General features: G+C 46.1%; 6 protein-coding genes and 2 long non-coding RNA genes across 16 annotated transcripts in view; 6 read left to right on the forward strand and 2 right to left on the reverse strand.

Annotated features, from left to right (window-relative positions):
• Positions 1-7,448: 7,448 nt before the first annotated feature.
• On the forward strand, positions 7,449-13,625 carry LOC112542458 (uncharacterized). Of its 2 annotated transcripts, XM_025175361.2 has the most exons (3): positions 7,449-7,539; positions 8,504-8,625; positions 9,734-13,625. In XM_025175361.2, the coding sequence occupies exons 2-3, from the start codon at positions 8,508-8,510 to the stop codon at positions 11,665-11,667; spliced, it is 2,052 nt and encodes a 683-aa protein (XP_025031129.1). In that variant the 5' UTR covers positions 7,449-7,539; positions 8,504-8,507; the 3' UTR covers positions 11,668-13,625. The 2 variants fall into 2 exon arrangements, with proteins under 2 accessions (XP_025031129.1, XP_087985640.1); XM_088129514.1 differs by lacking the exon at positions 7,449-7,539 and having other exon boundaries at positions 8,463-8,625.
• Positions 13,626-19,903: 6,278 nt separating this feature from the next.
• LOC148213936 (uncharacterized) lies at positions 19,904-31,407 on the forward strand. Its single transcript, XM_088129417.1, has 4 exons — positions 19,904-20,972; positions 21,279-21,425; positions 21,897-22,023; positions 26,635-31,407. The coding sequence occupies exons 1-4, from the start codon at positions 20,598-20,600 to the stop codon at positions 28,500-28,502; spliced, it is 2,517 nt and encodes an 838-aa protein (XP_087985543.1). The 5' UTR covers positions 19,904-20,597; the 3' UTR covers positions 28,503-31,407.
• Positions 30,082-33,700, reverse strand: LOC148213937 (uncharacterized). Its single transcript, XR_015793651.1, has 3 exons — positions 33,587-33,700; positions 32,547-32,888; positions 30,082-30,218 (listed from the first exon to the last, which is right to left on the reverse strand). It is a non-coding gene; the product is annotated as an uncharacterized LOC148213937 (long non-coding RNA).
• Positions 33,701-33,757: 57 nt separating this feature from the next.
• Positions 33,758-49,307, forward strand: LOC148213938 (neurotrophin receptor-interacting factor homolog). 4 transcript variants are annotated; one of them, XM_088129420.1, is made up of 4 exons: positions 33,758-34,405; positions 34,700-34,846; positions 35,321-35,447; positions 39,367-39,611. In XM_088129420.1, the coding sequence occupies exons 1-4, from the start codon at positions 34,013-34,015 to the stop codon at positions 39,468-39,470; spliced, it is 771 nt and encodes a 256-aa protein (XP_087985546.1). In that variant the 5' UTR covers positions 33,758-34,012; the 3' UTR covers positions 39,471-39,611. The 4 variants fall into 4 exon arrangements, with proteins under 4 accessions (XP_087985546.1, XP_087985544.1, XP_087985547.1 ...); XM_088129418.1 differs by lacking the exon at positions 39,367-39,611 and adding an exon at positions 45,507-49,307 and having other exon boundaries at positions 33,763-34,405; XM_088129421.1 differs by lacking the exons at positions 35,321-35,447; positions 39,367-39,611 and adding an exon at positions 45,507-45,685 and having other exon boundaries at positions 33,765-34,405.
• On the reverse strand, positions 39,855-75,895 carry LOC148213939 (uncharacterized). Its single transcript, XR_015793654.1, has 3 exons — positions 75,758-75,895; positions 68,439-70,916; positions 39,855-39,941 (listed from the first exon to the last, which is right to left on the reverse strand). It is a non-coding gene; the product is annotated as an uncharacterized LOC148213939 (long non-coding RNA).
• Positions 51,139-79,387, forward strand: LOC107326814 (uncharacterized). Of its 2 annotated transcripts, none has more exons than XM_088129743.1 (5): positions 51,139-51,831; positions 52,130-52,276; positions 52,749-52,875; positions 64,722-65,756; positions 76,611-79,387. In XM_088129743.1, exons 1-5 carry the CDS (start codon positions 51,439-51,441, stop codon positions 77,498-77,500), a joined length of 2,592 nt encoding a protein of 863 aa, XP_087985869.1. In that variant the 5' UTR covers positions 51,139-51,438; the 3' UTR covers positions 77,501-79,387. The 2 variants fall into 2 exon arrangements, 1 of the variants encoding a protein (XP_087985869.1); XR_015793648.1 differs by lacking the exon at positions 76,611-79,387 and adding an exon at positions 53,281-53,410 and having other exon boundaries at positions 51,204-51,831; positions 64,722-64,842.
• Positions 79,388-81,704: 2,317 nt separating this feature from the next.
• Positions 81,705-96,853, forward strand: LOC148213940 (neurotrophin receptor-interacting factor homolog). Of its 4 annotated transcripts, none has more exons than XM_088129464.1 (4): positions 81,705-82,330; positions 82,629-82,775; positions 83,250-83,376; positions 92,603-96,853. In XM_088129464.1, the coding sequence occupies exons 1-4, from the start codon at positions 81,950-81,952 to the stop codon at positions 94,258-94,260; spliced, it is 2,313 nt and encodes a 770-aa protein (XP_087985590.1). In that variant the 5' UTR covers positions 81,705-81,949; the 3' UTR covers positions 94,261-96,853. The 4 variants fall into 4 exon arrangements, with proteins under 4 accessions (XP_087985590.1, XP_087985591.1, XP_087985593.1 ...); XM_088129465.1 differs by lacking the exon at positions 92,603-96,853 and adding an exon at positions 87,129-87,261 and having other exon boundaries at positions 81,719-82,330; XM_088129467.1 differs by lacking the exon at positions 92,603-96,853 and adding an exon at positions 87,391-87,498 and having other exon boundaries at positions 81,721-82,330.
• A 7,220-nt stretch (positions 96,854-104,073) lies between these two features.
• Positions 104,074-108,167, forward strand: part of LOC103049313 (uncharacterized) — a 6,923-nt gene continuing 2,829 nt past the window's right edge. Inside the window, exons 1-3 of the mRNA XM_088129422.1 lie at positions 104,074-104,750; positions 105,065-105,211; positions 105,684-105,810. Coding sequence (XP_087985548.1) covers positions 104,358-104,750; positions 105,065-105,211; positions 105,684-105,810 — 667 coding nt within the window. The 5' untranslated portion in view covers positions 104,074-104,357. The remainder of the gene's footprint in view (positions 104,751-105,064; positions 105,212-105,683; positions 105,811-108,167) is intronic.

Consider the following 108,167-nt stretch of genomic DNA (forward strand, 5'->3'; position numbering starts at 1 on the left):
CTGGTAACCAGTGCAGTTCACAAAGCAGAGGTATTACATGGGCATAGAAAGTCATGTGCATCAATACTCGTGCCCCTGCATTCTGAACCAGTTGAAGCTTCTGGGTGATTTTCAAGGGCAGCCCCACACAGAACATGTTGTAGTAGTCAAGCCACAAAGTGACTAGGGGATGAGTGACTGTCTGAAGGGCCCACTGATCTAGAAAAAGGCACTAGGGGCACACCAGATGAAGCTGTGCAAAGGCTTTCTTGGCCACTGCTGCCACCTACTCTTCAAGGAGCAATGAGTCCAAGAAGAGCCCCAGATTGCACACCAATCTTGAAGAGGGAAGTGCTCTCCATCAAGGTCAAAGATGGAGTTTTCCCAGATCTGGGTGGTCCAAATATCCACAGCCACTCAGTCTTGGTAGGATTGAGTCTGAGACAGTTCCTCCCCATCCAAACCCACACAGCTTCCAGCTTCCAATGCAACAGCATTTAAGAAAACCCCCAGAACCCCCAACGGAATTTGTCCACTTGGATTAAATACTTTCCCCTAATTATGGGCTAAAATTCACCACTCATCATTTTTGGTCTATTTTTGCATCTAAACATGTCATTAATAATCCCCAGTTTATCCTCTTTTTTTTACCATGATGAATGTTTCTATTTTAAAGTATTCTGTAGTAGTTTCCCTACCTCTACTCCTATAACTGATCAAGAGACAGAGTCAGTTGAAGTCACAGATCAAAATCCCTGCTGTGACATCTTTATTTTGTTGGTACTTGCATGGGGAAAAAAAGCGTGCTGCTTTAAAGCTTCTAAAACTTACTGCAGGAACAAGTTATTCAGAAGCTGGAAAATCAGATTGCATTGGTTTCATCCTATCCACCCCCACATACCTATCTATCTAGCCATCCATCAATTGAAATCAATGGGCTATTGCAAACATATTTCTATATGGTCCTGACACAGTCACCCAAACACCTGATATAGGTCCCTTTTACTTCCCCAAACAATAACTCTTAATAAGGCACTATATTACCCTTAAATGGAGTTTTGGAATTCCTGGGGAAAGGGAAGGGAAGGGATTTAAATAAGGAAAACCTTTCATTTGGTGGTGGGAGCAGTATATCGCTTGAATCAAATCAGAGAAACATGGGCAGTCTACAGAACGACATTTTTTGCAGCTGAAATCTACAAGAAAAAAGCAAATTGTTCAAGAGAAAATTATGGATGCTTCTTAGAGAGCCAAGATTGTCCCTGCCTAGGATAGTCAGTTGTGGTAAGTGAGATGTGAGCAACTGGTTTCTTCCAAAGTAGAAACATGAGCTTCCATGGAGGCAAAAGTGAAACCACATGATGGAACTGACAGCATTTATGCCACTTGTGCAATGAGGCCCTGACAAGTGTGCCCTCATTGTGGCTTCTGCTGGATGCCTAGAACTACAACTCCCATTATCCCTTGCTACTGGCCATGCTGGGTGAATTTACTGGGAGTTATACAGCATCACCCTATCACAACTGATCATGCTGGTTATAGCTAATGGAAGCCATCTGGAGATCTAATTGTTCGCTGTGTGAGACTAGGCTGAAGCTGCCATAACTAAAGATGAAGCAGGGATGTAAGCAGAGAGGACAAAAGCCAGGAGTCTTGTCTATGAGATCCCTTCAGGGAGGTAGATAAGAAGGAAGCAAGTGTTAAGGAAAAAAACAAAGGACCTGAACCAGAAAAAGGAAGTTGGGCCTGAGCACATGGAAATCCTCACCCCAATCCCATTACTTGTAAATCAACCAAACAAGGACTTTTGGGGATAAAAGGGGTCCCAAAGCCCGCCCACTCTGAGTCGTCTTGAGTCGTCTGAGCTGAATCTTTGGATCCAGACTTGGCGGCTTCCATCCCTCTAGCTAGTGCCTGGCAGCCTAGTTGGGAAGGACATGTTTGTGTGTGTGTGTGTGTGTGTGTGTGAGAGAGAGAGAGAGAGTGCAGATGTACCTTGCAACCAGTAAAGTTTTGCTGTTACTTTAAATTCACTGGATCTCCGTGTATTACAAAGAACTTCTTGGGCTTCAGTGTTCGGTTGGAAGTGATTTGTGTGTGTCCCTAATTATTTCCCGGCTGTTGACCAGGGCTGTGTGTCTGTCTGCTCCAGCCGCACCTATCTGGAAAACCCAGGTGGAAAGCAAGGGGGGCTGACAAGATCCGCGTGCCTCGACAGGCTGTGAGTGTGTGAGTGAGTGACCATAAGCCGAACCTGGGAGCAGCGTGTGTGACAGCTGCCTGCTTAAAATGGCCATTTTTCAGGTGGGATGATTGAGTGACTTAATACAGTAAAGATCTGTTCCTGACTTGGGAGTTGTGGTGGGGAGCAGCTGGCCCTTTAAATCAAAAACCCACCTTCTGTGCCCAGAGGGAGTCACCTGACCCCCAAGGGCCAATACAGGAAAAGTAAGGGGTTTGTCAGATTTTGGCGGGAAAAGTTGTGAGGGAATTGCTTGGAATCTGCAGTTACCTCAGGCAAGGTTTAAAATTGAGTTATTTAGCTACGGTTGGAATTCCGTTAGGGTTTTTTTTGTATTTAAACTGTGAATTGTGTGTGTGGAAACCTGTTTTCTATTTTCTTCAGCAAAGTTGATTTTTGTTTCAATCCTGGAATTGACTGGTGGCCTTCTAGCACCCACCTCAGCTTGGCTGAACTACTGACTCCTAAAGTTTTGGTTTCCCTTTGATGTTTGACCAGACCCAGGGTGGGGGTGAGGAGGCCCCCTTCAATCCTCTCCTGGCTCCCCAGAGGGCTGGTGGGAAAGGGAGAAACTGATTTATAGTGGGTGGTGGTGGCAGAAGGAGGAGACCTACTTTTCCAGTTGCTGTTCACCCACAGGCAGGTTACCTCAGAACTGAAAGCCCTCAGAGGAGGGCTGGTTGGACCCTGAAGATGCCTTTTATCCCTTATTACAGAAGTGACCCCCGCTGCAGTGATTTAGGCTTACCTCCTGAGTTGCCACTCACTGGCTTGCGTTGTATCCTCATACAGTTTACTAACTGCATAATTGTATACATGTCTACCCAGGAGGAGGCTTTCAATGCATTTTTCCCCAGGAGGAATGCTATACAGCTGAAAATTACTTTTAAAAACCTGCATTCAAATCAGTGGTCTGCTGCTTTAGGGATTTTTAGTATTTGGGCAAGAAGCAGGGCTTAGAAGGATGCTATTACATCAGTACTCCAGAAATTGAACTACACCCAGTGATGATAATTCTCTTGTTTTTGCTGACTTCTTCCTGTTGTCATGCATGTTTCACAAGTTACAACAACCAGTTATAGTGTTAAATAAAAACACAGGTTGATACACAGAAATTCTCAAATGAAATCCTTCCTCTGCTACAGCCTTTGTTTGTTTCATTGGTGCCCACCCATACTTAATGTATGTATACTTAATTAATGTATACTTAAACAAGACAAATGCTTGCTTGAAAGACTGCAGCTCAAATACTCCCAAGGAACATGGTAGGAGTGACAGAGTCAGCCAAGCCTACCATTCTCGTTATTTATAAACAGGATTCCAAAGGAGGATCAATGGTTTTTCAGTTCTTTACTTGTGATAGTAAGTTCCTGAAAGATCAGCATTTGTCAAGACTGAGAGCACCATAATTTTGTATTTTCAGTGGTCCACTGAATTTTGAAAAGGAGCCCCAAAATATGACTAGAGATATGAGAAGCCAAGATTAGAGAAATAAACCTACAATCAGTGGAAACAGTAAATTCTAGACTCTCCACAACTGCCATGTTCCTAGCACTATGGAGCACACTTTCCTGTGTGTGTATATTACATTGACAGGCCACAACTATTCCCATGAGTGAGAGCACAAGCTTTCCCCAGAGTGAGTGGCTGTCTGTACCATGGCTTTTTTCAGCACATGTGTCTTATTACAACCCGCACTTTGTGCACTGGCACTGGTTTTTTTCATGAGTGGGTTTTCTCATATCGAACAAGATCTGACTTATAACTGAAGCTTTTCCCACAGACTGAGCACTTGTATGGTTTCTCTCCTGTGTGGGTCTGCTGATGCTGTACCAGTTGCGAATTATACCAAAAATTCTTGCAGCAGAGCATTTGTAGGTTTTCCCCCCTGTGTAGGTCCTCTTGTGTTCAATAAGGTGAGAACTGTGCATGAAGCTCTTCCCACAGCTGGAACACTGGAACAGTGGTTAGGGTCATTAATGGTAAGGTAGGAACACTGCCTGAAGCTCTTTGCAAGGAACATCTGTATGGTTTCTCCCCCATGTGGGTTTTTTCATGTTTAATAAGGAAAGAACTGTGACCGAATGATTTGACACAATAGGAGCTTCTCCTCAGTATGAGTTTGTTTATGTACAATCAGGTTTGAATTGTGACTAAAGTTCTTCCGACGTTCAGAGTACTTGTAGGGTTTCTCCCCAGTATGAATTTTTTTCATGTACAATCAGGCGTGAATTGCAGCTATAGTTCTTCTCACACACAGAGCACTTGTAGGGTTTGTCCCCTGTGTGAATCCTCTCATGTATGATAAGATGTGACTGGGCATTGAAGGTTTTCCCATGGTAAGAGCACTTGCATGGCTTCTTTATGATATGTGTTCGTTGACATCACTGAAGGTAATCTGCACATGGAAAAGATTTTCTCATTCTGGTTTTCACGTGGTTTCTTTGCTGTCTTTTTTGCTTTCTGTAGACTCATAAAGCTTTGGTCTTCAGTGTGACCTTGGAAAATAGACCCTCTAGCTTGTTTTTGGAAGGCCTTTCGCAAAGGTTCCATTTGTTGAGGGGGTTTGAGTTTCTTATTTTTTCCTCCATATTCATTTGCCTGTTGCCAATCTAGAGGGGGGAAAATACAAGAATTGTGGAACGAGCAAGTGAAGAGAGAGCTTTTTGTCAAACAGATTGTGCCCCACTTGATTCAAAATTGCCCATGGGAATTTTTCATGGGAAACCACATTATTCTGAGTCAGACTCTTGGACAGTCTAAGTGTCATTTGGGCCAGTTTTTCTTATGAGTTATTTGGTATATAGTATCATCTATATCTGTGTCCAGAACTGTTGGACATTTTGATGCCTCCCTGCTGGTTAATATTTTAATACTTAAAATTTATGCAGAACCTTCAGAGAATGGTGTTATTATTTCTCAACTACAGGTCTTTTAGAAGACAGTTGGTTTTTCCTGTTACTTGCTTGGAAATTGATATTTGATCTATTGGTTTGATAACTGTTGTTCTTTTGGAGTTATTGTATTGTTCTAGTTGTAAACACTACAGAGTTTTGGACTGAAGTAGGTTATGCAGTTTGTAAATAAACAAATTCCTACAAGGCTGTCAGCCCTTCAAGATAGGCAAGAACAAAAAACAGGCACAACAGGGATTCCAGGACTGTTCTTTATTGTTGTACAGGAGAATAACAGAATCTTGAAAGCGTGTCCAACTTCCTCTCTACTCCATCTTATACCAAACAAAATCAAGGCAGGGTTATTTTGAGTTTCTTCCTTATGCTTTTCTCTTTCTCAGAACTGAGTAATCTCTTCTGAAAGTCCCCCCTTAATGGTTTGTTCTTTCCTTCTCCTTTCCCAAGGCCAGGTTTACCTTCTTTCACAAAGGCCAAGCCAATGACCAGGGATTATGGAAGGGGACATTCTTGGATTACGAGCATAGATGTTTAAGACTTGAGTCTCTGTATGCTCAAAATCCAAGAATGTATCCTTCTACAATCCCTGACCATGCAAACAATGCAAACTCCACTAATTACGTGTGGTGCTGCAATACAACTATGAAAGGGTAGAGCTTGCTTCATGATACCATGACACTTATCATCATGGTTGGGAAGGGACATCTATGATTTATAAGTATCTGGTTACAAATATGCTGGGAGCCTTTAACACCGATTCTGTGGGCCCTGCACAGCTGCTGATTGATTTACAGAAACAATTTAAGTTGCTAGCGTTGATCTGTAAAGCCCTTTCTGGCTTGGCACCTGGGTATCTGTAGGATCATTTGCTCCAACCACAATCAGCCCAGACTATTAGATCTTCCAGACCCACACTTCCAAGGGGTCAGAGTGGCTGAAGTTAAAAGGTGCTGCTTCACTGGTGGTGCCAATGCTTTGCAATAGCCTCCCAACAGAAATCACACTAGCCCCCTCCTTGCTGGCCCTTGGGAAAATGTTAAAACAGTTATTTTGGAGGGCATTCTCCTAAGCTTAAGCACCACATCATCTCTTGTTTCTTTATTTTTGTTTTTCACTTACTGTTTCTGTAGTTCTTTTACTTGGGGAGAGGTTATATGTTACTTGTCTGTTTAATACCATGGATGCTTTAATTTTTGTTATATACTAGAGTATATAAATCACTGGGAATCATTAGATTGGGGTGGGCTGTTAGTTTAATAAATAAATGGATATGTCATCTAGGTTTAATTAAATTGCTTCTAAATAAGTGTGCTTAGACTGACTCTAAAGAGATATTAAGATAGCTTAGTGTTTATTTAGTCCAGAACTCAAGGTGGGATTCTTAGCTTCTTATTTCAACCCACCAACATTCATGAAAGGGCTAAAAAAGATGAGATGGTGGTTGTGGCACCATCATCAAAGACTCACCTCTTTGTACAAACATGTGGCATTGGTGTGCATACAAAAGGGTCTGTAGGATAGATTAGGGAATTAAGGAAGATAATGGAAGTAGGCAATAGAGAAAAAAAAAACTTGTTGTGAAGAAGGTCCCATGAAATCACCAGGAGATAAGCTCCACTTGAAGAATTTTGCTATTTAGCTTTTGAAGGAAACCACAATCGCTCTGTGCATGAAAACAAATTCAGTCAAGTAAACTGATGACTGCAAGTGGGGAGGAGAAACTCACGCTTTTCACACTTCCATCCTGTGACATCTCTAATAATATATAAAGGAGGAAGGGAGTTAATAGTTAGGTCATGGGGAAAACTGGAAGCTCAGAATTTGAACCTGAATGCATTCAACCATCAGGGGTAGATTGTTTAATTTTATTTTAACCTGTACTGAACAGAGCCATTACGGTTTATAAACCTTGGCTTACGGGGTAATGCAATATGTAAATTCAGTTCTTGCCGTTTTTCATGCGGGAAATATAGCAGAGATGCAAAGAACGCAACCTACTGGTATCCGTTTTCCAGCTCCTGAATTTTCAGGCTATTTTATTTTGTTTTTTTCATGGGGAGGAATTTTTTTCGTGGGGGAGAATTGTTTTTGTTTTTTCGTGGGGTAGAAGCAGCAAAATCGCTGCTTTAAGCTTGCATGCACCCACCAGGTCCAAACTGGTTCCGTTTCCCTTTTTTTCTCCCTCGCTTTCTCTTCCCGCGCCAGAAGGTGCCACTTTGGAAGTGGCAAGCTCTCCTCTAAGGGTTAAAAAGACTGAATGCACAGTCCTAGAAAGGCATGGGGGGGGGCACCGAAAAGCCATTTCCGGCTGCATCCTCCTCCCCCCTCCACCCCGGCTTCGCTTTTCTATGGAAGCTGAGCAGTTCTGGAGGGTGGCATCCAGAGCTACAGCTATCCCCGTAGCTGGTAAGTTACGGGGACCCTGGGCTTGGCTGGAGAAGGGGAGGCAGAAGGGATCTTGTAATGGAAAAGTCCCGCCAGTCAGGGAAGGGTGAGAAAGAAAAGACAGGCAGCTAGGGGAGAGAATCCCCGCCCCCCCATCTCCACGCTTTTTGCAATGAACACATCCCAGGCTCCTCCTCCTTTGTGCCAAAGCTACTGTAGTTGTCTGAAGTCCGTCTGACAAGGGATCTTCCATGCCGCCAACGTACAAGGTGCAGGCTGGGTTCTGTACGTTTAAAATGAAGGATGAATTTGCGTTTCCCAGAGTCAGCCCAAAAATTTGCTTTCAAGACTGCAACTGAGCTTTTAAACCTTTTAGATACAGAAGGAGTCGGGTCTGCCCAAACTTTATTCAGTAGTCTAACTGTCTGAAGGGGGAAGAGAGGCTTGCTCTTGGTTTCTGTCATAAAGGCATCTAGCTTAGTTCAAAAGGCCAAACAGGGTTGGCTCTCATTAGTATGGGATTGGATGGGAGACCACTAGGAAATTTCAGAACTGTAGGGTAGACTAGGAAGTCCGAACACATCCTGGAAGAAGGCAAGGGCAAAACTCTTGCATGTTGTTGCCAAGATAACTGCATGTGTGTTTATTCAATGTATACCCCACTTTTTGGGTATGTATGCATTCAAGGTACATAGAAGTGTCTGTTAGGTCACCCAGAGTCAAACTCAACTGGTTTTTAATTAAGTAGGTATCATCAAGTCCATCTTAATTCCTTAGGTCTGCATGGATAAATGCTTGCTATATTGATCCGTCTTCATTAATTAACTTACTGCTTTTCTCAGATTTCTTTGAGTCTTTCTATACACCTTATCTGCTAATTCTTATGACTTCTTTCAGTCTCGCCAAACATACTATTTCTTTAGTGGGTCATCTCCTCATTCCACATGCCCAATTCACTTTCTTTTTGTGTTTCCAAAAATTACAGGAACATGGAAGACCCTGCAGTAGACAAATTCCAAAAGGAAGGCCTTGCATCACAAGAAGGACATAAAGCTTCAGCTGGAAAGACCTACAACAGTATGCCCTTCCAGAATATGGCTGATGAACGTAAGCATTCTGAATGGGAGAGAAAAAGATGTGCTAGTAAAAGCAGGAGAAAAAAGGGATAGAAATGTCTTATGCCAGAGTGGCAGGGGAAAAAATCACTACAGTTTCAGAAGATAGTAAGAATATGCTGGATCAGATCCCTGGCTCATCTAGTCTGGCAGTCTGTTCTCACACTTACCAACCAATCACACAAGGAAGCCCACTGGTCTCCCATCAGATGGCCTTCAGACGCAGTCACACTCTCATCATGACTAATAGTTATTGATCCCCATGGCTTCCATGAAACGGTTCAACCCTTTTTTGAAGCCAGCCAAGCTGGTGACCAGCACCACGCTCATGGTACCGAATTTCAAAATTGAATTATGCATCATATAAAAAAATATTTCCTTTTGTCTGTCCTGATTTTTTCAAGGTTCAATTTCATTGGGTAACCTCTGGTTCTAGTATTTTGGGAAGGGGAAAATTGCTTCTCCTTGTCCACTTTATCCATACCATGCATAATTTTGTATGCTCAATCATATCATCTTTAATTTGTCTCCTTTTTAGGCTAAAAAGCCCCAAATGTCACAACCTTTCCTCATAAGGAAGCTGCTCCAGCCCCTTGATAATCTCAGTTGCCCTCTTCTTAACCTTCACTATACTCACTATATACAATTGCTATACATACTCGTTCCGCTATATCCTTTTTGAGGTGCAGTGACCAGACACAATATTCCAAATGTGGTTGCACCACTGATTTATATAAGGTTTTTATGATACTGACATCTCTATTTTCAATACTGTTTCTTATTATCCCTAACATGCTGTTGGCCTTTTTTACAGTGGATACACACTGTGTTGACACCTTCATTGAACTGTGCGCTCTCTCTCTCTCTCTCTCTCTCTCTCTCTCTCTCTCTCTCTCTCAGCAAATGCTAACTCGTGGCTAAGAGATGTCTTAAATAGTATCTTTTTTGTTCGGCATTTAGTATTAATCAATTGGACAGGATGTTGTCCCTTTAATTTTTTTTTCAGATAGGGATAGAGTTTGTTGTCTAGCTTAAATAACTGATTGTGCTCATTCCTCTACTGGACGTTGACTTACATCAGATTTTTCTCTTCATTTCAGATGGGGAAGTGTTGATCAGAGGAAATGATGGGGGGGCACAACCAGTGCTGGAGGAAAGTTATATGTGCCAAGATGTGGAAGACCATCTTGGGAATTCAGGGGGAATGAAGGAGAAAGGAAACCTAATCAGTGAAAGGAATGAATCTTTTGCTAATTTGGACATTGGTTTCCATGAAATTTCGGTCCATCAAAACATTCCAAGAGAAGGAAAAAGGCATGAGGCTTCTACATATGTAGAAAGTTGGGATGAGACATCAGATATGAAAATGTGTTGGAAAGTTCACACAGGAGAGAAACCATTTAAATGTGTTGAGTGTGGGAAGAGTTTTAGTAGGAGCTCAGAACTTATTAGGCATAAAAGAGTTCACACTGGAGAGAAACCATATGAGTGTCCAGAGTGTGGGAAGAGCTTCAGTCAAAGTAGAAACCTTACTTCCCACCAAAGGAGCCACACAGGAGAGAAACCTTACAAATGCTTGGAGTGTGGAAAGTGTTTCAGTAACAGTGGCATTCTTACTTCCCATCAGAGAAGCCACACTGGAGAGAAACCCTATAAATGCTTAGAGTGTGGGAAGTGCTTCAGTCAAAGCGGCATTCTTACTGCGCACCAAGCAATGCACACTGGGCAAAAACCATTTCCATGCCTGGAATGTGGTAAGAGGTTTCGCCAGCTCATACACCTTACCTCTCATGAGAGAATTCACACAGGAGAAAAACCATTTCAGTGCCTGGAGTGTGGGAAGAGTTTCCGTCAGCATATACATCTTACTTCTCACAAAAGAACCCACACAGGAGAGAAACCATTTCAGTGCCAAGAGTGTGGGAAGAGCTTCAGCCAGAGTTCACACCTGATTCGGCATGAAAGAACCCACACGGGAGAGAAACCATTTAAATGCCTCCTGTGTGAAAAGAGCTTTGGTCATAGCTCTGAACTTGTTCGGCACGAAAGAACCCACACAGGGGAGAAGCCATTTAAATGTCCGGAGTGTGAGAAGAGCTTCAGTCGCAGCTCTGAACTTATTCGACATAAAAGAATCCACACAGGGGAGAAGCCCTATAAATGCTTGGAGTGCAACAAGAGCTTCATCGATAGCACAAACCTTATTAGGCATCAGATAAGCCACACAGGGGAGAAACCATACAAGTGCCAGGAATGTGGGAAATGCTTCAGTCAGAGCAGAAGCCTTACTGCACATCAGCGGATTCACACAGGTGAGAAGCCCTTTAAATGCCAGGAGTGTGGGAAATGCTTTAGTCAGAGTGGAATCCTTACGGCGCATCAAGGGATGCATACAGGACAGAAACCCTTCAAATGCCTGGAGTGCGGAAAGAGGTTTCGTCAGCACATCCACCTGACATCCCACCGAAGAATCCATACAGGTGAGAAGCCATTTAAATGCCTGGAGTGCGGAAGGAGCTTTCGTCAGCACATACACCTTACCTCTCACAAAAGGATCCACACTGGGGAGAAACCTTTCAAATGTCAGGAGTGTGGCAAGAGTTTTAGTCACAACTCCATTCTTATTTCTCACGTGAGAACCCACACCGGCGACAAGCCCTTTAAATGTTTGGAGTGTGGAAAAAGCTTTACTTGGAGCACCCTCCTGATCAGGCATGAACGAACTCACACAGGGGAGAAACCTTTTAAATGCCAAGAGTGTGGCAAGGGCTTTAGTGAGAGCTCACTTCTTAATAAGCACCAGAGGCGTCATGCTGGGGAAAAACCATTCAAATGTTTGGAGTGTGGAAAGAACTTTTTTTCCAGTACGCTCCTTATTCGACATCAGAGGATTCACACAGGAGAGAAACCGCTGAATGTTTGGAATGTGGAAAATGCTTCAATTGAACCTCGGAAATTGTTTGAGATAAAAGAATTTGAAGAGGAGAAAATTCTTAGTCGTGATCAGAATGCGGCAAAAGTTGTCATGCCATAAGTCTAGCAATTATTTACCAAAATTTAACAGAGCAAGGAACCATAACTATTCTTTTAATGGAAAAAAGTGTTTCTGTCTTAGCACTGTATCATTTCTCATCAGGAAATTCACAAGAGGCAATATGGAGCAGAAGTACACAAAGTAGGGCAGGATAGGAATATATTTCTAGGAAACTTTTGCCTAAACCATCATAAATCTGTCATCTTGTCTAGGTGCTCTTGACTTCCTTGAAGAGTTAGAGTAAATTGAAGAGACTTACTAATTTAATTCTTATGATTAAAGTATATTTCTTAATCACTTCAACTAAGACTCTCTAGGTATTCACAAAGTGAACATATGTGATACAACACTTTTCTGCACTGCTTCTCCTTATACAGAAGTCACTCCTTTGGCATTTCTGTTCTTTTTCATGTTTTTTAAATTAATTTGGAAAAGTATTGGGCTAGGGCCTGATTGCTATTCATGTCCTAAAGTTTAGTACAGTGGAAAAGACTTATTCATCTGTTGGAGCAAAAACGAGAAGAGCATTGTTGAAAGGACCACTACATTTAATGGTCCTGAACTTTTTCTACATAAGAGATGACTTATATTGCATGTTTAAATGTTGTGTATGCTGCTCATAAGCTAAGTCCCAGACAGGTAAGGCTCAAACTTTTTTTTTTTTTTTTGCACCAATGGAGAAATCATGAATGACAAAGAATGCAAAGAAGGGAAACTATTGTCATGGGTGCACCAGTGAGAAACTTAGATACAGCCATTCTGATCTCTTTCCAAGAAGAAGAGGAAAGGTGTGGCTCCATCCATCTGATGTTAGGTGCCATTTTGTGACTGAATTACATAACAACACCAGGCATCCTTAACATTGCTCATGTTACATTAACATCCAGAACTCTTTGAACCAATGTTGGGAAATGTGGCCCTGTCGACTGTTATGCTTTTCATTGTGGCCAGATAGGAAATTGCAGCTCAAAAGGGGCATTTTGGAGGGACAGCCGTGCCTCTTCTGTCCTTCAGTTTTCCTCAGTGTGATTTGCCTTAGCAAGGAGGCAGACACTTATTGGAACATCGGCTTCCTGATTGGCTTCCTGCGCACCCAGGCTTTTTCCCATTGGCTGCCCCAGTGTCATTCTGAACCAAAACTGAAAGGGCCTGGAATTGGCAGGTGCCTCCCTTAAACTCCTGCCATTTCCTTCAAATCTAATCCCTACAAGGGAGAACCTTATCAAACCTTGAACACGAATATCTATTGTCAGCTTCTCTGTGTTTTATCTATTGCAAAGGAACAATTTGTTAAGATGTGAGCGTGGATGGGATATTTTACCCCAAGAGGAGGGGCATCCTTAAAATGGGCTTAATCAGTAATTTAAATTTGCTATTTAAGTAGCTACACATCCATTAGAAAAAAATATTTTCCTTATGCAAGTATATTTTGGGGTGGAATGCTGTCTTAGTGATTTTTTTCATCTGCCAAATGGGTGAAGATTCCAGATGTCTACCCAATTTTTTCAAGGACATCCTCAAAGAGGGTAAAACATGTCAAAATGGTGGCTGCAATTTAAGCCCCACCCCTTTTAAACATACATTGTGCATGTGATACATATAAAAAGGGTGGGGCTTTCTTTGCACCACTGTGGCCACCATCTTGGCTTTTTTTACCTCTCCTGTGGGCATCCCTGCCCAGGAGATACATTGCTCACACTATTTAACTGGTATTCTGTTAGCTGGCTAAAACTTTTCTGCTTCAACAAGCAATTATTTCCCCAGGCAGGATTCTTTGTTGTTGTTGTTGTTCTTTTTTGTGTGTTTGTTTTTAATGTTAATCCTTCATTTCAGAATATTTTTATCTGTTTCTGTTTTTATTGTTCAATGGGATTTTGTTAATAAACCACCCTGTGTGATATATATGCCTTGGAAAGTCAGAGTACCCTTTTTTAATAAATAAATAAAACTTTAAACTACATGGGAATTCACAAGGGAGATGAAGTTTTAAACAACTGGTCTCTGGATTTGTGCAAACTCCACTTCTGACCCTAAAAATCGCTCAAATAAGAGGTGGGGGAAGGTTTACTTACTTTTTAATTATATTTTCCTCTCACTTTTGGATTAATATTTTCTCTCAAAGGGGCCCATACCAATTCACTGAGAGATTGGGGGAAACTTTGTAAAAATGATAAGCAAAAAGCAGAGGATAGAGCAGCAGAAGAGAATCTCTGTCTTGCCTACAACTCCCAGCAGCCCCCAGCGTAGCTAATAATGAAGGATGCAGGGAAGTGTAATTAATCATCTTGAGGATCAGAGGTTCTCTACCCTATTCTCCAACTTTAATTCATTATATCTGGCGTCTTCTGGCTGTGTTGAACTGCAACACACATGGAGGGAATAGATGTATTGGTCAATATCAGTGTATGCTAGGATGTCTTTTAATCCTTGCACGCTTGGCATAGAGAGCACTTGTTAGCCTTTTCCATGCCTTGAGCAAATAGAAGCCAATTTTAGGTCTTGTTTGTTAGCTTTTTTATAAAATGGCATGGGTTGGTAGTTTTGACCAATGTCTTCCTCTTTGGTTGGCTGGTGTTTTTGACATCTCTCTGGTTAGAATGGCAATCAGAGTCACTCTTTGATTATCTAGGCAATTGAATGTTTTGTGCATAATCATATTCAATTCCTTTTATTCAATAGCCCCAGTGGGCAGCTTTTCTCCCTGTCACTTTTTCTGGACTCCAACTTTCATCATCCTAGACCACCCTGGTGTATACTTTTGCAACTTTTCCTAATATTTTTCCCTAATTATTTACAACGCCTGCTTTAAAAAAAAGCATTAGAATGGGTTTAATCAGTAATTCAGATTTGCTATTTAAGTAGCTATGCCTCCATTAGAAAAATGATTTACCTTATGCAGGCATATTTTGGAATGCTACCCTAGTGATGTTTTTTCATCTGCCAAATGGGTAAAGATTCCAGATGTCTATCAAGATTTTTCAAACCTGCTAGAAACTTGTCCCATTTGAAACCCCTGTAAAGCTTCTCCTGGTCACAGAAATGTACCTAGATAAGTAATCAGCTACATTTGAATAGTCATGTGTCTCTGAATTTTACGTTTTATGTGCTCTGGAAAAGGGGAGAATTTGATGGTCTTTAGGACATTCAGAAAAACTCCTGCTGTCCTATATACATTTTGGGGAAAAGGTAAATCTTGTTCAAGTTGAGCTCAGTTCTTGGTGACTTCATCTGATTATGTGCCATCAGGTTGGCGTGGACTCTTAGTGACTACATAGATTTCCTCCATAATGATCTATCCCTAACTTGATCCTTCAGGTCTTCCAATAGTGCCCCCATCACCACAGTAACTGAGTCCATTCTCCTTGCTGCTGGTTGTCCTCTTTTTCTCTTGCCTTCCACCATTCCCAGCATCAGAGCCTTCTGCAGAGACCTAGGTATTTGCATAAGGTGTCCAAAATAGGATAATTTGAGCCTGGTTGTTTGTGTCTTGAGTGAGAACTCTGGGTTGATTTGTTCAGTGATCCATTGGTTTGTTTTCTTGGCTGTCCACAGTATTCTCAGGAGCCTTCTCCAACACCAGAGTTCAAAGCGTCAATGCTCTTTCTCTCCTGCTTTTTCAAAGTTGAATTTTTGCTTCCATAAAGTGTTACAGGGAATACCATTAGTTGCACTATTTTGATCTTTGTAGGTATAGACATATCACAGCATCTGATGACTTCATAGACATGTCCATATCACCCTAATGGCAGAAAGTGAAGAAGAACTAAAGAGCCTCTTGATGAGGGTGAAAGAGGAGAGTGCAAAAGCTGGCTTGAAACTCAACATTAAAAAAACTAAGATCATGGCATCTGGACCCATCAATACTTGGCAAATAGAAGGGGTAGAAATGGAAGCAGTAACAGACTTTATTTATTTGGGCTCCAAGATCACCGCAGACGGAGACTGCAGCCATGAAATTAAAAGATGCTTGCTCCTTGGGAGGAAAGCTATGTCAAACCTAGACAGCATATTAAAAAGCAGAGTCATCACTTTGCCAACAAAGATCTGGATAATCAAAACTATGGTTTTTCCAGTAGCAATGTATGGCTGTGAGAGCTGGACCATAAGGAAAGCTGAGGGCTGAAGAACTGATGCCTCTGAATTGTGGTGCTGGAGAAGACTCTTAGGAGTCCCTTGGACTGCTAGAAAGTCAAACCAGTCAGTCCTAAAGGAAATCAACCCTGACTGCTCATTGGAAGGATTGATAATGAAGCTCAAGCTCAGATACTCTGGCCACCTAATGCGAAGAGAGGACTCTTTGGAGAAGACCCTGATGCTGGGAAGGATTGAAGGCAAAAGGAGAAGGGGACAGCAGAGGATGAGATGATTAGATAGCATCACTGAAGCAATGAACATGAAATTGAGCAAACTCCAGGAGGCAGTGAAGGATAGGAAGGCCTAGCACAATACGGTTCATGGGGTCATGAAGAGTCAGACACAATGACTGAACAACAACAACAACAAATATATTTGAGTTGAGCTTGACTTCTGAAGATTGCCTCCATGCAAGTTTTCTTGGGAGTATTATAGAATCGGTTTGATGTTCCTTCCTTAGGAATGCTTTTTAGTCTTCTGCCCTGCACCTCTCACATTCCCAAATGGTCCCCCACTCCAGTGCTGACTTTGCTTAGCATCGGAGATCAATTTGGGACAGCAAGGTGCTATTATTTCTTGAGGCGTAAGGTGACTTAAAGGCACAGTCAGAAATTATTCCTATGTGAAAAGAAAAGAGAACAGGATAGAAAATTTAGTAAACTGTAAAAGAAATGTGAAGGAGGAGAAAAGATGGAAAAATCTCCAGAGAGAATTAAACTCAAATAATCTGGAGCTGCAGAGATGGTGTCAGGAATGCTCAGGCTGAAAATCAACAGAAGTTGGCAAGAAACATTCAGCAGAAAGGGCCTATTCATATATGTTCAGAGGAAAAGCAAAAAAAAAAACCCATCTGTCTATCAGTTGCTCAGTAGATTTGACAAAGAAAAAAAAATCTGAAATCAATTTTTAATTTGGCTCAGTCTTCTTCACCAAGGAGGTATGAATCCCTCCCTACATTGGTTAGACGTAACTAAAATCTATTGTAGTTGGACAGTGATTAATTCAAACAAACAAACAAACCTCAAGTATTTTTTCCCCCAAACTTAAGGAATTTTCAACCTGGAACTGTTGTGCTGGAGGCCAACAAGTGTTATCAGGACTAAAGTTAAGTTTCATCAAGAAAGACTGAAGCTACAGAGTACGCTTCACCTTGTAAAAAGGTGAATAAAGAGCAAACTCAGTGCTGGACATTCTTATGCAAGATGGTCCAAAAAAACTAGCTTTGAAAGTGTACCAGAATCTGCTTTCCCCAGCTTTGCTGATGAAGCACCAGTAATCATGCCCTTCATTCATGTTGAACTATGATGCTGTAAGGAAACAGATCCTCCTGTAATTCATAGAGGGAATCCCATTGTCTCTTCTCAACTTAGATAAAGGACAGTTTGGCTCTGCCCTAAATGTTGAACTTCCTTGATTCTATTGTTTTAGCAGAACATCTCAGACAAGCATAGTTTCACTTTATTAACCTAGCCATGGGGTTTAGTAAACATCATTTGGGTCTCTGACAGATATTAAATCTGAATTTCCACAATTTGGCAAGCTAGAATGAAACAATCCATATTTTAGTTTGTAAGCTGTAGTTTAGGGTAATTGTCATATATACCATTAGCCAAAGATAAAAAAAATATTAAGTTGAATTCAGCTAACATTTATCAAAATGTTTCACATTGTTGTTGACGCCAGTGATGAATTAGCCTCCAGTTAACATTTAGACAGTGGAGTACAGTCTGATATTTTAAGAAACTATTTATGTAAGAATTAAAACAATTCTATTCCATTCTCAGGGGCAAAGGAAGTCCTACAAACATTGCACATGTGGAAACTAGGATATTGTGGAACAAAGCAGAGCAGGCTGCTGCTGAGCCACTAAGATCATCTCCAAAGATCCTGGTGGTCAGTGGCAGGCCAGGTATTTATAGGGCAGAGCAGAAGGACACCCCTTAACTCCAGAGAGTTCACAAAAGGTTGTCTTTGCACGAAATGCTAAGGCAGGGCTACTGAATTAACCCTTCTGTCTGGATTCACAGGGCAGAAATGAGCCGGTCATATCGTCATTGGTTAAACTTGGGGATGATAACAGACTCAAGTGGGAAGCATTAGATTTCTTTATCACCAGTGGTCTTTTTATTGCAAAAAGCTAACAGTAACAGTGTCAAACCCACATGTTAATGTCCAGCCTTCTTGGCTTTAGGTGCTAGCATCTTCTGCTACTGTAGAGACTATTCAAGAAGACACAGATTTATGCTATCAATGGTTGATGCTAACTGTGGCTTAGCAGAATGTGTGAGCCCAGGCTCCAGGGCTCATGTGGAGTGGCTACTGATGATTCCCCCTGAAGAAACCAAGAAGCAGCTGGAAGGATGTCCTGTGAGTGTAGAGGGGATGGAGAGGGTGGCTGCCTCCGGCTTCCAAGCTCCTCTCCACAGGCACTGTGGAACAAAGTGCAAGGGAAGCAATGGGCCTTTGTCCCATCCAGCCCAGCTATTCTTACGTTCTGATAGAAATGAAATCCAGGAGAGGCTGGAGAAGATCAGGTCCAAGGAATTGAGGATCTAGTTACACAAATCCTCCTTTTCCCCCTTTTTGAAGATGGGAACCACTTTTGCCCTTCTCCAACCTTCTGGTGCTACACTTCCTCTCCGTGATTTCTCGAGGGTCACTGAAGAGTTAAAGGTTTAAAAGACAACTTCTGTGAGAGTGAGGCAGGATGAAGCAGGAAAGATTTTTGTCAGGACGGTATAAATAGAAATAGAAGTGTAGACGTCAAACTCTGTGATGGTATGAATGCCTTGTCTTTTCTCTTGCTTTTTCTCAGCCAGAGTCCATCATCTTGGCCCTGATAGTGAAACTAGAACTGCTGTGCAAACTTCCCAATGCGGTTTTTACAGCCAGTTTTCTATCCTGTGCCTGCCAAAAGGCCACCTTCTGTGGCCTCTACTGTGCACCAATCAGATGCTAATCTGACCTTTAATATCATTCTTTTTGGGTAGTTTGCTGACTTTACACGAGGAGTTTGCAACTAAGTGCAGCAGAACAATGATTCAGATTTCAATCAAAGATTCAGATTTCACCTGAATCAAGACACAATAAAGTTAAATAAATTACCGTTAAATAAACTACAGCTTAGCACTGTGAGAACCCTCTTCAGCTTCTCTGCATCTTTATTATGCTACTGAAAGTAACCACTTGAGACATGGGAGCACTCAATGGGTAAAAGGAGTGAATTGCTTAAATGAGCCGTAAATGGCTCTTTTCCTCTCTGCTGCACGCCTGGCAGAAAGAAGAGATCAAAACACTCTGGACTCCCTTGAACGATCCCCAGGAACCACAGCGACAGCTGCCTCCCTTCGGAGTGCGACAGAGCATGCGCAGGAGACCCTTACCCGCAATTGCCTCCTGGAGGAAAGAGGCGGAGAGGATGGCAGAGGGCGGGAGGCGAGGGGAGGGCGGGAGGGGGGCCGGCCGGCCGGCGCGCTGCCTCTCTAGGAAGAAGCGCTCTCTCGCCCGCAGGCCGAGGCTCCCGGAGACGGAGAGGGCGGGGCGCTGCGGCGGGAGCGGAGAGCCGGGAGTTGGTTGCGGCTGCGCTTCCCCGGGGCAGGAGCGCGAGGGAGCGCCAACCCGCCTGCCCGGGAGGCGTCGTTCCCTGCAAGCCGGGAAGGAGGTTGTGAGTGGGGGCGCCCGCAAAACGGGGGGAAAGCTTCGCGCAGGCAGGGGGAAGCGCCGGGCGGCCGGTTCAGCTCCCCGCTCTCTTCGCCAGGAGGTCCCCGCTGGGTTTCCTCGGCGTCTGCCGCGGTCCGGGGAGCTTGGAAAGTGCCTTCCCCGCCCGCTTGCCCGGGAGGGAGCCTCGGCTGGCCTCTCCCGGCCCTCCCAGCCTCTCTGCTTGCCGTGTCTCGTTGCGGGGAGGGTTGGAAGGGCCCTTCTGTCCCGGGGGCTGGGAGGAGAGGCCGGGGCTGCCCGGGGGTTGCGTAATCGTATATGGGAAAGACCTTGGGAGACGGTGAGAAGAGCCGCAGCCATGGGAATGGTGAGATAAGCAGCCGCTTAGCCTGAAGCAGGAATGTGGGTGGGACAAACATCCCAGAAGGGATCCTCCTTAGATTCTTGGGCTGTAAAGGCAAGGGGGGGGGGGGAGAAAGTACTTTCAGATTTGCAAGATTGATGTCACCTTTGTGAGGTAGGCCAGACAGCAGGACAGGAAGCATGGACAGGTGAGCTAATTCCACTTCTTTATAAGGTTACGTTAACAGAATCTTGAAAGTCTGAAAGTACATTCCCCCCACCCCATCACCTTTACAGCCCAAAAAACTAGGGAGGGTCCCTTCTAGGATGTATGTCATGCCCGCATTCCTGCTGTGGGCGAAGCTGCCTTTCATCTGACCCTTCCCTCAGCTGTGGCTTGTCTCCTTCTCTCCCAAAGTCATTCCCACATACTATTACAGATCGACACTGTCCACTGGGGCTGGAGGCCAGAGGAGAGGAAGGCAAGGCATCGCTGGCTGGTTTGCATTTGGGTTGGTGGGCCTGGGTGGCAAGGTGAGTGGGCAGCCCTACCATGGGAATCAAGGACCGCAACTCAGAGGCCTTTCTTCTTGGTGTGGGATTGCTCAGCCTTTGCTTCAGAACGTTCTTTCAGTGGGTCTTAGAGGGGAAGCAGGAAGCCTCATCCTTTCCATGTTGAGTATCTGCTTGTCCACAGTGAAGCGGTTCAGCGTGAGGGGTCCTTCGCCCAATTTGGCCAGGAAGGAGAGGAGCAGAGTAGGCGCCGCCGGGGAAGCTTGGCCTGAGTGGCCCACAAGATGGACTGGCCAGGGCCAGGAGCGGGTGGCACAGCCCGAGGCCGTCCTGCCGCGGAGCCCGAGGAGGGAGGGCAGCACTGGCCCGAGGAGCCCCCCAGCTCAGGCGCTGAGCGCTTCCGAAGGTTGTGCTACCGGGAGTCCCAGGGGCCCCGGGCAGTGTGCAGCCGCCTGCAGCAGCTGTGCCATCAGTGGTTGAAGCCCGACAGGAGCACCAAAGCTCAGGTGGTGGACCTGGTGATCCTGGAGCAGTTCCTGGCCGTCCTGCCCGCGGAGATGGAGAGCTGGGTGCGGGAGTGCGGAGCAGAGACCTGCTCCCAGGCAGTGGCGCTGGCTGAGGGCTTCCTGCTGAGCCAAGCGGAGGAGAAGAGGCGGCAGGTGAGAGGATGGTGATGGTCCTGGGAGGATGCCCGAGGAGGAACAAGGAGTCCTTGTTTCCCGAACTGCCTTGCCCGGCCCCTTCTAACGGTAGAAGGGACTTTGGTTTCCCTCCGTTTTCAGGCACAGCGTTGTGTTTGCCCACCCAGGTTATTCCGCAGGAGGAAGGGGGATCCCAAGTGTACGTGGATCTCCGCCGATGGATCTAAGATGGTCCAGCTTTGGAGGCAGAGAATAGTCTCCTCCTCCTCCTCATGTTCAGTTGGTTTAGCTTTTCTTCTTCTTTGATCCTGGCTGTTATTTCAGATGCAGGAGTCGTTGATGAAGGTGGAAATGGTCGTGGTATCTCCTGAAGGCGGAGAAGCTCTCTCCGGTCTCTCTATGGGGCATCTGTTGGGAAGGATCTCTGAGGAGGATCCAGCTCCTCTTTGTGGTGGATCAGCAACAGCTCAGGTAGGGAAGCTTCATCCGAGCAGGGAAACGTGGGGGGCGGGGGGGGGTCTGGTTTTTTCATGAGATTCAATGCAGATCTGGTTAAGGAGGTCAGGACTCAACAGGCTGGATCTCTTTTCAAGGTGGTTGTATAACAGCAGCTTATTGAAGTGTTATGTTGAGAACTCAAATTCATTCATGGAAACAGTTGAGTATTTAAGTTTTTTGTGCCTGCAGTAGGTTACAGTACTTTATGTAAAATAAACCCCTTTGCTGTCTTGTGCATGGACAAGAAGAGGAATCCCCTCTTTCATTTACTCACTTTTATTATTAATTTTATTAATATATTAGGAGAGGCAACTATAAAACCGGGTAATACGTTATTTCAAAAAGAAGCATTTTCTCTCTTGCAAAACTCATTTTTAGAAAGTTGGAAATCTGGGAGAGAACTTCCTGGGGCTTCTGGTGAGGAATGTTTCCTTTGACTTTCAGGGCTTGGTGTCCTTTGAGGAGGTGGCTGTGTATTTTACGGAGGAGGAGTGGGCGCTGCTGGATCCCAGCCAGAGAGCCTTACACGGGGAAGTCACACTGGAGAATTCCAGGCATGTGGCCAATCTGGGTAAGGACCTGCTTTGCTTTGGGTTGAATTAATTGTGGAAAGTGTGTGTTATCCAAGCAGTGGGAAAGCACCTTCTAGGTAGATGAAGGACATTCTGGTTTGGTTTGATTTTGATCGTAACACCGAAGTAAATAAATGGAGAAGTTGGTAGATGCTTAACAGGTTCCTATCTCAACTGAGCTTTTATTCTCTGATCTGACTGAAGACCAGATAACCTGAACAGCTTTAGGTGTGTAAGTTACTGCCCTGTACATCTGTTCCTTATGACCACCGAGTTTCCTAGGCTGCCTAATAACCAGTAGCGTTTGTCCTACTGGATGTTTAGTCAAAGGGCCTTCTTTTGGCTCTGGGTAAATCGGTTGTAAACTCCCTGCAGGGCTGAGAACAAGTGGCATTTTTTTCCTTGAGTGCTTCAGTCCAAGATAATTCTACACGCTATTGTTAAAGAAGATGCTATCTGGAAACCTGGGATGATTTCAAGAAGCTAAGTAGCACTGAATCCAGTTAGTACTTAAAATAAGTCAGACAGCCAGTTTAAAAGCAAAGCAAATTCATGTTTTAACATTCCTGCAGTGCTACCAATAGGCATCGGCAGTTTAGCTTCTTCTCAGAATTTTCACACCCTTTAGGGCTTCCTTTGCTCCATTTATAGTGTTTGTTTCCATTTCTCTCTTTGACACATCACTATCGTTCTTGTACCAATTGTGAAAATACTTCTTCCGTAATTCCTCCATTTAAATTTGATTCCCAAAAATTTCATCTGTTTTTTTCTTAATTAGATTCCCACTGCTGGGGCTAGCTGCTGCCATTTATAATTGGCTGAAATTCTGCAAAGTGGCAAGATTTGAGAGAAAAAAGGAGTTCTATAAAGGGAATTTGCAGAAAGGCACAGGAATTGAAGGTGTATGGATGGACTGAAAAGAATTAATGAATCAATTTGAAGCGAGCAAAAATCACATCAATACATTATTCCAGAACATGCTTCTGATTTTAATTCTAGATTTTTAAATAGATCATAAATGAAAAAAAGAATCACTAACACAAGGAGGGACACCATGAAGGTAATAATAAGAGATCAACGTATAGGGCAAATGAGCAGGATTGAATGCATTAAATTCTCAAATTGAGAATTGATGAGTAAAATATAATGGAACAGGGCCAGTGAATAGACATAGAAAAGGGAAAAAAAGAGCTTAATATTTTAAAGACCAAGAAGATAACACCCCTACTTTTATTTTTAAAGTAATATTATTCTGAATTGGACAAACAGAATCCAAAACAGTTGTGAATTAAGCCAATTGCTCAGTCCAATTGTTCCTTCCTCTTTGTATCCTGAACATGGGTTGAAATTCAGTTTTGTCTTCATGAGAACTAGGGAAGGTCTTGTCTGAAAGGTTTTCTCATGTTATAGTTCTGCCCCAGATTCAGGTTTCTTTTGTCTGCCCGTTGTCTTGGTAGCAGCTCTTGCTCTTGTCCCTCAAGGTCGTTCCTTCTTCCCTCCCCTGTCAGCCTCAGTCGTCCCCCCGCCACGCTTCCAGAGAAATCTGAGTCTGGGCCATGGGAATGAAATGCAGATGTGCTACTCCCATTAGAATGAGTTCTCCTGTGCTACATTCCGAAGAGGCCATCTCAGTGGCTTCCCGGTATAGCCTGGTATAGTGGCTGTTGGTGTTGTCCAGTATCTCTGTGTTTTCAAATAGGATTTTGTGTCCAGTGTGCTTGAGATACCAGGCTATACTGGGAAGCCATTGAGATTCACAAACACCAGCACAGTTTCAATAAAAAAGAGAGTCTAAAAATCAACAAAACCTGGCTACCAATCCTGAAAAATACAGCCTGCAAAAGGTCAACGAACTCAGCTCAACCACCAGGACATGTGAACAGTTCACACAATGAACTTGCTAATCACCCCCAGCAGCCCCTCGTTAACAATTCAGTAGAAGAAAAAAAAAAAAAAACCCTGCCTAATCCCCAGGAAAATACACACAGATGCTGACTCCAAAACAAGCAGCCACTCAGTAACCCAACCCCCCCCACAACCCCCCCCCCAGATCTCTATAAATACCCACAGAAGGGTCACTTCACCCTGGGCACAGAGAGAACTGCTCCTGTCTGTGCTCCTGCACTCTGAAGATGCCGGTCACAGGTGCTGGCGAAACGTTAGGAAACAAGACTTCAAGACCACGGCCACACAGCCCGGAAGACCCACACCAGCCATTGTCAAACAAGCCTTTAAACTTTCACATAAAGTTGGTAATTTTCCAGCAGGTCATTGCCCTCAATGATAGGGATGGCCCATTTAGCTACTCCTTCCGTGTTGACTAAGCACAAAAGTCACCTTGATGCAATCTGTGGGAAACTTCACTGATTTGCCCTCCATAAACAGTTCACGTTGAGTAGTGAAGGTCAGGAATTGGTCCTGTCCTCCCCCAATTTTTTTTTGTTTCAGTGTGTTCCTGTGGGAACACAGAAATACTGGCTGCTCTGCAGGCTGCTGTATTGCCATGTGTTGAGACAAATTCTGTCCCAACTTTGTGTTAATTGCATCATGCCATTTTGTAAATTGGTTATTTGTTCACGCACTTGCTACAACAACACTGCAGCGTGCTGCTTGGCAGATAGCGGTTTTTGGAGGCCATGTCTAGAAGCCAAAGCGGGATCTTCTGCCTCCCTAGAAACGGAATAACGGACTTGCAAGATTGATGTCAGCCCTTCCAAGTAGACCAGACTAGAAATCAAAGTCACACAGGCTAACACTGGTTTTATAGAACAATAACAGAAACTTGGAAGCTTGAATTCACTTTCTTCCTCCTTCCCTCCCTTTCTCTTTGTGAGAACTAGGGAGGGGCTTGTCTGAGACGCTTTCTCAGGTTACAGTTCTACCACAGACTCAGGTTTCTTTTATCTGACCGTTGTCTTGGTAGAGGCTGTTCCTCCTGTTCTTCAAGGTCATTCCTTCTGTCCATTACAAGTTCTTATCCTTCCGGAAAAACTCAATTTTGATTTGTACTTCAACCATCATATTCTCACAGATTTCTTTATGTTTGTGGGTGACATTCAACTTAAGACAGATAGCTTAGGGATTATTAGGTGTTCTTTTCCCTGTCATTTGAAATGCCCTGATGAAATTAGGCTAGGTGCATGACTGTACAATGTAGAGTGTTCCTGAAACTACATTTGCTAGGATAAATGTCAAGGCATCAGTTGTCCACAATTCCTTCATTTTGTTCTTTTTTAAATTATTTTTTAATTTAAATAATAATGTGAGTGGTTTTTTTAATAAACCATAGGTAGTCCTTGCTTAGCGACCACAATTGGGACTAGCAACTTGGTTGTTAAGCAAAGCAGTTGCTAAGTGAAACCATGCCTGTGCTTATGATCTTACTCCAGCTTTCCTTTGCTTTAGAGACCTGTGAAGGTTGTAAATGCAAGGATTGGTACTAAATTTTTTTTTTCATCAGCATTGTAACTGACAACGGTTGCTAAATGAGGCAATTGCTAAATGAGGACTAACTGAAAATACCAAAAAACAGATAATAGGCTGGTCTATGATCATAAGATCTGATATACAGAAATTGATTAAAAAAGCTGAAAAAAGAAAAACATGCAAAATGTATGTTGAAGCCACGATTCATTAGAGTAATCCGTAACTGATCTATATTAATCAGTTCTGCAAACCACTGAATATTGGAGCCATATGTTTGTCTTTCCAGTGCTGAACAGCAAGTCTTTTGACTATAAGCCCATGTTTTTTCTCCAAAAGCCAACTCCTGTGTGATAAACTTTAAACAACAAAGTTGAATTAAGCCATGTCAGTGCTTCTTACCGAAATGGAAGAGTTGTTGCTACTGTACCAGCCTCCCTGCTGCATACCAACCTTCCTGCCTGAGATCCTTGACTCTGTGGCCGGGTTGGCAGTGGGATTCTGCAGGCTGATAGTGTTGGGGGACTTCAAGGTGCCTTCTGTGGGTGGTCTCCCAGGTTTATGGAGGAGCTGAGGGAGATGAAATGGGAGAAGAGAGCTTAGGGCCCACTGGAGGGAGACAAGGAGCAAACCCAATATAACACGAGTTAGAGCTGCAGTCAAGGCACATTGGACATCTCTGGTCCACGAGCTGCGTTGGCTACCAGTATGTTTCCAGGTGCAATTCAAGGTGCTGGTGGTTACCTTTTTTTATTTGTCCTCTCTCCATACCATATTTAAATAGCAATTTGTAATATGTCCTGATAAATGATGTTTATTATGTAGAAGCATTTCAAATTCTGTCGTCTTTCTCAGGGTCCCTCCTTCTCTAAGGTTTTTTCTTATTTTTACATTTTGTTCTTGATTTGCCCTTGCTCCTAATGATCTGGTCTTTGGACAACCAAAGAGCAGAGTTTTTTCATAAGGAAAAACAGAAATTCCTCATGAAATTAAAGGGGTAAATAACCCAAAAGAACATCATGTTTCAGGCAGAACCATAAATAAAATGAAACCTTGGTTTCTTCTAGGCATACAAAGAGTAAAGAAGCAAAATCTTGGATATACAGAAATAACAGGTGCACCATTTTTCTGTGATGAACGTAAGGATTAACTTTTCCTTCTTTCATTTCTTTCTTTCTTCAAATTAGCTTACGGGCAGGAGCATGAGAACTACAAGGAGCCCAGCATAGCACTATTACAAATGATCAAGTGTGAAGAAGGGCTGCTTGGAACTCAAGGAGCACCACAAAGGAGTAAAAAAACCTGCATAAGGAATGGAGGGAAGAATTATTCTCCTTCCGTTCATAATGAAGTCCATGACCTCCCAACCCAGCAAGTTCAACAAGAAGAAGAAAAGGGAAAATATCTTGCATGTGGCAAAACAGACAATGAGAAATCTGATTTCACTAAATATTGTGCAATCCAGACTGAAGAGAAACAATATGAATATCAAGAGGGTGGGCAAAGTATCGATCCTACCTGCTTTCTTGCTTTACATCAAGCATACATCAAAGAGGCACCATATACATTTATAAATTGTGGGGAGAATTTCACTTTGAGCAGCCATCTTATTTCCCATAAAGAGGAGAAACCATATGAGTGTGGAAAGGGATTCAGTAAGAAACAGTTACTTATTTTACCCCCAAAAAATCCCCCAAGGGCAAAACCCTATAAATGTCGGCAGTGTGAAAAAACATTCGCTCAGAGGGGTAACCTTATCATACATGAAAGGATTCACACAGGTGAGAAACCATATGTATGCCTGGTGTGTGGAAGAAGATTCAGTCAGAGTGGTCACCTTACGAGACATCAACGATCCCACACGGGGGAGAAACCTTATACATGCCTGCAGTGTGGAAGACAGTTCAGTGGACGTTCAAACCTTGTGAAGCATGTAAGAAGCCACACAGAGGAGAAACCATATATATGTACGGAGTGTGGAAAGAGCTTCCGTGACAACAGTGTCCTTGTTTGCCATAAAAGGATCCACACAGGAGAAAAACCATACAAATGCATGGAATGTGGGAAGAACTTCAGGCGGAATTGTCACCTTGTAACTCATAAAAGATTTCACACAGGAGAGAAACCATATCAATGTCTGGAGTGTGGAAAGAACTTCAGTCAGAAAAGTAACCTATTGCAACATAGAAGAATTCACACCGGGGAAAAACCATATAGGTGCCCGGAATGTGGAAAGAGCTTCAATCAGAGCAGTCAATTTATTTGCCATAAAAGGATCCACACAGGAGAAAAACCATACAAATGCCTGGAATGTGGAAAAAGCTTTGGCCACAACGGTAGCCTTTTTCAACATAAAAGAATTCACACAGGAGAGAATCCATACAAATGTACAGAATGTGGAAAAAGCTTCAATCAGAACTATAAACTTTTGCAACATAAGAGAACTCACACAGGGGAGAAACCATATAACTGCAAGGAATGTGGAAAGAGTTTCAGTTGCAGCAGTGATTTTATTTGCCATAAAAGAATTCATACAGGAGAGAAACCATATAAATGCCTGGAGTGTGGAAAGGGTTTTAATAAAAGCAGTCGTCTTACATCTCATAAAAGAAAGCATACAGGAGAGAAGCCATATAAATGCACAGAGTGTGGAAAGAGATTTTCTTATAAGAATGGTCTTACAAGACATCAACGAACCCATACGGGGGAGAAACCATATACTTGTCTGATATGTGGAAACAAGTTCAGTGGAAGATCAAGCCTTGTAATGCATGTAAGAATCCACACGGGGGAGAAACCACATAAATGTACAGAGTGTGGAAAGAGCTTCCGTAAGGACAGTAATTTTATTTGCCATAAAAGGATCCACACAGGGGAAAAACCGTACAAATGCCTGGAGTGTGGAAAGAGCTTCACTCAAAATGCTAACCTTATTAAACATAAAAGAATTCACACAGGAGAGAGACCATACAAATGCACAGAGTGTGGGAAAAGCTTCAGCCAGACAAATCACCTTTCGGAACATGAAAGAATCCACACAAGAGAGAAACCATAACTTGGGAGCTTTAATCACAAGTGTTTTCTCAAATAGGGACCCTCATGGGAAAAACAATAGAAATATGTGGTCTGTGGAGTAATGTTCAATTGGAAGAGTAGCCTTAGCAGACATAGAGGAATCCACGTGGAGGAACTCTAAAAATGCCATGTGTGGAAAAAGATTCAAAAGGAGCACTGCCCTTATTTCACACAAGAGGTCTTATTTTGGGAGGAATGCCTCAAGTACGTAGAAACTCTGAATACCAAGACTGGCCCTTTTTTCCAAAGAAAACACATAAATATGTGAGTTTGGATAAGCTGCATGGATCATAAATGTGTGGAGTGTAGAAAGGGCTGATCCATGCAGGAAAAAGTATATGAAGAAATGGGAGTGAGGAACCTGTTGTAACGGGACATTCCATCTTAAACCCCAGAAAACTTCCACTTGGGAGAGAAAATGTATAACGTGGAAAGGGTTTTTTTTTTTTTTTTTCCCAACTCTTCACCACATTGTTAGATTTTTTATTGTTAGATTGTTAGACCAACTTTCAGTATTTTTCCCAATTTAACAGACTGAGTCTGGGATTGTTGTAATGGAGGCCAGCAGGGTTTATCAGGGAGCTCAAGTCCCAGGAAAACTGATGGAAGCAGGTGGGAATGCTTAGCCTTCTAAAAAAGGGAACTAAGAGGGATATAATAACCCCGTTGAAGCATTTGATTAGGTGTCCCATAGAAGACAGGAAAGGCTTGTCCCAGAGTACAGAATAAGTGTGGCAGAATCCAGTTGAAAGTTACAAAAATATGATAATAGTGGTGAAACTGTCAAATAATAGGTACCTCAACTGACTCTCCCCTTAATAAAGACAGGAACATACTTCCTCCTCTCCAAAAGCCCACTTTTAGCCAACTCTTCAAAAATTTGGCTAAAAATTTCTTCTCCCTTATTTTACTTTTTGAAGAAGAAAATCTTTGGGATTTTTTCCCTTTCCTATGGACCACGCTTTCTGGTGCTGTATCTTTTGTGAAAGTGTAGATGAATTTCCCTCTTTTTCTTATCCTGAATCTCCAGGTAGAAGTGAGTTGCTTCTGTCGATAACTCATTAAACAATGGAGTTTGTTTGGTATTATTTCCCATCTGGTCAAAGCCACACTGTCACCATCTCAGATCGATGGCTGCAGCCCAGTTGTGGTTTGATGTTCCTCGGTCTGGCTTTGGTGGCTCCTCTGCTCCCTGACTTTTTGTATTTCCTCAGGCTCTGGGAAATGTGCTAGTCGTTGCTCTTTGTTTGCCTGACTGCCATTCCTCAGAGGTGTTCTTCCCTCTTCAGACCATGGGGCATTTGCTGTGGGAGGAAGGAGAGCTGCCATATTTAGTGAGCAGGAAAATGACCATAATTAAAAAGGTCCTGAAGCATCAGCAGCTGTGATGCCATTGGCATTTACAAGATGGCTTCCTTGGACAAGGCAGCAGCATCTCTTGACCCAAGCAGGACCTTCCTGACTGAGGGACCAAAAGAAGAGTCTCCACAACTCCTTATTTGGGGAAAAAGCTTTAGTTCTTCTGTGGGAGTAGATGGAAGCTGCCGGGGCAGAGGGCAGAAAAAAGCAGGATTTAACATCTCTCCGCCTGAGTCTTCTTGTGTAGATTTCTCTGCTGGAGATGCTTTTTAGTCCATGACTGTGCATTGAGCAGTTCCTTGTATTTATCTCTTACTACTGAATTTTTGATACGTAACTAGTCAAGTTAAAAAAATAAAAGTTTAGTCTTTGTTTATTTCTCCATTACAATTGCGTATCAAAAAAAGGAAAATAATATTCATACAAATGCAGATGTAAAAGAATATAGAACACATAAGGAAAAAGGGGGGAAATACAGTATGTACAGTGCATTGAGAAAGTACTCAGACCCCCTTCATTTTTTTCAATTTTGTTATGTTGCAGCCTGATACAATAGTTCAAATTCATTTTTTTTCTCATTAATCTACACTCAGTACCCCATAATGACAAAGTGAAAACAGAATTTTAGAAATGTCTGTAGATTTATTAAAAAGAAAAAACTGAAACATCACATTGGCATAAGTATTCAGACCCTTTGCAACAACACTTGAAATTTAGCTCAGGTGCCTCCCGCTTCTCTTGATCATTCCTGAGCTGTTTCTACACCTTGATTGGAGTCCACCTGTGGTAAATTAAATTGATTGGACATGATTTGGAAAGGCACACACCTCTCTATAGAAGGCCTCACAGCTGACAATGCATCCTGTATCAGAGCAAAAGCCATGAGGTCAAAGGGACTGCCTGCAATGCTCAGAGACAGGATTATTGCAAGGCACAGATCTGGGGAAGGCTACAAAAACATTTCTTCTACACTGAAGGTTCCCAAGAGCACAGTGGCCTCCATCATTCTCAAATGGAAGAGGTTTGGCACAACCAGGACTCTTCCAAGAGCTGGTCGCCCGGCCAAATTGAGCAATTGGGGGAGAAGAGCCTTAGTAAGAGAGGTGACCAAGAACCCGATGGTCACTCTGACTGAGTTCCAGAGATCCTGTGTGGAGATGGGACAGAGTTCCAGAAGGACAACCATCACCGCAGCCCTCCACCGATCTGGGCTTCATGGCAGAGTGGCTAGATGGAAGCATCTCCTCAGTGCAAAACACGAAAGCCTGCTTGGAGTTTGCAAAAAAGCACCTGGAGGACTCTCAGACTGTGAGGGGCAAGATTCTCTGGTCTGATGAAACCAAGATTGAACTGTTTGGCCTCGACTCTAAACGTTATGTCTGGAGGAAACCAGGCACCACTCATCACCTGCCCAATACCATCCCAGCAGTGAGGCATGGTGGTGGCAGCATCATGCTGTGGGGGTGTTTTTCAGCAGCAGGGACTGGGAGACTGGTCAGGGTTGAGGGAAAGCTGAATGGAGCAGAGGACAGAGATCTCCCCAATAAAAACCTGTTCCACAGCGCTCAGGACCTCAGGCTGGGCCAAAGCGTTCACCTAACATGAGAACGATCCTAAGCACACAGCCAAGACAACACGGGAATGGCTTAGGGACAATGTCCTAAAGTGGCGCAGCCAGAGCCCTGACTTGAACCTTATTCAACATCTCTGGAGAGACCTGAAAATGGCTGTCCACCGACAGTCCCCATCCAACGTGACAGCTTGAGAGGATTTGCAAAAAAGAATGGCAGAAGATCCCCCAATCCACATGTGCAAAGCTTGTCACGTCATACCGAAAAAGATTCGAGGCTGTAATTGCTGCCAAAGGTGCTTCAACCAAGTACTGAGTAAAGGGTCTGAATACTTAAGTACATGTGATATTTCAGTTTTTTCTTTTTAATAAATTTACAGACATTTCTAAAATTCTGTTTTCACTTTGTCATTATGGGGTACTGAGTGTAGATTAATGAGGGGAAAAAATGAATTTGAACAATTGCAGTATCAGGCTCCAATATAACAACATTGAAAAAAGTGAAGGGGGTCTGAATACTTTCAAAATGTACTGTATGATAAAATACATGTGGATAACTAAGAAGTCCTGAATAACCAGCTGACCTAAAGTATCATGGCTAATATGTTCTATACACTGTTAATGAGCCACAGCAATACTATAGAGATCTCATACCCAATTTCTAATTAATTCATGTCTCCATGAAGCTGAAAGTATATTTAATTAGGACAGTGGTGTTCCTACATGGAAGTCCTGGAAAAAACTTACGTATGGGGCAATGGCCTCATGTAACATCTGCCTCTGCTGGGAGAGCTTAAGGGAAGGTGGGCTGCAGATACCCTTCGGGTAGGCCTGGGATACAGCAGGAGAAGGAGGGGAGGCTCCGGTTTTGTCGGCATCCCCGTTTGAGGCAGGTTTTAGAGCCAGCCTTCAATCCCATGGCTGCCAAAAGGCACCTGGTGTGGTTTCTACTGGTCCCCTCAAGGCGCTAAATTAAGTTTTGATTTCCTGGTTGCTTTGAGGTGGTTTCCTGACTATTATGGGAACAGTTTGAGTGCGAGAGACCAATATTTTCCCATGGGTCAAAGAGAGAAGAAGGTGAAATGTGCAACTAACCCTTTTCCCATTGTGCACCATGCAGTTGGGAGCATTTCCTTGCTGGGGCATAGTAAGACATTCGGCATGTGGAGCAGGGAACTCCGTGTTCTGGAGAAGTAGCACATCTTCACCACGGACTGCCAGGGCTGGGAGGGCTATTGGGGGTCTTCTAGTCCCTTCCAATCCCTGCGCAGGACAGGAGCCCTCAGTTGTCCCAGAGAAATGCCCGTCCGACCTTGGATCCAGAGGCTGCAGTGAGGGAGCCCTGCAACTCCAGGCAGCAGGCCCTTCCACGGCTCAATGGCACTGGCAGTCAGGAAGGTCCTCAGTCTGCTCCTGCGTCTCCCAACTTTCCATTTTCTCAAAAAGAAAAAGATGGAAACAATAAGGGAGGCGTGGAGGGGGACACCTACGAGGACCTGCAACTCTGTCCTTGGACGCCTGGGAGGAGCAGCAGCAGCAGCACCACCCTTGGGACCCATCCCCGGGACAGCCCACGGACAGCCCGACCATGGCTCCCACCCCACGCCCCGGATCCCCTCCCAAGGCTGCTTGAGCTCCTCTCCGCACCGCCAATCCCTTGAAGGATCCCCGGGAATCCCGGCACAATCTGTGATGGAATGGAATTATGGAGGCCAGGCTCAGGGAGATAAGCGTTTTCTTAGTTCTCCGCGAGGGCGTGGGAACTACGAGAGGATGAGGCTGGCCCTTCCCTGAGGAATGCAGGGTGGAGTGGCTGGCTGGCCGGCTGGCTTGGGAGCTGGGGTTTCGGTCTGGGGAGATTCTTGCTAGAGGTTGTAGCTAAGAAACATAGCTGAACTGATTTTGCATTGTCTCTTGGAGTTCTTTGGGCTAAAGCTGACGTCAGTCTCCCCAGACCGAAACCCCAGCTCCCCAGCCAGCCAGCCCTCCGTGCATTCCTCAGGGAGGGGCCAGCCTCATCCTCTCGTAGTTCCCACGGCCTCGCGGAGAACTAAGAAAACGCTTATCTCGCTGAGCCTGGCCTTCCTAGTTCCATTCCATCACACAATCCCCCCAGCGACAGCTCAATTGCAGACCTGGCAAGTTCCTCCCTTCAGAGTGGGTCGGAGCATGCGCAGAAGAGCTCGGCCGGCACTTGCCTCCTTCAGGAAAGAGGCGGACGGGGTGGCAGCCAGGGGCCTTTTATGGGGGGGCGGGAGGCGCGTTGCCTCTCTAGGAAGGAGCGCTCTCTCGCCCGCAGGCCGAGGCTCCCGGGGACGGCGAGGGCGGGGCGCTGCGGCGGGAGCGGAGGGCCGGGAGTGGGTTGCGGCTGCGCTTCCCCGGGGCCGGAGCGCGAGGGAGCGCCAACCCGCCTGCCCCGGAGGCTTCGTTCCCTGCAAGCCGGGAAGGGGATATCGAGGACCTGCTTCCCACAGCGCGAGGGGCCCTTCGCCCAATGCGGCCGGGAAGGAGAGGAGCGGAGTAGGCGCCGCCGGGGAAGCTTGGCCTGAGAGGCCCGCAAGATGGACTGGCCAGGGCCAGGAACAGGGCCAGGGCCAGGGGCGGGTGGCGCAGCCCGAGGCCGTCGTGCCGCGGAGCCCGAGGAGGGAGGGCAGCGCTGGCCCGAGGAGCCCCCCAGCTCAGGCGCCGAGCGCTTCCGAAGGCTGTGCTACCGGGAGTCCCAGGGGCCGCGGGCAGTGTGCAGCCGCCTGCAGCAGCTGTGCCATCAGTGGCTGAAGCCCGACAGGAGCACCAAAGCTCAGATGGTGGACCTGGTGATCCTGGAGCAGTTCCTGGCCGTCCTGCCCGCGGAGATGGAGAGCTGGGTGCGGGAGTGCGGAGCAGAGACCTGCTCCCAGGCGGTGGCGCTGGCCGAGGGCTTCCTGCTGAGCCAAGCGGAGGAGAAGAGGCGGCAGGTGAGAGGATGGTGATGGTCCTGGGAGGATGCCCGAGGAGGAACAAGGAGTCCTTGTTTCCCGAACTGCCTTGCCCGCCCCCAGTGCGGCTTCTAACGGTAGAAGGGACTTTGGTTTCCCTCCGTTTTCAGGCACAGCGTTGCGTTTGCCCACCCAGGTTATTCCGCAGGAGGAAGGCGGATCTCCGCCGATGGATCTAAGATGGTCCAGCTTTGGAGTCAGAGAATAGTCTCCTCCTCCTCATGTTCAGTTGGTTTCGCTTTTCTTCTTCTTTGATCCTGGCTGTTATTTCAGATGCAGGAGCCCTTGACGAAAGTGGAAATGGTCGTGGTATCTCCTGAAGGCGGAGAAGCTCTCTCCGGTCTCTCTATGGGGCATCTGTTGGGAAGAATCTCTGAGGAGGATCCAGCTCCTCTTTGTGGTGAATCAGCAACAGCTCAGGTAGGGAAGCTTCATCCAAGCAGGGAAATGTGGAGGGCGGGGGGGGGGGGGTCTGGTTTTTTCATGAGATTCAATGCAGATCTGGTTAAGGAGGTCAGGACTCAACAGGTTGGATCTGTTTTCAAGGTGGTTGTATAGGAGCAGCTTATTGAAGTGTTATGTTGAGAACTCAAATTCATTCATGGAAACAGCTGAGTATTTAAGTTTTTTGTGCCTGCAGTAGGTTACAGTACTTTATTTAAAATAAACCCCTTTGCTGTCTTGTGCATGGACAAGAAGAGGAATCCCCTCTTTCATTTACTCACTTTTATTATTAATTGTATTAATATATTAGGAGAGGCAACTATAAAACCGGGTAATACGTTATTTCAAAAAGGAGCATTTTCTCTCTTGCAAAGCTCATTTTTAGAAAGTTGGAAATCTGGGAGAGAACTTCCTGGGGCTTCTGGTGAGGAAGTTTCCTTTGACTTTCAGGGCTTGGTGTCCTTTGAGGAGGTGGCTGTGTATTTTACGGAGGAGGAGTGGGCGCTGCTGGATCCCAGCCAGAGAGCCTTACACGGGGAAGTCACGCTGGAGAATTCCAGGCATGTGGCCACTCTGGGTAAGGACCTGCTTTGCTTTGGGTTGAATTAATTGTGGAAAGTGTGTGTTATCCAAGCAGTGAGAAAGCAGCTTCTAGCTAGAAGAAGGAAATTCTGGTTTGGTTTTGTTTTGATCCTAACACTGAAGTAAATAAACTGAGATGAAGTAAATAAACAGAGACATTGGTAGATGCTTCACAGGGTCCTTTCTCAACTGAGCTTTTATTCTCTGATCTGAGTGAAGAGCAGATAACCTGAACAGCTTTAGGTGAGTAAGTTACTGCCCTGTACCTCTGTGACATCTGTTCCTTACAACCGCCGAGTTTCCTAGGCTGCCTAATATCCAGTAGCGTTTGTCCTACTGGGTGTTTATTCAAAGGGCCTTTTTTTGGCTCTGGGTAAACTGGTTGTAAACTCCCTGTAGGGCTGTGATGGAATGGAATTATGAAGGCCAAACCCAGGGAGGAAAACATGCTCTTTCGTCTGCTGAGGGGCGAGGGAGAGATAAGAGGATGAGACTGGCACCTCCCTGAGGAATTCACAGTGGTGTGGCTGGCTGACTTTGGGAACAGGGGTTTCAGTCTGGGAAGAATCTTGCTAGAGGTTGTAGCTAATACACATTGCTGAACTGAATCTACATGGTCTCCTGGAGTTCCTTGGGCTAGGCCTGACAAGGGCTGAACAAATGGATGGACCGAAAAGAATTAATGAATGAATTTTAAGTGAGCAGAAATTGCATCAATGCATTATTCCAAACCATGGTTCAGATTTTTATTCTAGATTGTTAAATAGATCATAAATAAAAAAAGGAATAACTAAGAACCAGGAGGGACAGCATGAAGGCAATAATAATAGGTGAACATAGAAGACAAATGAGTAGTATAAATGCATTAGAGTCTCAAATTGAGAATTCCTGTGTAAAATATAATGGAACAGGGCCAGTGAATAGACATAATCGACTTGTTGTTGTTTAGTCGTTAAGTCGTGTCCGACTCTTCGTGACCCCATGAACCATATTGCGCCAGGCCTTCCTGTCCTTCACTGCCTCCCTGAGTTTGCTCAGTTTCATGCTCATTGCTTCAGTGATGCTATCTAACCATCTCATCCTCTGCCGTCCTCTTCTCCTTTTGCCTTCAATCTTTCCCAGCATCAGCGTCTTCTCCAAAGAGATCTCTCTTCGCATTAGGTGGCCAAAATATCTGAGCTTGAGCTTCATTATCGATCCTTCCAATGAGCAATCAGGGTTGATTTCCTTTAAGATTGACTGGTTTGACCTCCTAGCAGTCCAGGGGACTCTCAAGAGTCTTCTCCAGCACCACAGTTCAAAGGCATCAATTCTTCGGCGCTCGGCCTTTTTTATGGTCCAGCTCTCACAGCCATACATTACTACTGGAAAAACCATACCTTTGACTATGCGGATCTTTGTCGGCAAGGTGACGTCTCTGCTTTTTAATATGCTATCTAGGCTTGCCATAGCTTTCCTCCCAAGGATCAAGCGTCTTTTAATTTCATGGCTGCAGTCTCCGTCTGCGGTGATCTTGGAGCCCAAATAAATGAAGTCTGTTACTGCTTCCATTTCTACCCCTTCTATTTGCCAGGACATAATCGACTAGAAGAGGAGAAAAAAGAGCATAATATTTTAAAGACCAAGAAGGTAACACCCCTACTTTTATTTTTAAAGTAATAATATTATGAATTGGAAAATACAAACTCAAAACAGTTGTGAATTAAGCCAATTGCTCATTGACCAATTTCTCCTTCCTCTTTGTATCCTGAACATGGGTTGAAATTCAGTTTTGGTTTCATAAGAACTACGGAGGGTCTTGTCTGAAAGGTTTTCGCGTATTATACTTCTACCTTAGCTTCAGCTTTCTTTTATCTGACCGTTGTCTTGGTAGCAGCTCTTCCTCTTGTCTGCCAAGGTCGTTCCTTCTGCCGATTAAATCACCTCCCCCATCAGCCTCAGTCCTCTCCCCCCCCCCCCGACGCTTTCAGGGAAATCTGAGTCTGGGCCATGGGAATGAAATGCAGATGTGGTGGTCCAATGTGGATGGGTTCTCCTGTGCTGCATTCCCAGGAGGCCCTCAGGTGGAGGAAGTGTATGGGGAAAGAGAGACCGTAAAGTCTTTTCCACTTACTATTTTTTCTCTGCCTCAACTCTTCCATCCTGCCATCTATGATCACGTAACATTGAAACAGTTCTTCCAAATGATTCAGGGTGCTTTGCCTCACCAGCTCTTTTCTCAATAGTTCAGCAAGCCCTGTGTAGGATCCAAAGCAGGAGCTTCTGCCTTCCTATAAAGGGAATAATAGACTTGCAGGATGGATGTCAGCCCTTTCAGGTAGACCAGACTAGAAAAATCAAGGTTACACAGGCTAACACTGGTTTTATAGAATAATAACGGAATCTTGCAAGGTTGAATTCACTTCCTTCTTCCTTCGCTCCCTTTCTATTTGTGAGAAGTAGGGAGGGGCTTGCCTGAGACGCTTTCTCAGGTTACAGCTGTACCCCAGGCTTGGGTTTCATTTATCTGACTGTTGTCTTCGTAGAGGCTCTTTCTCCTGTTCCTCAAGGTCATTCTGTCTGTCCATTACAAGTTCTTTTCCTTGCCGGAAAAATTTACTTTTGCTTTGTACTTTGACCGTCATATTTTCAGAGATTTTTTTATATTTGTGGGTGACATTCACCTTAGGACAGATGGAGTAGGGATTGATAGATGTCCTTTTCCCTGTCATTTGAAATGCCCTGATGAATTCAGGCTAGGTGCATGACTGTACCCTGTCTAGGTTTGCCATAGCTTTCCTCCCAAGGAGCAAGCGTCTTTTAATTTCATGGCTACAGTCTCCGTCTGCAGTGATATTGGAGCCCAAATAAATGAAGTCTGTTACTGCTTCCATTTCTACCCCTTCTATTTGCCAGGAATTGGTGGGTCCAGATGCCATGACCTTAGTTTTTTTGAATGTTGAGTTTCAAGCGAGCTTTTGCACTCTCCTCTTTCACCCTCATCAAGAAGCTCTTTAGTTCTTCTTCACTTTCTGCCATTAGGGTGGTATCATCTGCATATCTGAGGTGGTTGATGTTTCTCCCTGCAATCTTAATTCCAGCTTGTGATTCTTCCAGCCTGGCATTTCTCATGATGTACCTTGCGTATAAGTTAAAGAAGCAGGGTGACAGCATACAGCCTTGTCATACTCCTTTCCCTCTTTTGAACCAGTTGGCTTTTCCGTGATCAGTTCTGCAAACCACTGAATACTGGAGCCATCTGTTTGTCTTTCCAGTGCTGAACAGCAAGTCTTTTGACTATAAGCCCATGTTTTTTCTCCAAAAGCCAACTCCTGTGTGATAAACTTTAAACAACAAAGTTGAATTAAGCCATGTCAGTGCTTCTTACCGAAATGGAAGAGTTGTTGCTACTGTACCAGCCTCACTGCTGCGTACCAACCTTCCTGCCTGAGATCCTTGATTCTGTGGCCGGGTTGGCAGTGGGATTCTGCAGGCTGATGGTGTTGGGGGACTTTAACGTGCCTTCTGTGGGCGCAAGGTCAGCGGCATGACAGCCACGGGCCTTCCCAGGCCATGCAGGGCCCGACGCATATCAGTGGTCCTATACCTGACCTGTTTTGTTTTGTTTTGTTTTTGTCTGAGCAGTGGCAAGGTAATGTGCTTTGAGGAGAGATTTCAGTTTCTCCACTGTCACGGTCAGACCACTGTCTGGTAACCCCTCAGTTCTCTGGCGCCACCCCCACCGCAGGGAAGCTGGACCTCTTAGAGTGGTCCGCCCCAGGCAGGCGATGGACCCAAAAGGCTTCCAGAAGGAGCCTGGGGTTCTTCCGGAGGGCCTGCTGCTCGGTCTGACTGAGGCCCTGGTGGGCACCCGGAATGAGAGAGCGGTTGGGGTTTTGGATCGGATTGCGCCTGAGCAGCCTCTCCCCTCCCAGGTATCCCAGAACTCTCCCACATTTCTGGAGGAGCTGAGGGAGATGAAGTGGGAGAAGAGAGCCTAGGGCCCACTGGAGGGAGACAAGGAGCAAACCCAATATAACACGAGTTAGAGCCGCTGTCAAGGCACATGGGACACCTCTGGTCCACGAGCTGCATTGGCTACCAGTATGCTTCCAGTGCAATTCAAGGTGCTGGTGGTTACCTTTAAAGCCGTTCATAGCTTTAGACCAAGCTACGTACAGATCCTTCTCTCCCCAGTTGTTCCTTCCTGTCCTGCTTGACGTAGACATGCTCCGGGTCCCATTGGCTGAGGAGCGTTGGTGGGCAAGACCTTTTCTTCCGTGGCACCTGGCCTGTGGAACATCATTCCAGCTGAGATTAGGTTCGCCCTGACCCTGGATTTGTGCCTGGGCCTGGAGCCCTGGAAGTGTGATAGAGCCTTTCTCTTGGCTTTTTTGATGGTTATTTTCCGATTTCCGGGTGCTTAGTGTGTTTATTTGATCTTATGCCTTTTATTTGATTTTACGTTTTTGATTGTAGCTGCCCAGAGTCACATGTGTGAGATGAGTGGCTGTATAAAGCAAATAAACAAATAGAACAATATATTTAAATAAAGCATTAATTTCACTGCATTTCCACCAGCATAAACGCAAATGAGGTCATTTCTAAAATAGTATGAAAAGGATGTAATCGGAAAATCTTTTGAACATTTTCACATTTTTTAAACATCTCTTCTTTTTTATTGGTTGAGTGAAACATATGAGGAAAAAAAGCAAAAAGAAAAGGATACATATACATATACATAGTTAAGGGATTTTGGGAAAACATAAAGCAAAACCAACATTTAAAAATCTATATATATTAAAAGGGCACTCTGATAGCCCCCTGTTTTTCTCACTTCCACTAATTGCTACTTGAATAATTTTATACTTTGGACTTTATTACTCATTTCTGCTTTGAACATTTTAATTATATTATTTTTATTTTTAAAAAGTTTCTCTCTTTCTCCAAAAAACACATTCTCGCTGTCTTAGCCTGCCTCGCTGTGTGATATAGTTTATATAAGGGAAACATTCCTACTCTGCTGTGAAATATGCAGTCAGTTTTTCCATTGTTGCGTATTCCTCATTTGTAGTCCCCGATGTCAGGTTCGGTCAGCACGGGGCTTCGGGGAACTCACAGCCAGACCACGCGAACTCCACCGGCGGCAGCTAGCGAGGAAAAGAGGAACTGAAAGCGCCGCTAATTAATGGGCCACCTGCGCCCAGCCCAACAGGAAAACCGCAGCGGAAGCTTTAACTATACACTGATAACGGCGCGAGCCAACAATGAACGAGGCCGCAGGCAGCGAAACAAGATCGCCGCGCAATACAGAACCCTCGGGCTTGCACGTAATGGGGGGGGGACCAACCCAAGCCGGAGGGGGACTGCCAATCAAGGACAATGGACTCTGACCGAACCTGCCATCATGGACAATCAAGAGGGATTATTGGGGGGCCGATAATCCGCAGCGGTAACGCGATCGCGGGGCGGAAAAAAGCGCGGGAAGGGGGGAATATAACGAGTGATGCAATTGTACCAAGCCAGTCCTGGAAAAGGGTCGGCGACCGACCGCGGAAGAGTGCAGTGGCGGCGGTGACCGAAGGCGGACGGATGGTGTGGTCGACCCCGGAGACGGCGTCCTCCAGAGAGGACTCGGAGCCGGCGGGAAACGAGGCACGCTCGCACTGAACGGCGTCCCAGTGCGAGCAGGGGAACCGAGACACGCGGACCCAATCGGGGATGAGGACTGCCCTCCATTCCGGGTGAGGATACACATCCGGGGGGTGAGATCCGGAGGAGAGGCACAGCTGCGGGCGCTGCTGGATTCAGGCTGCACCCACTGCTTGATGCACCCAGCTGTGGTCTCGGGACTCGGACTACAGCTGAGGCGCCTCCGGGAGCCCATTGCATTCAGCCAGCTAGACGGCTCGCTGGCGGGGGGGGGGCACCTCAGTATTACACCGAGCCGGTCCAGATGACGATCGGGAGCCACCGGGAAGAACTAAGATTTGTGGTGGTCCCGGTGGCCGACTACGCGGTGATGCTCGGCTTGGTGTGGCTGCGGCGACGGAACCCACGGGTTGACTGGACGGCGGAGGCAGTGCGATTCGGGGTCGACAGGCCGGCGGAGTGCGAGAGCAGAGGGGACCGGGCCGTGGCGACGGGCGCGACCGCAACCACAGACGGGCAAGTGGAGGATCCGAGGCACAGGGAGGCGAGACGAGAGCAGATGGAGCCCGAGACCCGGCTGGCAACAGCAGCGCCGGAACCCCGGAGACTCACAACGATCCCGAGGCGTGGGGAGGCAGCGGCGACTGGCGGAACAACTGTAAAACGAGGGACAGAGTCCGGGGAACCCACGACGAGCGGCGGAATCCCGAGGCAATATCGAGACCTGGCGGCGGCGTTCAGGGAGAAGGAGTCCGACCAGCTCCCTCCACACCGACCCAGTGATTGCGCCATCGAGTTAGAGCCAGGGGCAACGCTGCCCAAACCGAAAATGTACTCCCTGTCAATGAGGGAGATGGGGGCTCTGCGGGAGTTCATAGACAAGAACCTAGCGTGGGGATTCATCCAACCCGCGAAGTCACCATTAGCGGCCCCGGTACTATTCCGGGAGAAGAAGACCTACTCTACTGGGGCGTCCTGGTCTACCTGGACGACATCCTCATCTACACCGAAACCCTGGCGGAGCACGTGAGCCTGGTGCGCACGGTGCTCCAGAGACTGCTGAAGGCGCAGCTGTACGCGAAGCTATCAAAATGCGAGTTTCATCGGGAGCAGCTGGACTACCTCGGCTACCGGATATCCAGTCGGGGAATTGAGATGGACCCGGCGAAAGTAAAAGATGTTCTGGGCTGGGAAGCGCCGCAAACCCGGAGGTAACTTCAAAGCTTCTTGGGGTTTGCGAACTTCTACAGACAGTTTATCCCGAACTTCGCCCAAATCGCCCTTCCCCTAACAGACTTGCTAAAACCCAAGGGCACTGGAAACCCCCCCAAGCCCAGCATGACACTCAGGTGGACTGCGGAATGCCAGGGGGCGTTTGAGGAGCTAAAACGGCGGTTCACAGCTGAGCCGATCCTGCGCCATCCCGACCCAGATCGGCGGTTTATCATACAAGTAGATGCGTCAGACGTGGCAACGGGGGTGGTCCTGCTCCAGCCCAGCCCAGAGGGGGCCATCCACCCATGCGCCTACGCCTCCTGCAAATTCACAGAGACAGAGAGAAGGTGGATGGTGTGGGAGAAAGAGGCGTACGCCATCAAGTGGGCGCTAGCCACGTGGAGGCATCTATTGGAGGCGGCAGCTGAACCATTCGAGGTGTGGACGGACCACAAGAACCTCGAGGCCCTGAAGGCCCCGCGTAAGCTATCCCCCAAACAGGCGCGGTGGTCCCAATACTTCGGGAGGTTCAGGTTCACCCTAAAACACATCCCCGGGAAGCGCAACTTCCTAGCAGATGGGTTGTCTCGCATACCCCAGCACGCCAGCCTACGAGAGGAGATCGTGGACTCCATCATCCCTGCCAGCAGGCTGGCTGCAAAGGCGGTGACCCAGAGCCAGACCAAGGGGGAGCGACGGGACGAGGCGCCTGAGGTAAAGCAAGGGTTTGCGGAGGCGGCGGAGCGGGACGCTTGGCTCAAGCAAAACCGAGAAGCGCTAACCAGCCAAGAGGGTTTGTGGTGGCACGAAGGGAAGTTGTACGTGCCCGAGGGGTGCCGACGGGAGGTCATGGAAAGAGCCCACGACAGCCGGAACGCGGGGCATTACGGCTTCATGAAGAGGCTCCACTTAATTCGGCGGCAGTTCTGGTGGCCAACGCTCCGGAAGGACGTGGAGGCATACTCGGGGGGTTGCCCGGTGTGCGCGACGGCGAAAGGGGCCAAAGGCAAGCCTAGGGGGTTACTCCAGTCGGTAGCGGAGCCCGACAGCCCATGGCAAGAGATCGCCATGGACTTCATAGTAGAGCTCCCGGAGAGTAAGGGGAAGACCGCCATTTGGGTGGTTACGGACTTATTCTCCAAACAAGCGCACTTTGTAGCGTGCCGGCGAGTCCCCACGGCAGAGAGGTTGGCGAGGCTGTTCGTGCAACATATTTACCAGCTACACGGCGCGCCCCGACGGGTCGTCAGCGATCGGGGTGGCAACTTCATCGCACGGTTCTGGAGGGAGTTCCTGAAGCGGGTGGGGACGAAGCAAGCCCTTTCCTCCGCGGCGCATCCGCAGACGGACAGAGCCACGGAACGCCTGAATGGGGGGCTCGAACAGTACCTGCGCTGCTACGTGGGGCCCCAACAAGATTGGGCGGAGCTACTGCCATTCGCGGAAGTAGCATACAATAACGCCGTCCACAAGAGTACCAGCTTTTCTCCATTCAAAGTAGCCACCGGGAGAGACTTCGTCCCCATGCCGGAGTTGCCTCAGCCGGAATCCCAAATCAACTCCCTGGACGCCTGGTTCGCCCAAATCGACGCCACCCGGTGAGCGGCGCACGCGGCATTGCAAAGAGCCAAAGCCGATTACAAAAAACACGCGGACTGCAAGAGACTCCCCGAGGGGCAGTGGAAAGTGGGGGACCAGGTGTATTTGTCAACCAAAAACCTAAAGACACACCAGACATCGAAAAAACTCAGCCCGAGGTTTGTGGGGCCGTTCCCCATTGCAGAGGTCATCAATCCAGTAACCGTCAGGCTGACGCTCCCGAAAAGCCTCGGGAAGATCCACCCGGTGTTCCACTGCAGCCTGCTAAAGCTGCACCAGCCGGGGAACGGCTGGCACAAGGGAGAGGGGGTGCCACCACCTATCATGGTCGCTGGGGAGCAGCATTTCAAGATCAACCAGATACTGGACGCCAGGAGGCACAAGGGGCAGGTCCAGCTCCTAGTGCAATGGAAACATTTCCCCAAGTCCCACAGCGAATGGGTAAGCAAAACCCACATAAGAGCGCCGGACCTAGTGCGGGACTTTTACAACAAATACCCCGGGAAACCGAAATAAAGTCGGGGGGGGAGTTGTCTTCAGGGGGGCGGTATGTCAGGTTCGGTCAGCACGGGGCTTCGGGGAAGCTCGCAGCCAGACCATGCGAACTCCACCGGCGGCAGCTAGCGAGGAAAAGAGGAACTGAAAGCGCCGCTAATTAATGGGCCACCTGCGCCCAGCCCAACAGGAAAACCGCAGCGGAAGCTTTAACTATACACTGATAACGGCGCGAGCCAACAATGAACGAGGCCGCAGGCAGCGAAACACAATCGCCGCGCAATACAGAACCCACGGGCTTGCACGTAACGGGGGGGACCAACCCAAGCCGGAGGGGGACTCCCAATCAAGGACAATGGACCCTGACCGAACCTGCCATCATGGACAATCAAGAGGGATTATTGGGGGGCCGATAATCCGCAGCGGTAACGCGATCGCGGGGCGGAAAAAAGCACGGGAAGGGGGGAATATAACGAGTGATGCAATTGTACCAAGCCAGTCCTGGCTTTGCTTGTGACTGCTACGTTACGCATGAGTAAACCTCTTTTGTGAACCACACGTGTCATCAGAGTTTCTCTGTCGAACGGGGCAAACCTTACACCCGAAAGGTCTATTGGTAGCATGTCTCTTAATAAATTATAGTACCTTTCTTTCATTTATGTTCTCTGGGACGATACCTAACAAAAATATTTGTAGCCTTAATTCAAATTTTATTTTTATAATATTATGATATAGTTTTTTATTTGTCCTGTCTCCGTACCATATTTAAGTAGCAATCTGTAAATATGTCCTAATAAATTATCTTTATTCTGTATAACTATTTCAAATTCTTTTTTCTCAGGGTTCCTCCTTCTCTAAGGTTTTTTCTTATTTTTACATTTTGTTCTTGATGCCCCCCTGCTCCTGATGATTTGGTCTTTGGACACCAAAGAGCAGATTTTTAAAAATCTTTCTCATGAAACGAAAGTGGGAAATAGTCCAAAGGCAGAACCCTAAGTAAAATGAAAGCTTGGTTTCTTCTAAGCAAAGAAAAAGGAAACCAGCAAAATCTTCAATATGCAGGAATAACATCTGCAGCATTAACTTTTTTTCCTTTCTTTTTTCTTCAAATCAGCTTATGGAGAGGAAGATGAAAATCACAAGGAGTGCAGCGTAGCACTATTCCAGATGATCAAGTCTGAAGAACAAAGGAGTAAGAAAAGCTGCATAAGGAATGGAGGGAAGAAATCTTCTCCTGGATACAGTGATGTTCCTGACCTCCCAACACAGCAAGTTCACCAAGAAGAAGAGGGAAAGTATCTGGCATGTAGCAAAAGAGACAAAGAGAAATCTGATTTCACTAAACATTGTACAACCCAGACTGAAGAGGAACAGTATGAATATCAAGAGGGTGGGCAAAGTATCGATCCTACCTGCTACCTTGCTTTACATCACCAAGCATACTTCAAAGAGGCACCATCTACGTTTATAAATGGTGGGGACAATTTCACTTTGAGCAGCCCTCTTATTTCCCATAAAGAGAAGGAACTGTATCAGTGTGGAAAGGGATTCAGTATGAAACAGTTACTTATTTTACCCCCAAAAAATCCCTCAAGAGAGAAACTGTATAAATGCCTGCAGTGTGAAAAGACGTTTGCTCAGAGAGGTCAACTTACCATCCATGAAAGGATCCACACGGGGGAGAAACCCTATAAATGTCTGGATTGTGGAAAGACCTTCACTGAGAAATGTAACCTTATTACACATGAAAGGATCCATACAGGGGAGAAGCCATATATATGCCTGGTGTGCGGAAGAAGATTTAATCAGAGTGGTAACCTTACGAGACATCAACGATCCCACACGGGGGAGAAACCATATACATGTCTACAGTGTGGAAGGCAGTTCAGTGGACGTTCAAACCTTATGAAGCATGTAAGAAGCCACACGGAGGAGAAACCATATATATGTATGGAGTGTGGAAAGAGCTTCCGTGACAACAGTGTCCTAGTTTGCCATAAAAGGATCCACACAGGAGAAAAGCCATACAAATGCATGGAGTGTGGGAAGAACTTCAGGCGGAACTGTCACCTTGTGAAACATGGAAGAATTCACACAGGAGAGAAACCATATCAATGTCTGGAGTGTGGAAAGAATTTCCGTCAGAAAAGTTGCCTTTTGCAACATAAAACAATTCACACAGGGGAGAAACCATATAGGTGCCCAGAATGTGGAAAATGCTTCCGTCAGAAGAGTACACTTTTCCAACATAAAACAGTTCACACAGGGGAGAAACCTTATAGGTGCCTGGAGTGTGGAAAATGCTTTGGTGACAACAGTAGCCTTTTCCGACATAAAAGAATTCACACAGGGGAGAAACCATATAAGTGCAAGGAATGTGGAAAGAGTTTCAATTGCAGCAGTTACTTTATTTGCCATAAAAGGATTCATACAGGAGAGAAACCATATAAATGCCTGGAGTGTGGAAAGGGTTTTAATAAAAGCAGTTGTCTTACATCTCATAAAAGAAAGCATACAGGAGAGAAGCCATATAAATGCAGAGAGTGTGGGAAGAGATTTTCGTATAGCTTTGACCTCAGATATCATCAACGAACCCATACTGGGGAGAAACCATATAAATGCTTGAAGTGTGGAAAAAGGTTCAGTAGATGTTCTAACCTTAGAATCCATATAAGAATTCACACGGGGGAGAAACCATATAGGTGCCCGGAGTGTGGAAAGGGCTTCTGCAAGTACACTGACTTTATTCGCCATAAAAGGATCCACACAGGAGAAAAACCATACAAATGCCTGGAATGTGGAAAGAGCTTCACTCAGAACGCTAACCTTATTAAACATAAAAGGATTCACACAGGAGAGAAACCATACAAATGCACAGAGTGTGGGAAAAGCTTCAGCCAGAAAAATCACCTTTCAAAACATGAAAGAATCCACACAAGAGAGAAACCATAACAAGTATGCGAACTGTGGAGTAACAGTCATTTGGAAGAGTAGCACTATCAGACCTAAAGGAATCCATGTGGGAGAACTCTAAAAATGCCATGTGTGGGACAAGATTCAACAGGGGCACTACCCTTATTTCCCATAAGAGGTCTCATTTTGGGAGGAATGTCTGGACTGTGGAGAAAGGTTCAGGACCAGCAGTGGAATAGACTTGGTAAAGAAAAGTGTTGAATGGAATATGTGAAGGAGGAGAAAAGATTGAAAGAGCCCCAAAGAGAAATGCTGTCAAATACCATGCAGTTGCAGCGATGGTGTCAGGAATGTTCAGGCTGAAAATGAGCTAAGGTTGCCAAAGGATATTCAGAAAAAGGGCTAATAGAAGAAAATGACCCATCAGAATAGCTGGTGCCCTGTGGATTTGGCCAAAAGCAGGAAAACTAGAACTACATTTTTATTTTCCTCAGTCTTCTTCACCAGGAAATATGAGTCCCGCCCTATGTTGTGGGACCCAATGTAGGGTCATGTATTTCCCCAGTTTAAGAGATTTCAGCTGGCGTTGTGTTGGAGGCCAATGGGGTTTATCAGAGAGTTAAAGTTAAGTCTCTTGAAAACAGATTGAAGCTGGTGGGAATGTTTAGCCTTGTAAAAAAATCAACTAAGAGGGATATAATAGCCCCGTGAAAACATTTGATGAGTGTCCCATAGAAGAAAGGAAAGGCTTGTTCCAGATTGTCCTGGAGTGCAGAATCTGGTTGGATGTTACAAAAGTTTTATGATAATAGTGGTGAAACTGCCAGTAATGAGTACCTCAGCCCACTCCTGCCCCCACCTTAATAAAAACAGGAACATAATTCCTCTTCTCCAAAAGCCGACTTTTGGCCAACTCTCTCATAAGTTTGCTACAGTCTTGTCCCTTAAGTTAAGAAAATAAAAAAATTGGGATTTTTTTCCCTTTCCAATGGAGCACGCTACTGCTATCTCTTTTGTCCATAAAAGTATAGATGAATTTCCCTCTCTTTCTCTTTTCCTGCAACTCCAGATAGAGGTGAGCTGCTTCAGATTAGTGTGGCGTTTTCCTCATTTTTCAAAGACATATAAAGATGGAACATTGAATGTGAATAGAATGAAGCCACATTTTTGGAAACTTGAAACCACAAAGCGAAGAGGGAGCACACTGAACTAAGCGAGCAGAATTGGATCAGGTTCGGCAACTTCAAATTCAGTGATATATGAAATACTATTCAGAGCATGAGACCATCCAAAGCAGTCGGGTGGCTATCATACTCAGAAAGGACTTTGCTGACTCTGGGCTTGTGCATAAAATGGGGTTTGTTTGCGATTGTTTGCCATCTGGTCAAAGCCACATTGCCACCATCTCAGATTGGTGGCTGCAGCCCAGCTGTGGGTTGGCATTTCTGAGTCTGGCTCTGGGGGTTCGTCTGCTCCCTGACTTTTTGGGTTTCCGCACACTTTGACAAATGTGCTAGCTGCTGCTCTTTGTTTGCCTGACTGCATTTCTCAGAGGTGTTCTTCCCTCTTCAGACCATGGGGCATTTCTTATGGGAGGAAGGAGAGCTGCCCATATTTAGCGGGCAGGAAAATAAGAGTGAAGAAAAGGTCCTGGAGCATCGGGAGCTGTGATGCCATTGGCTTTTTCAAGACAGCTTCCTTGGACAAGGCAGGAGCCTCCTTGATGCAAGCAGGACCTGACCAAAAGAAACGTCTCCACAACTCCTTATTTTGGGGAGAAAGCTTTAGTTCTTCTGTGGGAGTAGACAGAAGCTGGTGGGGGAGAGGCTGGAAGAAAGTGGGATTTAACATCTCCCCTCCACCTGAGTCTTCTTGTGTAGATTTCCCTATCAGTGATGCTTTTTAGTCCATAACTGTGCATTGAGCAGTTCCTTGTATTTATCTCTCTTGCCACTGAATTTTTGATACGTAATTAGGTTAAAAAATAAAAGTTTCGTCTTAATTTATTTCTGCATTACAATTACATATTGAAAGAAAAAAGGAAAATAATATTGATATGGACAGAGGTATAAGGGAATATAGAACACACAGGGAAAAAGAGGGAAAAAAACAGTACGTGTGATAAAATACAAGTGGATAACTAAGAAGTCCTGAATAACCAGCTGACCTAAAGTATCACGGCTAATATGTTCTATACACTGTTAATGAGCCACAGCAATACTATAGAGATGTCATACCCAATTTCTAATTAATTCATGTCTCCATGAAGCTGAAAGTATATTTGAGTAGGACAGTGGTGTTCCTACATGGAAGTCCTGGAAAAAGCTTACGTATGGGGCAATGGCCTCATGTAACATCTGCCTCTGCTGGGAGAGCTTAAGGGAAGGTGGGCTGCAGATACCCTTCGGGTAGGCCTGGGATACAGCAGGAGAAGGAGGGGAGGCTCCGGTTTTGTCGGCATCCCCGTTTGAGGCAGGTTTTAGAGCCGGCCTTCAATCCCATGGCTGCCAAAAGGCACCTGGTGTGGTTTCTACTGGTCCCCTCAAGGCGCTAAATTAAGTTTTGATTTCCTGGTTGCTTTGAGGTGGTTTCCTGAGTATTATGGGAACAGTTTGAGTGCAAGAGAACAACATTTTCCCATGGATCAAAGACAGAAGAAGGTAAAATGTGCAACCAACCCTTTTCCCATTGTGCACCATGCAGTTGGGAGCATTTCCTTGCTCGGGCATAGTAAGACATTCGGCATGTGAGGCAGGGAACTCCGTGTTCTGGAGAAGTAGCACATCTGCACCACGGACTGCCAGGGCTGGGAGGGCTATTGGGGGTCTTCTAGTCCCTTCCAATCCCTGCGCAGGACAGTCGTCCCAGAGAAATGCCTGTCCGACCTTGGATCCAGAGGCTGCAGTGAGGGAGCCCTGCGACTCCAGGCAGCAGGCCCTTCCACGGCTCAATGGCGCTGGCAGGCAGGAAGGTCCTCAGTCTGCTCCTGCGTCTGCCAACTTTCCATTTTCTTGGAAAGAAAAAGATGGAAACAATACGGGAGGCGTGGAGGGGGACACCTACGAGGACCTGCAACTCTGTCCTTGGACGCCTGGGAGGAGCAGCAGCAGCAGCACCACCCTTGGGACCCATCCCCGGGACAGCCCACGGACAGCCCGACCATGGCTCCCACCCCACGCCCCGGATCCCCTCCCAAGGCTGCTTGAGCTCCTCTCCGCACCGCCAATCCCTTGAAGGATCCCCGGGAATCCCGGCACAATCTGTGATGGAATGGAATTATGGAGGCCAGGCTCAGGGAGATAAGCGTTTTCTTAGTTCTCCGCGAGGGCGTGGGAACTACGAGAGGATGAGGCTGGCCCCTCCCTGAGGAATGCAGGGTGGAGTGGCTGGCTGGCCGGCTGGCTTGGGAGCTGGGGTTTCGGTCTGGGGAGATTCTTGCTAGAGGTTGTAGCTAAGAAACATAGCTGAACTGATTTTGCATTGTCTCTTGGAGTTCTTTGGGCTAAAGCTGACGTCAGTCTCCCCAGACCGAAACCCCAGCTCCCCAGCCAGCCAGCCCACCGTGCATTCCTCAGGGAGGGGCCAGCCTCATCCTCTCGTAGTTCCCACGGCCTCGCGGAGAACTAAGAAAACGCTTATCTCGCTGAGCCTGGCCTTCCTAGTTCCATTCCATCACACAATCCCCCCAGCGACAGCTCAATTGCAGACCTGGCAAGTTCCTCCCTTCAGAGTGGGTCGGAGCATGCGCAGAAGAGCTCGGCCGGCACTTGCCTCCTTCAGGAAAGAGGCGGACGGGGTGGCAGCCAGGGGCCTTTTATGGGGGGCGGGAGGCGCGTTGCCTCTCTAGGAAGGAGCGCTCTCTCGCCCGCAGGCCGAGGCTCCCGGGGACGGCGAGGGCGGGGCGCTGCGGCGGGAGCGGAGGGCCGGGAGTGGGTTGCGGCTGCGCTTCCCCGGGGCCGGAGCGCGAGGGAGCGCCAACCCGCCTGCCCCGGAGGCTTCGTTCCCTGCAAGCCGGGAAGGGGATATCGAGGACCTGCTTCCCACAGCGCGAGGGGCCCTTCGCCCAATGCGGCCGGGAAGGAGAGGAGCGGAGTAGGCGCCGCCGGGGAAGCTTGGCCTGAGAGGCCCGCAAGATGGACTGGCCAGGGCCAGGAACAGGGCCAGGGCCAGGGGCGGGAGGCGCAGCCCGAGGCCGTCGTGCCGCGGAGCCCGAGGAGGGAGGGCAGCGCTGGCCCGAGGAGCCCCCCAGCTCAGGCGCCGAGCGCTTCCGAAGGCTGTGCTACCGGGAGTCCCAGGGGCCGCGGGCAGTGTGCAGCCGCCTGCAGCAGCTGTGCCATCAGTGGCTGAAGCCCGACAGGAGCACCAAAGCTCAGGTGGTGGACCTGGTGATCCTGGAGCAGTTCCTGGCCGTCCTGCCCGCGGAGATGGAGAGCTGGGTGCGGGAGTGCGGAGCAGAGACCTGCTCCCAGGCGGTGGCGCTGGCCGAGGGCTTCCTGCTGAGCCAAGCGGAGGAGAAGAGGCGGCAGGTGAGAGGATGGTGATGGTCCTGGGAGGATGCCCGAGGAGGAACAAGGAGTCCTTGTTTCCCGAACTGCCTTGCCCGCCCCCAGTGCGGCTTCTAACGGTAGAAGGGACTTTGGTTTCCCTCCGTTTTCAGGCACAGCGTTGTGTTTGCCCACCCAGGTTATTCCGCAGGAGGAAGGGGGATCCCAAGTGTACGTGGATCTCCGCTTCGAGCTTTGGAGGCAGAGAAGAGTCTCCTCCTCCTCCTCATGTTCAGTTGGTTTCGCTTTTCTTCTTCTTTGATCCTGGCTGTTATTTCAGATGCAGGAGCCCTTGAGGAAAGTGGAAATGGTCTCGGTATCTCCTGAAGGCGGAGAAGCTCTCTCCGGTCTCTCTATGGGGCATCTGTTGGGAAGAATCTCTGAGGAGGATCCAGCTCCTCTTTCTGGTGAATCAGCAACAGCTCAGGTAGGGAAGCTTCATCAGAGCAGGGAAACATGGGGGGCCGGGGGGGTGTCTGGTTTTTTCATGAGATTCAGTGCAGATCTGGTTAAGGAGGTCAGGACTCAACAGGTTGGATCTCTTTTCAAGGTGGTTGTATAACAGCAGCTTATCGAAGTGTTATGTTGAGAACTCAAATTCATTCATGGAAACAGTTGAGTATTTAAGTTTTTTGTGCCTGCAGTAGGTTACAGTACTTTATTTAAAATAAACCCCTTTGCTGTCTTGTGCATGGACAAGAAGAGGAATCCCCTCTTTCATTTACTCACTTTTATTATTAATTTTATTAATATATTAGGAGAGGCAACTATACAACCGGGTAATACGTTATTTCAAAAAGGAGCATTTTCTCTCTTGCAAAACTCATTTTTAGAAAGTTGGAAATCTGGGAGAGAACTTCCTGGGGCTTCTGGTGAGGAACGTTTCCTTTGACTTTCAGGGCTTGGTATCCTTTGAGGAGGTGGCTGTGTATTTTACGGAGGAGGAGTGGGCGCTGCTGGATCCCAGCCAGAGAGCCTTACACGGGGAAGTCACGCTGGAGAATTCCAGGCATGTGGCCACTCTGGGTAAGGACCTGCTTTGCTTTGGGTTGAATTAATTGTGGAAAGTGTGTGTTATCCAAGCAGTGAGAAAGCAGCTTCTAGCTAGAAGAAGGAAATTCTGGTTTTGTTTTGTTTTGATCCTAACACCGAAGTAAATAAACTGAGATGAAGTAAATAAACAGAGACATTGGTAGATGCTTCACAGGGTCCTTTCTCAACTGAGCTTTTATTCTCTGATCTGAGTGAAGAGCAGATAATCTGAACAGCTTTAGGTGAGTAAGTTACTGCCCTGTACCTCTGTGACATCTGTTCCTTACAACCGCCGAGTTTCCTAGGCTGCCTAATATCCAGTAGCGTTTGTCCTACTGCATGTTTATTCAAAGGGCCTTTTTTTTGGCTCTGGGTAAATTGGTTGTAAACTCCTTGCAGGGCTGAGAACAAATGGATGGACCGAAAATAATTAATGAATGAATTTGAAGCGAGCAGAAGTTGCATCCATACATTATTCCAACCCATGCTTCAGATTTTATAACTAAGAACCAGGAGGGACAGTATGAAGGTAATAATAATAATATAAGTAATAATAATAGATGAAGGTATAAGACAAATGAGTGGTATCAGTGCATTAGAGTCTCAAATTGAGAATTCCTGTGTAAAATATAATGGAACAGGGCCAGTGAATAGACGTAACTGACTAGAAGAGGAGAAAAAAGAGTAAAGCATTAATTTCGCTGCATTTCCAACAGCATAAACGCAAATGAGGTCATTTCTAAAATAGTATGAAAAGGATGTAATCGGAAAATCTTTTGAACATTTTCACATTTTTTAAACATCTCTTCTTTTTTATTGGTTAAGTGAAACATATGAGGAAAAAAGCAAAAAGAAAAGGATACATTTACATATAGAATAGAATAGAATAGAATAGAATAGAATAGAATAGAATAGAATAGAATAGAATAGAATAGAATAGAAATCTTTATTGTCATTGTACTACTTGTACAATGAAATTAAATGCCGCCCCAGTGCAGCTTTAAAAATATAAAAACCATAGAACACATAAAACACATAACACACATAAAACACATATAACACAACCTTCACATTCCATATTGCATAACCCATGATGCTGCATTAATACTGCACTATATGATAGAATTCAGTGTAGTTAGAGCTCGAAGATAGAAGCTATTCTTCAGCCTATTCATCCTGTTTTCATTATCCTGTACCGTCTGCCAGATTGTAATAGTTCAAAAAAAGAATGTCCCGGGTGGGATGGGTCCTTAAGAATGTTTTGAGCCTTCTTAAGGCAGCAGGAACTATAAAGTTCTTCCAAAGAGGGGAGAGGGCAACCAGTGGTCCTCTGGGCAGTGATGGTAACCCTCTGGAGTGCTTTCCTATCTGCCACTGTGCAGTTAGCAAACAATACACAGGTGCAATAGGTTAAAATGCTCTCAATGGTACAGCGGTAGAAGGGCATCAGCAGTTTTTCATTCAGTTGTTGCTTCCTGAGAAGTCTCAGGTGGTATAATCTCTGCTGGGCCCTCTTAACCAAGGCTGCAATATGAGCGCCCCAGGTCAAGTCCTCCTTTATAGTAACACCCAGAAACTTAAAACTGGCCACCCGCTCGGTCTCCATTGATAACCAGGGGCTGGACATCTAATCTATTCCTCCTATAGTCCACTATAAGCTCCTTGGTCTTATTGATATTAAGAGCCAAATTATTGTCTCCACACCACGAAAGCAACCGGTCCACCTCATCCCAGTAGGCAGACTCATCTCCTTTGGAGATAAACCCCACCACTGTTGTATCATCTGCGAATTTAATGATAATATTGCTGAAGTGAGTGGGGGTACAGTCATATGTATAAAGAGTGTAAAGTAAGGGACTCAACACGTAGCCCTGTGGTGAACCAGTGTTGAGAGTAAGAGCTGAGGAGATATAATTGCCTAATCTAACCCTCTGGGAGTGGCCAGACAGGAAGTCCAAAATCCAAGAGCAGATTGGATATGGAACCTCAAGATCCATAAGTTTAGACACCAGTCTATGTGGAAGGATTGTATTAAATGCAGAACTAAAGTCTACAAAAAGCATCCTCGCATAGGTCCACCACTGTTCCAGATGAGTCAGAGCAGTGTGGAGAGTGATGGCTATGGCGTCCTCTGTGGATCTATTAGTTCTATATGCAAACTGATCTTTATCAAATGTATGCGGAAGGCAGGAAATGATGTGCCTACAGACCAATTTTTCAAAGCACTTCATGATGATAGCCGTGAGTGCCACTGGTCTGTAGTCGCTGAGGTTGTTAATAGGGAACTTCTTTGGCAGCGGAACAATGATGGAAGCCTTCAGACAGGATGGAATAGTGGACTGGGATAAAGACCGATTAAAGTTCTTGGTGAAGACCCCAGCCAACTGGTCAGCACAGTCTTTAAGCAGCCAGCCAGAGATGCCATCAGGTCCGGCAGCCTTTCTAGGGTCCACAGACCTCAAAATACTCCTCACCTCGTGCTCCTCCACAGTGAGGCAGGGGCTATATTGGACTAATGGCTGTACTCTAGCTGCCTCTGGTGGCTCCACTTCATAACGGGCAAAAAAAATTATTCAGCTTCTCTACCAATGAAGCATCCCCGTCAGCAGAAATGACATTATTCGGTCTATAGTTGGTAATTTGTTGAATCCCCTGCCACACCTGCCTCGTGTTGTTGCTATGAAAATGATCCTCAATCTTCCTCTTATAATCTGTCTTGGCCTGCCAAATGCCTGTCTTCAGACTGGTTCTAGCAGCACTGTATTTTGCCCCATCACTGGACCTGAAGGCATTGTTCCTGTCACGCAGGAGATGCTGGACTCCCTTAGTCATCCAGGGCTTCTGGTTGGGATAGATCCGGACGCATTTGTCCACAGTGACAGTATCTGTGCAGTGTTTAATATAGCACAGAACAGCTGCAGTGTGCTCCTCCAGATCTGGATGGTAAAAGATATCCCAATCTGTCTTCTCAAAACAGTCCTGAAGTTGTTGAGAGGCATCTTCGGGCCAGGATTTCACAGAATTTATTGTAGGCAGAGCCTGTCTCCTAATAGGGGTGTATGCTGGTGCTAAAAGCAGTGACATATGGTCTGACTGCCCCAAGTGTGGTAATTGTATAACCCTGTAGCCATGTTTAATGTTGGTATATACTTTGTCCAGTGTATTTGCTCCTCTAGTGGCACACTTAACATGTTGATGAAATTTGGGGAGCACTGTTTTTAAATCAGCATGATTAAAGTCCCCCGCTATAATATGCACAGCGTCAGGATACTTATTCTGCTGATTACCAACAATGTTGTGCAAGAGTCCCAAAGCTACGTTAGTACTGACATCAGGTGGAATGTAAACTGCAGTAATCAAGACCACACTAAACTCCCGTGGAAGGTATATGGGTCTACATCTAACAGTCATATACTCCAAATCCATGGAGCAGTGGCTGTCTACAGTCTTTGTATTGGTTCACCAGCTTTTGTTCACATAAAGACTTAACACACACACCCCTTTACTCTTGCCAGAGTCTCTGCTCCTATCCTGGTGATGAGCTATATAGCCCACCAGCTCAACAGCTGTATCCGGAATAGCTAAGTGAAGCCAGGTTTCTGTAATTAGCAAAACGCAACAGTCCTTGATGAACTTGCTCCGTGCAATCTGCAGCCTTAGTTCATCCATTTTGTTGATAAGGAATCTTGCATTAGTAACAAAAATACTTGGAATTGAAGGCTTGTATGGGGACTTACTCAACTTAGTAAAAACGCCAGCGCAACAGCCTCTCCTTTTCCTTCTATCCCTCTGTCTCCACCTTCTTCCTACAGGAATGGTAATCCACGGCTCCCCCAGGGTCTTAGTTGCCTCTAAGGTAACTAGAGGCAACTAAGGTATATTATGAAAGCGTATAAAATCAACTGTAATACCCTTTCACATTTCAATCCAATTTGTAACAAAGCTTGCTGGCTGTAAATACTTCTTGCCCCACAGGATATATTAAAAAAAAAAATACACACAAAATCATCCATACCATGCACTGAAAAGGACAGCAACCAGCCGCAGCATCTGCGTGTGCAGCCATCTTGGAGGCATATATATATACATACTTAAGGGATTTTGGGAAAACATAAACCAAAACAAACATTTAAAAATCTATATAGGAGACGATGGGGGGGTGACATGCTGAAGGCAAGCGCTAAGTTCTAGCACTGAGCTATTTTTTCCCTTCCCTGCAGTCTGTTTTGTAAAAAGCAAAGGGAAAATAAGATCTAACAAGAAGAAGAAAGGAGTATTAGGTACAAAAGCTACTGCCTGGAATAATACCAACATTAGGCTTTCTAGAATGGGAAAAAGGAAAAAGTGACAATCTGTGCACTCTACAACACAGAGCCTACCGAAACCATTGAAGCAACAGAAACTGGATGAATATACATCCAGCAAGGAAGCTGCTCAAGTAAGTAACTCGACTCTAACCTCTTTCTCAGATGGAGTTAACATACAGAGTTCATTGGAATGGGACTTACGGGCTGAGCTGGGAAGTCGGCAGCTCTTGGAGATTTCCTCCCCCTGTGTAGGGGATGTCTCCCCACCCCAGTTTGTGGCAGCCTGTTCGGCAGCGGCTGTGAGCATGCAGGAGGAGGATGTTGCTGACTTAAAGAGGGAGAACGTAACAGACTTTATATCCAGACAATGCTTGCTTACAGCACATACAGTTATCTCAATCTTTGAACTTTTAACAACAGTTAAGGACAAAATTAATTCACTGACAGAGACCCTTGCGGAGTTTATTAAAAGCAACCGAAATAGAATTGAAGAAAACAGGAGAATACCTACTACTGCCCTCACGGATGGCCCTCAAGGGAACAATACAGAAACTAAAGACGGCCCCACCCCCAATGTGATTACACGTAAGGAAGGATGCCCTCAACGGGGAAAAGGTCCGAGTGGGGAGAATTTTAACTACTCCCTACAAACTAACCAAATCTCCTTGCAGATATATGACAACAGAGTGAATAGAGGGAGATGGAACAATAGAAGAGCTGTGATGACTTCCTTGAGTCAGCTGTTACGCTGTGAATGCTCCCTGATAGATCTAATGCAAGCCAAATGGCTGCCACCCAGAAGAAACTGTTCTCGAGTTTTGCTAATCTTTAAGCAGTCCATAGTCCCCAGCATGCTTTTCAGAATGAAGCCCTTTCTGAGCATCTTTGAGATATTTCCAATATGTGTCTTCTCCTCAGAGAAAGTGAGCCCACTTTTGGATCGGCCTCCCACAGAGAACACCATTGCTTTAAAAACTGATTGTTGTAACTCACAGCCAAATGCGAAGCAGGTGTAACAGCAACAGCTCTGAATAAGCAGAGTAATAATCAACAGACTGTGCTTGATACTGACAGGGAGTCTGTGGAGGAAGTGCCAGAAGGAATGCTGATTGATCTATTCGGAGAGCTTCCAAACTCGGAGCAAGTAGATGTGATACAAAGATTGGATGATTTGAGAGAGACATTGACAGCAACATTTTCTACAGTAAAGCCACTAATAAACCTGGCACCACCAGGCTCCCAGACTCGTGACAATACATTTCCTCAGCAAAACATCAACACCTCTATAATGAAGAAATGTTTAAATACACAGGACGACAGTGAGGAAACTGCAACAACCAACTTATTATCTGATAGCTTGCAAAAAGGAAAAGAGCTACAAAGAGTCACAAAAGCAACTTGTGCTCCCCCTGCTTGTAATAATTACTCCACAATGATGTCCACCACAGAGAATATAAGTTGACATTATGCAGACCAGCGCAAGATAAATACTTTAAACATCTTATCGTGAAATTTAGCTGGATGGCACCGATTTAGAGGCTTAAATTATTTCGATCCACTGATAGGCAAGGACATAATACTGGTACAAGAGACATGGACCGATAATGACCTTTTGCTTAATGGCTATTACTCATTTAAATTTAAACCTGGCAAGGCCAGGTAAAGGACCAGGGAGACTGAAAGGAGGGCTGGGTATATTGATATCAACCTCCTTGAGAGTACAGCCAGTAGCTATTTCCCCTCTAAAACATTTGGCTATGGCCGTTCTGCTTAAGGTGGAGCTAGACTCACTTTTAATAATCAATGTCTATCTCCCGCCAATGCAAAGAAAATCTGAAGTAACTGCATTATGGATGGAATTGGAACACTATGTTAGTAATCTCCTCATGGAACATGCAAATGCTAAAGTCTTAGTAGGCGGGGATTTTAACGCCAGATTGGGGACAGATGATTAAGCATTGTATGCCAAATATCAGCAATACCCCCCAGTGGAGGATTCCGATTTGATTAACATCCCCCAAAATCGACTCTCTAAAGATAAAGGAATAAATTATGCTGGCCTTTGCCTCGCAAAGATGGCGAATAGGCTCAACTTCTTTATAACAAATGGCTCGCATGTAGGAGATTATCCTGGAGAAGTGACATTTATGGCGGGAGCCAGAACCAGGACCATTGATTATATTCTAACATCTATGGACCTAATACAAGATATAGAACACTTTGAAGTTTTGCCATCATTAGAAAGTGACCATCTACCGCTCTCTATACAACTGAAAACCTCTTTCTGGCAAATGCCTTCTGGGGCTTATTTCAGGCCTGCAATTTCTTCTGCAGGCTGAACAAGATGTTGAGTCGTTGGTCCCAATCCCTTGATCAGAAGGTAAGGAGAGCTTTAGCAGAGGGAAATATTCAGACATTGCGATCGGACTTTATAACAGCCAACCCTTCTCGAAACCCACTAGAATTATATAACAACCTAGTGCAAAAGTTACAGTCGTTCTTGGCACGAGATCCCGACTTCTCAGTTAAGAGGCCTGTCCTTGTATCGAAGCCATGGTTCGATAAGGATTGTGTGGAAGCAAAGAAAGCTCTTACCTCAGCATATAAAATATACAAAACTCAGACTGGAGACAGGAATTTAATGGCACTTATCTTCTTACTCTCAAAAAACAATACAAGTGACTAGTGGCAAACAAGAAGAGGCAAGACATTAGGTCCACCTGGGAAAGGCTTATAGAGGCAGTAAAGAGTATGAACTCTTCCTTATTTTGGCATGTAATAGCCTCCCAAACCACTAGAACATATACTCCAACAGATTCCCACATATCACCTGCTGTTTGGGAGTTTCACTTTCGGAGTCTGTACAAAGACGCCCCCAGCGAGGAAAAAATGTACAACTTGAAGGATATACCCAAATGGCATCCAGTCTCAATGTCCGAAATTAAATCTCTTATTGATCAACTCAAGACAGGAAAGGCCCCTGGTGCTGATTTCATCCCGGCAGAACTACTGAAGAATAATAGGGAGTGGTGGACCCCAGTCCTGGCATCACTATTTACTTACATTGATTCCACAGGAAATATCCCACCGGACTGGGGTTTAGCGATTGTGGTCCCAATTTTTAAGAAGGGAAATAGAGACGACCAAATTACAAATTACAAATTGCAAATTACAGACCAATAAGTTTGCTAAACATAATTAGCAAACTCTATGCCAAACACCTGCAAGACAAACTTAAGGACTGGTTGAACTCCAACAATTTGATTGCTGAAGAACAAGCAGGCTTTAGAGAGGGGAGAGGCACAATTGACCAATGCTTGGTTCTGCAGCAGTTGATCGAAAAATATGTGTCCAGCAGAGCGGCTTCATTATATGTGGCCTGTATAGACTTAAAGGCAGCCTTCGATTCTGTCACCAGATTCAAGCTATGGGAGAAGCTAGAAGCCACCTCTATTGATCGTAGGCTTCTCTATTTATTACGTGTCTTACATTCCAACACGACCCTCAAGGTTAGGTGTAACATGCAAGGGGCTCTCACAGAATCGATACAAGTTAAAAAGGGGGTTAAACGGGGTCCATTTTGGCTCCCTTGCTCTTTAATTTCTATATCAGTGATATGGCTAAATGGATAAATAATCCAAACCATCACCCCCCTAAAATAGGGAATCGCAGTATCTCCCTATTGCTTTATGCTGATGACGCCATGATTCTTTCCAGGACACTAGTGGGCCTAAAAAGAGCCCTGCAAGTCTTGTTCCAGTACTGTAACAAAGATAAACTGGAAATCAATTTCCAGAAAACCAAGGTTATGGCCTTTGCCAAAAAAAGACCAAGATTACAATCTTGGTACCTCAACGGATACAGTATAGAACAGGTGACTACCTTCAAATATCTGGGTGTGGTCATACATGCCACTGGTTCAAGGACTGTGCATTGCGAATATCCAGCTGCGGTTGGACAGAGGCCAGCCAACGCCATTGTCAAACTGTTATGCCTTAAAGGAGGACATTATGTCCCCGCCGCAATTACACTTTTCCAGGCGAAATCGCTTGCTCAGATGTTGTATGGGACACACCTTGGACCCTCCTCCTCCTCCTTGGAGAGAGTCCAGTCCAAATTTTTAAGAGCAATCCTACAATTGCCTTGCTGTGTGTCAAATGCCTGCTTGCGCCTGGAGACTGACCTTCTAAAGGTTGAATCAAGAATTTGCCTATCATCTTTAAATCTATGGTTAAAACTTAACCTTTTCCCTCAAGGCCTTGCTCCATTAATTGTTCAAGATAAATTTGTTTCTTCATGGATCAAGGCTGTCGAGTGTAATCTTGCAAGGCTAGGCGTCTCCCTGTCTTCGTTACTCCAGCTGGGCTTTGACAAGGCAAAACTGAACTTGAGACAAAGGGTGGAAGACATGGAGAGGCAAGCTGATCTAGAAAAAGTTCCATCGTTTATGGCCCCAGAATCCACTAGATATACTGTAGCCGCCACCAGATATCTCAGGCAGCTAGAGGTAGTGAACTACCGGAAGGCTTTTTCACTCGCCCGATGTCATGTACTCCCCTCAGCTATGCTGGACGGTAAATATAAGGGAGTCCCACTGGCTAAAAGGCTGTGTCCATGTGGTTCTGGGGAAGTGGAAACCACCGGGCATGTCCTCTTACGGTGTCCATTTTATAGAGAAATATGAACAAAATTTATTTCTCCAACGACCAGCAGATATCCTGGCCGTTCAGACGCTGAATATCTTCAAATTCTCCTTAAAGATGAGTGCCGTACCATTACAGTGCAGGTGGCAAGATTCTGTGCAGCAGCTCTTAAGAGCCGATGTATTATAGTGAAAAATTGATATAAGCATTTTGTGGTTTTATATTTATGTACTTAAAATCTGATGTTAACTCTTAATTTTAATGGTTCTTAATGCGTAATTTTAGGACGACTGAAGGCATGGTGCATAAATTATTGTAAATGACTTCTAATTATAATCGACAAGTACCTTGACTAGAATACTTTCGTATATATAATCCCTTATTTGGATTGGACATATCTCATGTCTTTCCCTTCTTTTTAATATTGTACTGGTCTAATTGACTGTAATAAAGTTGAAATGAAATGAAAAATCTATATATATTAAAAGGGCACTCTGGTAGCCCCGTTTTTCTCACTGCCACTAATTGCTACTTGAATAATTTTATACTCTGGACTTTATTGCTCATTTCTGCTTTGAACATTTTAATTATATTATTTTTCTTTTTAAAAAGTTTCTCTCTTTCTCCAAAAAACACATTCTGTCTTAGCTTGCCTTGCTGTGTGATATATTTTATATAAGGGAAGCATTCCTACTCTGCTGTGAAATATGCAGTCAGTTTTTCCATTGCTGCATATTCCTCATTTGTAGTCCCCAAAACGTCTATTGGTAGCATGTGTCTTAATAAATTGTAGTACCTTTCTTTCATTTATGTTCTCTGGGACGATACCTAACAAAAATATTTGTAGTCTTAATTCAAATTTTATTTTTATAATATTATGAGATAGTTTTTTATTTCTCCTGTCTCGGTACCATATTTAAGTAGCAATCTGTAAATATGTCCTAACAAATTATCTTTATTCTGTATACAGTGGGGCAGAAAAGTATTTAGTCAGCCACCAATTGTGCAAGTTCTCCCACTTAAAAAGATGAGAGAGGCCTGTAATTTTCATCATAGGTATACCTCAACTATGAGAGACAAAATGAGAAAAAAAGTCCAGAAAATCACATTGTCTGATTTTTAAAGAATTTATTTGCAAATCATGGTGGAAAATAAGTATTTGGTCACCTACAAACAAGCAAGATGTCTGGCTCTCACAGACCTGTAACTACTTCTTTAAGAGGCTCCTCTGTCCTCCACTCGTTACCTGTAGTAATGGCACCCGTTTGACCTTGTTATCAGTATAAAAGACACCTGTCCACAACCTCAAACAGTCACACTCCAAACTCCACTATGGCCAAGACCAAAGAGCTGTCAAAGGACACCAGAAACAAAATTGTAGACCTGCACCAGGCTGGGAAGACTGAATCTGCAATAGGCAAGCAGCTTGGTGTGAAGAAATCAACTGTGGGAGCAATAATTAGAAAATGGAAGACATACAAGACCACTGATAATCTCCCTCGATCTGGGGCTCCACGCAAGATGTCACCCCGTGGGGTCAAAATGATCACAATAACGGTGAGCAAAAATCCCAGAACCACACAGGGGGACCTAGTGAATGACCTGCAGAGAGCTGGGACCAAAGTAACAAAGGCTACCATCAGTAACACACTATGCCGCCAGGGATTCAAATCCTGCAGTGCCAGACGTGTCCCCCTGCTTAAGCCAGTACGTGTCCGGGCCCGTCTGAAGTTTGCTAGAGAGCATCTGGATGATCCAGAAGAGGATTGGGAGAATGTCATATGGTCAGATGAAACCAAAGTAGAACGTTTTGGTCTAAACTCAACTTGTCGTGTTTGGAGGAGAGAGAATGCTGAGTTGCATCCAAAGAAAACCATACCTACTCTGAAGCATGGGGGTGGAAACATCATGCTTTGGGGCTGTTTTTCTGCAAAGAGACCAGGACGACTGATCCGTGTAAAGGAAAGAATGAATGGGGCCATGTATTGTGAGATTTTGAGTGAACACCTCCTTCCATCAGCAAGGGCATTGAAGATGAAACGTGGCTGGCTCTTTCAGCTTGACAATGATCCCAAACACACCGCCCGGGCAACGAAGGAGTGGCTTCATAAGAAGCATTTCAAGGTCCTGGAGTGGCCTAGCCAGTCTCCAGATCTCAACCCCATGGAAAAACTTTGGAGGGAGTTGAAAGTCCATGTTGCCCAGCGACAGCCCCAAAACATCACTGCTCTAGAGGAGATCTGCATGGAGGAATGGGGCAAAATACCAGCAACAGTGTGTGAAAAACTTGTGAAGACTTACAGAAAACGTTTGACCTCTGTCATTGCCAACAAAGGATATATAACAAAGTATTGAGATGAACTTTTGATATTGACCAAATACTTATTTTCCACCATGATTTGCAAATAAATTCTTTAAAAATCAGACAATGTGATTTTCTGGATTTTTTTCCCCATTTTGTCTCTCATAGTTGAGGTATACCTATGATGGAAATTACAGGCCTCTCTCATCTTTTTAAGTGGGAGAACTTGCACAATTGGTGGCTGACTAAATACTTTTTTGCCCCACTGTAAAACTATTTCAAATTCTGTCATTTTTCTCAGGGTCCCTCCTTATCTAAGGTTGTTTCTTATTTTTACATTTTGTTCTTGATGCCCCCCTGCTCCTGATGACTTGATCTTTGGACACCAAAGAGCAGAGTTTTTCACACAGAAAAAAACAGACGTTTCTCATGAAACGAAAGTGGGAAATAGTCCAAAGGCAGAACCCTAAGTAAAATGAAAGCTTGGTTTCTTCTAAGCAAAGAAAAAGAAAACCAGCAAAATCTTCAATATGCAGGAATAACATCTGCAGTGTTAACTTTTTTTCCTTTCTTTTTTCTTCAAATCAGCTTACGGAGAGGACCATGAAAATTACAAGGAGAGCAGCATAGCACTATTCCAGATGATCAAGTCTGAAGAACAAAGGAGTAAGAAAAGATGCATAATGAGTGGAGGGGAGAAATCATCTCCTGCATACAGTGAAGTTCCTGACCTCCCAACCCAGCATGTTCACCAACAAGAAGAGGGAAAGTATCTGGCATGTAGCAAAAGAGACAAAGAGAAATCTGACTTCACTAAACATTGTACGACCCAGACTGAAGAGGAACAGTATGAATATCAAGAGGGTGGGCAAAGTATCAATCCTACCTGCTACCTTGCTTTACATCACCAAGCATACATCAAAGAGGCACCATATACGTTTATATATGGTGGGGACAATTTCAGTTTGAGCAGCCCTCTTATTTCCCATAAAGAGAAGGAACTGTATCAGTGTGGAAAGGGATTCAGTAAGAAAGAGTTACTTATTTTACCCCAAAAAAATCCCTCAAGAGAGAAACCGTATAAATGCCTGCAGTGTGAAAAGACGTTTGCTCAGAGAGGTCAACTTACCATACATGAAAGGATCCATACAGGGGAGAAATCCTATAAATGTCTGGATTGTGGAAAGACCTTCACTGAGAAATGTACCCTTATTATACATGAAAGGATCCATACAGGGGAGAAGCCATATGTGTGCCTGGTGTGCGGAAGAAGATTTAATCAGAGTGGTAACCTTACGAGACATCAACGATCCCACACGGGGGAGAAACCATATACGTGTCTGCAGTGTGGAAGGCAGTTCAGTGGATGTTCAAACCTTAGAATCCATGTAAGAATTCACACGGGGGAGAAACCATATAGGTGCCCGGAGTGTGGAAAGAGCTTCTGCAAGTACTGTGACTTTATTCGCCATAAAAGGACCCACACAGGAGAAAAACCATACAAATGCCTGGAATGTGGAAAGAGCTTTACTCAGAACGCTAACCTTATTAAACATAAAAGGATTCACACAGGAGAGAAACCATACAAATGCACAGAGTGTGGGAAAAGCTTCAGCCAGAAAAATCACCTTTCAAAACATGAAAGAATCCACACAAGAGAGAAACCATAACAAGTATGCGAACTGTGGAGTAACAGTCATTTGGAAGAGTAGCACTATCAGACCTAAAGGAATCCATGTGGGAGAACTCTAAAAATGCCATGTGTGGGACAAGATTCAACAGGGGCACTACCCTTATTTCCCATAAGAGGTCTCATTTTGGGAGGAATGTCTGGACTGTGGAGAAAGGTTCAGGACCAGCAGTGGAATAGACTTGGTAAAGAAAAGTGTTGAATGGAATATGTGAAGGAGGAGAAAAGATTGAAAGAGCCCCAAAGAGAAATGCTGTCAAATACCATACAGTTGCAGCGATGGTGTCAGGAATGTTCAGGCTGAAAATGAGCTAAGGTTGCCAAAGGATATTCAGAAAAAGGGCTAATAGAAGAAAATGACCCATCAGAATAGCTGGTGCCCTGTGGATTTGGCCAAAAGCAGGAAAACTAGAACTACATTTTTATTTTCCTCAGTCTTCTTCACTAAGGAAATATGAGTCCCGCCCTATGTTGTGGGACCCAATGTAGGGTCATGTATTTCCCCAGTTTAAGAGATTTCAGCTGGCATTGTTGTGTTGAAGGCCAATGGGGTTTATCACAGAGTTAAAGTTAAGTCTCTTGAAAACAGATTGAAGCTGGTGGGAATGTTTAGCCTTGTAAAAAAATCAACTAAGAGGGATATAATAGCCCCGTGAAAACATTTGATGAGTGTCCCATAGAAGAAAGGAAAGGCTTGTTCCAGATTGTCCTGGAGTGCAGAATCTGGTTGGATGTTACAAAAGTTTTATGATAATAGTGGTGAAACTGCCAGTAATGAGTACCTCAGCCCACTCCTGCCCCCACCTTAATAAAAACAGGAACATAATTCCTCTTCTCCAAAAGCCGACTTTTGGCCAACTCATAAGTTTGCTACAGTCTTGTCCCTTAATTTAAGAAAATAAAAAAATTGGGATTTTTTCCCTTTCCAATGGAGCACGCTACTGCTATATCTTTTGTCAGTAAAAGTGTAGATGAATTTCCCTCTTTCTCTTTTCCTGCAACTCCAGATAGAGGTGAGCTGCTTCAGATTAGTGTGGCGTTTTCCTCATTTTTCAAAGACATATAAAGATGAAACATTGAATGTGAATAGAATGAAGCCACATTTTTGGAAACTTGAAACCATAAAGCGAAGAGGGAGCACAGTGAACTAAGCGAGCAGAATTGGATCAGGTTCGGCAACTTCAAATTCAGTGATATATGAAATACTATTCAGAGCATGAGACCATCCAAAGCAGTCGGGTGGCTATCATACTCAGAAAGGACTTTGCTGACTCTGGGCTTGTGCATAAAATGGGGTTTGTTTGCGATTGTTTGCCATCTGGTCAAAGCCACATTGCCACCATCTCAGATTGGTGGCTGCAGCCCAGCTGTGGTTTGGCATTCCTGAGTCTGGCTCTGGGGGTTCGTCTGCTCCCTGACTTTTTGGGTTTCCTCACACTTTGACAAATGTGCTAGCTGTTGCTCTTTGTTTGCCTGACTGCATTCCTCAGAGGTGTTCTTCCCTCTTCAGACCATGGGGCATTTCTTATGGGAGGAAGGAGAGCTGCCCATATTTAGTGGGCAGGAAAATAAGAGAGATGAAAAGGTCCTGGAGCATCAGGAGCTGTGATGCCATTGGCTTTTTCAAGACAGCTTCCTTGGACAAGGCAGGAGCCTCCTTAATACAAGCAGGACCTGACCAAAAGAAGCGTCTCCACAACTCCTTATTTTGGGGAAAAGGTTTTAGTTCTTCTGTGGGAGTAGACAGAAGCTGGTGGGGGAGAGGCTGGAAGAAAGTGGGATTTAACATCTCCCCTCCGCCTGAGTCTTCTTGTGTAGATTTCCCTATCAGTGATGCTTTTTAGTCCATGACTGTGCATTGAGCAGTTCCTTGTATTTATCTCTCTTGCCACTGAATTTTTGATATGTAATGACTCAAGTTAAAAAATAAAAGTTTCGTCTGAATTTATTTCTGCATTACAATTACATATTGAAAGAAAAAAGGAAAATAATATTGATATGGACAGAGGTATAAGGGAATATAGAACACACAGGGAAAAAGAGGGAAAAAAACAGTACGTGTGATAAAATACAAGTGGATAACTAAGAAGTCCTGAATAACCAGCTGACCTAAAGTATCACGGCTAATATGTTCTATACACTGTTAATGAGCCACAGCAATACTATAGAGATGTCATACCCAATTTCTAATTAATTCATGTCTCCATGAAGCTGAAAGTATATTTGAGTAGGACAGTGGTGTTCCTACATGGAAGTCCTGGAAAAAGCTTACGTATGGGGCAATGGCCTCATGTAACATCTGCCTCTGCTGGGAGAGCTTAAGGGAAGGTGGGCTGCAGATACCCTTCGGGTAGGCCTGGGATACAGCGGGAGAAGGAGGGGAGGCTCCGGTTTTGTCGGCATCCCCGTTTGAGGCAGGTTTTAGAGCCGGCCTTCAATCCCATGGCTGCCAAAAGGCACCTGGTGTGGTTTCTACTGGTCCCCTCAAGGCGCTAAATTAAGTTTTGATTTCCTGGTTGTTTTGAGGTGGTTTCCTGACTTATGGGAACAGTTTGAGTGCGAGAGACCAATATTTTCCCATGGATCAAAGAGAGAAGGTGAAATGTGGAACTAACCCTTTTCCCATTGTGCACCATGCAGTTGGGAGCATTTCCTTGCTGGGGCATAGTAAGATATTCAGCATGTGGAGCAGGGAACTCCGTGTTCTGGAGAAGTAGCACATCTTCACCACGGACTGCCAGGGCTGGGAGGGCTATTGGGGGTCTTCTAGTCCCTTCCAATCCCTGCGCAGGACAGGAGCCCTCAGTCGTCCCAGAGAAATGCCCGTCCGACCTTGGATCCAGAGGCTGCAGTGAGGGAGCCCTGCGACTCCAGGCAGCAGGCCCTTCCAGGGCTCAATGGCGCTGGCAGGCAGGAAGGTCCTCAGTCTGCTCCTGCGTCTCCCAACTTTCCATTTTCTCGAAAAGGAAAAGATGGAAACAATAAGGGAGGTGTGGAGGGGGACACCTAGGAGGATCTGCAACTGTCTGTCCTTGAACGCCTGGGAGCAGTAGCAGCAGCACCCTTGTGTCAGAAAATGACAGACACGGGTTCGGTTGTCCAGTAGACAGAAGTTTTTATTAGGCACGTTTGCAAAGGTGGGTCCCTCCCGCAGCAATGGAGGAACCCCGAAACAAGGTCTGACAGGTTTTTTATACCCCCTATCTGTCCTCCCCCTCCTACGAGGGCTTGGCTCACAATCTCACCTTTTTTACCGCCCCGGAGCGCCGCTAATTAACCGCAAAACCGCAGACATTCCACTTTCCGAATCCAATCAGCGCAATACACATTCCAATACCCACTTGACCCAACAGCCGCCCCCTGCCGTTTCTCTTCACTCTGGTGCGAACGTGCCTTTTCCCTGCAGTCTTTCCTCCCTCCTGCCATCCCTCTTCACTCTGGTGTGAGTGTGCCTTCTGCCCATCCTCCCTCCTGCCGCCCCCCCCAAGGCTGCCCCATGGCGCACAGCGCTCTCCCCTAGCAAACATGGTTCGTTTGAGGCCCTCACTTCTCCCTGCCTTCTCACAATCCCCCCTTTTTCTTTTCACGCCTCTGTTGGGCCTCAAACCTGGCTAACAGGATTGCTCCCTCGTCCCGGACCCGGGGCTTCACACACTGGGACAGGTAATTCCCACAAGCAGGGAGGCATTGCATTAAGCAACATACTAGGACCAGTAAGGCAATGAAGCCAATAGCTAGCACAGAAAGTAGTTTTAACCAAGCAAAGTTAGGTAACCAACTAGTGAGCCATGACCAATTCCATCCCTCTGGATCCTCGGATATGCGAGAGGCTAAGGTCTTCAACTTGGCTAGTTTTGCTTCAATATAATTCTCATTGTTGGTTAGGTTAAAGCAACAAAGACCTTGAAAAGATTCACAGCCTTGTCCTGCCCTTAATAGGAGATAGTCTATAGCTATCCGATTTTGAATGACCGCCCTCCTGATCTCAGTGACTTCTTCAGTGAGGGCTGCAATGAGAGAGGATGTAAGGTTGACACTTTTAGCCAGGAGGCAGGCCACCTTCCTTAGGTCCAGGTAAGCTCTTCTGCTTAGTGCAGGAACCCCTACTAAGGAGAGGGGCAGAGCCATGGCTTCTGTTTCGGACAAGAGTGTCACATCACTCTCACAATCAGATGGCAGTTCCCTTTTTCTTTTTTCTTTTGATGGGTGCGCTTGCATCGGAGGCAGGGCATATAGAGAGGTCAGGCGCCCTATGGCACAAGGGCCCCCTGAACTATAGGCTGGAACATAGGTGTAAGCTTCATGTCCACATAACAAAAAGAAACCTTTAGGTAGGTATAGAGGGGTTGAGGCGTAAGGGATATTATAGACCCCTCCACAAGTGAAAGCAGGACCTTTTGAGGGCAGTGGGTGGGTACGGTTCTGGGTATTGTTGAAATATACACATTGAGTTGCATTGGTTATCCCCAAGAGATTTAGAGCCATTTGCCTTTGATTAGTCCAGGGTCTTGGTGTGGGAGAAGACCCAAAATGATAGAACATCCCCCCCCACGGGGGATCATCCCCAGTGATATCAATATTCGCTATCTGAGTAACATTCTTCAATGCTTCCAAGCTGATGGGCATTCCAAAGAAACAGGTGGAAGTGACACCATTCACAGTCAAGAGTTGCCCCACACAAAAAGTTGTGCTGTTCAGAGCTGTCTGTGCCAATTCTACAAAAAAATCGTTGTTAGAGCTGTGCTGTAGAGCATCTAAGCAGTGACATAACAGAATAACCTGGATGCAAGCCTTTATGTTGGTCATCTCCTCCCCTGCTTTAGTTCAGTTCCTTTTAAGTTTTACTTTGAGTCCGTCTCCCGGTTGGGCAGTCCACGGTCGGGGGTCGGGAGCTCGCTTAACCCGATGGTAGTGGGTCCAACCCCCGTTGGGTCCGAACCGCTGATTCAGTTGTCAGGAGAACTTGGTATGGTCCCTCCCAAGACGGCTTCAGCTTCTCATCCTTCCACATCTTTATCAGGACCCAAGCCCCTGGCTTGTGGGGGTGTTGGTCTTCCAGCAAGGGGGGCCGTTGAGCGAGGAGTCCCTGTTTTCTTAAAGATAAGAGAGATTGTGACAGTACCAGGAGATACTTTCTCAGGAAGGCATCCTTTAGCTCGGGGATAGGCTCTTCCATTGGAGCCAGGAAAGGTCTTCCCATCATCAGCTCGAATGGGGAGACCCCCACATCCTTGCGAGGGGCTGTCCGCATTTGAAGCAGGGCAACCAGAAGTGTCTTTGTCCAAGGTAGCCCTGTTTCCAATCCCAGTTTGGTGAGATGTTGCTTCAATACCCCGTTAGCCCTTTCCACTTTCCCACTGGATTCAGGATGCCAAGGGGTGTGGAGTTCCCATCGAACCCCTAGGCTTTGCATGACCTCCTGCAGCACCTTGTGGGTGAAGTGGGTCCCCCTGTCGGAATCCAGACTCTCTACTATCCCATACCGGGGGATGATCTGTCCCAGGAGAACTTTTGCTACTACCTGTGCAGTTGCCCTCCGGCTGGGCACCGCTTCCACCCAGCCAGTGAGGTGATCTTTGAGTACCAACAGTTACTTCAACCCAGCCACAGGAGGGAGTTCCGTAAAGCCCACCTGGACTCGCTGAAAGGGCCACACTGCCAAGGGCCTTCCTCCCCTCTCCCTTCTCCTCATGGCTTTGCGATTGGTTTTCTGACAAATCAGGCATTTCCAGCACACAGCCTGCGCCTCTGTCCACATCCCCAGGCTCCAGTACCACGGCTTTACAGTGTCTATCAAAGCCTGCACCCCCCAGTGAGACCCTTCGTGCAGTTTCTCCACCATCCCCCTCATGTCAGCACGGCTCACTACTGGGGTCCCCTCAATTGTAACCCAATGACCTGCTTCCTCCCTGCAACCTTCCCTTTCCAGCAGCACCTCGTCCAACTTCCCCGGCGCCCAAGCCGGAGGTTCTTCTATCTGGGGGATTGCAATCATGATGGCAATGGGGACACCCTCCACTGCCTCCTTTGCTACTTGATCAGCAAGTCGGTTCCCTCTTGCCTCCATCGAGTCCCCCTTCTGATGTCCCATTACATGCACCACTGCAATCCTGTCGGGTTCTTGAAGCGCTTCCATCATCCCCTCTATCAGTTGCCGAGCTTTCACCTCCTTCCCAGCAGTTGTGAGTAAACCCCGTTCCAGCCAAATTTTCCTGAAAGTGTGCACTACTCCCCAGGCGTATCGCGAGTCTGTGTAGACGGTGAGGGACACTCCCTTTCCCAACTCTAGTGCCCGTTTCAAAGCGTGCACTTCACACAGCTGAGCCGACCAGTCCGCTGGTAGTGCCCCCTTCTCTATTGTCTCTCCCTCCGCCGTCACTATTGCATATCCTGACTTCCTTTGTCCCTGCTCTACTCGGCTAGACCCATCCACAAACCAGACCTCACCCTCCTCCAGCGGTACCTCCTGCAGGTCCTCCCGGGTCTTTGTTTGCAGCTGCAACAGGGTGGAGCACTCGTGCTCCGCTGGCTCCCATTCTTTCCGCTCCCCCGCAAGAAACTCCGCTGGGTTCAAATTCCTGTCTGTTCCTACCACCACATCAGGACTTATCCGGGGAACTGTCTCATATTTCAACATCCTCCCTTCTGTCATCCAAGCAGCCGCCTGCTGACTAAGCACACTTAAGATCTGATGGGGTGAATGGACAATCACGGGGCTCCCAAAAGTGAGTTTTTTCCCTTCTGTCACTAACACAGCAGCGGCAGCCACTGCCTGCACACAAGTCGGCCATCCCCTCACCACCGGTTCTAGGGCTTTGCTCAGGAAGGCCACTGGTTGATATTTCCCAGCCCGTCTCTGAGTCAGTACTCCAATGGCGGTTCCCCCATGGGCTGTAACGTACAGGTGAAAGGGGAGGGCCAGGTTCGGTAGAGCCAGAGCCGGGGCCGTCACCAGGCTCCTTCGTAATTCTCCCCACTTCTCTGTGTCCCCGTCTGTCCATTCTACCCTGTCAGATGATCCTTTCAACTTCTCATACAGAAACTGAGCCTTGCTCATGTACTCATCTAACCATAGCCGGCAATATCCTACTAGACCCAGAAACCGCCGCACCTCTGTTTTAGTATGAGGGGGCTTCAACTGCATTATCCCCTGTATCCGAGAAGGATCATTCAACTTCTCGCCCTTCCGGAGTACATGTCCTAAATACTTGACCTCCCTTTCCACAAATTGGACCTTCCCTTTTGACACCTTCAATCCTTCCTCAGCCAACCAGTTCAATAAAGCCACTGAGTCTTCTCTCACCTTTACTTCCTTCTCTCCAGACACCAACAAATCATCCACATACTGCAGCACCCGAGAACCCCCAGGGGCCCGGAACCCCTGGAGTTTCTCTTCCAATGCCTGTCCAAACAAGAGGGGGCTCTCGGTGTACCCCTGGGGCAGCACCATCCATCTCAGTTGTTGCTTCCTCCCAGTCTCCGGATCTTCCCACTCAAAAGCGAACAGATCCCTACTTTCCTCTGCCAGAGGGCATGATCAAAAAGCATCCTTCAAGTCTATCACCGTGAACCACTGATCCCCGAGAGGGATCTTCCCCATCAAAGTGTAGGGGTCAGGCACTACCGGGGTCCGGGCCAAGACCAAATCGTTGACCCTCCTCAGATCCTGCACCAGCCTGTAACTATTGTCCTTCTTCTTCACAGCTAAGATAGGGGAGCTGAAGGGGGACATAGCCGGTTCCAACAGCCCTTGCCGCCTCAGCCCATCTATGATGGGCTTCAGCCCACGCCTCCCATCCCGGGACAGCGGGTATTGGGCTTGCCGCAAACCCGTCACCCCCAGTTTCAAGGGGATGCTAATTGGGGCGATGCAAAACCGACCCGCCCCCCCTTCTCCTGCCCATATCTCAGGGTTCACAACCTCCACGTCCGCCTCCCGCAACAAACACATCCTTTCTGCCTGTTCCACATTCCACAACTCCACTCCTAGACTACCCATTAGATCCCTTCCCAGCAAGTTCACTCCCGCCTGTGGGATCAGTAACACATCTGCAGTTACCTCCTTCCCATTCCACTCCAGTCTCACTCCCTCCAGTACGTCTGCCTTGACCGGAGAGCCTCCCACCCCAATCACCGATACCGACGCACCCCGGGATTTCGCAATCCCTGGGATCGGTTGGCACAGCGATGTTCGAGAGGCTCCGGTATCCATGAGGAACTGCCGTTCCTCGCCGGTGGGACCCACCGTGATGTTTACCGAGGGTTCCCCGTGGGTCCCGGTTGGGGAACCATGACCCCCCTAGTTGTACAGGGGGAAACTCCTCTCACCCATGGGGCAATCCACCTGGCAGTCCCGAGCAAAGTGTCCTACCCGCCCGCAGCGGAAACAACCTTGCCTATCCCCAGTCCACCTCTTCCTTCTGGGGTCGATGCCACCTTTCCGGGGCCAAGGTCCCCGGACCAGATGGGGAGAAGGTCGCGCCTCCCTCAGTCCCTCCCCCTTCGTCTCATTCTTGGCCGCCGCCTGAACGGCTGCCATCATCATTTGAGTTTTCTGCCTGGTCTTCACCTCCTCCCTCCCCACATAGGTCTGTTGAGCAATCCTTAGGAGTTCCCCTATCCCCTGTTCGGTCCAACCCTCCTGTTTTTGTATCTTCTTCTGAATGTCTGGCCACGCTTTGGTGACGAACTGCATTTTTAACAAGGTCTCAAAGGCTGGGGTGTCCGGAGTCACGCCCGAGAATTTGGTCAGGCCAACCCGGATCCTCTCACAAAAATCTCCGGGCGATTCATCCTTCCCCTGGGTTACCTCAAAAGCCTTGGTCAAATTCTTCCCCTGGGGCACTGCTGTTCGGATGCCCTCCAAAATCATCTCTTTCATGTCTCTCATGTTCTGCCGGTGTGCAGCATTATTGGGATCCCAATTTGGGTCCGCCAGAGGGAATTTAGTATCTGCGGCCGGGGCATTTGGGACATTTGCATTCCTTCGCTCCCAAGCCCCGAGCGCAGCTCGCCGAATCTGGCCCCTCTCTTCTGGCGTATAGAGGTGGGCTAAAATGTAATTCAGTTCCCCCCAGGAGTATTCCACCGGGCCGAGAAAAAGTTCCAATTGTTCGGCCGCGGTATGGGCGTTCTCTTGCATACGAGGGAGGGTCTTTTTTAATTCCCTCAACTCACCGGGTTTGATGGGAACCGTTACGTAACTGGTGACGGCCACCCCCTGTGCGTTCGTTCCGTTCGGGACCTCCCGGACGGGGAAGGCACTGGCCGACCTTAGAATAAAGAGCAAGTTCTGAATGTCTTGGTTCAGCTGGTCCAGCTCTTTCCGCAGCCCGGGATAGGGTGGGGGCGCCGGAGGGGGAGCGGTAGGAGGAGGAGGAGGAGGTGGCGGCCCCCATTGGGGTCCAGTCAGCCAGAGGTCGTCCTCATCCTCCTGTTCTTTTTGGACAAAAATTTTGGCTAACTTGGGTCGAGGCCCCTCCCAATGAACATGGAACCAGACTTCCACATAGGGTTCCTGTGTTAACATTTTATGTTCCACAATGTAGTTTTTTAGTTGGGTCACCCAGTAATTACTGGGGATTCCAAGAGTATCCCAATGGTAGGGGAATTCGGGGTCCACTAGTGGATATTTTGGCCATTCTTTAGTGCACAAAGTTATCATGGTTGGTTTTTCCAGACCCCTGGTGAATGGACACAACCAGGGTGTCTCCCATTGTTGCAACAATTGTCCTAATGGAGAATCCGTGGGGATTCCCCCTACTGCGTTTTTCCCACTGGCCCCTGGCCTTACACTCTTACTCTGCGCCTTATCCATCCTTCCTGACTACGTTTCCCACCTTACAGAAGGTCCCGGACTCTTCTGTCCCCTTGCGGCGTCCAACGCCTCGTAACCACGCTAATCTCCCCGAGATTATGGGTAGGTTGTACTCACCAGACCTCCCAGAGGTCCCCTCGTCGGCCGACTTCCTCTTTACTTCTCTCTGACTGGCAACTGGAGTCCCGTCCCGGACCCGACTCCGGGGAAAACGGGAGACACCTCAACGGGGTGTTACGGCCGATTACTCACCGGTTCCCCACAGTCCGGTCCACATCGAGGACTCCTGCCTGGCTCGCCAATTTTGTCAGAAAACGACAGACACGGGTTCAGTTGTCCAGTAGACAGAAGTTTTTATTAGGCACGTTTGCAAAGGTGGGTCCCTCCCGCAGCAATGGAGGAACCCCGAAACAAGGTCTGACAGGTTTTTTATACCCCCTATCTGTCCTCCCGCTCCTATGAGGGCTTGGCTCACAATCTCACCTTTTTTACCGCCCCGGAGCGCCGCTAATTAACCGCAAAACCACAGACATTCCACTTTCCAAATCCAATCAGCGCAATACACATTAAAATACCCACTTGACCCAACAGCCGCCCCCTGCCGTTTCTCTTCACTCTGGTGCGAACGTGCCTCTTGCCTGCAGTCTTTCCTCCCTCCTGCCGTCCCTCTCCACTCTGGTGCGAGTGTGCCTTCTGCCCATCCTCCCTCCTGCCGCCCCCCCCAAGGCTGCCCCATGGCGCACAGCGCTCTCCCCTAGCAAACATGGTTCGTTTGAGGCCCTCACTTCTCCCTGCCTTCTCACACTTGGGACCCATCCCCGGGACAGTCCACGGACAGCCCGACCATGGCTCCCACCCCACGCCCCGGATCCCCTCCCAAGTCGGAGTGGTCACCTTACGAGACATCAACGATCCCACACGGGGGAGAAACCATATACATGCCTGCAGTGTGGAAGACAGTTCAGTGGACGTTCAAACCTTATGAATCACGTAAGAAGCCACACGGGGGAGAAACCATATATATGTACCGAGTGTGGAAAGAGCTTCCGTGACAATAGTGTCCTAGTTTGCCATAAAAGGATCCACACAGGAGAAAAGCCATACAAATGCATGGAGTGTGGGAAGAACTTCAGGCGGAATTGTCACCTTCTGAAACATGGAAGAATTCACACAGGAGAGAAACCATATCAATGTCTGGAGTGTGGAAAGAACTTCCGTCAGAAAGGTGGCCTTTTGCAACATAAAAGAATTCACACAGGGGAGAAACCATATAAGTGCAAGGAATGTGGAAAGTGTTTCAATTGCAGCAGTTACTTTATTTGCCATAAAAGGATTCATACAGGAGAGAAGCCTTATAAATGCTTGGAGTGTGGAAAGAGTTTTAATAAAAGTAGTTGTCTTACATCTCATAAAAGAAGGCACACAGGAGAGAAGCCATATAAATGCAGAGAGCGTGGAAAGAGATTTTCGTCTAACTTTGTCCTCAGGTATCATCAACGAACCCTTACTGGGGAGAAACGATATAAATGCTTGAAGTGTGGAAAACGGTTCACTAGATGTTTAAACCTTAGAATCCATGTAAGAATTCACACGGGGGAGAAACCATATAGGTGTCCGGAGTGTGGAAAGAGCTTCCGCGCGTACGGTGACTTTATTCGCCATAAAAGGATCCACACAGGAGAAAAGCCATACAAATGCCTGGAATGTGGAAAGAGCTTCACTCAGAACGGAAACCTTATTACACATAAAAGGATTCACACAGGAGAGAAACCATACAAATGCACAGAGTGTGGGAAAAGCTTCAGCCGCAAAAGTCACCTTTCAAAACATGAAAGAATCCACACAAGAGAGAAACCATAACAAGTACGTGGACTGTAGAGTAACAGTCATTTGGAAGAGTAGCATTATGAGACATAAAGGAATCCATGTGGGAGAACTCTGAAAATGCCATGTGTGGGACAAGATTCAACAGGGGCACTACCCTTATGTCCCATAAGAGGTCTCATTTTGGGAGGAATGCCTGGACTGTGGAGAAAGGTTCAGGACCAGCAGTGGAATAGACTTGGTAAAGAAAAGTGTTGAATGGAATATCTGAAGGAGGAGAAAAGATTGAAAGAGCCCCAAAGAGAAATGCTGTCAAATACCATACAGTTGCAGCGATGGTGTCAGGAATGTTCAGGCTGAAAATGAGCTAAGGTTGCCAAAGGATATTCAGAAAAAGGGCTAATAGACAAAAATGACCCATCAGAATAGCTGGTGCCCTGTGGATTTGACCAAAAGCAGGAAAACTAGAACTACATTTTTATTTTCCTCAGTCTTCTTCACTAAGGAAATATGAGTCCCGCCCTATGTTGTGGGACCCAATGTAGGGTCATGTATTTCCCCAGTTTAAGAGATTTCAGCTGGCATTGTTGTGTTGGAGGCCAATGGGGTTTATCAGAGAGTTAAAGTTAAGTCTCTTGAAAACAGATTGAAGCTGGTGGGAATGTTTAGCCTTGTAAAAAAATTAACTAAGAGGGATATAATAGCCCTGTGAAAACATTTGATGAGTGTCCCATAGAAGAAAGGAAAGGCTTGTTCCAGATTGTCCTGCAGTGCAGAACCTGGTTGGATGTTACAAATGTTTTATGATAATAGTGGTGAAACTGCCAGTAATGAGTACCTCAGCCCACTCCTGCCCCCACCTTAATTAAAACAGGAACATAATTCCTCTTCTCCAAAAACCAACTTTTGGACAACTCTGTCATACGTTTGCTACAGTCTTGTCCCTTAATTTAAGAAAATAAAAAAATTGGAAAAATTTTTCCCTTTCCAATGGAGCACGCTACTGCTATATCTTTTGTCAGTAAAAGTATAGATGAATTTCCCCCTCTTTCTCTTTTCCTGCAACTCCAGATAGAGGTGAGCTGCTTCAGATTAGTGTGGCGTTTTCCTCGTTTTTCAAAGACATATAAAGATGGAACATTGAATGTGAATAGAATGAAGCCACATTTTTGGAAACTTGAAACCATAAAGCGAAGAGGGAGCACACTGAACTAAGCGAGCAGAATTGGATCAGGTTGGGCAACTTCAAATTCAGTGATATATGAAATACTATTCAGAGCATGAGACCATCCAAAGCAGTCGGGTGGCTATGATACTCAGAAAGGACTTTGCTGACTCTGGGCTTGTGCATAAATGGGGTTTGTTTGTGATCGTTTGCCATCTGGACAAAGCCACATTGCCACCATCTCAGATTGGTGGCTGCAGCCCAGTTGTGATTTCGCATTCCTGACTCTGGCTCTGGGGGTTCATCTGCTCCCCACCTTTTTGTGTTTCCTCACACTTTGACAAATGTGCTAGCTGTTGTTCTTTGTTTGCCTGACTGCATTCCTCAGAGGTGTTCTTCCCTCTTCAGACCATGGGGCATTTCTTATGGGAAGAAGGAGAGCTGCCCATATTTAGCGGGCAGGAAAATAAGAGTGAAGAAAAGGTCCTGGAGCATCAGGAGTTGTGATGCCATTGGACAAGGCAGCAGCCTCCTTGATGCAAGCAGGACCTGACCAAAAGAAGCGTCTCCACAACTCCTTATTTGGGGAAAAGGCTTTAGTTCTTCTGTGGGAGTAGACAGAAGCTGGTGGGGGAGAGGCTGGAAGAAAGTGGGATTTAACATCTCCCCTCCGCCTGAAGTCTTCTCGTGTAGATTTCCCTATCAGTGATGCTTTTTAGTCCATGACTGTGCATTGAGCAGTTCCCTGTATTTCTCTCTCTTGCCACTGAATTTTTGATACGTAATTACTCAAGTTTAAAAATAAAAGTTTCGTCTTAATTTATTTCTCCATTACACTTAGATATTGAAAGAAAAAAGGAAAATAATATTGATACAGACAGAGCTATAAGGGAATATACAACACACAGGGAAAAAGAGGGAAAAAACAGTATGTGTGATAAAATACATGCGGATAACTAAGAAGTCCTGAATAACCAGCTGACCTAAAGTATCACGGCTAATATGTTCTATACACTGTTAATGAGCCACAGCAATACTATAGAGATGTCATACCCAATTTCTAGTTAATTCATGTCTCTATGAAGCAGAAAGTGTATTTCATTAGGACAGTGGTGTTCCTACATGGAAGTCCTGGAAAAAACTTACGTATGGGGCAATGGCCTCATGTAACATCTGCCTCTGCTGGGAGAGCTTAAGGGAAGGTGGGCTGCAGATACCCTTCGGGTAGGCCTGGGATACAGCAGGAGAAGGAGGGGAGGCTCCGGTTTTGTCGGCATCCCCGTTTGAGGCAGGTTTTAGAGCCGGCCTTCAATCCCATGGCTGCCAAAAGGCACCTGGTGTGGTTTCTACTGGTCCCCTCAAGGCGCTAAATTAAGTTTTGATTTCCTGGTTGCTTTGAGGTGGTTTCCTGACTATTATGGGAACAGTTTGAGTGCGAGAGACCAATATTTTCCCATGGGTCAAAGAGAGAAGAAGGTGAAATGTGCAACTAACCCTTTTCCCATTGTGCACCATGCAGTTGGGAGCATTTCCTTGCTGGGGCATAGTAAGATATTCAGCATGTGGAGCAGGGAACTCCGTGTTCTGGAGAAGTAGCACATCTTCACCACAGACTGCCAGGGCTGGGAGGGCTATTGGGGGTCTTCTAGTCCCTTCAAATCCCTGCGCAGGACAGGAGCCCTCAGTCGTCCCAGAGAAATGCCCGTCCGACCTTGGATCCAGAGGCTGCAGTGAGGGAGCCCTGCGACTCCAGGCAGCAGGCCCTTCCAGGGCTCAATGGCGCTGGCAGGCAGGAAGGTCCTCAGTCTGCTCCTGCGTCTCCCAACTTTCCATTTTCTCGGAAAGAAAAAGATGGAAACAATAAGGGAGGCATGGAGGGGGACACCTACGAGGATCTGCAACTGTCTGTCCTTGGCTTGGCTCACAATCTCACCTTTTTTACCGCCCTGGAGCGCCGCTAATTAACCGCAAAACCGCAGACATTCCACTTTCCGAATCCAATCAGCGCAATACACATTCCAATCCCCACTTGACCCGACAGCCGCCCCCTGCCGTTTCTCTTCACTCTGGTGCGAACGTGCCTCTTGCCTGCAGTCTTTCCTCCCTCCTGCCGTCCCTCTCCACTCTGGTGCGAGTGTGCCTTCTGCCCATCCTCCCTCCTGCCGCCCCCCCCAAGGCTGCCCCATGGTGCACAGCGCTCTCCCCTAGCAAACATGGCTTCTCCCTGCCTTCTCACACAACTTTCCATTTTCTCAAAAAGAAAAAGATGGAAACAATAAGGGAGGCGTGGAGGGGGACACCTAGGAGGACCTGCAACTCTCTGTCCTTGGACGCCTGGGAGGAGCAGCAGCAGCACCACCCTTGGGACCCATCCCCGGGACAGCCCACGGACAGCCCGACCATGGCTCCCACCCCACGCCCCGGATCCCCTCCCAAGGCTGCTTGAGCTCCTCTCCGCACCGCCAGTCCCTTGAAGGATCCCCGGGAATCCCGGCACAATCTGTGATGGAATGGAATTATGGAGGCCAGGCTCAGGGAGATAAGCGTTTTCTTAGTTCTCCGCGAGGGCGTGGGAACTACGAGAGGATGAGGCTGGCCCTTCCCTGAGGAATGCAGGGTGGAGTGGCTGGCTGGCCGGCTGGCTTGGGAGCTGGGGTTTCGGTCTGGGGAGATTCTTGCTAGAGGTTGTAGCTAAGAAACATAGCTGAACTGATTTTGCATTGTCTCTTGGAGTTCTTTGGGCTAAAGCTGACGTCAGTCTCCCCAGACCGAAACCCCAGCTCCCCAGCCAGCCAGCCCACCGTGCATTCCTCAGGGAGGGGCCAGCCTCATCCTCTCGTAGTTCCCACGGCCTCGCGGAGAACTAAGAAAACGCTTATCTCGCTGAGCCTGGCCTTCCTAGTTCCATTCCATCACACAATCCCCCCAGCGACAGCTCAATTGCAGACCTGGCAAGTTCCTCCCTTCAGAGTGGGTCGGAGCATGCGCAGAAGAGCTCGGCCGGCACTTGCCTCCTTCAGGAAAGCCTCTCTAGGAAGGAGCGCTCTCTCGCCCGCAGGCCGAGGCTCCCGGGGACGGCGAGGGCGGGGCGCTGCGGCGGGAGCGGAGGGCCGGGAGTGGGTTGCGGCTGCGCTTCCCCGGGGCCGGAGCGCGAGGGAGCGCCAACCCGCCTGCCCCGGAGGCTTCGTTCCCTGCAAGCCGGGAAGGGGATATCGAGGACCTGCTTCCCACAGCGCGAGGGGCCCTTCGCCCAATGCGGCCGGGAAGGAGAGGAGCGGAGTAGGCGCCGCCGGGGAAGCTTGGCCTGAGAGGCCCGCAAGATGGACTGGCCAGGAACAGGGCCAGGGGCGGGAGGCGCAGCCCGAGGCCGTCGTGCCGCGGAGCCCGAGGAGGGAGGGCAGCGCTGGCCCGAGGAGCCCCCCAGCTCAGGCGCCGAGCGCTTCCGAAGGCTGTGCTACCGGGAGTCCCAGGGGCCGCGGGCAGTGTGCAGCCGCCTGCAGCAGCTGTGCCATCAGTGGCTGAAGCCCGACAGGAGCACCAAAGCTCAGGTGGTGGACCTGGTGATCCTGGAGCAGTTCCTGGCCGTCCTGCCCGCGGAGATGGAGAGCTGGGTGCGGGAGTGCGGAGCAGAGACCTGCTCCCAGGCGGTGGCGCTGGCCGAGGGCTTCCTGCTGAGCCAAGCGGAGGAGAAGAGGCGGCAGGTGAGAGGATGGTGATGGTCCTGGGAGGATGCCCGAGGAGGAACAAGGAGTCCTTGTTTCCCGAACTGCCTTGCCCGCCCCCAGTGCGGCTTCTAACGGTAGAAGGGACTTTGGTTTCCCTCCGTTTTCAGGCACAGCGTTGTGTTTGCCCACCCAGGTTATTCCGCAGGAGGAAGGGGGATCCCAAGTGTACGTGGATCTCCGCTTCGAGCTTTGGAGGCAGAGAAGAGTCTCCTCCTCCTCCTCATGTTCAGTTGGTTTCGCTTTTCTTCTTCTTTGATCCTGGCTGTTATTTCAGATGCAGGAGCCCTTGAGGAAAGTGGAAATGGTCTCGGTATCTCCTGAAGGCGGAGAAGCTCTCTCCGGTCTCTCTATGGGGCATCTGTTGGGAAGGATCTCTGAGGAGGATCCAGCTCCTCTTTCTGGTGAATCAGCAACAGCTCAGGTAGGGAAGCTTCATCAGAGCAGGGAAACATGGGGGGCCGGGGGGGGGGGTCTGGTTTTTTCATGAGATTCAGTGCAGATCTGGTTAAGGAGGTCAGGACTCAACAGGTTGGATCTCTTTTCAAGGTGGTTGTATAACAGCAGCTTATCGAAGTGTTATGTTGAGAACTCAAATTCATTCATGGAAACAGTTGAGTATTTAAGTTTTTTGTGCCTGCAGTAGGTTACAGTACTTTATTTAAAATAAAGCCCTTTGCTGTCTTGTGCATGGACAAGAAGAGGAATCCCCTCTTTCATTTACTCACTTTTATTATTAATTTTATTAATATATTAGGAGAGGCAACTATACAACCGGGTAATACGTTATTTCAAAAAGGAGCATTTTCTCTCTTGCAAAACTCATTTTTAGAAAGTTGGAAATCTGGGAGAGAACTTCCTGGGGCTTCTGGTGAGGAACGTTTCCTTTGACTTTCAGGGCTTGGTGTCCTTTGAGGAGGTGGCTGTGTATTTTACGGAGGAGGAGTGGGCGCTGCTGGATCCCAGCCAGAGAGCCTTACACGGGGAAGTCACGCTGGAGAATTCCAGGCATGTGGCCACTCTGGGTAAGGACCTGCTTTGCTTTGGGTTGAATTAATTGTGGAAAGTGTGTGTTATCCAAGCAGTGAGAAAGCAGCTTCTAGCTAGAAGAAGGAAATTCTGGTTTTGTTTTGTTTTGATCCTAACACCGAAGTAAATAAACTGAGATGAAGTAAATAAACAGAGACATTGGTAGATGCTTTACAGGGTCCTTTCTCAACTGAGCTTTTATTCTCTGATCTGAGTGAAGAGCAGATAACCTGAACAGCTTTAGGTGAGTAAGTTACTGTCCTGTACCTCTGTGACATCTGTTCCTTACAACCACCGAGTTTCCTAGGCTGCCTAATAACCAGTAGCGTTTGTCCTACTGGGTGTTTATTCAAAGGGCCTTTTTTGGCTCTGGGTAAATCCGTTGTAAACTCCCTGCAGGGCTGAGAACAAATGGATGGACCGAAAAGAATTAATGAATGAGTTTGAAGCGATCAGAAATTGTATCAATGCATTATTCCAAACCATGGTTCAGATTTTAATTCTAGATTGTTAAATAGATCATAAATAAAAAAAAGAGTAACTAAGAACCAGGAGGGACAGGATAAAGGTAATAATAATAGGTGAACATAGAAGACAAATGAGTAGTATCGATGCATTAGAGTCTCAAATTGAGAATTCCTGTGTAAAATATAATGGAAAGGGCCAGTGAATAGATGTAACCGACTAGAAGAGGAGAAAAAAGAGCATAATATTTTAAAGACCAAGAAGGTAACGCCCCTCCTTTTATTTTTAAAGTAATAATATTATGAATTGGAAAATACAAACTCAAAACAGTTGTGAATTAAGCCAATTGCTCATTGACCAATTGTTCCTTCCTCTTTGTATGCTGAACATGGGTTGAAATTCAGTTTTGGCTTCATAAGAACTACGGAGGGTCTTATCTGAAAGGTTTTCGCATATTATACTTCTACCTTAGATTCAGATTTCTTTTATCTGACCGTTGTCTTGGTAGCAGCTCTTCCTCTTCTCTGCCAAGGTCGTTCCTTCTGCCCATTAAATCACCTCCCTCATCAGCCTCAGTGGTCCCCCCCCCAAATTTCCAGAGAAATCTGAATCTGGGCCATGGGAATGAAATGCAGATGTGGTGGTCCAATGTGGATGGGTTCTCCTGTGCTGCATTCCCAGGAGGCCCTCAGGTGGAGGAAGTGTATGGGGAAAGGGAGACCGTAAAGTCTTTTCCACTTACTATTTTTTCTCTGCCTCAACTCTTCCAGCCTGCCATCTGTGATCACGTAACATTGAAACAGTTCTTCCACATGATTCAGGGTGCTTTGCCTCACCAGCTCTTTTCTCAATATTTCAGCAAGCCCTGTGTAGGATCCAAAGCAGGAGCTTCTGCCTTCCTACAAAGGGAATAATGGACTTGCAGGATGGATGTCAGCCCTTTCAGGTAGACCAGACTAGAAAAACCAAAGTCACACAGGCTAACACTGGTTTTATAGAATAGTAACGGAATCTTGCAAGGTTGAATTCACTTCCTTCCTCCTTCGCTCCCTTTCTCTTTGTGAGAAGTAGGGAGGGGCTTGCCTGAGACGCTTTCTCAGGTTACAGCTCTACCCCAGGCTCGGGTTTCTTTTATCTGACTGTTGTCTTGGTAGAGCCTCTTTCTCCTGTTCCTCAAGGTCATTCCTTCCGTCCATTACAAGTTCTTATCCTTGCCGGAAAAAATTCCTTTTACTTTGTACTTCGACCGTCATATTTTCAGAGATTTTTTTATATTTGTGGGTGACATTCACCTTAGGACAGATCGGGTAGGGATTGATAGATGTCCTTTTCCCTGTCATTTGAAATGCCCTGATGAATTCAGGCTAGGTGCATGACTGTACCCTGTGGGACATTCCCAAAACCTATCTTGTATTTGCTAGGATAAATGTCAAGACATCAGTTGAAGACGTCCACAATTCCTTCATCTTTTAAATTATTTTTTATTTAAATAATAATGTGTGTTGTTTTAATTAGGTAAATACAAAAAAGCGATTAAAGGAATACAGAAAATTAGAAAAGAAGGAAATCAGCTGAAAAAAAGAAGCATGCAAAATGTATGTTGAGGCCATTATTCATTAGAGGCATCCATTGTTGTTGTTCAGTCAAGTTGTGTCTGAATCTTCGTGACCCCGTGAATCATATCGCGCCAGGCCTTCCTGTCCTTCACTGCCTCCCTGAGTTTGCTCAGTTTCATGCTCATTGCTTCAGTGGTGCTATCTAGCCATCTCATCCTCTGCCGTCCTCTTCTCCTTTTGCCTTCAGTCTTTCCCAGCGTCAGGGTCTTTTCCAAAGAGTCCTCTCTTCGCATTAGGTGACCAAAGTATCTGAGCTTGAGCTTCATTATCAATCCTTCCAATGAGCAGTCAGGGTTGATTTCCTTTAAGATTGACTTGTTTGACCTCCTAGCAGTCCAGGGGACTCTCAAGAGTCTTCTCCAGCACCACAGTTCAAAGGCATCAATTCTTTGGCACTCAGCCTTCTTTATGGTCCAGCTCTCACAGCCATACATTGCTACAGGAAAAACCATAGCTTTGATTATGCGGATCTTTGTTGGCAAAGTGATGCCTCTCCTTTTTAATATGCTATCTAGGTTTGCCATAGCTTTCCTCCCAAGGAGCAAACGTCTTTTAATTTCATGGCTGCAGTCTCCGTCTGTGGTGATCTTGGAGCCCAAATAAATGAAGTCTGTTACTGCTTCCATTTCTACCCCTTCTATTTGCCAGGAATTGATGGGTCCAGATGCCATGACCTTAGTTTTTTTGAACGTTGAGTTTCAAGCGAGCTTTTGCACTCTCCTCTTTCACCCTCATCAAGAGGCTCTTTAGTTCTTCTTCACTTTCTGCCATTAGGGTGGTATCATCTGCATATCTGAGGTGGTTGATGTTTCTCCCTGCAATCTTAATTCCAGCTTGTGATTCTTCCAGCCTGGCATTTCTCATGATGTACCCTGCGTATAAGTTAACGAAGCAGAGTGACAGCGTACAGCCTTGTCATACTCCTTTCCCTCTTTTGAACCAGTTGGTTGTTCCGTGATCAGTTCTGCAAACCACTGAATACTGGAGCCATCTGTTTGTCTTTCCAGTGCTGAACAGCAAGTCTTTTGACTATAAGCCCATGTTTTTTCTCCAAAAGCCAACTCCTGTGTGATAAACTTTAAACAACAAAGTTGAATTTAGCCATGTCAGTGCTTCTTACCGAAATGGAAGAGTTGTTGCTACTGTACCAGCCTCCCTGCTACGTACCAACCTTCCTGCCTGAGATCCTTGATTCTGTGGCCGGGTTGGCAGTGGGATTCTGCAGGCTGATGGTGTTGGGGAACTTCAACGTGCCTTCTGTGGACGCAAGGTCAGAGGCATGACAGCCACGGGCCTTCCCAGGCCATGCAGGGCCCGACGCATATCAGTGGTCCTATACCTGACCTGTTTTGTTTTGTTTTGTTTTTGTCTGAGCAGTGGCAAGGTAATGTGCTTTGAGGAGAGATTTCAGTTTCTCCACTGTCACGGTCAGACCACTGTCTGGTAACCCCTCAGTTCTCTGGCGCCACCCCCACCGCAGGGAGGCTGGACCTCTTAGAGTGGTCCGCCCCAGGCAGGCGATGGACCCAAAAGGCTTCCAGAAGGAGCCTGGGGTTCTTCCGGAGGGCCTGCTGCTCGGTCTGACTGAGGCCCTGGTGGGCACCCGGAATGAGAGAGCGGTTGGGGTTTTGGATCGGATTGTGCCTGAGCAGCCTCTCCCCTCCCAGGTATCCCAGAACTCTCCCACATTTCTGGAGGAGCTGAGGGAGATGAAGTGGGAGAAGAGAGCCTAGGGCCCACTGGAGGGAGACAAGGAGCAAACCCAATATAACACGAGTTAGAGCCGCTGTCAAGGCACATGGGACACCTCTGGTCCACGAGCTGCATTGGCTACCAGTATGCTTCCAGTGCAATTCAAGGTGCTGGTGGTTACCTTTAAAGCCGTTCATAGCTTTGGACCAAGCTACGTACAGGTCCTTCTCTCCTCAGTTGTTCCTTCCTGTCCTGCTTGACGTAGACATGCTCCGGGTCCCATTGGCTGAGGAGTGTTGGTGGGCAAGACCTTTTCTTCCGTGGCACCTGGCCTGTGGAACATCATTCCAGCTGAGATTAGGTTCGCCCTGACCCTTGATTTGTGCCTGGGCCTGGAGCCCTGGAAGTGTGATAGAGCCTGTCTCTTGGCTTTTTTGATGGTTATTTTACAATTTCTGGGTGCTTACTGTGTTTATTTCATCTTATGTCTTTTATTTGCTTTTATGTTTTTGATTGTAGCTGCCCAGAGTCACATGTGTGAGATGAGTGGCTGTATAAAGCAAATAAACAAATAGAACAATATATTTAAATAAAGCATTAATTTCACTGCATTTCCAACAGCATAAATGCAAATGAGGTCATTTCTAAAATAGTATGAAAAGGATGTAATCCGAAAATCTTTTGAACATTTTCACATTTTTTAAACATCTCTTCTTTTTTATTGGTTAAGTGAAACATATGAGGAAGAAAACAAAAAGAAAAGAAAAGGGTACATATACATATACATACTTAAGGGATTTTGGGAAAACATAAAGCAAAACAAACATTTAAAAATCTATATATATTAAAAGGGCACTCTGGTAGCCCCCCGTTTTTCTCACTGCCACTAATTGCTACTTGAATAATTTTATACTTTGGACTTTATTGCTCATTTCTGCTTTGGACATTTTAATTATATTATTTTTCTGTTATAATAATAGTTTATTGAAATTTTAAATTACAAGGTTAAAAGTCAGAAATGAAAAAGAAAATGAAAAATACAAATTATAGGAAAAAGAAAAAGAAAACGTGAGATAAAGTAAAGGCAAAGAAGAAAGATATGAAAAATAGATAGCTTCCAATCTATATCTGGTCTTGAGAATAGTAAGAGTGTTATAAGTGCTAGTTAATGCATTAAATAGGAATAATTCTTTGTCAAAACAAATCCAAATAAATTTATAATCTAATGTTCAAATCCCCATGTAAGCTTTGCCCCCCTGCATTTTGCAAATAGTCCATCAATGGTTTCCATTCCTTAAGGTAATAATGATTTGATTTTTCTTTTAATAAAGAAGTCAGTTTATCATTTTCTGCCATTTCCATCAGTTTTAGCAACCATTCTTGTATTGTTGGTAGTGTCTGGGTTTTCTAAAATTGTGCATACAAAAGTCTTGCTGCGGTAATCATGTATTGAGTAATTCTGATAAGATGCTTTCCGATTTGAAAGTCCATTATCCCGAACAGGAATAGTTCTGGTTTAAATGGAACCTGTATTTGTAGTATGCTCTGCATCAAAGATTGTATTTGAGTCCAAAATTTCTTTGCAATTTTACATGTCCACCACATATGGTAAAACGACCCTTCTTGTTGGTTACATTTCCAACAAATGTTGGAAATTGTCCCATACATCCTTGATAATCTTTGGGGTGTCATGTACCATCGATACATCATTTTATAAAAATGTTCTTTCAGATTATAACATAAAGTAAATTTTAATCCTTTAGGCCACATATTTTCCCATTGCTCCATATGTATATTATATCCAATATTTTTTGTCCATTTAATCATGCATTCTTTAACTTGTTCTTCAACCATTTCTTTTCTCAACAATAATTTATACATTTTTGCTATTAAGTGCTCATCTGTTTCACATAGTTGAGTTTCAGATTCCGATTTATTCTGTTGAAATCCAAATTCTTTTTTATCGATTTTGAATTTTTCTTTATATTGCATATAAGAAAGCCATTGAAAAGTATGTCCTTCTAAAACCAATTGTTCTTTTGATTTGATTTTATATTCTCCTTGTTCTTTTTCTAATAAGTCTTTGTATCTCATCCATTTATTTTTATCTCTTGTTTCAGTTTTATAAAAAGCTTCTTGTATAGAAGTCCACATCGGCATCTTAGGGCATAAAAGTGGTCTGCATTTAATCCAAACTTTTAATAAAGATCTTCTAATATAGTGGTTTTTAAAGTCCACAGTAACTTTAACTTTATCATACCACAAATATCCGTGCCATCCAAATCTCAAATTATAACCTTCCAAATTTAATAATTTTTCATTTCTCAAGGTAATCCATTCTTTAAGCCATACTAAACAGCAAGCTACATTGTACAATTTCAAATCGGGAAGACCCAAACCACCTCTTTCTTTCACATCTTGCAAAATTTTATATTTTATTCTTGGTTTTTTCCCTTGCCATATAAACTTAGAAATGTCGCGTTGCCATTGTTTAAAGGGTGCCTCTGAAGTCAATATTGGAATTGTCTGGAAAAGATAAGGAATTCACGGCAAAATATTCATTTTAATCACCGATATTCTTCCTAATAATGACAATTGTAACTTTTCCCATCGGTCTCAATCTTTTTTAATATCTGTCCAGAGTGGAACATAATTATTCTGAAATAAACCAGCATTCTTAGATGTCAAATATACTCCCAGGTATTTTATTTTTTCTCTATTGTAAATCCAGTTAGTTCATTCAGTTTCTTCTGTTGATAGAAATCCATATTTTTAGTTAAAACCATTGTTTTTTGTATGTTTACTTTGAACCCTGCTAGCAACCCGAAGTCTCTCAATTTTTGCATTAACGATTCAACCCCCTCCAGTGGGTTTTCTAAAGTAATGACTAGGTCATCAGCAAAGGCTCTTAACTTATATTCTTCTTTTTTAACTCTTATTCCCAAAATGTTATCATTTTGTCTAATATCTCTAAGTAATACTTCTAGAACCAATATAAATAATAATCCTTGTCTCATACCTTTTTGAATTTCACATGGTTTAGTAATGTCTCCGTTAATAATTATTTTTGCAGTTTGTGGTGTATATATTGATTTAATGCATTTAACAAAATTTTCCCCAAATTTCATAGAATCCAAAACTTTAAACATAAAAGTCCAATTTAAATTGTCAAAGGCTTTTTCAGAATCCAAAAATATCAAAGCTGCTTGTTTTTCATAATGTTGTTCCAGGTATTCTAATATATCCTAGACATTTCTGATATTATCTCTAATTTTTCTTTTTGGTAAAAATCCTGCTTGATCCTGATGGATAAATTTTACAAGAATATTCTTCATTCTTTCCGCTAAAATTGTTGTAAATATAATTGTTGTTCAATAGAGATATTGGTCTATAATTCTTTGTCAAGTTCAAATCCTGTTGATCTTTTGGAATCAAGGTAATATGGGCTTCTTTCCAAGTTTCTGGCATTACACCTGTGTCCAAAATTGAATTCATAGTCATTTGTAAAGGAAGACAAAGCTCTTCCTCAAAATATTTATAATAAGTCGCTGATAAACCATCTGGGCCAGGGGCTTTTCCACAATTAATTTTCTTAAAGGCAGTTGATATTTCCTCTAATGTGATGGGATCATTAAGTAATTTTCTCTGTTGATCAGTGAGAATAGGTAATTTTTGTTTCGACAAATATTTGTCAATATCATCTGAATGAACATCTTGTTTTTTATATAATGATGAATAATAACAAAAAAAGGCCTCTTGAATGCCTGCATTATCCATTAAAGTCTTCCCCTCGTATTGTATTTTAGAAATTAATCTTTTCTGTCTTTGTTTACGCAATTTATAAGCTAGCCATCTATCTGGTTTATTCGCAGATTCAAAATATTTCTGTTTCGTAAATTTCAATTGAGTTTCTAATTCCTGTATCATTAACATTGAGATTTGTTTTTGTAAAAATTTAATGTGTGTATTCAAAGTCTCATCCAATGGATTGTTTCTCATCTCAATCTCTTTGTTTTTAATTTCATCTAAAATCAATTGCATCTTCTCTTGTTTCTTACTCTTCAACTGTGCATTATATTGAATGAAATAACCTCTCATGTAAGCCTTGCTAGCATCCCAAACAGTCTGTGTGTTAGTGCCTTTATTCATATTCAATTGAAAAAAATCTCTTATCTTTTTTTTACAAGTATCTACTATTTCATTTTTCCGTAAAATTGTCTCATTTAGTCTCCATCGAAATGTACTCTTTTTCCCTTTAATAGTCAACTTAACAGGATTATGGTCTGAAAAAGTCTTAGGTAATATTTCAACTTTAGTAATATCCATCTTCAAAGTTTTAGAAATCAAAAACATATCTTTTCAAGAAAAGGACTTGAATCTCTTGGAATGATATGTATATTCCTTGCAATTTCCGTTTAAAAGTCTCCAAATATCTTGTAAGTCCAACATGTCTTTCAAATCAAAGAATGTTTCGGGTAGTTTTTCTTGTTTAACTCTCAGCCCCTTTGGGAACTGTTTATCTTTCATGGGAGAAATCACCCCATTCCAATCACCCATAAGGCACCAATTCTTGTATTGTAAGTCCATCAATTTATCCATCAAATTTTTATAAAATATCCCTTTGTCAACATTTGGAGCATAGAGTCCAACAACTAATGTTTTGACTCCTTGTATACTAATTTCAACTGCCACATATCTTCCTCCATCATCAGTCAAAATCAATTGTGGATTCAATTTTGATTGTATATACAAAACTACTCCTATATATTATTTTTATTTTTAAAAAGTTTCTCTCTTTCTCCAAAAAACACATTCTCACTGTCTTAGCTTGCCTTGCTGTGTGATATATTTTATATAAGGGAAGCATTCCTATTCTGCTGTGAAATATGCAGACAGTTTTTCCATTGTTGCATATTCCTCATTTGTAGTCCCCAAAACGTCTACTGGTAGCATGTTTCTTAATAAATTATAGTACCTTTCTTTCATTTATGTTCTCTGGGACGATACCTAACAAAAATATTTGTAGTCTTAATTCAAATTTTATTTTTATAATATTATGATATAGTTTTTTATTTGTCCTGTCTCGATACCATATTTAAGTAGCAATCTGTAAATATGTCCTAAGAAATTATCTTTATTCTGTATAACTATTTCAAATTCTGTCATTTTTCTCAGGGTCCCTCCTTCTCTAAAGTTGTTTCTTATTTTTACATTTTGTTCTTGATGCCCCCCTGTTCCTGATGATTTGGTCTTTGGACACCAAAGAGCAGAGTTTTTTCACATATTTCTCATGAAACTAAAATGGGAAATAGTCCAAAGGCAGAACCCTAAGTAAAATGAAAGCTTGGTTTCTTCTAAGCAAAGAAAAAGGAAACCAGCAAAATCTTCAATATGCAGGAATAACATCTGCAGCATTAACTTTTTTTCCTTTCTTTTTTCTTCAAATCAGCTTACAGAGAGGAAGATGAAAATCACAAGGAGTGCAGCGTAGCACTATTCCAGATGATCAAGTCTGAAGAACAAAGGAGTAAGAAAAGCTGCATAAGGAATGGAGGGAAGAAATCTTCTCCTGGATACAGTGAAATTCTTGACCTCCCAACCCAGCAAGTTCACCAAGAAGAAGAGGGAAAGTATCTCGCATGTAGCAAAAGAGACAAAGAGAAATCTGATTTCACTAAACATTGTACAACCCAGACTGAAGAGGAACAGTATGAATATCAAGAGGGTGGGCAAAGTATCGATCCTACCTGCTATCTTGCTTTACATCACCAAGCATACATCAAAGAGGCACCATCTACGTTTATAAATGGTGGGGACAATTTCACTTTGAGTAGCCCTCTTATTTCCCATAAAGAGGAGGAACTGTATCAGTGTGGAAAGGGATTCAGTAAGAAACAGTTACTTATTTTACCACAAAAAAATCCCCCAAGAGAGAAACCGTATAAATGTCTGCAGTGTGAAAAGACGTTTGCTCAGAGAGGTCAACTTTCCATCCATGAAAGGATTCACACAGGTGAGAAACCATATGTATGCCTTGTGTGCGGAAGAAGATTCAGTCGGAGTGGTCACCTTACGAGACATCAACGATCCCACACAGGGGAGAAACCATATACATGCCTGCAGTGTGGGAGACAGTTCAGCGGACGTTCAAACCTTATGAAGCACGTAAGAAGCCACACGGAGGAGAAACCATATATATGTATGGAGTGTGGAAAGAGCTTCCGTGACAACAGTGTCCTAGTTTGCCATAAAAGGATCCACACAGGAGAAAAGCCATACAAATGCTTGGAGTGTGGGAAGAACTTCAGGCAGAACTGTCACCTTGTGAAACATGAAAGAATTCACACAGGAGAGAAACCATATCAATGTCTGGAGTGTGGAAAGAACTTCCGTCAGAAAGGTGGTCTTTTCCGACATAAAAGAATTCACACAGGGGAGAAACCTTATAGGTGCCTGGAGTGTGGAAAAAGCTTTGGTGACAACAGTAGCCTTTTCCGACATAAAAGAATTCACACAGGGGAGAAACCATATTACTGCAAAGAATGTGGAAAGAGTTTCAATTGCAGCAGTTACTTTATTTGTCATAAAAGGATTCATACAGGAGAGAAACCATATAAATGCCTGGAGTGTGGAATGAGTTTTAATAAAAGCAGTTGTCTTACATCTCATAAAAGAAGGCACACAGGAGAGAAGCCATATAAATGCAGAGAGCGTGGAAAGAGATTTTCGTGTAACTTTGACCTCAGATATCATCAACGAACCTTTACTGGGGAGAAATCATATAAATGCTTGAAGTGTGAAAAAAGGTTCAGTAGATGTTCAAACCTTAGAATCCATGTAAGAATTCACACGGGGGAGAAACCATATAGGTGCCCAGAGTGTCGAAAGAGCTTCTGCAAGTACGGTGACTTTATTCGCCATAAAAGGATCCACACAGGAGAAAAACCATACAAATGCCTGGAATGTGGAAAGAGCTTCACTCAGAACGGAAACCTTATTACACATAAAAGGATTCACACAGGAGAGAAACCATACAAATGTACACAGTGTGGGAAAAGCTTCAGCCAGAAAAGTCATCTTTCAAAACATGAAAGAATCCACACATGAGAGAAACCATAACAAGTATGTGGACTGTGGAGTAACAGTCATTTGGAAGAGTAGCATTATGAGACCTAAAGGAATCCATGTGGGAGAACTCTGAAAATGCCATGTGTGGGACAAGATTCAAAAGGGGCACTACCCTTATTTCCCATAAGAGGTCTCATTTTGGGAGGAATGTCTGGACTGTGGAGAAAGGTTCAGGACCAGCAGTGGAATAGACTTGGTAAAGAAAAGTGTTGAATGGAATATCTGAAGGAGGGGAAAAGATTGAAAGAGCCCCAAAGGGAAATGCTGTCAAATACCATACAGTTGCAGCGATGGTGTCAGGAATGTTCAGGCTGAAAATGAGCTAAGGTTGCCAAAGGATATTCAGAAAAAGGGCTAATAGAAAAAAACAACCCATCAGAATACAGTGGGGCAAAAAAGTATTTAGTCAGCCACCAATTGTGCAAGTTCTCCCACTTAAAAAGATGAGAGAGGCCTGTAATTTTCATCATAGGTATACCTCAACTATGAGAGACAAAATGGGGGAAAAAATCCAGAAAATCACATTGTCTGATTTTTAAAGATGAAAATTACAGGCCTCTCTCATCTTTTTAAGTGGGAGAACTTGCACAATTGGTGGCTGATTAAATACTTTTTTGCCCCATTGTAGCTGGTGATCTCTGGATTTGGCCAAAAGCAGGAAAACTACATTATTATTTTCCTCAGTCTTCTTCACCAAGGAAATATGAGTCCCGCCCTATGTTGTGGGACCTAACGTAGGGTCATGTATTTCCCCAGTTTAAGAGATTTCAGCTGAGATTGTTGTATTGGAGGCCAATAGGGTTTATCAGAGAGTTAAAGTTAAGTCTCTTGAAAACAGATTGAAGCTGGTGGGAATGTTTAGCCTTGTAAAAAAATCAACTAAGAGGGATATAATAGCCCTGTGAAAACATCTGATGAGTTTCCCATAGAAGAAAGGAAAGGCTTGTTCCAGATTGTCCTGCAGTGCAGAATATGGTTGGATATTACAAATGTTTTATGATAATAGTGGTGAAACTGCCAGTAATGAGTACCTCAGCCCACTCCTGCCCCCACCTTAATAAAAACAGGAACATAATTCCTCTTCTCCAAAAGCCGACTTTTGGCCAACTCATAAGTTTGCTACAGTCTTGTCCCTTAATTTAAGAAAATAAAAAAATTGGGATTTTTTCCCTTTCCAATGGAGCACGCTACTGCTATATCTTTTGTCAGTAAAAGTGTAGATGAATTTCCCTCTTTCTCTTTTCCTGCAACTCCAAATATTGGTGAGCTGCTTCAGATTAGCGTGGCGTTTTCCTCGTTTTTCAAACATATAAAGATGGAACATTGAATGTGAATAGAATGAAGCCACATTTTTGGAAACTTGAAACCACAAAGCGAAGAGGGAGCACACTGAACTAAGCGAGCAGAATTGGATCAGGTTGGGCAACTTCAAATTCCATGATATATGAAATACTATTCAGAGCATGAGACCATCCAAAGCAGTCGGGTGGCTATGATACTCAGAAAGGACTTTGCTGATTCTGGGCTTGTCCATAAAATGGGGTTTGTTTGCAATCGTTTGCCATCTGGTCAAAGCCACATTGCCACCATCTCAGATTGGTGGCTGCAGCCCAGCTGTGGTTTGGCATTCCTGAGTCTGGCTCTGGGGGTTCGTCTGCTCCCCGACTTTGTGTTTCCTCACACTGACAAATGTGCTGTTGCTCTTTGTTTGCCTGACTGCATTCCTCAGAGGTGTTCTTCCCTCTTCAGACCATGGGGCATTTCTTATGGGAGGAAGGAGAGCTGCCCATATTTAGCGGGCAGGAAAATAAGAGTGATGAAAAGGACTGGAGCATCGGGAGCTGTGATGCCATTGGACAAGGCAGCAGCCTCCTTGATGCAAGCAGGACCTGACCAAAAGAAGCGTCTCCACAACTCCTTATTTGGGGAAAAGGCTTTAGTTCTTCTGTGGGAGTAGACAGAAGCTGGTGGGGGAGAGGCTGGAAGAAAGTGGGATTTAACATCTCCCCTCCGCCTGAGTCTTCTCATGTAGATTTCCCTATCAGTGATGCTTTTTAGTCCATGACTGTGCATTGAGCAGTTCCTTGTATTTCTCTCTCTTGCCACTGAATTTTTGATACGTAATTACTCAAGTTTAAAAATAAAAGTTTCGTCTTAATTTATTTCTCCCTTACACTTAGATATTGAAAGAAAAAAGGAAAATAGTATTGATACAGACAGAGCTATAAGGGAATATACCACACACAGGGAAAAAGAGGGAAAAAACAGTACGTGTGATAAAATACATGTGGATAACTAAGAAGTCCTGAATAACCAGCTGACCTAAAGTATCACGGCTAATATGTTCTATACACTGTTAATGAGCCACAGCAATAGTATAGAGATGTCATACCCAATTTCTAGTTAATTCATGTCTCTATGAAACTGAAAGTATATTTCATTAGGACAGTGGTGTTCCTACATGGAAGTCCTGGAAAAAGCTTACGTATGGGGCAATGGCCTCATGTAACATCTGCCTCTGCTGGGAGAGCTTAAGGGAAGGTGGGCTGCAGATACCCTTCGGGTAGGCCTGGGATACAGCAGGAGAAGGAGGGGAGGCTCCGGTTTTGTCAGCATCCCCGTTTGAGGCAGGTTTTAGAGCCGGCCTTCAATCCCATGGCTACCAAAAGGCACCTGGTGTGGTTTCTACTGGTCCGTTCAAGGCACTAAATTAAGTTTTGATTTCCTGGTTGCTTTGAGGCGGTTTCCTGACTATTATGGGAACAGTTTGAGTGCGAGAGACCAATATTTTCCCATGGATCAAAGAGAGAAGAAGGTGAAATGTGGAACTAACCCTTTTCCCATTGTGCACCATGCAGTTGGGAGCATTTCCTTGCTGGGGCATAGTAAGACATTCAGCATGTGGAGCAGGGAACTCCGTGTTCTGGAGAAGTAGCACATCTTCACCACGGACTGCCAGGGCTGGGAGGGCTATTGGGGGTCTTCTAGTCCCTTCCAATCCCTGCGCAGGACAGGAGCCCTCAGTCGTCCCAGAGAAATGCCCGTCCGACCTTGGATCCAGAGGCTGCAGTGAGGGAGCCCTGCGACTCCAGGCAGCAGGCCCTTCCATGGCTTATTGGCGCTGGCAGGCAGGAAGGTCCTCAGTCTGCTCCTGCGTCTCCCAACTGTCAGAAAACGACAGACACGGGTTCGGTTGTCCAGTAGACAGAAGTTTTTATTGGGCACGTTTGCAAAGGTGGGTCCCTCCCGCAGCAATGGAGGAACCCCGAAGCAAGGTCTGACAGGTTTTTATACCCCCTATCTGTCCTCCCCCTCCTACGAGGGCTTGGCTCACAATCTCACCTTTTTTACCGCCCCGGAGCGCCGCTAATTAACCGCAAAACCGCAGACATTCCACTCAATCAGCGCAATACACATTCCAATCCCCACTTGACCCGACAGCCGCCCCCTGCCGTTTCTCTCCACTCTGGTGCGACTGTGCCTTCTGCCCATCCGCCCCCCCCAAGGCTGCCCCATGGTGCACAGCGCTCTCCCCTAGCAAACATGGTTTGTTTGAGGCCCTCACTTCTCCCTGCCTTCTCACAATCCCCCCTTTTTCTTTTCACGCCTCTGTTGGGCCTCAAACCTGGCTAACAGGATTGCTCCCTCGTCCCGGACCCAGGGCTTCACACACTGGGACAGGTAATTCCCACAAGCAGGGAGGCATTGCATTAAGCAACATACTAAGACCAGTAAGGCAATGAAGCCAATAGCTAGCACAGAAAGTAGTTTTAACCAAGCAAAGTTAGGTAACCAACTAGTGAGCCACGACCAATTCCATCCCTCTGGATCCTCGGATATGCGAGAGGCTAAGGTCTTCAACTTGGCTAGTTTTGCTTCAATATAATTCTCATTGTTGGTTAGGTTAAAGCAACAAAGACCTTGAAAAGATTCACAGCCTTGTCCTGCCCTTAATAGGAGATAGTCTATAGCTATCCGATTTTGAATGACCGCCCTCCTGATCTCAGTGACTTCTTCAGTGAGGGCTGCAATGAGAGAGGATGTAAGGTTGACACTTTTAGCCAGGAGGCAGGCCACCTTCCTTAGGTCCAGGTAAGCTCTTCCGCTTAGTGCAGGAACCCCTACTAAGGAGATGGGCAGAGCCATGGCTTCTGTTTCGGACAAGAGTGTCACATCACTCTCACAATCAGATGGCAGCTCCCTTTTTCTTTTTTTCTTTTGATGGGTGCGCTTGCATTGGAGGCAGGGCATATAGAGAGGTCAGGCGCCCTATGGCACAAGGGCCCCCTGAACTATAGGCTGGAACATAGGTGTAAGCTTCATGTCCACATAACAAAAAGAAACCTTTAGGTAGGTATAGAGGGGTTGAGGTGTAAGGGATATTATAGACCCCTCCACAAGTGAAAGCAGGACCTTTTGAGGGCAATGGGGGGTACGGTTCTGGGTATTGTTGAAATATACACATTGAGTTGCATTGGTTATCCCCAAGAGATTTAGAGCCATTTGCCTTTGATTAGTCCAGGGTCTTGGTATGGCAGAAGACCCAAAATGATAGAACATCCCCCCCCCCCCCACGGGGATCATCCCCAGTGATCAAAGCTGTCTGTGCCAATTCTACGCCTTTATGTTGGTCATCTCCTCCCCTGCCTTAGTTCAGTTCCTTTTAAGTTTTACTTTGAGTCCGTCTCCCGGTTGGGCAGTCCACGGTCGGGGGTTGGGAGCTCGCTTAACCCGATGGTAGTGGGTCCAACCCCCCTGTCGGGTCCGAACCGCTGATTCAGTTGTCAGGAGAACTTGGTATGGTCCCTCCCAAGACGGTTTCAGCTTCTCATCCTTCCACGTCTTTATCAGGACCCAATCCTCTGGCTTGTGGGGGTGTTGGTCTTTCAGCAAGGGGCCGTTGAGCGAGGAGTCCCTGTTTTCTTAGAGACAAGAGAGATTGTGACAGTACCAAGAGATACTTTCTTAGGAAGGCATCCTTTAGCTCGGGGATAGGCTCTCCCATTGGAGCCAGGAAAGGTCTTCCCATCATCAACTCGAACGGGGAGACCCCCACATCCTTGCGAGGGGCTGTCCGCATTTGAAGCAGGGCAACCGGAAATGTCTTTGTCCAAGATAGCCCTGTTTCCAATCCCAGTTTGGTGAGATGTTGCTTCAACACCCCGTTGGCCCTTTCCACTTTCCCACTGGAGTCAGGATGCCAAGGGGTGTGGAGTTCCCACCGAACCCCCAGGCTCCAGTACCACGGCTTTACAGTGTCTACCAAAGCCTGCACCCCCCAGTGAGACCCTTCGTGCAGTTTCTCCACCATCCCCCTCATGTCAGCACGGCTCACTACTGGGGTCCCCTCAATTGTAACCCAATGACCTGCTTCCTCCCTGCAACCTTCCCTTTCCAGCAGCTGTGAGTAAACCCCGTTCCAGCCAAATTTTCCCGAAAGTGTGCACTACTCCCCAGGCGTATCGCGAGTCTGTGTAGACGGTGAGGGACACTCCCTTTCCCAACTCTAGTGCCTGTTTCAAAGCGTGCACTTCACACAGCTGAGCCGACCAGTCCGCTGGTAGTGCCCCCTTCTCTATTGTCTCTCCCTCCGCCGTCACTATCGCATATCCTGACTTCCTTTGTCCCTGCTCTATTCGGCTAGACCCATCCACAAAGCAGACCTCGCCCTCCTCCAGCGGGACCTCCTGCAGGTCCTCCCGGGTCTTTGTTTGCAGCTGCAACAGGGTGGAGCACTTGTGCTCCGCCGGCTCCCATTCTTTCCGCTCCCCCGCAAGAAACTCCGCTGGGTTCAAATTCCTGTCTGTTCCTACCACCACATCAGGACTTATCCGGAGAACTGTCTCATATTTCAACATCCTCCCTTCTGTCATCCAAGCAGCCGCCTGCTGACTAAGCACACTTAAGATCTGATGGGGTGAATGGACAATCACGGGGCTCCCAAAAGTGAGTTTTTTCCCTTCTGTCACTAACACAGCAGCGGCAGCCACTGCCTGCACACAAGTCGGCCATCCCCTCACCACCGGTTCTAGGGCTTTGCTCAGGAAGGCCACTGGTTGATATTTCCCAGCCCGTCTCTGAGTCAGTACTCCAATGGCGGTTCCCCCATGGGCTGTAACGTACAGGTGAAAGGGGAGGGCCAGGTTCGGTAGAGCCAGAGCCGGGGCCGTCACCAGGCTCCTTCGTAATTCTCCCCACTTCTCTGTGTCCCCGTCTGTCCATTCTACCCTGTCAGATGATCCTTTCAACTTCTCATACAGAAACTGAGCCTTGCTCATGTACTCATCTATCCATAGCCGGCAATATCCTACTAGACCCAGAAACCGCCGCACCTCTGTTTTAGTATGAGGGGGCTTCAACTGCATTATCCCCTGTATCCGAGAAGGATCAATCAACTTCTCGCCCTTCCGGAGTACATGTCCTAAATACTTGACCTCCCTTTCCACAAATTGGACCTTCCCTTTTGACACCTTCAATCCTTCCTCAGCCAACCAGTTCAATAAAGCCACTGAGTCTTCTCTCACCTTTACTTCCTTCTCTCCAGACACCAACAAATCATCCACATACTGCAGCACCCGAGAACCCCCAGGGGCCCGGAACCCCTGGAGTTTCTCTTCCAATGCCTGTCCAAACAAGAGGGGGCTCTCGGTGTACCCCTGGGGCAGCACCGTCGATCTCAGTTGTTGCTTCAGCCCACGCCTCCCATCCCGGGACAGCGGGTATTGGGCTTGCCGCAAACCCGTCACCCCTGGTTTCAAGGGGATGCTAATTGGGGCTATGCGAAACCGACCCGCCCCCCCTCCCCTGCCCATACCTCAGGGTTCACAACCTCCACGTCCGCCTCCCGCAACAAACACATCCTTTCTGCCTGTTCCACATTCCACAACTCTATTCCTAGACTACCCATTAGATCCCTTTCCAGCAGGTTCACTCTCGCCTGTGGGATCAGTAACACATCTGCAGTTACCTCCTTCCCATTCCACTCCAGTCTCACTTCCTCCAGTACGTTTGCCTTGACCGGAGAGCCTCCTACCCCCATCACCGATACCGACGCGCCCCGGGATTTCGCAATCCCTGGGATCGGTGGGCACAGCGATGTTCGAGAGGCTCCGGTGTCCACGAGGAACTGCTGTTCCTCGCCGGTGGGACCCACCGTGATGTTTACCAAGGGTTCCCCGTGGGTCCCGGTTGGGGAACCATGACCCCCCCTAGTCGTACAGGGGGAAACTCCTCTCATGTTCTCCCGATGTTCAGCATTATTGGGATCCCAATTTGGGTCCGCCAGAGGGAATTTAGTATTCGCGGCCAGGGCATTTGGGACATTTGCATTCCTTCGCTCCCAAGCCCCGAGCGCAGCTCGCCGAATCTGGCCCCTCTCTTCTGGCGTATAGAGGTGGGCTAAAATGTAATTCAGTTCCCCCAGGAGTATTCCACCGGGCCGAGAAAAAGTTCCAAATGTTCGGCGGCGGTATGGGCGTTCTCTTGCATACGAGGGAGGGTCTTTTTTAATTCCCTCAACTCACCGGGTTTGATGGGAACCGTTACGTAACTGGTGACGGCCACCCCCTGTGCGTTCGTTCCGTTCGGGACCTCCAGGACGGGGAAGGCACTGGCCGACCTTAGAATAAAGGGCAAGTTCTGAATGTCTTGGTTCAGCTGGTCCAGCTCTTTCCGCAGCCCGGGATAGGGTGGGGGCGCCGGAGGGAGAGCGGTAGGAAGAGGAGGAGGAGGAGGTGGTGGCGGCCCCCATTGGGGTCCAGTCAGCCAGAGGTCCTCCTCATCCTCCAGTTCTTTTTGGACAAAAATTTTGGCTAACTTGGGTCGAGGCCCGTCCCAATGAACATGGAACCAGACTTCTACATAGGGTTCCTGTGTTAACATTTTATGTTCCACAATGTAGTTTTTTAGTTGGGTCACCTAGTAATTACTGGGGATTCCAAGAGTATCCCAATGGTAGGGGAATTCGGGGTCCACTAGTGGATATTTTGGCCATTCTTTAGTTCACAAAGTTATCATGGTCGGTTTTTCCAGACCCCTGGTGAATGGACACAACCAGGGTGTCTCCCATTGTTGCAACAATTGTCCTAATGGAGAATCCGTGGGGATTCCGCCTACTGCGTTTTTCCCACTGGCCCCTGGCCTTACACTCTTACTCTGCGCCTTACCCATCCTTCCTGACTACGTTTCCCACCTTACAGAAGGTCCCGGACTCTTCTGTCCCCTTGCGGCGTCCAACGCCTCGTAACCACGCTAATCTCCCCGAGATTATGGGTAGGTTGTACTCACCAGACCTCCCAGAGGTCCCCTCGTCGGCCGACTTCCTCTTTACTTCTCTCTGACTGGCAACTGGAGTCCCGTCCCGGACCCGACTCCGGGGAAAACGGGAGACACCTCAACGGGGTGTTACGGCCGATTACTCACCGGTTCCCCACAGTCCGGTCCACGTCGAGGACTCCTGGCTGGCTCGCCAATTTTGTCAGAAAACGACAGACACGGGTTCAGTTGTCCAGTAGACAGAAGTTTTTATTGGGCACGTTTGCAAAGGTGGGTCCCTCCCGCAGCAATGGAGGAACCCCGAAGCAAGGTCTGACAGGTTTTTATACCCCCTATCTGTCCTCCCACTCCTACGAGGGCTTGGCTCACAATCTCACCTTTTTTACCGCCCCGGAGCGCCGCTAATTAACCGCAAAACCGCAGACATTCCACTCAATCAGCGCAATACACATTCCAATCCCCACTTGACCCGACAGCCGCCCCCTGCCGTTTCTCTTCACTCTGGTGCGAACGTGCCTCTTGCCTGCAGTCTTTCCTCCCTCCTGCCGTCCCTCTCCACTCTGGTGCGAGTGTGCCTTCTGCCCATCCTCCCTCCTGCCGCCCCCCCAAGGCTGCCCCATGGTGCACAGCGCTCTCCCCTAGCAAACATGGCTTCTCCCTGCCTTCTCACACAACTTTCCATTTTCTCAAAAAGAAAAAGATGGAAACAATAAGGGAGGCGTGGAGGGGGACACCTAGGAGGACCTGCAACTCTCTGTCCTTGGACGCCTGGGAGCAGCAGCAGCACCCTTGGGACCCATCCCCGGGACAGCCCACAGACAGCCCGACCATGGCTCCCACCCCACGCCCCGGATCCCCTCCCAAGGCTGCTTGAGCTCCTCTCCGCACCGCCAATCCCTTGAAGGATCCCCGGGAATCCCGGCACAATCTGTGATGGAATGGAATTATGGAGGCCAGGCTCAGGGAGATAAGCGTTTTCTTAGTTCTCCGCGAGGGCGTGGGAACTACGAGAGGATGAGGCTGGCCCCTCCCTGAGGAATGCAGGGTGGAGTGGCTGGCTGGCCGGCTGGCTTGGGAGCTGGGGTTTCGGTCTGGGGAGATTCTTGCTAGAGGTTGTAGCTAAGAAACATAGCTGAACTGATTTTGCATTGTCTCTTGGAGTTCTTTGGGCTAAAGCTGACGTCAGTCTCCCCAGACCGAAACCCCAGCTCCCCAGCCAGCCAGCCCACCGTGCATTCCTCAGGGAGGGGCCAGCCTCATCCTCTCGTAGTTCCCACGGCCTCGCGGAGAACTAAGAAAACGCTTATCTCGCTGAGCCTGGCCTTCCTAGTTCCATTCCATCACACAATCCCCCCAGCGACAGCTCAATTGCAGACCTGGCAAGTTCCTCCCTTCAGAGTGGGTCGGAGCATGCGCAGAAGAGCTCGGCCGGCACTTGCCTCCTTCAGGAAAGAGGCGGACGGGGTGGCAGCCAGGGGCCTTTTATGGGGGGGCGGGAGGCGCGTTGCCTCTCTAGGAAGGAGCGCTCTCTCGCCCGCAGGCCGAGGCTCCCGGGGACGGCGAGGGCGGGGCGCTGCGGCGGGAGCGGAGGGCCGGGAGTGGGTTGCGGCTGCGCTTCCCCGGGGCCGGAGCGCGAGGGAGCGCCAACCCGCCTGCCCCGGAGGCTTCGTTCCCTGCAAGCCGGGAAGGGGATATCGAGGACCTGCTTCCCACAGCGCGAGGGGCCCTTCGCCCAATGCGGCCGGGAAGGAGAGGAGCGGAGTAGGCGCCGCCGGGGAAGCTTGGCCTGAGAGGCCCGCAAGATGGACTGGCCAGGGCCAGGAACAGGGCCAGGGCCAGGGGCGGGTGGCGCAGCCCGAGGCCGTCGTGCCGCGGAGCCCGAGGAGGGAGGGCAGCGCTGGCCCGAGGAGCCCCCCAGCTCAGGCGCCGAGCGCTTCCGAAGGCTGTGCTACCGGGAGTCCCAGGGGCCGCGGGCAGTGTGCAGCCGCCTGCAGCAGCTGTGCCATCAGTGGCTGAAGCCCGACAGGAGCACCAAAGCTCAGGTGGTGGACCTGGTGATCCTGGAGCAGTTCCTGGCCGTCCTGCCCGCGGAGATGGAGAGCTGGGTGCGGGAGTGCGGAGCAGAGACCTGCTCCCAGGCGGTGGCGCTGGCCGAGGGCTTCCTGCTGAGCCAAGCGGAGGAGAAGAGGCGGCAGGTGAGAGGATGGTGATGGTCCTGGGAGGATGCCCGAGGAGGAACAAGGAGTCCTTGTTTCCCGAACTGCCTTGCCCGCCCCCAGTGCGGCTTCTAACGGTAGAAGGGACTTTGGTTTCCCTCCGTTTTCAGGCACAGCGTTGTGTTTGCCCACCCAGGTTATTCTGCAGGAGGAAGGCGGATTCCAAGTGTACGTGGATCTCCGCCGACGGATCTAAGATGGTTGAGCTTTGGAGGCAGAGAAGAGTCTCCTCCTCCTCCTCATGTTCAGTTGGTTTAGCTTTTCTTCTTCTTTGATCCTGGCTGTTATTTCAGATGCAGGAGCCCTTGACGAAAGTGGAAATGGTCGTGGTATCTCCTGAAGGCGGAGAAGCTCTCTCCGGTCTCTCTATGGGGCATCTGTTGGGAAGAATCTCTGAGGAGGATCCAGCTCCTCTTTGTGGTGAATCAGCAACAGCTCAGGTAGGGAAGCTTCATCCAAGCAGGGAAATGTGGAGGGCCGGGGGGGGGTCTGTTTTTTTCATGATATTCAATGCAGATCTGGTTAAGGAGGTCAGGACTCAACAGGTTGGATCTCTTTTCAAGGTGGTTGTATAACAGCAGCTTATCGAAGTGTTATGTTGAGAACTCAAATTCATTCATGGAAACAGTTGAGTATTTAAGTTTTTTGTGCCTGCAGTAGGTTACAGTACTTTATTTAAAATAAAGCCCTTTGCTGTCTTGTGCATGGACAAGAAGAGGAATCCCCTCTTTCATTTACTCACTTTTATTATTAATTTTATTAATATATTAGGAGAGGCAACTATAAAACCGGGTAATACGTTATTTCAAAAAGGAGCATTTTCTCTCTTGCAAAACTCATTTTTAGAAAGTTGGAAATCTGGGAGAGAACTTCCTGGGGCTTCTGGTGAGGAACGTTTCCTTTGACTTTCAGGGCTTGGTGTCCTTTGAGGAGGTGGCTGTGCATTTTACGGAGGAGGAGTGGGCGCTGCTGGATCCCAGCCAGAGAGCCTTACACGGGGAAGTCACGCTGGAGAATTCCAGGCATGTGGCCACTCTGGGTAAGGACCTGCTTTGCTTTGGGTTGAATTAATTGTGGAAAGTGTGTGTTATCCAAGCAGTGAGAAAGCAGCTTCTAGCTAGAAGAAGGAAATTCTGGTTTTGTTTTGTTTTGATCCTAACACCGAAGTAAATAAACTGAGATGAAGTAAATAAACAGAGACATTGGTAGACGCTTCACAGGGTCCTTTCTCAACTGAGCTTTTATTCTCTGATCTGAGTGAAGAGCAGATAATCTGAACAGCTTTAGGTGAGTAAGTTACTGTCCTGTACCTCTGTGACATCTGTTCCTTACAACCACCGAGTTTCCTAGGCTGCCTAATAACCAGTAGCGTTTGTCCTACTGGGTGTTTATTCAAAGGGCCTTTTTTTGGCTTTGGGTAAATCCGTTGTAAACTCCCTGCAGGGCTGAGAAGAAATGGATGGACCGAAAAGAATTAATGAATGAATTTGAAGCGAGCAGAAATTGCATCAATGCATTATTCCAAACCATGGTTCAGTTTTTAATTCTAGATTGTTAAATAGATCATAAATAAAAAAAAGAGTAACTAAGAACCAGGAGGGACAGGATAAAGGTAATAATAATAGGTGAACATAGAAGACAAATGAGTAGTATCGATGCATTAGAGTCTCAAATTGAGAATTCCTGTGTAAAATATAATGGAACAGGGCCAGTGAATAGACGTAACCGACTAGAAGAGGAGAAAAAAGAGCATAATATTTTAAAGACCAAGAAGGTAACACCCCTACTTTTATTTTTAAAGTAATAATATTATGAATTGGAAAATACAAACTCAAAACAGTTGTGAATTAAGCCAATTGCTCATTGACCAATTGCTCCTTCCTCTTTGTATCCTGAAGATGGGTTGAAATTCAGTTTTGGCTTCATAAGAACTACGGAGGGTCTTATCTGAAAGGTTTTCGCATATTATACTTCTACCTTAGATTCAGCTTTCTTTTATCTGACCGTTGTCTTGGTAGCAGCTCTTCCTCTTGTCTGCCAAGGTCGTTCCTTCTGTCCATTAAATCACCTTCCCCATCAGCCTCATTCGTCCCCCCCCAAACTTCCAGAGAAGTCTGAGTCTGGGCCATGGGAATGAAATGCAGATGTGGTGGTCCAATGTGGATGGGTTCTCCTGTGCTGCATTCTCAGGAGGCCCTCAGGTGGAGGAAGTGTATGGGGAAAGGGAGACCGTAAAGTCTTTTCCTCTTACTATATTTTCTCTGCCTCAACTCTTCCAGCCTGCCATCTATGATCACGTAACATTGAAACAGTTCTTCCAAATGATTCAGGGTGCTTTGCCTCACCAGCTCTTTTCTCAATAGTTCAGCAAGCCCTGTGTAGGATCCAAAGCAGGAGCTTCTGCCTTCCTATAAAGGGAATAATGGACTTGCAGGATGGATGTCAGCCCTTTCAGGTAGACCAGACTAGAAAAATCAAGGTCACACAGGCTAACACTGGTTTTATAGAATAGTAACGGAATCTTGCAAGGTTGAATTCACTTCCTTCTTCCTTCGCTCCCTTTCTCTTTGTGAGAAGTAGGGAGGGGCTTGCCTGAGACGCTTTCTCAGGTTACAGCTCTACCCCAGGCTTGGGTTTCTTTTATCTGACTGTTGTCTTGGTAGAGGCTCTTTCTCCTGTTCCTCAAGGTCATTCCTTCTGTCCATTACAAGTTCTTATCCTTGCCGGAAAAATTTACTTTTGCTTTGTATTTTCACCGTCATATTTTCAGAGATTTTTTTATATTTGTGGGTGACATTCACCTTAGGACAGATGGAGTAGGGATTGATAGATGTCCTTTTCCCTGTCATTTGAAATGCCCTGATGAATTCAGGCTAGGTGCATGACTGTACCCTGTCTAGGTTTGCCATAGCTTTCCTCCCAAGGAGCAAGCGTCTTTTAATTTCATGGCTGCAGTCTCTGTCTGCGGTGATCTTGGAGCCCAAATAAATGAAGTCTGTTACTGCTTCCTTTTCTACCCCTTCTATTTGCCAGGAGTTTTTCTGAATGTTGAGCTTCAAGCGAGCTTTTGCACTCTCCTCTTTCACCCTCATCAAGAGGCTCTTTAGTTCTTCTTCACTTTCTGCCATTAGGGTGGTATCATCTGCATATCTGAGGTGGTTGATGTTTCTCCCTGCAATCTCAATTCCAGCTTGTGATTCTTCCAGCCTGGCATTCCTCATGATGTACCCTGCACCTAAGTTAAAGAAACAGGGTGACAGTATACAGCCTTGTCATACTCCTTTCCCTATTTTGAACCAGTTGGTTGTTATGTGATCAGTTCTGCAAAGTTTGATGGAATGGAATGGCTGAAGGCCGAGCTCAGGGAGACAAACATTTTCTTAGCTCACCAGAACC

The sequence above is a fragment of the Python bivittatus genome, unplaced genomic scaffold, assembly GCF_059951505.1.
Source record: "Python bivittatus isolate LINGU-HERP-01145 unplaced genomic scaffold, Pbiv_v1 ctg000810_np1212, whole genome shotgun sequence".
Taxonomy (NCBI): domain Eukaryota; kingdom Metazoa; phylum Chordata; class Lepidosauria; order Squamata; family Pythonidae; genus Python; species Python bivittatus.

What these genes read in the sequence shown, in the direction of transcription:
- LOC112542458 (XM_088129514.1), top strand. Translation starts at nt 8,463, where the DNA reads ATGCCCAATTCACTTTCTTTTTGTGTTTCCAAAAATTACAGGAACATG. An exon ending in CCAGAATATGGCTGATGAAC is followed by an intron (nt 8,626 to 9,733) that starts GTAAGCATTCTG and finishes TCTTCATTTCAG; the next exon opens with ATGGGGAAGTGTTGATCAGA.
- LOC148213936 (XM_088129417.1), top strand. Translation starts at nt 20,598, where the DNA reads ATGGACTGGCCAGGGCCAGGAGCGGGTGGCACAGCCCGAGGCCGTCCT. An exon ending in CGGAGGAGAAGAGGCGGCAG is followed by an intron (nt 20,973 to 21,278) that starts GTGAGAGGATGG and finishes CTGTTATTTCAG; the next exon opens with ATGCAGGAGTCGTTGATGAA. An exon ending in GTGGATCAGCAACAGCTCAG is followed by an intron (nt 21,426 to 21,896) that starts GTAGGGAAGCTT and finishes TTTGACTTTCAG; the next exon opens with GGCTTGGTGTCCTTTGAGGA.
- LOC148213938 (XM_088129418.1), top strand. Translation starts at nt 34,013, where the DNA reads ATGGACTGGCCAGGGCCAGGAACAGGGCCAGGGCCAGGGGCGGGTGGC. An exon ending in CGGAGGAGAAGAGGCGGCAG is followed by an intron (nt 34,406 to 34,699) that starts GTGAGAGGATGG and finishes CTGTTATTTCAG; the next exon opens with ATGCAGGAGCCCTTGACGAA. An exon ending in CAGGCATGTGGCCACTCTGG is followed by an intron (nt 35,448 to 45,506) that starts GTAAGGACCTGC and finishes TCTTCAAATCAG; the next exon opens with CTTATGGAGAGGAAGATGAA.
- LOC107326814 (XM_088129743.1), top strand. Translation starts at nt 51,439, where the DNA reads ATGGACTGGCCAGGGCCAGGAACAGGGCCAGGGCCAGGGGCGGGAGGC. An exon ending in CGGAGGAGAAGAGGCGGCAG is followed by an intron (nt 51,832 to 52,129) that starts GTGAGAGGATGG and finishes CTGTTATTTCAG; the next exon opens with ATGCAGGAGCCCTTGAGGAA. An exon ending in GAAAAGCTTCAGCCAGAAAA is followed by an intron (nt 65,757 to 76,610) that starts ATCACCTTTCAA and finishes AGTTCAGTGGAC; the next exon opens with GTTCAAACCTTATGAATCAC.
- LOC148213940 (XM_088129464.1), top strand. Translation starts at nt 81,950, where the DNA reads ATGGACTGGCCAGGAACAGGGCCAGGGGCGGGAGGCGCAGCCCGAGGC. An exon ending in GTGAATCAGCAACAGCTCAG is followed by an intron (nt 82,776 to 83,249) that starts GTAGGGAAGCTT and finishes TTTGACTTTCAG; the next exon opens with GGCTTGGTGTCCTTTGAGGA. An exon ending in CAGGCATGTGGCCACTCTGG is followed by an intron (nt 83,377 to 92,602) that starts GTAAGGACCTGC and finishes TCTTCAAATCAG; the next exon opens with CTTACAGAGAGGAAGATGAA.